General features: G+C 46.6%; 1 protein-coding gene across 1 annotated transcript; it reads right to left on the bottom strand.

Moving 5' to 3' along the window:
• Nucleotides 1–28,883: 28,883 nt before the first annotated feature.
• LOC128303499 (tyrosine-protein kinase Dnt) lies at nt 28,884–84,224 on the bottom strand. The gene is made up of 12 exons (XM_053040474.1): nt 84,071–84,224; nt 71,044–71,171; nt 63,375–63,612; nt 59,911–60,079; nt 56,525–56,673; nt 55,945–56,099; nt 47,221–47,422; nt 46,575–46,734; nt 44,801–44,950; nt 42,825–43,041; nt 40,391–40,470; nt 28,884–30,349 (listed from the first exon to the last, which is right to left on the bottom strand). Exons 1-12 carry the CDS (start codon nt 84,222–84,224, stop codon nt 30,238–30,240), a joined length of 1,914 nt encoding a protein of 637 aa, XP_052896434.1. The 3' UTR covers nt 28,884–30,237.
• Nucleotides 84,225–144,179: the final 59,955 nt, after the last annotated feature.

Below are 144,179 nucleotides of genomic sequence, written 5' to 3'. Positions count from 1 at the left end.
AATTGATCTATTTTTAGCTAAAGTTATTAGGAAAGTGTGGATGAGTCAATTAATTCTAGTTATTAAAACCTCATTATACTCAAAATGTATCACATTTTTCATATATATATAACAGCCGATTGGTACAAACATAGGTACCTATCGCGAACGAAATTAACTACTAGTCGATAAAAATATCAACCCTTATAATGACAGTTATGGCGAATTGGTATCGCAACGCAACAAATTTGTCAACCCTTAAAACGGTGAAGGCAATTGCCATGACTACCATACAAATCGTGGGGAAAAAATCGAGTAGTCGTTAAAAAAGTCTTTAATTTGTATCGCGAACGAGCTAAACTATCTATATCGACCCATATATTTACCTACTGCTTCGATGCAGTAGTTATACGGTACCAAGTCCGTTTTATGTGAAGATTTAAGAGCTTACTTCACGGGAAATGTAATGTAATGTAATGGAAGATGTATTGTTGAAAAGGAAAAGTACAAACTTATAAAAAAAAATTAAAAATTTTCATTAATTTAATTTTTTTATTCTGGGAAAACGGACTTCCGCTTTTTTTCTTCTCATTTTTTGTCTGCTTTTCTTTGCTAATCTCTTTCCTTTTCAAAACTAACCGTATTCTGTTAGGCCGTCTCCACATGAGCGGTGCCGCGGAAAACGCGTATAACTTTCATTGCCAATACAGAACATCTGCTCGGCCCGGCTCATCTCGGTCCGTGGCTGCTGTTCCGCAGAGTTGTCCATCTTAAACCACGCCGCGTTTTTCGCGGTACTGGCGCGACCGCCGTCCATGTGGAGTCGGAATTACCTTGATTTAACCACGTCCAAATGAAAAACATATTACACTAACATTCACGAATAACTTATTTCTCTAGAATAAATGACGATTAGAACCGGACCGCCTGCATTGCATACGGGAAAAGTCACTTTAGAAGAAATAAAATAGAAGAACTAGCCTAGTCGTGAAATGGGAAAGGTGAAAGGAATGTGCTGCAAGTTGCTGCATCACGCAAAACACTTCTTCGTTAGCCGACGATATGAAGAGAAACCATAGATTTTGACAAATGGCAAAACTACTAGATCTGTATTTATAATGGTTGGTATGATTTTATAGACTGGTAGGGGAAAAACGTTCGCGATACCATTTCTAGTAGATATACTACTGTGTCCGAAAAGTAAGGTGACACTAGATGTCAAATTTCGCGCACCTAAAGAAGCCTCTTGTTTTTATTTTTCGTTTGTCAATTTGTATGTTTTTGACAGATTTGCCAAGTTTCAAGTCACAACATCAACCCGGCTAGTAGTGACAATTTGTTTTCGGAGCTGCGCCATGTGTTTTTGTCCATATTGACCAAGTTGTTAAGTTTGTGGAACAGCGCGCCTGTATCAAATTTTGTTTGCGCAATGAAATAAACGCTGCGGAAACATTGCGGATGCTACAAAAAGCCTTTTGGGAAGATTCTATGTCGAAGAAAAATGTGTACAAAGGGTACAGTGATTTCAAGAATGGCCGTGAGAAGGTCGAAGACGAGGACCGTCCGGGGAGTCCATCCACCTCGACCGACGACCCCTACGTCGTCCAAATCAAGGATTTGGTGGTCAACAATCGTCGGTTGACGATACGAGACCTTTCGGAAAGTGTTGGGATTTCCGGCCGGTGGAAAACGGCCGGATTTGTGGAAAAACTACAGCTGGTTTTTGCACCATGATAATGCGCCCTCCCATTGGGCCATCATTTTGAGGGAGTTTTTCACAACAACTGGCCCTCATATTGTTCCGCAACCACCGTATTCACCAGATTTGGCACCAGCCGACTTCTGGCTGTTCAACAAGCTAAAACGGCCGCTTCGGGGACACCGTTTTCACACTATCGAGGAGATAGAAGCCGCAGCGACGGCGGAACTATAGGCCATCCCTGCATCCGCGTTTTCCATCTGCTTCGAGGAGTGGCAGAAGAGGTGGAAGAGATGCATTGCATCGGAAGGGGATTACTTCGAATGGAATGACCTTAATTTGGCTTAATAAAAAAACCATTTAGAAAAAAAACGGAAAGTCACTGTATTTTTCGGACACAGTAGTATATATAATGGTGGATAAAACCAAGCAGGTGGATAAATTTTAACAACTTGCTTCGCGATAGGTACCATACTCTCCAAAATGATGATTTAGATTTCTGAAATAATGCCATAACAAATCGGCACATACATCTGCTCTCTAAACCGATCTAATCTGTTTTCTATATTCCTAATAAATGGGTAATCGAGAATGGCAACATCACACACTTAAAAAAGCTAATATTTCAAAGCATCATTCAGCTCATTTGAATCATTTATCTACCAATCCGAACTGAAGGCTGTTATGTCCCCCCCCAAAAAAAAAAAAAACCGAAACCCATCAATCCCCGGTGCAGTGATTTTCCGAGAATATTATTTCCTAATTTACCCACCGTTGTTTTCCCTTTCCCCACCCAAAACTTCGGCAAGGCCACCCGGGACTGGCAGCAACAGTTGCACGTCCTATTTCGAAACCGTTCGCACGCTTTATTTTTGACACTCGAACCCAAACACACAAACACACCGAAAAAAGCAACGAAACTATCCACCAACCATCAAGCACTACTGCACTACTATCCACACCGAAAGCACTCTGTCCCACCCTCCCGAAAAACACGATGTGGATGTGTACGACCGCGTACAGTTAATGATAGCACTCCATGCTGACGAGTGATCAATTAAGGATGCATATCATTTATCACTATCACTGCGGTGACAGTTTTTGAATCGGAAACTCCGGAAACCCACCGGTGCCCACTTCTGTTTTGGTTTTCGGTGTTGGTTTGGGATCGTTTTTCAAAAAACTTCTCGCGCGTCCCAGGACCCAGTACTGTGCCGCACTGTCATGTTTTCGGTCAAATGCTCCGAATGGTACCGGGTTTTTGATAAATTATCCTTCCGGAATGGCGTGGGTAGTTAATATTGGGTTTTGGGTTGTTTTTTTCTGCTCTGTTCTGAATCTTCCTTGGCGTAGCTTGCGATCCAAACAGGGCACTTTATGATTATGAAGGCATAACCACTTCGGTCGACGGATGCAACTGTGGAAATGCTGCTTAGCATGCGGGCTAAGACACATAGGTGGAAAATTAAATATGTATGAATTAAGTGCTTCATCTTGTACCGAGAAACTATTCGAATTGAATTAAGAATGCGGTGATCTTGAAAATAAATTACACTCAACTTCGGTCCCCCGAGCGGGACCGGCAAAGACCGGCCCCCGGTCCCGAGTTTGTTCCCAGGGCAGAAAATTAGAACCGGAATAATATATGTAGAATAATTAGTAAAATAAATAATCATACTGGCTGCGGGTGGGTGGAAGGGGGGAGTTGCATCGGGTTGCACCTTCCAGACGGTCATCGGCAGACTGGACGGTTCAAAAGAGAGATAAATTAATACGCATTTGTACCGGGGGCTTTCGATTGAATTCGTTCACATTTTGCAACGAAACGAATGCATGTCTTCCATACCCATTAAAGAACGTCTGCTCGTCTTTAGTGTGCTTGTATCTTGTATCCGGCAGGGATGAGTTCCCCAACCGTTCCCCAACCCTGTTCGTTGTGGGCCCGCGTCGACTCCACCGTAGCAGAGGAAGTCCGTCCCGTACGGAAGGTCCCAAACCCTGGGCAACGATGGATGGATAGTACAAATTGAACTTGTGGTTGTCTTTCGATGTCGTTGCCCGGTGTGCCCTTTGTCCCCGGTGCGTTCATCCCCTCACACCACGGGAGGGGCCTACGGGAGTCCCGCTCACCAAACAGATAATGGTCCACAAGTTTGAAAGGCTACAAACTAGTAGAACCTCGTCCGGAGACAGAACAAATTTGAACTTCCAAGGTTTCGGACGCGCACAGCACCACCCCGAATACATCCCGCCGCCCGGTTTGGATGGCGCGGGGTGGATTGATTGTGACAACAAATGCAACCGGCGACATAGAGCGTACAAAGTGTACGTACGGTGCAGCATTGCATGAGAAACATGATTCACACACGATGCGGGGATGCGTTGCGGTTTGGCGATAAGATGTGTGCCGAATGGAATATGGCCGGCAACCGGGAAAAGCAGCCGGATTTTGGGGCCACCGAGGCATAAAACTTCGGTGCCGCCGTCGTTCTATTTACGTTTGATGTCGTCGTGCAGTGTCGTTGCATTATTGAGAACAAAATTGATGAGTGTGTCAAACTTTGCCCGGTCCAGGGGGGAAAATGACATGCGGGTGATGGGGACTTTGATAAGGAGGCGATAAGGGAGCCGGTAAGGTAAGGAATGTTTGTAAAACTTTAAAGCGTTTCGGATGGGACCTTGTCCAGTAGGTCTGTGGGAAGAATAAAGTTCAAGTTGAACGAGCGAATGGAGAGCCTTTGATGTTATGATTTATTTGGTGATGAATTTGATGCAACTAGGAAGTGATAATGTGTTCTAAGATTATAAACCATGGTCAGTGTTTACAAAGGATCTATCATGGGACAAGAAGCGATATTCTTTTCGATATGAGTTTCTGCTTCGTAAGGGTTATTTCCATTGAGATATTTTCTGATGTTCGTCACTGTCTTTTCACTTATCACTTTCTATATCTTAACCAACTATTCTCACATCAGGAGCGGCCCGGTGGTCTTCACACGACAGGACCGATCCAAAGTCCCTTTCGTACCAATCCTCCGTACACCGGACTGACTATTCGGCTATGGGTAAACGAAGTCAAAAAACCCAAAAATAACAGGGTTCTAGGCCTCTCATAGTTGTTGTGCAAATAAAGAAGGAGAATAAGTACTTCACCAACTTATAGCCATGGTGGATGATGGTATTTCCTTCTCCCATAGGATGCACCTTATTCCGGACGAACTCTGTAATAATTGTATGCAGACTGCATCTTTGCCATAATTGAGCTTAATGACGTGAGTGTTTGTTTGTCTTTCTTTTGGACCAAATGCGTCTACACTTATATTCCTCGGAGGTGACTACGGTGCGCCGCATTTTATGGTTGATTATAGGAATTCATCATCTCTAAGCCTAGCAGAGCTTTGGCAGAGGTGATGCCAGTATACGACGTTTACCTCCGGCTGTAATAGGATTGATCCACCCTGTAATAGTAGGTAGTGTCATTGCAATCTCCACTTTAAAAGTATGCCAAAGTATCGTTAAGTTATCAATGACGATAAAACAAATAATGTGAAATCTTACGCGACATTGATTAAAGCAAAATCAAGAAAAAATAAGTGTAAACTATTCAGAATTTAAAGAGTATAATTGGCTGTAATTAAGCTTTAGCTACTAGAAAATACCTCCAATTATTGTGAAGTACCACAAGACGCTATGCAATTTTTATTTAAATTAAGTTTAATGTTGTAATTAAGTCCAAAATTTGGTCTCTATGAACGAACAACAAAAATCAAGATTGTTCAGTTGTTTAGTCAAAATCACATATTGAAATATTATATTCAGTTACAAGTGTCATTCATTGACTTCTTCATTGTATAAATGAAATATAAATGATTGACTTCGTAAAATATTGGCGAGTTATGTTAGCCATTGATTAATTAATTATTCAATTAATTCGTTGACTAACAAAGAGAAGATATTTCAAGTACGGAGATGTATCTTTTCGGGTAATATAACTTGTATTACTTTTTCTGTACGCCACCGGTGTTAATCTGTTTGTAATTCCTGATAATTAATAAATTAGTTTTTTATCATCACACCTCCAATTTTTCCCCAAAAATAATCGAAATGATAGGAAAGATACTTTCAAGAAGAATTGCCGGTATTTGAAGTCTAGCATTTGAATAAAAAATATTGAAGCAATATTCTACTCACTGTCACAATTTGTACACTGACATCAATTGGGTGTGGTAATTGCTTAAGCCCTAATAATACTCATGAATACTTTTGTTTGTAAGTTGTAACAAACATTTTTTGCACTTTATCGAATGTTTTAATTAATTAATCTCTCAGTAAATCTTTTTTAATTTCCATTTCATTGTTTCACGTTTAACACCGCGCACCATGTTGCACTTCCTTCCGTTCGTTCACTACGTTCCTGTTCCACATCATTTGATCCGTGTTTATCTCATTATCCGTATTCATTGCGTGACACAAATCAAAACCATTCACTAACGAAACAAGTGATAGAAGCAGTGTTTTCTGTGTGTGTGTTTTGTGTTCTTTTTCGCCTCGATCAATCATCAGCCCGATTTCAATCACAAGGGGTCCCATTTGCATTTGACGCCCAACTAATCGCTCCTTAATTGCAAGGCCCGCCAGTAATCCAAAAATCAAAATAAATAACTCATCCTACCCGGCCTGTGTGTGTGTGTGGTGTGTGGCGCGGGAAGAAACCGTACACGAAGCGCGTATGTTCAACGTTCCGAAGCACGCCAACACCACCGGCCACACATCAAAATCCGTGATAATCCAAATCAAAATGTTTGTTCTCGTCAGTGGCCACCGCCACGCTTGTAACGCTTGTTCGTCTTTCTTTTTTTTTTTTGGTTTTATTCATTATTCTAGTTTGTGTGTTTGTGGCTCGAACCATAAAGAAGCACCCGCGGTCTACGCGGTCCCGAAACACCCGGTCCACTCATAAACACGACCCCAAAACCAGACGGGCCAATAATATTCAAATTCTATTCCGCCCACCTGGACCGGCGGCGGTTTCAATCGTCGTTAGGCCTCGCTAATGCTGACGTTGGTCTAATCCTTGGCTTCGACAGCAAACTAAAAGGCGAAGGAGAGGAAACCAATGAATATGCTCCGACAAAAAAAAACACAACAAGAATATGCTTCTAACATGTTGGAGACCGAAGCGAGAAGCAAAAATCAATCCCTGAAGGCCCCAGAGGGTAGTCAAACGGGGGGAAACGAACGAATAAAGTCCATACGCGTCATGTCAAATCGGACGGTTTGCTGGGTGCTACGACTCCCGGTAGCGAAGTCGTCCGGGTTCAGGTTTCTCCCATCCATCCAGCCGGGTGTAAAGTGGGTGTCTATAGGGAGTTTAGTGAAGGATTCTTCCGACAGTGATTAGTGTCGGGGTGAGAGAGCGAGCGAAAAAAAAAGCAGCAGCCAGGCAGAAACACGAAAAGAATCAACAAGAGACATGCAAGATAAACACTCGTAACGAAGCCGCTGATTAAGTCGCACTCGGGATGGATTGCTTACCCAGTTGCTCGTGGCATTGGTACAGTGGAAGTTGGAGTCGGAGTTGGTTCCCTCCCCCGGTTCTTTCTTTACCGGTACAACCCTCCGCTTGGACCGCGCATACGCAAGCACGCGCACGCGGAGGCTTCGGGCAGTAATCATCTCATCAACATAATAATTGAATCGTTCATCTACTCCGCGTCGTGCGTGTAGATACGGCAAAAAAAAGTTGGTAAACGACCACACGGTAACAAGGGTGGTAACGCAACAAAACTCAAAAGTGTGAGCTACCCGGAACCACGACGGCGTCCTAACCGCCGAAGAGGGAAGCCGCAGAGGACTCCCGCGGGGATGCGAATTGGGGTGGTGCGGATGAAGAGATGAATACCCGCAAAAACCCGCGGGTCGCTGGAATATCGTCTCGTCATCGTTCATCGTCACGTCGAACTCGGGTTTTGAAGCACACGCTGTCGCTTAGATATTGTAGCAAAAAACCTCGGTGCAAGTAGGCTGGGTGTCTGCTACGTTTATACCTTTGCGTTCAGAGTTTGCGGATGGATTCGTTTTTTTTTTCTGTCGTATTCTTCCTTGCATCCTGTGATGCTTTTCCTTTTTTTTCTCTCTGTCTCTCTCTCTCGTCCATCCGGCTCACCTCACGGGTGGTAGTACTTTTATCGCCATTTATTTCCTTTCTATTGGATTCTTCCTTTGCCGGGGACGATGGACCATCTTTCCAACGTTTGACTTCTGAGGCCTGAGGTTTTTTGGGGACCTCCATCACCATCACCGCAGTCACGCCGTTGGAATGAATGTCCCTGATGTTGCCCTGGGGCGATTGAAGTGGGAAATTTCATCAAACTCTACTCCCCCCGCCCAGATGTTGAGGGGCCGCTGTACGGTGGGCCGGAAGGAACGCAACATACACCAGGGACTTCCTGGTTCGTAGGGAGCTTGTTCGCTTTACATCGTATCACTCTGAAGCTTCCTTAAACCCGGGTGGAGGTGAATGTGGGTTTGCAACAATTGCACGACGTAACACAAAAAAAAGCAGACAGAATTCTCTTTGAGGCAAGCGGAAGAAATATTGAAACGTACATGACACAAAAGGACACACCTAATAGCCGGGACCGATCGAGACGGAGTTAGACCCTGAAGGCGCACGCTGTCGAATGGCAAAAACCGACACAAAACCACACGATGGAACGCACAGCCAGAAGCGTGGCAGAGTGTAAAGTGGGGAAAGGGAGGGGGAAGGGGGAGAAAATGGGCCGCGAAAAGTAATTTCCTGTCCCTCGGGAGGATGGCTCTTAGCGTTGGTCACGGGCAAGCCGATCAGAAGTCCAATCGATCCAAAGAACTGCCAGAGAGGTCGTTCGACGCAACGGTGCCGGCGTAATGGTGGTTGGGCCGTTAGGGGCTTTTTCCTCCCAGTTTTCCAACCGGTGGTAGTAGTGGTGATGATGGTACTGAGTTTTCCTTTTTTAAAGGGGTGTTAGTTTTTTCTGTCCGCCGGTGGACAGAATTGGGTTTTAGTTGCCTTTATTTCGTCGTTCTTACCCGGGGGTAAGAATCGATGGCAGGGGTGGAAATTAATTTCGTAAGTGATGGCAGACAAGTTTGCATGAAATTGAATAAAATGAAGAGTGGTCGCTTTTTGATGTGCCATTCAGTAGTATGGTGGCAACGCTGATGGCGTTATGATCGATGTTTTAAAATTGGGGAAAAATGAAACATTTGAAGGTTTTATAAAAATATTTTACATCAAAATAGTAAAGTTTATAAGGTTATATGGCAATAAAAAAGCAATATACGTCATACAGCTCGAAGAATTACTGGACAACATTAGCCAACCATACACAAAAATGGTTTACAAACGTTTGAAAGGTATGAAACGAACTTAGGGAACAATTTTTCATCATTCTCTCACCCCTAATCATGCATTATGGTTTCAAGATTTTGGTCATATCGTTCGTTTACGCGTCCTTTGCTTCGTACACGTTTCGTCTACCACGAGAAAGTCCCTGGAGCTTATGATCCTTTCGAAAAATGAAGTCTCCGGCCATGCTGCCGATGATCCGAAAGATAATCCTCAACGAATTTGCTTACGCGGTGCGGAGTCTTCTCCTTTTTTGTTTCATTTATCTATTCATCGAGTCAAGCGGCAGCAGAAGTAAAGCAGATACTGCTTACACACCGAAAATAGTCAAAAAGATGCTTGGGGTTTTAGGTACGTGAGTGTACTTTTTTTTTTATTTAGTACCGACAACCTAACAAACCGAGAAGCAGCTTCGAGCTCGAAAGTCTTGTCATCGTCAACGTCGTTGTCGTCCGTCGGTTATTGCTAACCGTTGCACGCGTCCTCCCCATACGCAGGAGATGAAAAATGAAAAGCCAAAACTGAGAATCACCGGTACAACAAAATAAAAACAACGGCAAGAAACACATCACCCCGTAAACATTGCAGCTGAAAAACTAGCAAAAAGCGAGTCTGAAATGCGCCGGAGCTACATTACGATGCTTACGGTACACACATTATTCAATCACTCTCGCACTTACACAACTGTCCGTGCATTTTCAACCCCCTTCCGTACGTCCGTTTGGTGCGCCGGTTTTGGAGACCGGCCGGGGCAGTAGACGATCGGGAGATCAGAATGCTGACGTTTGGGCAGCATTGCAACGTGCCTGAACTGTGGAGGGCAACAATCGCACAGTGTGAAAGGAGGATGCTGTTTGGCCAAAAGTGGAGCCATTTCGATGGGATTGGAAAATTTTGTTTTGCATTAAGGTCTTTTAACACAATGTGTTTTGATGAGAAGAGAAACCTGTTGTTTTGCATCGAAAGATGTATAAATAATTGTTGTTAAATTTTGGGCAATTCCCTTCTAGAAGCAAGAATAACTGTTTAGTTATTGGAAGACAAAGGCAAAGAATGCTAGAAATAACAGGTAAATGCTTTTTCGAGGTTGTAGAGTGCGGTCACGAACTGGAAGACTTATTTATTGCACTTGTTTAATAAGAAGACGTATGTATGTATCTTATTCATCCTAGGGCAAGGATTGAATATCCGACTACGTGGTAAAATAAATCTAGTAAGCCAGAAAAGCCTGCCATGATCTAGTAGGCCGTTACGCCAAGAAGAGAAAGAGAGAGACTTACGTATCCTAAGCACTCTTGAAGGAGATCATCAACTGCATTATGGATGACCAGGGCTAAACACTCTAGAATTTAGCTTTAGTTTAGATTAAGTTATAATTAGGAAACAATTTAAATTACAACAGACAAATTATGTAGAATCACATTAAAATTAAATGAGAATAAGACGAGTTAGGTCTTTAATATCAATTCGACAAATAACTGAAGTCAACAACCTCACGACACGAAAATATTCGACATGGCCTACTGTGAGAATCCCTTAATTTGTAGAGGATAAATCCCACCCGTTTGATTAATTTGTGACTCAAAGAAAGTATTCTTTAAATTCTTCTTGGTTATTAATTTAAGATTTGTTTTAAGGATTGTGCTCAAGGCTCCAAGTATATCTGGAGGACTCCCTCACAGCTTAAACTAGCGTCTGTTTCTTCGAATAACCTATCTAACAGGTGGGCTGATAATTGTTTGGCCTATGACAGTAAAACACTTTTTTTTGGCCAAATTATTTTTTTGTATTCAACATACGTCCCTTCAATAATGATTCACCAATTATAGCGGTCTTTAAATTTTTCGATACCCTTTTTGTAGTAGTATTTGTCCTTTGCCTCAAAAAAGGCCTCAGTTTCGGCGAACACCTCTTTATCCGACGAAAATTTCTTCTCAGAGGACATCTTTTTGGGATCTAAGAATAGGAATTAGTCACTGAGAGCCAGATCTATGAAATACGGTGGGTGGCGAAGCAATTCGTAGCCTAATTCATAAATTTTTGCCATTGTTTTCACTGGTTTGTGGCACGGTGCGTTTTCTTGACGAAACAAAACTTTTTTTTCTTCAAATGCGGTCGTTTTTTGGCGATTTCGTCCTTCAATCGCTCCAAAAATTTGATGTAATAGTCGCTGTTAATGGTTTTTCCTTTCTCAAGATAGATTATTAAGATTATTCCTCGCAAATCCCAAAAAAATTGACGCCATAACCTTGCCAGCTGATTGTTGCGTTTTCCCCCGCTTTGGAGCAAGTTCATCGCGTCCAGTCCACTCGAATGACTGTCTATTGGACTTTGGAGTGAAGTGGAGAAGCCAAGACTCATCCATGGTAACATATTGACGCAAAAACTCGGATTTATTTCGCTTAAACAGCTCCAAACTCTGCTCCGAATCAAAAAATCCTTGTTGTTTTTGTTCAAATGTGAGCTCGCGCGGCAGCCATTTTGCACAGAGCTATCGCATATCCAAATACTCGTGAAACATATGTCCAACACGTTCCTTAGACATCTTTAGGGTGTCAGCTTTCTCGATCAGCTTCACATTATGGGTGTTCTTAATAATTTTGTGATTTTTTAAATGTTTTCTTCTGTAACCACCTCTTTTGGGCGTCCACTGTGTTCACCACCTTCAGTGCTCATTTCACCACTTTTAAATTCAGCATACCAATATTTGATGGTTGATTTTGGTAGAGCAGTGTCCGAAGACTCTTCATCAAGCCAACTTTTGGCTTTAACTATATGTTTCCCCTTCAAAAACTAATATTTTATCATCACGCGAAATTTCTTCTTTTCCATGATTACGCAAAACACAAAAGTTGCGTCACACAAAATGCTCTAGCTCATTAGGTTGTGGCCCGAGTGCTGTCAAATTTGGACAGAATTCCTTTGAAGGTTGGTACAAACGAAATATGATATGGATAAAAATCTTCTAGCGCGATAAATGTGTTAGGCCAAACAATTATCAGCCCACCTGTTAGTGTACTAATGCCAAACGTTTTGTCATAAGAATGACATTAAAAGATTCTAACCTTTTTTGTATTTAATATGAAAATTCTGCATTACAAAGCGACAGAAAATTAGTTACCACATCAGCATTCTTTTTGTCCATTGCACACCCCCATCGTTCGTCCATTGTGCGCCACACAGCAGAAATAAGCAACGTCGCCTCCGTACAATTCCGTTGCTACTGCTGCGGGGTGGTACGCTTTCGCAACAACCTTGCTGACTCTTCCCCGGGCGACTTTTCTCACCCCTTCCACCCGGACCGTATGACGAACTCGTTTTTTTTATCTTATTTTGCCCCCTCGAGCGGTTCCATCCATCCAACTTTCTCACCGCGAGCTGAACCGTTCCTTATGCTGCGCGAACCCGCGTACCCGTACGCGTATGTTCACCGTAGAAAAGCTCCAAGTATCGGCGGTAGCCACAGTGCAGAAATGGCAAGCAAAAAATGGAAACAAAATAGTCAAAGAGGAGTAAAGAAAAACCAACAACTGCAACAGCAGCAAAAAAATGATATCAAAAATAGTGGACCTTAAACAACAACAAGAAAAACCATACACAATTGGGCGATCGTTAGGGGCAACGGGACGGAAGTTGGGTAAAGGGACGCCAATCCCAGGTGGGATTCTGGGGTTTTCGGTTTTGCTGATACAACGATGGAGACATACCGCAAATTCGGTCCGGTGCAATAGTCGGGTGCCCGGAAAGGAGTTGAGAAAATTAAAAGAAAACTTCCCTCTCTCCGCACCGTTCGATCAAACCGCGATCCACAATCGGCTAAAAAAATGGACCCGAGGAGAAGCCGGTTGGAATTCATTTGTTGGCGGTTTATGATGCTATAAAGCGCACGCTGGTCGACTCGGATGCGTCGCAAACCGATAGCCCAAAGCGCCTTTCGGACTAGATGCGCAACCCAACTGTTAGTTTGTAAAAAAAGGGCTCGAGAACGAGGAGGGGATAAAGAACGGATCCAAGCTCGGGATCAGTAGCTGCAGTGTGTGGACATGTTGCGTTCCGGCAGGGTACATGCCAAGCGAGCTAGATTTATGAGGAGCAAACAGAACGTAAAACAATATAAAAAGGATAACACACCGGGGGAGGGAAATGGCGAATGGATGAATGTTGTGGGGCTGCAAAAATGCTTTTTCCACCCTTTTTGTTATCAGGTTATATTTAATTCGTTTTTGCCCTTACCGCTGGATCGCCGTGGTGGACGCTGGATGGTTAAATGTTACTGTTTTCCCGCATCCTTTTCCAACCATCTTTTCCACCGGGCCATCTCCTTCTGGGCTAAGGCACACTTCGGGAGGGTGGGATGTGTACCCACGTGTAGGAATGTGGGTAAAGTATTGCAAAAATGTTTAATATTCCTCGAACGGTTTTGTGTAGGGAGTATTGATTTTTTTGTCTTCTGTCCACTCTTTCGCTACCCTCAACAGCATCACAGACTTCCCCACCGGTCTTTGAGGACTTTCACCGGTGCAGGTCTTGGGTTTATTAGAGTGTTCGTCCTCCATTTCAGTTCTCGTGCATCATCCCGTGCAGCCTGTATTTGATTAAGATCATTGTTCGTTATAGCAGTCGACCCGCAGTCCGTCGCACCACTGGGCTGCAGCTAAACCCGTTGTGGTCGCGATGGAAGGCAAACAACGGCATAATAAATTGAATAAACTGAAGCGAATTAATCTAAATTTCATCGGGTTAGTAAAGTTTTCCAAACGGACGCTACCCGACGGCCACGATGGTGTGTGGGATCCTTGCAAAAGGGGTCAGCACGGGACGAACGGAAACGATCCATTGTTCTAGCGCTTTCTACCAGCTGGAAGGTAAAGCGCATGGAAGTAAATAAACCAATAAACCCGTGTGGCAGGTGGAACTTTCTTTGTTTAAAATAATTTTTAAGGTTATTGCGAGCAGGGCTTCGTCGCCCGGCAAACGGAGGAGAAAATGTTGATCAATATTGTTACAACATTTAAAGTATGCCTTGTTGTGTTTGGTTGGGTAACGATGTGATTGACCAAGAGGGTTTGTTTGGTGAACCATTGTTTCAATTTCAATGAGTTTATACGGTTTAATAAATTAATCACAAGGTTTTGCGATGTTGTTTATGAGAAGGATATCATACCATAATCTTCAAATGGGATTTTATGAACTTCTAAGCTGAAAACAACCATGTTTTGGCCCGAAAATGTGATTCTTAAAGTGTTGGTTGATTTTTAGAAGAGAATTCTAATCGAACACTGTTGACTACAATTTGTGTAGCGGTCAACAATGTTTCACGGGCTAACCTTTTTCTAATTTCATTCAATGGAGGGCATACTTACACATAAGGGAAGGTGTTCGAAAGTTATACATTTTTCTAAACTTCACTGCACTAAAACGTGCTGTATCTGTATCTACATTCAGATTAACTCAAGGTCAAAGAACGAGCCGTCAAAATAAACTAATATTCAAGAAACAATTCATGTTTTCAATATTCAATGCGTTTGTTTTTTAACATTGCTTTGAAAATTGGTATTTACAATTGCTGGAAAATCTGTGAAATAGTGTATGTGATTTTATACACAATTTAATAGTGTTAATACCTTTTTTTTAAAATAACATTTTATGTTTTTTATAACTGCTACAATGGAATAACATTTTAAGTCTACATTGCCCTTCCTTGAACTTTAAACGGGCGTCATTTTCTCATACAATTGAACTCAACAAATGTGACTCATTGATCGATGTACATTTTTCATAATTTTCAGAAGTTATTGGATGTTTGTCTGTTATTTATTATTTCAATAAACACGTACTTTTCAATGTATGAGCCATATTTTCGTTCGAAAATCATGAAAAAGAAACTCTGAGCGAAAACTCTGTTATAAACTATAGTTTCTGTGATTTTATACACCTTACAAATACTTCCAATACTCAAAATATATTTATAGTAGTTTATTTAAAACAGCTTACCGTTGGAAGGACAATGTTGAAATGCATGAATTTAGAACATTTGGTAATATTTCATTGAGTTCTAATGCATAATTTTTACAATTGTTAATGCTTTGTTTTTTTTCAGTGAATAACCTTGAAAAATTATCATATCCTTCTTATTGTTTTGTTATCTAATTGTAAAAGGTCCTATTCTTTCCATTTTCCTTTGAGAAGTGTAAGAAAAACCATAGAAGAATGAATAATATATAATAAGTAAACGTGATTTATAATGCATTTATTAGCTATAATAAAAACAAATCACATTTCCTATCTGTTTTGTCAGTATATTTTCTTCAGTTTTATAACCCTTAAGCAAATGCTGAATAAAAAGCACCATAAAACTCACAATTTACTGTTAATTCTTTAGGTTGATAAAATGTGTAGTTTTACTACAAAATACACCTAAAGCATTGATTTAATCGTCCTCTTCCAACTTTACGTACCTTCTCTGCCTCAGAAATGAAATTGTTTTGAAATCAATTTCAATCACATGCTTTTCTGCCGCGTCTTGCAGTTTCGCGCCAACGCAGCTGGGTCTTGTGCGAGTGGCAAACGGACAAAGAAAAAAACAAAACATAAAACCTAACGCGAACATGACGCGCCAGTCTGAGGGCTAACTTCACCATACGCCTACTTTGATACGCGATACACGGGGTGGTGTGATGCGCGAGCATTGAACTGTAATTCGAGCGCGATTCGAACGCGCTCGCTGGCAGTGATCATGCGGAACGCTTTTTACGAGCTGCTCGAACTAGTCGAACTTACGAAGAATCGATCTTAAAAGAAACTACATCAAGCATTAAAGATTAAAGGCGAGCTTTGGGATAGTTAATTCTGAAGGCGATTGATGCAAAAGCGTTCCATCCCGAAGGCAAGTGCCAAATCGCTTTCGTGGAATTATTTTTTTCACGCCCTGACGCAGCGGCGGATCAAACGGTAGGCGGAGTAGGCGGTCGTCGTGTTGGGGGCCCCTAAAAATTTGTGCCGATTGTGCAATTTTTGAAAATTATACAGCAGAGTTAATTTATAGCAAAAAAAAATAATTTAAAAGGTATAAAATTGATCAAAAACATCTTCCTTGGTTATATAAAACATGTGTTTCTATGTGATAAATTAAATGCAGAGAAAAATATCGACTTTGTGACTTTAAAATATATTTAAGTATAGTACCAGGAGAGCATCCACGGAAGAGGTAGCACCTAATACAGGAATTTTGCTCGAAAACCACCGAAAAACTGCTTCAAAAACTACCAGTTTTTGAATGTATAATACCAAGAGAGCATCCATGGAAGAGGTAGCACCTGGTAATTTTGCCCGCCTAAAGGTATGCAATGTTTAACCACTAACTTTCCATACATACCAGCTGTTTTCAGATTTCCGATACCAGGAGAGCATGTTTTTCAAGAGGTAACACCTGGTACCAGGATGTTGCACAACACATGTTGCGCAACATATGGCATGCAACATCTTACATGCAACAGCTTGGGTGTTACCTCTTGATAAACATGCTCCGTGGATGTTCTCCTGGTACTATACATTCGGAAACTGGTAGTTTTCGAAGAAATTTTTCTCGATTAACGGAAAAGTTAGTGTTTAAACATTGCATACCTTTCGGCGGTTTTTGAGCAAAATTGCTGTACAAGGTGCTACCTCTTCCGTGGATGCTTTCCTGGTATCGGGAATCTGAAAACTGCTGGTTTTGTATGGAATTTCGTACCAGCTGATGGAAAGTTTGAGCGAGTAGAAGGAAGCTTTCCGTTTCAACCTTCTTCTAAGAAATTTTTCTGATTGTTACCGTAAAGTAAACCGATTGAAATCTGTACCTTGAGCGAACAATCGTAGAAGGCGTTGGACTAATCAGGAATCGTAAATGTACGTAAATCGTAGAAAATGTGACCCAAGTAGTAGCGTTATGGTTCTCTTTAGCGCATACAAACGTTTATATATAGACTAGCTTACTAGGCCCGTTTACAGGGCTACGCAACAGAACTCTGAGGTGTACGCAAGGAAGCTTTCTTTCCGAGACTTTGCTGGTGTTGTTAAATCATGTTTGAAGTACACCTCCCTAACACCGATAATGCCGTTGCAAAATTATAGGCCCCCCTTTAAAAATTCCGCCTTCAAGGGAATTGATCCTCCACTGCCCTGACGCAGCGAAAATGGACGTGTGTAAGCTTTTTATCCGATTTCAATTTGCAAACACCTCATTTTAATTTTCAACCCCCTGACGAAAAGAAAAACTAGTTTTACGATAAACTATGCATCAACGCGTTCGGTTGTTGGTTGACGAACAACAACCACCCTTCGGCAGTCCAAACTTATGCCAAAAGAAAATGCATTTTGCGCTTAAATGTGACGACAGCAGTTAATCGTCCCGTCCCGGTGCGGGTGTATTCTTGCGCCCAAACTTTGTTATGGATATTAATTATCGTCTTAAATTACTTTCCTGGCCTGCCCGTTTCGTTGCAAGCTGATAAGCTTCCATACCGGACGCGTCCTAATATTTTGTGGACCATTTTCTCCCGTTGACTGATTCACAGCCCGGAAACGAGTTCCACCGTTCGATAATGGGAAAACTTTATGACAGTTTTGTTATTGCCCTTCGCGTTCCCTTATCTGGGCCGTGTTTGTTCCTCGCGAGAACAAGAACCAGAACATGGGCAAGGAGAAATCAACCAACCCCAAAAAGGAACAAACGCTTTACCGAAAGTGTAAGAAATTGAAAACAAACGATAACGATGGTCAAAAACGAGTAAAAACCAACATTCCCAGCCAGCCTCTCGGAATAGGCAAACTGTGCATGTTTGAACTGTCCAGCGCGCACGTTAAAGTTCCACCAGACCGACAGAGGAAAAGACACAATGAAGATGAAAATGGAAAAGGAAAGAAAAACAGCACCTCGTAGAATAATTAAATGACTTGGCAGGTTTTTGAGGAGGAATTAAAATTGATCGTTGCTAGCTGCGGCGTTGGAGTGTGTGGAGTAGCGGAGATTGGGTGTTTTTTTTACCATCTTCACACACATCAAAACAGATAGGAACCTATCGGGGCCAATCGTTAATGTAAGTGGCCTTTTTTTTCACTGCTTCTCTGCCAAGCTGGTCTAGGCGGTTGTCTAGATTCAGTTGTGATTTTTCTCACACGGGCTTTAACAATTAGTTTAATGATTTTGATGTCGTGTTTTATTCTTTCGAAGAACCGTGACACTTTATCCGACAAGTGGCCAAAACTCTACGTGTGAAGAGCTGTGCTGCAAAAACGTCACAAAAACGAGCATCTTTAAGTGTGAACTTGGTGAAAGAAGATATTTTCCATTGCTGGTTTTGTGCCTATTAAACTTATTTTTGCCTAATTTTAAAGATTGGTTATAGAGCATGGTTCATAGTGCTGATCGGCACAACAACACTTCAAGAGGTCTAGGGCCGGCGTCTGTTATTTCTGGCTTACTTCGATTTTTATTTACTCGTAGCCGGATGTAGTTAGTTATGCGTACGGAGGAGTGGTCCGGATGGGATTTTCGACCGGTCCTGCCATGTGCAGACCGGCGCCACCATCAATACGCCACCAGGACGTCTCAATTTTTAATGGTTTATCTCGTAATAGGCTTAGGCTTTTATAGCTCTTCTGTTGCGCACAGACCAAAGTCGATAACGTTATCACTTAATTTTTGAAGTCTAAAGTAGTCAAAGAACCGCATTTTGTGGTTTATTCGCACTGGAAGCTTCATATCGAGGTGAAAATGCTTAACATGGTTAGGAGACTCTTTGAGTATCTGAATTATAGTATATCTAGTGCATATAACATGATCTCCCCTCTGGAGAAAGGCCTAAGCATCGCAAGATGAAACGGACAGACCGTGAGCAAAGAGACCTTTTCGTCTTCTCGGGAAATCGAAGCAACTGGTCAAATTGTGGATAAGTACCAGGACAGATAAATAGATGTTATGTGAAAGTTACATCCAAGGCCAACTCTCAACTCAAGGCAATAGTCAGTCTGAATAGCACAGAAAAAAGTTATGAAGGTACTGATGATAAGTTTCCTTCAAAAGAAACGAAACATCTTGGCCCTAATGGCTGAAGAGACCTACTTGATATTGAATGGCAATAAAAGCCTTGGCAGCCGAAGATTGACATTGATGACTCCCATATCGTCGTACTCCTAGGAGATCCTTCGGTGATTGACGATCTTCTATGAGTTCCTTTAGTTTTTTTTCCTTAAAGACCTACCGTAATTAAAAGAGTTTCTGATATTTTGGACTGACTTGACCATCATGGGAAGATATTAAAGACGTGTTTTAACGAGGAACCCACGCAATAGTTCTCAAGTGTGATCAGCAGACATTTATTAAATAAATGTCAAATGGAAATTCGGATTCAATAATGTTGAAGCCTTCACGAAGAGCCATTCATCAGGACTAAGAAAAGGTCGAACTAAACAGCTAATATAGGCATTTTGAATGGCCTTTGTCATGGTTCTGGTATAAACCTACTGAGGCAGTGTTTGTTTGTTTTGTTTTTTTCTAGAATATATGTTTTAAATGTCTGTGACATTTTTCACTTAAAAATTATTTATTCAAAAGGGTAAAGTCTTAATTACTTTTGTTGTATTTAATTCTTTTATATTTCATCTACTGTCTTGTTCCTTGCTGTTTAACGTTAAGAATAGATCTTGAATAATTGGTTTCAAAGCTTGTCTCACCTTTTTTCATTAATTTGAATGATCGTGGAAAACATTTCTAGTCCAAAACGTTAAATTTCAGCGGTAGTAAATACTTTTGAAATTAAAAATACCCGACAAGCATCATAAACATAAGTATTTTTTGTTGAAATATGTTTAATTACCGAAGCTTCACCATGATTCACGCTGATTATCGTCACTTATGACATTTCAATCCTCAAACGGTAATAAAATTTGTGACTCGACGAGGTCAAACGCGAGCAAACACAATCGAACTGCGCACCAAAACTTCATCAATCTCTAGATCTAGGCGCGATCATGAACGCGGAACGCAAAAGCGTTCGCTCGCGTACCAGAGTGCTCTCTCTTGCCGCGACCTTCGAATATTAAAACAGGCAATTTAACAAAGCTAGCCTGAGTGCGTACGGTACGGCCGGGCGGGAAGTGTTGAAGGGGAGTGAGTGAGAAAAGGAGGCGATGAAGGAAGGCAAAATCGCCTCCCAGCTGTGGAGCCTGGCGTCGTAAAGTCGCGCCAATGCCAATGACATTTTTCTTCGTTTCTCGCCGATTGACTGATGCTGAGTTGAAGTTCGATTCCGTGCAGTGGACTTTAATTAATGTAATTTTAAACACATCTTCATACTCCAATGATTTAGAAGGATTCCTCCCAACATCCTTTCGTCCTTAGCATCGTAAAGACCGCTGTCGTCCTTGTTGCTATTGCAAAGAACAAGCTTCACAAAAGTGAGACAAGATCACGGCGATCTTCGCTGCAAGAAACGCACTGTCGAATGAGTGTTGGTGTTGTTGTTAAATGTGTTGTTGAGTGTTGTTGTTGTTGTTGTTCGCGGTACAAAAAATGCGTGCACATGATTGGTGCTCAGGGACGCGGTTCGATGCGCTGTTGCCGTTGTTACGACGCGCAAGCCGCTTTGTTATTGGAAGTGTACTTTTCTTTGTGGAAAATGTGGAAAATCAACTAATATTGGTGTAGTAACAATATAAAATAGTGCTAACAGCTTCATAGAGGTAAGTTGAGAAAGAATTTTATATAAATTTCCTGTAGGCAACTATGTTCGGATACCGGACTTATTTATGGAAGCAACCCTATTGCTACAGTGTATGAACTTTGCAGAACTTGCCACTAGAACGACAACGCATTTTATTGAATTATAAAAAGATAATTACACTTTCAAGCCTTAAATTGAGCACTTAATGCTATGTTCCACTAATCACATAATGTATTTTTCCTGTATCTTTATGTTTTTCTGCAATATTTCCCGATGCATGTCATGCCTGATCTGTTGCAACCGTATGAACTCATCAGCGCTCGCCATACAAGGGATGATTTCTTGTTCATGCGCATTTCCATGTGGTCGTAAAACAGCACTTTATCTAGAACAGAATTGATGGTACATACGTTAAGATGCTATTTTAAATTATGCTTTTTCACGCTATACGGTTTGGTTGTTGGTTTAAATAATTTATTTAACATTAATTGTATAAAATTGGCAGTTGCTCATTGCTCGATATTTTATTACGTTAGATGTTGAAAAAAAATTGAATTTTATTTTACTTTTCCAATTCTCTCCAAGCAAGCTCATGATGTCTAAAGATCGTGATGTAAAACCTTCACTAAGCTGGCTTTGCTGCGTATCGACGACAACGGCAACCTTGCATTAATCATCATTCCCTTTTGGGGGTGAAAGAAATCTTGAAATTCAGACAAATTACGACCGTTCCATATTGTACAGTATTCACAAACAATTCCCTGCTAACTGCTCTTCATAATTTTACTGTCCAATTCACTCGAACGTCCCAAGAAATGTCTTAAATTTGGGAAAATCATTGAAGGTTTTTTGTTATAGATTGGCTTGCTTGAAGGGGTGCGTTACAATTTTCTTGACGATGAGGGTTGATGATCACCCGTTCACGCTAGTGTGTGCGTGTGCATTCGAACGCGAGTTGCTCCGTTTTAACCTGATGGTTGAAAAGTTCAATTTCTTTTGCCATTCTTTGCTCTGGAAGAGTTTCACAAACATTAAACTGTCGTAATATTTAGCTTTTGGCCCTTTTGGAGCCATACTTTGCTAAAAATATTTAAGTTTTACTTACTGGCACTCACATATCGATTGTAATACGTGAAGAGAGCGGCTTTTTATTGACTATGAGCTAGCATATGCTGTGATGCGTATGGACTCATCTGTCCTCATCGCGCAGAGAAGTTTTCAATGCGAAATGCTCGAAAGATTTCAGTAGGATTTATTCAAAACAAATGATTTTTAAGTTGACCAAAAACGAACATGTATGTACATTGTTCCATTTTTTCCGTTGGGCTTCTTTATTTCTTGAATCGCTTAACTCGTTGTCGACTGGCTGTATGAACTCATCAGAACTCATTTCCAGTCTTGTGAAAATGTCCGCCTTTGGCATAGATTTATTCATATTAACTTATTTGTTTACTTTTATTAATTTCTTATCTCTTTTTAGACTTTATGCCTTTTTGATAAATGTTTCAAAGAACATACATTATATGCTTTGCAGTATGTTTGCTTTATTCATTTATATGTGTTTCGTGATAGTCTTCTCTTTGTTTCTTATTTTGTTTCCTATTAAAGAACTTATTTATTATAGTTTTATACAAAACTGCGTAAAAAAAGTATTATAATTTTCTTGCAAATTTCTTTTAACAAAAATAATTGACAATTAAAACTAATTAAAAGTTTATTGAAGCCGTTTCAAATGGACACAGAAAAAGGTAATTATAAAACAATTAAGAAGGTTAGAGAAAACGTACACTTTCATTATTATTTTACCTTTTATATGCAACTATAAGCAATTCTTATTTAAACTAATGTTTGAATGACATGGAGATTTTTGTTAAAAAGCCATGCTTAAGGCTGAACTGTGTTTGAAATAAATCGTGGTAAAAGTTTATTAATTTTACAATGAATTTAATCATTGTTATTCATTTTTCGTTCAAAGGACGGCTACGGTATGATGTACAATGGTTTTGGCGTGTTAATTATCAGCAAAAACAAAATAAATCTCTTCCGACAAATGAATAATTCTCGTTGCGAATTATTTGATTATTTGGTGGTATGACGATTAAACAAATTATTAATACTCGTAATGTGTAAATTTGGTATTTATTTTAAAACACATCTAAAGAGATTATTTTTAAGTAATATGATATGTGATATTTAATCTTATATGCTTTGTTTAAGATTTTATAAACCCAGTGAATGTGGTAAATTTTAATCCATTGTTTATTGCATTGACTGACAAGATGATTTTAAATCGTTTTTCATAGTAGATTATTTTGTTCGAAGCTAATAACGAACCAATGAATATCTGTTAAATATAACACTATTTTAAATTATTTAAAAGGAACAACATAATTTCATGCAGTAACATGGAAATAATAACTCTTTTAAGGGTGGTTTAGGTACATTACACTAGAAAATAACGACAGAATGGCGCACGCATTAACTTTGCAGAACTCGTCAAACGGTGACGTAGCCTTAATAGAAGGAATAAAAACAATTTAATGATATGAAACTACTAAAATCCTAACATACTGATAAAAACACAACAAATAATAAACATATGACTGAACAAAAGATTTTGTTTGCGCATATAAAAAAAGATATTTCTGTACGCATCGGACTCTTGCGTGGTATGAACTCTGCGGAACTCACGACACGGCAGCAGAGTGGTAGACGGTTAATAATACCGCTGTAGAAGAAATTATGGTTTAGTAGAAATTACCACACGAATTCACGAATTAAAGGATAATTATAAAATAAACAATAAAATAACCACACTTTCAACTAAAAAGCATATAGTTTTCGTGTAAGTAGCAAATCTTACCAATATGAAACCTAGCAGTTGTTCTGGTGTATATGATTGGTACACAATTGTTAATTGTTTTCGAACTTTTGTAAACAATTTAATGTAGTTATATAATAAGCTGATGTTGGGTTGTACTAACTTAAGATTAAAAAAAAAAACGTGACGACAAATTGTGGCATAATGAAGGGTTCTAGAACTGTGTTCAACACATCACAAGATGCTCTTTAATGGACAACAATCAAAATTAAAGGATCAAAACATGATCACACTACCTATGTCTGTGTTATGCGAAAAAGTGAACATCCTGAAATGGACAAATAAAGCCTTAGTCAGCATGCAATAGACAAATTTCGATCAAGTAGGCTGTGGTCACACAAATGGACAAGTTAATGAAAATATTGAGTTGAGATGGAAGTATTTAATTTGAATTGACGTTTATATTTGCTATTATTTTATTATTAAATGTCACTCCGTGCTGTTATGTCCTAGTTTTAGGTATTAAATTTGCTTTTCGGCTGAGAATTGTCCAAAAAAACTCTGTCCATAGCTTCCGAGTGCCATTCGGGGGGTTGATTTTTTTCGTTTAAACGTTGTAATTAATCATTTTCGAAGTAATTTTTACCAGTTGCTTTTTCTGGGCGATTGCCTACTGGCGAGAAGCGATTGGTTCATCTAGTTCAGGCACTTCATCACTGTTAGGACAATTGCTTGAATATTCGGGGGACCGCTAGGATCACTTTGTCTGTGACCTTCAACTTTAAGTGATCGTGATCGTCTACTATCGTGGCGCTCTCTCTGATGTGGTGACCAGGACAAGATTATTACATGGCGCTCTGATATTTTTTAAAATAGGGCGGTCAAGACACTAGCAAGACAAACACATCGCACAGAAGTACTCCGGGAGGCTAGCGCCTTCCAGACGGTTTCGTACGATGCGGCATATGTTGTCGCTGGGACCATTCCGTTTGTGCTCTTGATAGACCAAGACATTCGCTGCCACAGGAAACGCTAAACCGTTGGCAGCAGCCATGAACAGAGGTAGGCGAATTATTAGGCTCAGAATTTCTAGATCGACTGCATCCAATGGCCTCTCAGTTCTCCAGAAATTCTATAATGTTTGTGGATGTTTCCGCGATGATAGCCGATCGACAGCAGGCGGAACGCACACTATATTTTAAATTACTTTCACTGCTCTTGCCATAGTTGCCGTAAACATAATGATGGAGCTATCAAATTTTCATAGTATAGTCAATTAGGATGTATTGATTACTGATTGATGGACGGTCCACCACGTGTCAGGCTAGTCACATGCAGCAAAATCGTAACATTTTGTTGCGTTTGAATGCATGTGTGGTAATATTAAATATTATACAATCATACTTTATATTACGCTACTGTTTGGATTCTATATTAGCATGTTTTTATTTTGGTTTTATGGCACTAAAGCATTTAAGTATTAAACATTTGTTTGTTTGTATCTAGCCCCAAGTGTTTTTAAATGTAATTTAATGAAGTAATTCGGTTTAAATTTGAACAATTCGTGAGTTTTTAGTACTTGTACTAAAAAGTGAAAAATTCCGTCAATGTTCGAAAAACGAGAACCCAGTGTACTGCAGATTGCATACCATCAGGCTCAAGCACTGGATGAAGACGTGGAAATACAACGAGTTGCATAGTTTCACATGTAGATGGCGCTATCGGTTGGAATCTTTCGTTGAGTTATGTTGAAGCAAGATTTTAACGAAGACACGCTATGAATTGCATTTAAAATTATAAAATCCAGTTAGTATTAGCAAACCTTTTTTGTACAACCACGAATAATACAGATAAAAATTGCAGAAGAAGAATTGCAGAATCATCAGAAGCCGTTGTGTAAAATAATCTCCACCTAACAGGCTACCAACGCAAGAAAGCATTTCGGATCCTTTTGTAATGACTCTTGAAGCGCTCAGTGTATGATTTAATCAACAATTAAAGTTGACATATAGCTTTTTTTTCCTCTTTATTCGTCACATTTCATGGTACGCTGGTTGTGTTTCGGTTGGATTCTCCAACACAAACACACTCTCACACACACACACACACCAATGAGAAACACAGCTTTAGTTTACATTTTTCTGCATCGCATCATTAACCTTTCCCCATATCTCGTGGTAACTTTCACGTGCCTTCACGTGTATCATAACGAATTGAAGCCGAGTTTCGTCTCCATCCCTTCCGAAGCTATGTGCGAAAATGTGATGGTGGTGTGGTGGTTGTGTGATGTAATGCATTTTTTTTCGTCTTCTAATGCTTGTAGATGAAACAATGGGTTAGATCCTAAGTAAATGTAGCTTCCTGCCGTCGCAGATACGTGCTAGATCGGCAAGAAGGAGATTGGCGACACGTTGGACACGACAAACATCGATGTTAAGTGTTAAAATTGTTCCGAACTTTCAGCGTAAGAGCTTGGGTCTTCGCCCATACAATTATACCTCAGATTTTGGCAGTGTATTACATTAACAGTGCGCTGTTGCATCGTCAAACTCCACCAGAGAGTTTTCCTTACTTCAATGCATTTCATAGTGCAATCGCTGTTAGGAGTTTGGGTTGTGCGAATGGGACAGATTGTTGGCTTTGTTTCGTGTGCGCTAAGACATGCAAGAAGAAAAAGGTTTTCGTTTAGACACACTACGTACGGTTTGCGTGAGGATTAGTTTTGCTTTACGCTACGGTGATGTGCGATGATTGGTTTAAATAGTTTCATTGCTACTAGAGGGAGATGAATGTTACTAAGACTACAACAGAGACTGCCTCTGAAATAAAACAACTTAAAAGTTCTTAAACATTGCAATGAGTTCTAAAAATAATACAGTATCAATCAGTCTAAAAAGTAGAAAAAAGTATAAAAGCAGTAAAGGGAATAATTAAACAGATCAAATCAATCAAGTCCAACGGAAAATGAAATAAAAAGCCTAAAACCTCTTAAAATTAACATCAATTATCTAAACAAATCTATCATCACTTCAAATAAAGTGTGTAAGAGATAGAGAAAGAGAAAGAAAATGAAAGATGGAACCAAATTCCAAGTTGGAAAACAAATAACCCCAAACAGGAATGTGGCTTAAATTCGGTTTGATTTTTCCGGCTTAAAGACACACACGCACACATTCCCACAAACACCAACACATACCAAATTTTCTATATTACAACTGTGAGTGTGTGTGCGTGCGTGTATCTTCAACTTCCGGTTAAAAATTAAAGATAAAAGTAAAGTTTAATAATTTTCCACCATTCCGCGACTAATGTTTTTCCACATGACCGGAAGTAGTGTGCATGTTAACATTAGTAACACCTAGAGAACATCGGAAAAAATGGATGCTTTTTTTTTGTTTGTCTAATTTTCGCGGAGAGAAAAGTGATTCTAGAGCACTAGCAATAGGTTGTAAGAGTGTTTGTAAGAGAGCATGCTTAAACATTACACGTAGGGGGGACTTTTGGGGATTTTTGTGTGGATTGTTGATGTGACTGACTGGTTTGTTGAATCGTTTTAATACACAGCGAAATAGTTAAGCCTAAGTACAGTGTGTTTTTTTGTTGTCTCCAGCTCGTTCTTAAAAGGAAAAACTTTTTGCAACATTTCATTTTCGCTTTGGTAAACAGAAAACAGTTAAACGCTTCCATCCTGCCTGTTTGTCTATAGAACTATTACCCTGTTTTGCTTCCAATAGTGGATGTTATCTTAGATTTAGTATCATTTTTGAAATAGTTGTAGGATAGTAAACTTTTTTGGTGAAGCAGTAGAAGCCTTCTGCGCACACACACGCACACCTGTATAGAGAAGTGTGGAAGAGAAGCGAGCGTGTCCTTGTTTTGTTTTTTGTACTGCCCGGACGGCCTGTTCAAAATGGCGCTACCAATTGTAGAGTTGCGAATAGTTTACACTGTTTGTGACTTTCGTGAAGTCGTGATGTGTGTTTGTGTGCAATAGTAGTGAAAGGTTTATTTTGCGGTGTAATCTGATAGTTTTTTTTAGTTTTGTCGTGAAAAGCGAAAGAGTAAAAAGCAGTTTCTACATTTTCAGGTTATTTAAAACGGAGAAGCGATGTTGAAGGAAGGACATCTACTTGTACAGTGCTTAACATAACTGTAAGAACAAAAGATTTCGTTTTGACAATAAAAGACAATGTTAAAGAGATTAATAAAAATCAGTATTTCCCTATCAAAAACTATTGCCATTTGATAATATCACAAGACAAAAAAAATGGAAAGGAAAAACAAAATGCGAAATGTCATCTCAACCGATGTTTATATTAACTTAATTTGATTCGTTAATGTATAGTTGAACTGTAGTTTTTCAGGACTTTCCTACGTCAAAAAAAATGGTTATGAGTTTGTTGCTTGTCTCAAACACTTGCAAGGATTTGGCGAGTGCGTAGAATGTCACAGCTATTGGTGCCAAAATTACTTTAAAAAATGGTCGTAACTAATATAATAATAACCAAACAGAAATTCCGAGGAACTCGTGTTCGCCAGTACGGTACGTCCCATCGGGACCATTTGTCCCATTTGTCGATACAACTATAATTTGTCATAAATCTATATAAGATTCATCAAAAATGGCTTGCACCCTACTTCTAGACTTCAAAGTGAAATACCTCCTTATGGCTTTTTCTAAGAATGGTAATCATTATCTTTTACTAAATGCTGTTCAGTGTCTTATTTGGCTTGAAGTTCCTTCACAGCATCTCACTCTATAGTCCCGGATATCGGTAAAAGCACGCACGTGGCATACAATAATCCAAATATTTAAAATACTTTATAACTCTCTATCTCTTCAACGGTCATCTTTTATTCTCAAAAACCCAAACGACCGTATAGTAATGTTAGCAACTGTACCGAAACAAGGTTACTTTGATGAAAATAAGCTGCAATCAAAAGGAAACAAACGCGCCTTCGCGAAACAAAAGAAAACTCAGGCAAAGTAGGCAACGATAAGCACTTCAGAGGAAGCAAAAATGGTTCCCCTTTGCATGAAAAGCTCGGAAAAGCACGGCAGCCAGTCGGCACTTGTGGCACCTTTCTTCGAGGTGAAACGTTTGTTGCATTTGTCTTTTTTTTGTGTGTGTTTTTTTTTTATTGCAGAAAAAAGTTTAGTTTCGATTGTGGTGTTTGCTTCGGTACGTTTTGTTTGATGTTTGATGTTTACACTTGGCCACTTTGCGTGTGTGAATGTGGCTTTTCTGTTTCTGATGTGTTACTTACAATTTTACTTTCCTGATTTCCTGACCTGTACGTATCGCGTTGGGACGACGCCGTATGTGTTTGACGTGTCCTAATGTGTGTGAATTGTTCACTTCGTTTTTTGCTTTACACTTGTACAAAATGTAACCGTACGTAACAAAATATATGTACAAAACATGTGTATATTCACTCAATTTGGTTGTTTTGTTCGCTTTCCGCTTCGTGGTTTTCCTTCTTTTTTTTTGTTACGATTTGTTTTACTACACTTTTTAGATGTGTTTTATCTGTTTCAACTGTGTTTTGTGTTTTCATTATAATAGTTTTTGCTACCAGCTTTTGTGTTTGTTTGTCTACGCGTTTTGTGGCTTTGTTCGCTTGGTGCGTTGTTTTGGTTTCATGTTTTGATTTTCATGCTGCCCGTCGCATTTATATTCGTTATGACTTTCTGAATTGCACTCCCGGCGGTTATACTACTTTTCCTCTTCGCTTTTGATTTATCACTCATTCTCTTTTGATAGTAGTTTTATTTCGCTTCACTGGTTCCACTTCCACTACTTCTACGCTTGATTTATGTTCCTTTTTTTTGTGTGTGCGTGTGTTACCTTTGCTATCCTTCGCAACTTCTGTATTCTTCCCTTGTGAACAACATGTATAACGACGTGTTTGTTTGTTACGCTTACTTAATCTATTTTTTTGTTAATCGAGTACAATAACTACACTCAAACGTACATCTATTCAAGCACTCAAGCACCTGTGCGTGCAATTTGGGTTTTTTGTATGCGCCTGGACGTCGATGTTCTCGCGGTGCAATATATCGATACACCCGTCATTTCACTCAATGGTTTTGGTTTAATGGTTTTCTTTTTTTTTTGGTTTCATTGCCCTCGTTTTTGCCATTCGTTTTTCTCTCTATTTCCACCGGCTGTACAGGAACGGTTCTTTTGAACGCTGCAATCGTGATGTGAATGAATGTCCTCCAGTTTTTTTGTGCTTTTTTTGTCAGTTACCATACCTTTAACCATTGCTACTCCATTCCGATGCGTTCCTTTTGATCGGTGGCATTGCGAAACCAGTTGCTATCGGTCGACATGTTGCGCTTGTCTGCGATCGACTACAATTTTGTCACGTTTCACAGATTTTATGCGCTAAATGGTGTGCTGGTGGTAAAAAAGGACACTCAAACTCACACACACTCATGGTGCCGGCGTCCTGTGTTTGAGGCTGAATGTCTCCGCATGCATGTCAGACGAACGGAAATTCGCCAGAGCTTCAGGACTCTCCCTGAATGTGTTTTTTCTGGCTCTCCTCTCGATCGATCTGAGGCACTCTGAGACGTTCCGATGGGGGGGTAACCGTGAAATGCAGCCGTGTCGGTATTGTTGGGAAGGGTGCCACACCCTTAGATGTACTTGCCCAGGTCGTCATGAAAATCGTGCAAATAGGCAATTAGCTGGGGGAACGATGGACGCTGCTTGTAGTCCGCGAGCCAGCAACAGGACATTACCGTATAGCTGCCGGAAGATGAGAAGGTATTAGTGAAGGGGAAAACGAGAACAGTACGGTACATGGTCGTTAGAATTCTTGCCGATCGATTCCTCGACGGGGTGAGGGGACAGGGCGTTTGGAAATGAATGGGAAATGTTTTAAGTTTCAAAGCAATTTGCATAGCACCGCTACCCATAGGACGAACCGAACCGGCGGTAATGCAATTTCATAACGAAATGACATTTGGACGACTTGTTTTTTTTCCTCTCTCTCTCTCTCTCTCTCTCTTTCTCTCTCTCATGTATGTCTACGTTCAATTGCTTCACTCTTTTTCGATGCTGCTTTATTTTAGTTTCCTGTACGGCACTAATTTATTCAGGTGTTGCATAGCCGCGCGTTCAACGAGAATGGGTGAGCTCACATTTAACAAAATTAAAGGATGAAATCCGGAACGAACGGAGGAAAGCAAAATGGAGAATGCTGACATTCAATTAATGAAGCGCTTTGTATAGCTTGGTTGGTGGAAACAGCTGCGTCAAAATGGTGGACGTTTTACAATTTTAAGAGATAATTTGGTTTGCGCTGGTGAAGAAAACTGTTCCGTTGTGTGGTTGGATGTGTGCATTAACGAGTGTAGTATTTGATCAAAATCTTTTGACTTTATATGAATTATATGAAAGTGGTATAACTAAAAATGAATGATTTAAACATTTAAAAAAATTACAACTACCGGGAGTAACTAAAACCTAAAAACATTAACATTAACGTTAGGAAATTATTTCAAAAAATAAAATTAACTAGTCATAAGCCACCTCAGCGAGATAAAATATGAAACATGCTTGAAAGAGGTTAATGTAGAACAGAAATGAATGAAAATAGAAAAAGTAAAGAAAGATGCAAAAACTAAGAAAGGAGCCAATTGATTTTATGCACAAGCGACTCATTTCTTTACCATGTGGATGTTAATCATTTATGTTTATTTTGTTTAGAAATTCGAATTTATATATTTTGAGATTGAACCATATTAATTACTATTGTAAGCCTTACTTACATTTAAGTGAAAAACCAATACAAATCTTAAGGAAAATTGTAACTTTAAAGGATCATCAACGTTAGATTACATTTATATGAAAGGAGTTCATATATCAGAAAGAGTTCATGGGCAAATGGTTGGACGAAAATAATTGAAAAGGAGTTTAAAGGTTCTAAGTATAAAAAAGTATTTTTGTTGAAACATTTAGATAGATTTTATGTAGACGTTGCGATGAAAGATATTTGAAATTCTCAACTTAAGATGAAGATCAATAATTGCTTTTCACATTGATGAATATATGTTTACTTTCACATAGAAATGAATTCAAGCTTTTTCACATTAAAATTAAAATATTGCCCTTTCTTAGAACATTTAAGTGTTGAGTAAAATCCGGAGTAAAAATGTCTTAAAGATCAAGATTTATTATGGCATAAATTAAGTTACGAATTAAGTTAGTTAAGATACTTTAAGTATTTCTAACGTAAATTTTATTGCTGCAACAAAAGTTAATCAGATTTAAAATGCTCAACTTATCGACGATCATTATAATTTAAATATGGCTGGAGGTCATCATAAAATATGAAACACTCCGGACGGATACTTAATATCAAAATTATGTACGGCAATTCGCCCATTACACGCCACCAAGATTGGACAATTTTCTGCGTCATTCAACGACAAACAACCGGCAATTCAATGGACTGTATCGTTGGTGGACTGCCATTTAAGGAGAAGCGACAAGATTTATTAAACCAGACAGTGGAATACGTTCCGCGGTTCTAGTAAAAGTAAGCTTCCAGCCGTCCTATGGATGGCGCGAACCCATAATACGACGATAATTGAATTAATAAATCTAAAGTGATTAATTTGTCTTTCAATTAGCTCGCCGGCAGTATTCGTTGATTTGTGTGTGTGAGTGTGGGGGGAGGATGTCGAGTGCGAACAAAAACTAGCGGATAGTTTTTGGGTTTTTTCCGTTAAAATGAATTTATTCATCTCAATTACTCGCCCACAAACGCAATAATCAAAGAATGGAAGCGGTTTGTCGTCTTCACAAATCTTCGCCCCGCAAGCTCAATTGACTTGAAATGATCTACAGGACGACAACCATGCGGTGGGATGGAGCCCGAAAAAGCATCAACGTTGACTAACCGTTTGTTCGTTTGCTGCTGAAGGATGTTTTTCGTCCCCAACGGACAACAAAGCGACAACGACAATCAGCAAAAACCACGTCCAAACAAAGTGTACCCACTTGATACTTGCTGCTCATTTTTCTTCGATTCTTCGACCCCCAAAAGCAAAAAGGGCAGATTATAATTTGAACACCATTTGGCTTATCCTTTCTTGGCGGCGTCCTTCACTAATGCCTCCGCTTGGCGGCATACGGTGTCTTCTCCCGAAAATATGACGCTAGTAAGTGCTTAAGCATTCATTATTCAGTTGACTCTGCTTTGCATAAAGCTGTAAACAATGGTCAAGTGGCTTGAGTGACTCCCTTCCAGTGCGGGAGACGCTGCACCAGTACCGGAAACGGTCCCATCCCTTACCCCAAACGGAGACAAAAAGGATTACACAGCAATGTTTTTGTTTGCTTGTTCTCTATTCTCTTAGTCCTCTCTGGTTGGCATTGTTTTGTGCTGTGCTGTCCAAGCGTCTGCTGGCGTGAAGCATCTGCAGCGTTCTATCACTTACGAACATGGAGTATTAGCAACAAAAAATGCACAATCAAAGCACCACAATGAAACACGGTGGAAAAGGGAAGCGTTGGACACACGGTGGGGCGAATTATTGCAGCTTAAACTTTTGTTAATTTTATGCTACATATTTGCACAATAGCACCAGCGGCAAGGCTTAAGTGCGGAACAACATTAGCATTACAATGGGACGATGTTGGAGTGCTTGGGTATATGAGAGCAAATTGAGTGCGAGACCACAGTTATGATCAGTGTGCTTGTGGTGGCATCTGTATTTGGTTTAGCAAAGATTGGATGAGATGTTCTTTTTTTTTTAATTTCCACTTTTAACACATAATTGCTACTATGCAAAATGGTACATCAGTACTATCAGTTCTGCTATCACTAAATGGTACATAATTAAATAAAGCTCCTTTTGTGGGTAATCGAAATTGAATGCAAAAGTGAAAATGTTGATATGAGGTAAATCATGCTCAAACTTCATGCTCAAAGTTAGTGTATAAACATTGCATACCTTACGGCGCATTGCATTAGTGTATAAACATTGCATACCTTACGGCGCAGTACCAGGAGCTACCTCTTCCGTGCATGCTCTCCTGGTACTTTAAATTCGGGAACTGGTAGTTTTCGAAGAATTTTTTCACGACCAACGGGAAAGTTGGTGTATAAACATTGCATACCTTTCGGCGGATTTCGACCAAAATTGCTGTACAAGGTGCTACCTCTTCCGTGGATGCTCTCCTGGTACTAAACATTCGGAAATCCTGGTGCAATTTCGTTTATTCTTTCAAGTCATAGAGTCGATATTCTTCTCTGCATTTAATTGATCTAACCGTGCAAATAGACATGCAGCGATTTTTCTTAGAGCAAAATTCGCAAAGTAGCTCAATATTGCAAAAAAAAAACCCACATTTCATTTCGAGACAATTTAGGGCCTACTGAGGCTGTCAAAACATAACATTGTTTTACAAGCCGGCTCGTTATCCAGCTCCTCATGCAAAATCGAACGCATCAGTAGGCTCTGTGTTGCCCAAATGCGTGTCCTCATTCTTCTCATTGTTGAATAAATTCGAACCTACAACTTACAAAAAAATATAATGTTAAATACAACCTAGACCGATTTTTTATTTATATTTGTAATCAATGAGAGCCAAAATTGAGCTATTTCATACACGCGATAAAAACAACAAGTCGTTTTTTTATATATGAACTTATCGTCGCATTTCATCGCATAGCATTGCGAAATGTCTCACTGAGAAAAATCGCTACATGTCTATGTCTATTTGCATGGTGCCGCTGCTTTTCTTGAGCATAATTTTATTCTACTTTAAGCTGTTCATACATCCAGGCCATATTGGTAGGTGAGACTTAACACCAATTTAATTAAATAATCGGTCCATTTTATTTGTTCAACAACGACTTTTGAGAATTGGAACATGAATACAAGGAACATAATCACCAAAAGAAAATCTAAAAAAAATGACTTAGTGATAAGGAGCGATTTATTGTTGCCTTGATCAAAAAGTGTGATCTTTAAAGTATAAACAGCATACAACCTCAACCTAACGCCACTGCGACCTTAAGCACAGTAAAGACTAAAATATTGGAAAAATTTAATGAGAAGTAGTTCATTTCTGAATCAAACAAAGAAACAATACAGGTTATTTTTACAATATTCATATTGAAAAAGAATTTAAAGGAATTGGAAATTAACTATAAGCAACTTAATTAAAGCAAATCGCTATACATCAACAGAATAAAACAAAAACAAACATCGCTTACATCTAAAGCATCTAAATAATTCTAATAATTCTGCAAACATCGGTGATTTATCTTTTATTATTCTTGTAAAAGAAAACAGAATAATACTTGATGTTTAACGTTCCACATTTCACATGTTAAAAGTATAAGGATGAAAAAAACAAATCAATTTCTAATCATCCTACAAAAATATTCTAAATAAATAAATGACTGCTTAATGTAACTTCTTCATATAAAAGTTTCTCTCTAAATCTCTAAAACCGTTGTTTGCAAATGTAAGCTAACAATGCATACACAACAATCCAGCTAACTTTAAACAAAGTACAATAAAACGTACATGAAAAACAACATCCACATAAACTGAGAGTACAACCTAAATTAGTAAGAGAACAATAACAAAAAGTATAAAATCGCTCCCAACTTTGCCGCCAATAAATCAAAGCACAAAAACACATCAAACCACGGCAAAATATCGAGCTCATTGCGAGCTTCCAGCCCCATCCGCACCGAAATGCATCCATTACGCAAAGGCGGAAAGCTGTCGTAAAGTGAGGTTCATTCGCTGGAGGAACAAAAAAAAAACTTTTCCCTTTTTTTAGTTTATGCTTCACTTCAGCCCATTTGCGTAGCGCACGCGACACACAAAGCATGCTCGCCTCCTTTTATTATTTGTGCACTTTATGATCCCGCACCGGAAGCTGGCGACACTTTTTCGCCCATACACTTTCGGTGGAAACTTTTCCCTTAGCGTTTTGTGTTGGAATGTCCTTCTCCTTTTTTTTTTGGGGGGGTCGGAAGATGCAAAACCGGACGAAGGGTGTAGTTTTTCTACTTCTGCACGGGTGCTCGGAAGGAAATAAAGATTGGAACCGTTACATCGCCACGGCACGGATCTCTTGTCTCTCACGTTCGCCTTACGGGGCGGGTGTCGAATTCAGAGGCGTGTTGTTGGGTAGCGTTTGTGTTGTCGTGTTTGTTTATGTGTTTGTCCGTGGTGTCTTTATTTAAAAAAGTTGAATTATTCAACTCCATTAGCCTGCAGTGCACGCGCACGGTCCCGCAGCATAGCAGCGGGATTTATGCTTCCTGCAACGATTTTTGTAGCCAATGTTGCGCTTGTCGCGACATGATCGTTGGGTGGGTTGTAATAGAGTCGAGGTTTTAGGGACGACACTACACAGCAACGACCGGTCGGTCGGTCGGTCGTAGTTTGGTGCTTTCGCTCCACTTAATGGCGTTTTATTTTGCATGAACGGTGCCGGTTGTTGTTTTACATTTCGCATTTACCGATGATGAGGCGTCGGTTGCAAACGCTGGTGTATCTAAGTACACAACCAAAAAGGCACCGGAGCAGGCAGCAGCGGTTTTCGGTCGTCATGATCGTGGTCCCGCTGCACCGGGGAAACACTGTTTTAAGATGGCATTCACACGCGAATCACCAATAATGGGGCGAAGCTGTGTGGAATAAATGAGCATTAAATTTTGCCAACGTTTGGTACGCTTTCTCTCCACTGTTCGCCTCCAAATAGCTAGCGCGATAATAGTGAACTGCCCGGAAGATAAGAGTGTAAGACAGATGCAAGCGCGATCCGGAGAAAGATGCGTTGCATCGCGATAGAACAAAAACATCCTTCCGATGGTCGGACGATAGTGGTCTGGGAAGTTGTGCAGTTGTGTGTTTTGTGTTTGGTAGCGGAAGGAAGGCGAACGGGATGCAGGGTTGTTTTGACAGCAACAACCGAGCCGAGAATGCAGTCGTTTGGTTTAAGTGCCCCTGTTCCGGTAACTGGCGAGGCGTAACGGTATGTAAATGATTTTTTGCATCACAAAAAATAATACACCGGCTGGAATGCGGTGGGATGTTTGCGAGCGACAACAAACGGGCTAACTGCCTACGGGAAGTTGAAATAATAAGATCCCGAAAAGGACACACCCTGGGGGCTACTGTTTTGGGCTAACCAGTACTAGCAACTCTGAGGGTAACGCTACAAGTTACTGAAACCTACAAAAACTTCATTGAAAACAAATATGAACATTGATAACAGTAATATATGTAACTCAAGTCAACTGCCACCTATAAGATATAATGGGAGTGACGAAAACCTATTAGATATTCTTCCTAATACTACATCAAGTAATAGCTCTAAACTATTAGAGAGGTTGTAGAAATGGGAAATTCAAAACTTATCCAATCTTCACCATAAGAAGAATGGTTGGGAAGATAACAGCAATACCACATTGATTTTAAGTAATCAAACGTTAGAATAGCACAAAAGAGTTCGTTATGGAATAACGTTAAAACTAACCAGGCTTATGAGAATTACCAACGTTATATGCCAGGTAATAGAGGATGGAAAACTCACAATTCTTTTAGCAAACATCAAAGAACCGTACCGAGGAGGTGAGTTAGTCTATCTTCAATATTGCGCTAAAGTCAGCCGAGTATGGTCTATAAGTATTTTCTATCCATATCCTGACATGCGCTGATAAGGTCGACATCATTGATACAAGGATCTCTTACGGAGCAAATGTTCCGCGAGGATCAAGTAAAGTAGTACTACGATCAAGTCCCACGTTCCTGCCATCAAATCCGGAACTAGACAGTGGTGAAGTGCTGGATGCTGGATTAGAAATCAGCTCTGATGTGCACAATGGGATTCTGTTGCTATGGTCATATTTTAAACTGTACAGAACCTACATAGTGATCGCATGCACTTCTAAGACATGGACATTGTTCGAAACTGCCAAAAACCTGTTAGACACGTTAGAGATGACACAACATTCAGAATAATTTTTGAGCCCTAATGTGGTAAGATATTGTAGTAAGACAATATTAAGAAATGTTTTTAGGTCTTTTGTATATAAATATAAATATATGGATATAAATATGGATACAATATGTGGATATAAATATCCACATGAAAGTAGAGGACACATGGCTAGAATAGACCCAAAAAAGGGCCAGAATCCTGCATATGCGGAATCGATCCGGGTGGGAATTTGTAGCGGTCGAATCGAGATACGGATAGAAGCTAGTTTGATTGGATTCGATTTTTTTATCTTTTTAACACGGATAAATAAATTAAAAATAAGAACTGTAGAATGCCTTTGTAATTCTGACAGTTTCTAATAGATGGCGCATCACTTGTAAGTTAGTGGATTCAACGAAGAGTTTAATACTCTCTTAACGCAAAACACATTCAAAAATATATCATTAGCCAATAGTGAATTAAAATCTTTTCTAACTAAGAGTATTACATTCAAAAAATCGATTATCCTCCGTGCGATGTTGTTCCACTGCCATTCGGTCGATGCTGCATGCTATGCGTTCTTTACCACGAACAATTGTTTATTTACTTATAGAAATAAAACGATTACCACTATCACGCGCTTAGTGAAACTGGCGTTGCTGGTAGTGGAAGTAACTGGGCTAGCTTCACATTTTGCCACTGGTCGTAGCAATTATTGGCTAACGCCAGAGGTAATTTTATTCATAAACACCTCGAGGGCTCTTCTTTGCTGGGCCTTTTGTGCTTTCGTGCTGTATGTGTGAAGCATCTTTACGATCGCGTTTTATGGAACCGACATAAACTGCAACTTTACAACCGTTACGGTGAGTACAATCATGGAATATTTCGTTGGAAATGTGTCTGACGCTTTGGCCGTTTACCATTTCCCCTTCGTTTGACACCGCCACACATGGACACGTGTCCAATGGGTTTAGATGGTGAAAAAAAATCAGTAGTATGCATCTCGCTGGTAGATGATCTTTTCGCTAGTGTTTAACGACAGCAATTTGATCATTTTTTTTTCTCTCGGTCGTTACATCACACCCCGTGCATTGTTTCTCGCAAAGTAATTTCTTCGCAAATTGCCTGTGGCGTAAACGCATGCCTTGCGAACCGACCGAACGGCCCACTCAACATGTAAAAGATGCGCATCCGTTTTGCACACCGGAAGCGGCCCGATTATCGCAGGCTCATGTAGGTGAATCAAATCATGTTGACACACCAAAATGAAGAAAAAAAACTAACGTGCCAATTTTCTATACAATGCGGGGTCTGGCCAAATATGAACCAGCAAAAAGCGGATGTGCGAAGCGATTCTAACGCGATGATGAAGGATAAACATTTTACGATGTGTTGTTAGCGATTTTATTAGGGCTGCAACATGGCGGCGCTAAATTGATGGTTTCGGTGGGTGTTTTTTTTCTTTTGGTTCCTTCCACTGTGTCGACACCGAACACACGGAGTAGCGGAATTAATTTTCGGATTCTGCTGATGAGCAAATTCCGGTGAATCGTTCGTTTAGAAATGGTATTGAATTTTTACGACCAAAAACCATCCGGACGTGACGTATAACTTTACTGCGGAGTATATAATTTGAAAATCGTGCGAGGAAGTGGGTCGAATAATATGCGGATAATTATGGAGCATTTATAAAAGGGTTTTTCTTATCGTAATTGGAAAAAAATTGTGTGTAACAATACAACATATTAAAAACAATATGTTTCGTTCTGTGGGGGCAATGTGGAATGGCTTCTCTTTTCAGACGTACAACGTTATAATACATTTCATCATGGCTTTGCAATACTTCATTCATACAACGGTGGGGTATTTCGATATGCGTGGCTTTGTGAAAAAATAATCAGTAACTGCAAAAAAACACTGTTGAACATTGTAATTACTCAGGAATAAAAAAAAAACAATAACAGTTTCTAGCAGAAACAAAAAATAAATTACTTTTATTTTAATTCTGCTTCCAAATATCTATAATGAAGCACAGTCATACGTTGTATTGTAAACCAGTTCTGTGACGATCTTGGACAATAAAAAAGCTGAATTTAAAAATGACTGAACGAAATTAATTAAAATCTTGTTACTAGTGCCTAAACTTGTATTCACATTTAGTTAAAAAAAACTAAAAAAAATTAAACGAATTGAAACATGCTAAGTATAAAATACTTACTCATCAAAAACAAGTATTGAAAAATATACCAAATAACAAACGAAATATTTAAAGAAATACAAAAACTTGATGATAGTATATAAAAGAAATGAAAATAAATAAAAGACACTAACAAATAAAAAATAACTGCACGCGGAAGTACAAGGACCCCAAATGAAAGAATAATTTATAAATATTTTTAAAATATAATAAAAAAATGCCAATGTATCAATTAAGAAATAAAAAACAAGTAAATACATCTCTATAACAACTGAAAATAAAGGTAAAATAAAGAAGGAGAAAAAGAAAAAAAGACGAATAAAAGAATTGGTTTAACAAAATCTATCGAAATAAACGAAACAATATTGAATAATATTGTTTACAAAGCTTTAGTAATGCGTAAAAAGAACGGAAAATTGCTTAATTCGGTGGAAGAATCGTCGTCAAATCGTATTGCGGTAGGTCATTCATGTCAATCCGCCTCAAGTGAACCGTAGCGGTACGAATATTTCCATAAATGTAATCAAAGCTATTCCATTCTACCCATCCTCCTCGCCCAAAATTGGAACCGAAAACCGACCAAATCGACGCAAGAAGTAAAACAAGGATTAAGAATAAAAGGTACTACTCACAACTCATCCGGACAGTTGACCGGTTGTGCTAACCGATAGCCATCCCGTAGGTAAGCCGATAATTCGAAACAGTCCACCTCCTGCAAAGAAATAACGAGACAAAATCACACGTAAAAGTACGCAGCAACAACAGCACATTAAGCGTAATCCATTGCATTGCCACTATTAAACGGTGGCGGTAGACGGTAGATTCGGGCGAAAACCATGGCAACCAGTGCGACACTATGGGATCCGACGATCCAAGCAGGCCAGAAAAAAGGGGGAAGTGTTGGTCGCTGTAACATTAAGGGACAATCCATCCATAACCGGGATGCGTTAAGTGAGTGTGAAAAGCAAATAAAACTCTCGTAAGGGTCTTACCAAAAGCGGACAACAGCAAAAAAAAAAAAACAGGGGCGAAAAAGGGGTGAACATTACGGGAACAAATGGTGGAACCGGGAGCGGGGAAGAGGGGAGGGTGCAGAAAAGGGATCAAAGACAATGAAATAATTTAGTCCCGAGTTCGGGAGGAAACCGGCAATGGTGGAAATGGGAAATCTAATATCACACCGAGGCAGAAGAAGAAATAACTCGGAGAGAAACAACAACAACAACAAAAAACGACAACAACAGTGCGTCACATTTGCTTTTGCTCGTTCAATAGGGCGCATCCGTTTCCTTTGCGTTCCGTGCTGATGATCAAAGCAAGGAGTGACCGATACCGATGGAGCGGCCACGCGTGAGGGAAGCGGGATGTTTCGCAATTATGCTTACTGCCCAAGAGGAAAGGGCCCAGTGGCTTGGTTGGGAAAGCGTAAGAAACACGGAACTCATATAAGCGAAACCACCCCGAAGGATGCTCATAATGGCTCACAAATAGCGCCGGCATTGGATGCAGTGCAGGGTAACATTATTGCCTGGCCTAAATATTTTTGGCAAGGCGAGTTTTTTTTTCTGCTGGGGTGGAAATAGACGTAGGGTAAGGAAATTGTTGGGAAAGAAAAGGGAAATGGTACAAATTCTTTCATGTAATGAGCTGCGTAATGTAGGGAATTGTTTCACGGGACGGGAATCAGCATGCGCAACGGAGTAGCGGAAAGGAGCACTTCTATTGTGAGTTTTTGTTTGAAAAATTTGTTTTACTGCAATGTTTTTCCTGCGTAGACGCGTAGGAAAAACAAAAGGACAGAAGGACAGCAAAAAAAAAATAATAAAAACTCCCAATGGCTATTACCGCAACATCTGCGGAAACCCTGGAATGGGGTAACGATATTGTTGCTAAGGCTTTCAGTGGCATGGCCAGTAAATAAAATGAGCAGTATATAAGGCATCCCACTCTCACTTCAACCCTCAGCAAAACGTCCCAGATGCACATGAAGAATTGAAAACGATTAGCCGAATTTATGAGCGTCTCGTCTCGGCAAGGACACAATGCAATCACGCTGATGCCAGCGCAGGAAACGGCGCCAATGATTATGATTATTGTTGCGCTTAAAGTGTTATTACCTCGCCCCGGGTCGTTTTGGGCCAGCGAGTCCCCATGAGTAGGGAGAGGAGGAAATCTCGAGAGAAAATCGCCCAAAACGGGGCGAAAACCCCCGGAAGGACGCTGGGATGATGTGGAAAAGGTGCGGGGCCATGTCCGTGGAAACCGCGGAAAGAATCAATTTAATTAATTAACTGTTATTTATTATTAATTCATAATCAATGTAATGGCAACATGCGCTCACTGCCGTGTTTCTAATGTCCTTGCTCGAAGGCTATAACAGCAAACTCACACACACGTACACATGTCGATGATGCTCCATGGTGCTGATGGAATTGAAAACTGGAACTGACGATAGGCGACTGGCTTTTCGGAAACTTCTTGGTACAACCCCCCTCAGGGGAAATTTATCGTCCGATCCAGACCCGGCTCACTGTTTACTTTATCCAATATTTCCGAACATCTCGATCGGTCCCCCATTCGGGAGTCCCATGTGTGTGTGTCTGGAGTGCTGTGGTCAGTGTTGTTTTTTCTCCCCCTTACTACCTTTTCCACAAATGGTCCTCTTTGTGGGCGCTCCATCAAAATTACGGCCCACATCGACCGGTCGTGGCGCGCATCGATCGGAAATATAGGTCAACACCATCCGCCCATTATCACTAATGGGGCGAACTTGAAGGGTGTCACGGGACAACTGAAGCTCGCACCACTCGTTCTGGTTGCTGGGGGTTCACTGGCCGGTGGGCACGTTGGGCGTTTGTAAGTGACGAAATCATAAATAAACAGACAAGCCTGCACAACCATTAGTGTCACTGGCTGGACGGTTTCGACCAAGTACCCACCACTCGAGTGCGGGTAAATATAATATTTTAATGCGCCACCGACCGACCGGTGTTTGATTGTGATTGATGTAATGTTTGCCGTGTACGCGGGGAAGCGGTCATCTACCCGTTCGGGGGTACTACTTACCTCGAATGGCATCGCGGCTAGCGTTGCCAGCTCCCAGAGCAGCACCCCAAGGCTCCAGATGTCGCTGGATGCGGTGAAGAACTTCTTCTCGAGCGTTTCCAGCGCCATCCATTTGACGGGCCGGTTCTCGTTGTCCCCCAGACAGTGGTAGTCGCTCGGGAAGACGTCACGCGACAGAGCATTATCACAAACACGAACGTTCAGCTCCACGTCTAGCCTGTTGTTGTGGTTTTTGTGTGGTTTTTCCGCAGTTTATGCAAAGGAAGGAAGAAACGAAGGAAAATGGATCAGATTTTTTTGTTTGCTCCTGATGGAAGCTCCTCGCATCGTATCCCGACACGCTTCCTTCGATACTCCCAGCGGAGCCATTTTGTGGATGAATTGTGGTTTCTTGTTAGTGCGTAGTATTACGAATTTATGACATTGTAACGTGCTATTATCTGCATGCAAATGGGCGTGGAAGGTGAGCAAGAGGAATCGGTTTTGAAGTTGTCTTCTTGTAAAATTAAAAGTCCTTCTAAACTGTTTCAATTAAAAAAAACTGTCTTAAATGGTGTATAAAAAGATGTTATGTAAAATAATTGTGCAGAATGAATTATTCTTTTAGAGAATATATTTTGCATGTTGAATGTACAGCTGTAGTTATTCCTAATAACAAGATTGTACACGGAGATATGAATTCTTGAGAATTTGAACCACCACACGTTCCATACCACGTCACCCAAATTGTTAGTGACTTGAATTGTTTCCATGAGAAAAATCGTTCCCATATGGGAGTTGATTCGATCGATCCTCCGAATTCGATCCAGATTTCTCTTCGGAAACAAAAAAGAGAAAGGCAAAATTGAATTTTATTTGTAAAAATGTAGCATAAATTCGTATAGATGACAGAAAATTAATATATTTTACAATGCTATTTCTTAACCGATGTTTGAATTCTTTCTAAATTTTCCTCCATCTTCATTTAGAATTATAAGGAATAATTCCATTTACTTAATGAATAGCATGAATCGCAATTCAAGGTTCCAGCCATGACATATCCGGATGCTGGAAGATTTGCATGTGGATGCTTATATCGGATCTCTATTCCCGTACTCCCGTTATTACTCTTGTATCGGATCCCAATCTCAAATAAAGACTTGGGATTCAGACGATCCTAGATTTAAGATTGAATCTGAACTGATCCGGTCCAGGATCGACCCCCGGCATCCGACCCGGAACCAATTGGCCAACATTAGTTAGCCCACGTCACCCAAAATATGGGTGACGCTGTTAAAGTGCACTTACGATCAAATGTTCGTTAACATTTTTGTAATAAAAGTGACTATTTTTTAATGTTTTTGTAGCTCGATTTAACAATAATCTCTCCACTTTACGTTTGTTGAACAATTTTCTCGGTTGTTTATCACTTACTTATCGCTAAATTTTACGAATTCCGAATACGAAAGCTTAAGGACGTGGAATTTTCCTCACACCTTTTGTGGTAATTAATACCAGCGACTTGTTTTTGCAATAACCAATATTACACAATCATTTCTTAGTGTTTAAGACCATTGTCATGTGTTAAAAAAAAGTCTCCTTTAAATTCCACAGCACCTTAAACATCGCCCGCCAATGAAATTGAATGCGTAAGTGCGTCAATCTGCCCCAATAAAGCGCACCCAGCAAAACGGCACATTTTAACACTCCCAGCGCCTTCCACGTTCTTAGACACCAACGATACCTACACCCAAGGCACTAGAGACGTGCCTTTAAAGCTCAGGTCACGCAAAAAAAAAAGAAGGGAAATAAAAATCCCGCCGCCCCAAAGAGATTTCAGCAAAAACGTTGTTATGTTGTTTTGGGACCAGCCCGTTTTGTGCCCGTTGGCTAGCCGGGGTTTTGATTCCCGCTGCTATTCCCGTCAGTTACAGATGATGTGATGTTTATGTGACTCTTTACCGCCTTTTGCCATCCCCCCTTTCCCCCATACTTACACACAGTTCCTGGTCGCGATGTCCTTGTGCAGTATGCCGAGCGAGTGTAGGTGCGAGATGCCACGGGCTACTTGCAGACCGAACTCCACCAGCTGTCGGGTGCTGAGCTGCGAATTTTGTATTCCGATCTCCCGGCAGCTTTGCAGGTATCTGGAATTGAAGCAAGGGGACGGTGTGTGTGTGCCGGTCGGTCAGTGGATGATGGTAGATTGGCAGAAGATTGGTTTTAAATTTATGGTGATTTGCTTTTGAGGTTTTGAGTCTGTGCAAATGGAAAAGTGAGTGCGATAATCCAATACTCCCCGTAAGCGAGATGGGCCCCCCAAAAGTTTTGGAGGTTAAATATTGACAAAGAAAAATTGAGAAGTACACCGAGCTTTATCGTCGCGCAAACGGGAGGCATATGTTTTGGGTTAGAGAGGAAAAAACGACTTTCAGTGTGTGTTTTGGTTTATGTGTAAAGCAAAGTAGGCGACGGTATCCTTAGCGATGAACGATACATTTCACGGTACGTTTTCTCACTGCTCATATGTTCTCACTGCTCATATAGTGATATTATTATATCACTCAGAACAAAAGCTGGGAAAGTTGTGAAAAGAGGTCTCATTGAGAAGAAAGAGCCCTTTTTTTGCCGACCCTTAGACAGATCCTTTGAAAGGGTTCATATCAAAAGATTCGGCGTACCGAGGAGAGGGGGTACTATTAGGTTCGATTATTCTTTAGATTTTTTTTTCTAGGAAAGGAAAGCAACTTTCCATCGATAGCTAGAACAAGTGAAGGAAAAACAAAGCCTAAATCGAAACGTATTATGTTAACCATTACCGTGCCATCGGGTAGCATCGCATTATGCTGTGGCATGTAAGAAGGACCTGTGCAGAACAGGGTGAGAACAAACGAAATTCTATGAAAAGTGGACGGCACATCGTCGTCTCGTGGAAAAGGCAGCAGCACGATTCCATTCGCCGTGTTTTTCCGCAGTTCGTTTTTGGCACTTTGATTTCTTCCACGCCAAGGAGCTCGGTTAGCTTGCTAATGTCTGTTTGATGAATGTAGCCCCCGTTCGATCGGGTCAACAGCAGCAACAGAAGAAAGCACAAAAAAGGTGCGCAAAGAAAAAGGTGCCCCATTTCATCCCTTACGAAAGGATGCCCTGCCCTGAGAGAGGCAGTTCGCATTAAAAAAAAAGCAGGCCAACTCCTTTGACCGAAAGTGAATACATTTCCAATGGTGGGAAAAATTGCCGATGCAAAAGGGCTGAATATGGGTGACATTTTGTTTGTCGCATTTCATCGGCGACTGTCGGAGGAAAACTCGGGGAAAAAACCCAAAACAGGGAAAGCCCCTACTAAGAGGGGGGTTTTATTTACCATCGAACGGCACACACACACATTTGGTTCTGATTTTTTTTGGACACTGTCTTACGAGACTTTGCCACGTTTTGGCGTGGTTAAGGAATGTTGTCTGAAATTGAGCCCAACAAAACTCAGGAACACAACACACACTGCTGCCCCGTGTAATGTTTGTTCAGGAAACCGATGCATGTTGGTTGCTGCTTTGTGCTTCGAGGATGGTCGTTGTCGTTTAAAATCCACCGTTGTTTTCGGCATTGTTTCGTCGTCAAAAAGCCTACATCACGGAGTGTTCCGGATACGCAAACAGAAAATAGAAAGCAAAACAAAACCAAAAGGGCAAACTCGGGAATGCCAAGTGTATATAGTACATAAATCTCTCTCGTTAGTGGGTGATGGGGGAACGTGCTGTAGACTTTACTTACAGTTTGAGGTTTCCTTTGGCCGCCAACGGGTAGGCGACTTTTGGTGGCCCCGATAGCTCGGTCACTGCTGCCACCGGGAACAGGATGTTCGGGTGAGAGATGCCACACAGGGTGGATCCTTCCGACAGTAGATAAGCCACCTGGCTTAGCGAGGCACCGTCTAGTTTTTGGGGGAATAAGAACACAGGACAGTAAGAACAAACCGTAGTTGATTTGATTATTTTGTTTGTGAACTAAATGAGGTGTATAAATTATGGAATTTCAATTTTTAATAGGCACGCTTAGAAATTTTATTTTCATTAACTTTTTATTAAGTGAATGTAAGGAAAATTTATGTGAGATATTTTTAAAATATAATTTCTAAGTAGTATTACTTCTAAGGAGATCATAAGCTTCAGTAAAAATAAAGGATTTTTGCCAACAAGTTCTATAAATTCATCAGTTGATTAAAATTTATTCAACCCATTTGCATAGCAGTTCCTGCCTGTGAGAGACACGTGAGCCTATTTGACGTCAAACATTTCACCAAAATACCCTCAAGAAATTGGCAGTGTATCAACCATTCCCAGCGCACCAGCGTAACGCTGGTTGTTTGTTTGATGGCATTCTTGTTGGCAGGCCCCCGGAGGGCCCAACATCTACTTACCGACCACGGTTTTGATCAGCACGTCACGCGTTTCGCCCAGCGGATGATGTAGGATGCCGCTGTAGATACGCCCGTACGTGCCCTCCTGGACGAGCTGCTGGCAGATGATGGTGCCCGGGGACACGGCAATCCGGCGCAGCTTGTCCTTCGGGTTCGAGCTGTTGCTGTGGATGCTTCGCGCTGGCGTCGATAGGCTGTAGACCTGCGAAACGGCGACATGAACACCATTAATGTGCACGTTCCTACCCACGAATGTACCCGAATGTGTCCGAAAGTGCCAACAACACCACCACGAAAAGCCCGGGGATTTGTGGAAAATCTCAACCAAACGAACAATAACAGCACAGTAAAAGGTCCTCGCACTCGTGCTGTAGAGCTCGCACTATTGACGGGACGGGATTTGGGTGGGATTTTAGCTCGGGCAGAATCACACCAGCCTTTGGTATGGTAAAACTGATACCCGGGGTAGGGTAGAGCTCTAGCAAGGTCTATGCAATTACGAACACGTCAAGTCGTTTTTACGCCGGGTCAGGTCGCCGAACGCTTCCCAAGGAACCCAAGGTGCGACACAACGCACAAGACAATCCTTTTCTCGTTTTGGGGCCCATTTTTGCTGCCTATTTGCGTCAACGACTGTCATTGCTTGTTATGGACGTGCAAGAAGGCCTATCCATGTGTGCCGTGACGTTCGTACTCGAGGATTGCGTGTCGAGGAGACATTTCACACACACGCATTGTTTGTCGAGGTGGGAAAATGGGAAATTTCAGACCCGATTGCACAAGAAACCAAGCAGTGAGGTGTCCTTGGTGGGTGCTGGAGGTCCGAACCGCAAGATGGAAAGACAGAAGGCTCCGCCGAACACCGAAGGCCGAGCGAATTGTTTTTGTTGCGTCTTCATCGCCGTGCCAAGGATTGGCCAGATTGGAAGGGATTCCGATGTTTATGGCATTTCATTGATGATTAGAGAAATTTGATAAGCCAACTAAAGCTTCGCTAACAGAATCGATACGGAGCCTTTTTGTGGAGAGGGAAGGAGGGGGAGGAGGGCTGGATTCGGCCATGAGCCGAGGCAAAGAATGGTCGACGTTGTTTATCTCGTCGGCAAATCGATTGCTGGTGGAGTTAATGCTAGGCCGTAAGGCGTTGGCATTACTTTCATTAAGCTTTAGATTGGTTTAGCACTTTGAAAGGATTGGCCAAGAAAGGCAAGGATAGCGAGACGATAAAGATTCCGGGCGGATTTAACGGATTAAAGACAATCTTTCAGACAGGAGTTACGCTTGAATCAATGAAGCTGGTACAAATTAATAAATGTCTTAGCATCCTTAAAGGTCAGTATTATTGCTAGCAGTCATCAGAAAAGGTAAGCATTAAGCATCTTGTGCCGCATAATGTTTCAAACCTTCGCAATATCATTCATTAATGTGTAACAACGCAATCACAAAAGAACAAAGCCTTTTTCCATTTATCCAAACTTGAACCGTACAGCAGTAGCGTTACGGCCAACGTTAGACCAGTCGTTGTCGTAGCCTTTCAACACTAACTAATCGCCCCAAATGCGATAGCATCTCGATAATTGAGAGCTTTTTCTTTCGCGAAAAAGCGTGATTGCATTGATAAAGCCGCCATAACCGCTCCTTTTGCGAGCTTACCGTCCGCAGAATCCTTTTCCAGCACACGGAGCAGGAGATGTGGTCTTTGCTTCTTGGATAAAAATCGTGGTTCGTTAGCAAACTCACCCGGTGGATGAGCGCGTTGATTCCGTTTGGGCGCATATATTCTGCCACCGGACCCCGAAAGATAGCGCATAGCGGCGAGAGCGTCCTGCTGAATAAAACATGGCTCCACTTTCAATGAAATCGGTGTTATTCATTCGACAAAAAGGTGCCAGCACTATCGAGAGCACCACGGGTCTTGGGAGTGGGATGGAAGTGTCGGTTGTACCGGTTGATAAATGGATGGCAGAAGCCGCTGGTCAAAACGGAATGCACCACCACGGCTAGAAGGAGCACCAAGGAAAACTCTATTGTCAGTTTGAACTCCGGTTTCCATCCATCAACACCCGTGCGCTGTTGAAATCGGCGGGAGAAAAATTGTGCTCCAGCACTTAGCTTCGGTGCCAACGGGGATTGTGCGATTGGGTGGATGGAATAGTTAGGATGGTGAAACGGATTTGATAGAATGATAGAAACTTCCATTCAGTATGATTCTCAGAACATCTCTAAAGAGTAAAGTCTTCTTAGATTTGGAACTACCATGTTTCTTTGAATGAATCATTCTTTACTGGGAGGTAACTGTGAGGATCGTCTTCCAAGTATTACACGTGTAGTGATTAATGAATACATTTATGTAAAGGTAATGCATTGTAGAGCCTTACAAATATCAGTTGAAGTCTAACTCTCCCTAGAATTGACAGAAATGTTAAACACCAAGTCTCCGAATTGTGTTGATTTAGTCCTTCAATATACTGTTCCAATTCCCAGGTATGTAGTCCTTCCTAGTGGTGTTCAAGATTGAACCATAATTTAAAAACATTTCTTTTAGAGACGAATAAGCATTTACGTAAGCAACCCACATAGGAAAACTGATGCTGTGACATGCTGTGCAGTTAAATATCTTACAATATCGACATCGCTTTTATATATATTTTTTAAAAACAATATGATTTACCTCGTTTAAATTAATGGAACATCGAAATCAAGAGCAACAACTGCATATGATAGTTTGTTACTATTGAGAATAATATGTCCCAAAGGTAAAAGTTAGAAAAAGTTAAGTTTGGCATCACTGCCACGCGCTCGTGTCATTGTGCGACACTGACAATCAATATGTCACTCACTCGCCTACTATTTGTGAAGAATTAATAATCTAAAAGAAAAGTCCCCAACGTCAGAAATACAGACGAAACACGTTACAGAAAGAAATATCCGCTAATTTACAACAGTTGTTAGAAAACCGATGGTTTGCTAACGATTTAGAGAATAAGACTTTTTTTGCCTGTCACGGTTCAATCGTGGGTGCCAAAAAATTGGTCTTTATTCCTTACCGAGTGTTTCAAAAAGAGGTCGCAGGCGCATCCTGCTATCGGTTTTATCCCTTTTGTCTTCCTCCTCTACGTAGTTTTTAATTTTCCCTGGCGCTCTCTGACAGGTGGTTGGGAACGTTCCACCCTCTGTTGTAGTGTTCTCAACAACAGTTACTACCGTCTGTTAGACTAAATTGTTTGCTTTACTGGCTTGTGCAGATAAAATGACGAAATAAAGCGATTCATTGTATACCAATCGTCGAAAATACTTCTTCCTTCGAACTAGGGCTTAAGAATTTTTGGAAATTCTACCACCTGTTATAAGCACAGTGTGTCAAAAGAATTAATTTAAACAACTTAATTCTTTCTTAAACAACAACAACAAACTATTTAATACACCTCACAAATCCAACGCAAAGTGAAGAGTTGCAATGAATTGCTGTTTCGAAATTCTTTCCGGAAGAGAATACTACTCATGCCCGGGAAGCAGTAGCAGTAGTGGCAGCAAAAGGCAAAAGAAAACTAAACACAATAAAAAACCACTGAGCACAACTGAAAAATAACGAATCCCTCGAATCAACATCAAGGCATTACAGCAGGATCGGAACGGATAGTGCGGAAGAAAAGATTGCAAGACACTGCGCGGCAGCAAAATTGTCCCACTATGTCACTGCAGCGCGTGGTTCAGCAGTGAAGAGCGATGATTGATACAATGAACTGTGCGGATTTTCACGTGTCTGTTGAAGCTGTTGAGTTCATGAAGCAGCTTTTCTTCTACAAAAAAGGGGTCAGCCATTAGGAATTGTGTCACAAAATGAGTAACTCGCTTTATTAAATTCGCGAGAAAATTCTTCATGTTCTTGATGTAAAATTTGGGAAAATAATTCTAACCAAGGGAGCAAAAGGGACCAGCAGCAAGTGTGCTTAACAGTACATCTAGCACACGTCAGAGTGTTGCAATAAATCGAAAATAAACGTTCCGAGTGGACCATCTGGACCGAACGTACAAGTGTACCCAGGCTGGCATGAAACGTGCCGGTCCAGCAGAGTGGCTAGTTTAGTGGCGAAGATCAAACGTAAAGTGTCGTTTTCCTGGGATTGTGTAAAACGTCAACGATTACAACTGTCGTGCTCTGGACCGTCGTGCTCAACAAGTCCTGGCACATTGCCCAGTTCCAAGCGTACTGCGGACTGTTTTGAAGTTGGAGCCACTAGAAACGAACAAAGATTCGCAAACGATTTTACAGTACGGTGTTGACCATACGGAGGGGGAAGGAATATGGTGTAAACGATAAAAGCTTGATGATTAATTGCATCAATAGCTCTAGCCATGGCCGTAGTGCATCACAATCAATTATACAACTGTGAATAAAAGAAGAGCTGCCTTCGTTCGCCCCAACACCCAACAGAGGGAGCTAGTGGCGTAATTGTGCTGATTAGGAAAATTGGAACAGATATTGGAACGAAACGTTGCTGTGATCATTTATTAAAACTCCACTTCACTTTGATCTATGCACGTATTCCCTCCATCCAAGCGGAAAAGGATCCACGAAGAAATTTATTAACGAACCCATTTGGAGCGTGCGGAACATTCTTTAAAGCACATAATTTTCCCCGACGGAGTTCCCCGAAGTCGAGTTTACCCGCAAGAATATGTTTTCACCGACATCCTCGCAGGTAACTCCACATTGGCCACCACACCTTTGTGTTGTTTAGTTTCCATATTTTTGGTTTATGCCCGTACCAAACCAAACCACACCGTGACTGCGTCCTTTCCACCGGGACTGCGTTTTGGTTGTCACGCGGTTGGTCCTGGCCTGGCCTGGTGCCGGATCTCATTTCCCGTAACGTAACATCCGGCGACCCTTTTGTGTTACGAACCGGGATGCACACATTATCTGGAGGGGGTGGGGGCTCGGAGGGGGTGGGGGGGGGGGAGAGGGAAAACTGTCAACCCTCTTGTGCACTTCTCGTTCGTGCGCCGTAACGCCGGTCAACCGATAAGGGAACCGGTGTTGGTGTTTGGTGAAAATGATGAAAGGAGCTGCAGAAAACGGGTTTGTTTCTTTTCACTGTGACAACCGACACGGGCAGGAAGGATTAAAAGGATGGAGTTTTTCATTGTCGTGCAGGGTGAGTTCCAAACTGGGGAGAGTGAGAAGGGGGGCACATTCAAAATTAATGATGAAAATGTCATTAAAACACACTCACACTCCCTGAGGGGGAGAGAAGTTTGGCACCGGCCCCAACCACCGTGCCCACTATCGAGAGAGATCGCTTTCTGTCCTGCGGCCAGGAAACTTCCTCACCGGTGAGTGTAAACAAAACTTTCTGCTCGAGCTATCGGTGTAGCGACTAGGTGACGGCAAATGGAATGTGAAGAATGCTTTTGGGCGAAAAAAGTGGTTTTGCTAGTGTTAATGGTCGGTGGTGTCAAAAAGTAGAAACTTTTCTATAATGGTGTGACATTCCATACTGTTGTTGTTTGATGAGGTACCCTCAACGTGTGGACGTGTGGAGCATTATAATTAATGAACATTGCTAAATGCGTTACTGGGGGAAGGTTACTCGGGAGGCCCCCTGATGTATATAGTGGGGTTTTAAGCTTATTTCCCACCTTTCAATATTGTGCTGGATGTTTAAACAACTAAAGACTACTAAAGACATAATTGATAATTACTACCGCTGCAGGTGTTGGAATGTGACCGCTAATCGCTCAGAAATGCTTCAAATTTACCGCCCTGCCGGTGTGCTTAAACCCCTTTTTTTCCACCAAACAACGCTTTTCACCGCATCGTGCGTGAGGGATTAGTGGAAGCGACTTATGTATCATTTTCTCACCTTCCGGCATCATCATTCAGCAGGTCTGGCTTTTGTTTTACCACCGTGCAAACCAACCAAGCACGATGTGCCCGGCCGGCCCACGGTGATACAAATATCTCGTTACAAATTGTGCCCAAGCTTATGTTTTTGCTTGCCCGCAACCTTTTGTGGCCACCCTGGAACCTGGTGGTGGCTTCCCGAAGCCCCAAAAGTGTCACCATTTTTGTTTTGTTCCCTCGCTCTCTCTCTCTCTCTTTCACACTCTGTTTGCTTTGTGCGTCGCACTTGTTAGCGACTTGTGTTAGTATTTGCGGGTGATAAAAGCTAAAAACCGAACACCGACCACTGCAGTCGCCCCGCATCAAGCGGATCATTTTCCCATTCATTTCCTTCAGCTCCCTCGGCCTCGGGAAAGGAAATTCAAAAGGATAAAGACTAGGAAGGGGTGGCCGACCCCCGGTGGGGTGACATTCCGCAAGGAGGGAATTTCTTGTGAAAAATGACTGGTCCCATCTTTCGGGTGCGACAAAGAGTCTCATTATTGTTATTAATTTTTAACTAACACCTCTGGCACTCGGGACGGGACGGAAAAATCGTGCCGAGTCGTGCACTCAATTTATGTCACCCCGGGTATGGCAAATGGGGAAAGGTGTACCTCGCGCGCTCTGATAATGGATGCGGATACCGTTTTTTGGTGTGTTCGCTTTATTAAGGAAGTTTTTTGGTTTTGTTTTTTTTTTGCTGGCCACAAATTATGATGGCTTTCTTCGGAAAAATACTTATTAGTGGAGGGATTTAATTATTTTATTTGTTGGCAAAAGTATTTCTTTAAATTTCTAAGAGAAAAGAGGCTGTAGTAATATAAAATTGAATACATTAAATGCCAATAACAAGGAAGAAACGAGACCGTTAAGAGTGTTAATAAGTGATATAACAATATTCAAATTATTTTCCTCGAAACGCACCTTAACTCCTTCGCGAAATAACTTTCGATCGATTAGATTACTTCCACTTTTGATAACGCCTTTAAACTTTAATCACAACATTCACCATTCACCATTTAAACCGAAGTCAAACTTCAAACCGACCGTCTAAAATGCGTTCATTTGCCGTAACTTTACAGTCGTACGACTTTCCTCCCACCTGGTCTGGCTGATTGACGCTTTCTGGCATGGCTTCCTATGTGTTTTTTTTTTCTCTAGTTGTTACTCGGCATGGATATTGATGGAAAATTTGCCATCACGTTTGGAAAAGTAGGGGGCTGGGCACGGGTGTGGCTGGGTGATGATACGCTTTCCCGAACTTTAACCGAGGGGTGAAAATGGAAATTCCTACTTTCTATTCAAATTGCTTAATTTTCAATTCGGTGACAAATTTTCGATACGCTTTACGTTACGGTTGAGGTGTTACGGTGCGGGGGTTTTTGTCCTTCTTGTTAGGTTACTCGAACACCGTGCTTGTATGTCAACCAGTGCGATGAGTAAGGATGAAAGAAGACGTATTTTTCTCCATTTTCTTTAAACAGTTCCTTTCTTGTGTTTCCCCATGCGGAAACGCTTTGTGGAACGGTGGTAAAGGAAAATTATTTTTCACGCTATGAATAATGAGATGGTCATTATAGATTTTTTTTTTCGAAAAAAATTTCCACCCAAAACAATGGAAAGGTACAGGTGCTTTGATCTTGAAGAAGCTGATAAATTTGCTAACTTGAAAGTGAAATCTATTGTTACTAATTTTCATTCCCATTTTTTTACGTGAAAAGTGATCATTTTGAATTAAAATCATTAATTCACTTATTAGAATAATACAGTGCGTAACATAAATAGATAATTATTTGTTTCTGTTTATTGAGAAAATAACGACAAGGTAAATAACTAAATTATAATATACCTAATTACATATGATGACATGAAGAAAACGGTGTTTTGTGAATCTTATATGACACTTAGCCCGCTGTTACATATTATTATGCCAAGCCGGAAATTGCTCCACAACTAGGGAACCAACTTAAAAATCCTATTTTATGGTGCTCATTTAAAAAAACTTATACAATTCGTTATAAAATATAAGTAGTTCAAAAGTACCTTAATGCAGGTCCTTAAAATAGGTAGATTAGAAAAATGTTTTATTAATTGTTAATGGCATCCTAAATAAATTGAAAACAAAATAGAGTCAATTTTATCTGATCTTCTTTATTTTTGGTTAAAATTTCAGTTTGTTTTAGCTTTTGGCATGGCTTGCAGATTTACTACTCGCATAATGTACAGGAATTTAATGAACGCAAAGCAAAATGTACCTATATGCAGAGTAAATCGTTTTAAAGAGTGAATGATCTTTGAAAACCTAACGCAAAATCTGCAATGCGCATTTGCATCTTTTTGGCTGGTTTCAGATGAATTAAAATTTAAAAATAATTTACCAACTATATAAAAGAATTTTACAAATAAATAAAACAAATCTTTATGTCAAATTGCTTCAAATTATTTCCCAAACAAACATTTTGTAAATCTCGACGGATGTTATTATTTCGGTACAATCAGAACAGAAAACCTACAACCCAAAACCGGCTGGGTTTTCCGTGCGTATTTATGCCATATTTTCAATCTCCCCTCCAAAATACGATCCATGCTTGCTTTATGGATGGTACGATAAAAGATATCAACTCCGCCAGCAGTAAATCAAAAAAGAATAGAGAGCGTCCTGTGCAAACAATCTGGATTCTGGAATTTGGCACGGGAACGGGCAAGGTGCAAGTGGACACTCCACGCCAACTTCGGCAATTCGGTTGGAGTAAACCCTCGTCAGGCATTTGGGTGCAAGGGGGAAGGACGACACCCTAGCAGCGGATGTTTGTCGAGTGAAATGGACAGCTTACCTGAGTTAGCTGGGATGAAGCGTAGTAGGACACCCGGGATGGACAGACCGATTCTGGCTTGGCGTAGACCGATTCCGTCCCCGTTGCGGTACCGTTTTGCCCTAGGGGCAGCAGAGCTGTCGCGTACGGCGATGGCGAAGGGGTGCTGCGAAACCCTGCAAGTGAATGACGCCGGAAGCGCAATTGGAGTACAAGCACGAATAGCACGATCAGTAACGCCATTTTTGTATGATGGAGTAAGGAAGGGGGGTTGGGAATTGTATGTGGGAAGAACCCATTTAGATACGGTTCATGTTTATGTTGGGTGGGTCCATTGGCAAGAGGGCCACGATGATTGCAAGGTTTGTTTTCGGAAAACATGACAAACAGGGTTGCGTGGTATGAAGAAGGTGGCACAAAGCGGGAATCAATTTGAAACTTAGAAACATTTAATTAAAGTAAATTTAGAAGGGAACACATTTAACAACAGCAAAAGAAATGTGACTTTTTTTTGTTGTTGCTATAAATGCAAAGGAAGGTGAAAGAGACAACAAAATGAAAAAAAAAACAGTTGAAAACACTGCGCTAAAGTGACACTTACACGACTTTTTCGATTCGCTGATGGGATATTTGTTGAGGCTCGCTATCGTTGCGTAGGAACCACTGTTAGCACTAGGCGGGCGTCCCAAGGGATCCAGCCGGATGAAAACATTCTGATGGCTACCGTATGCTGCAGTGGTGAAGCTTGTGCTGTGTGCCGGAATAGAAGGGAACGAAAGAGAGAGAAAAAAAACCAGAGCAGCATTAATAATACAACCGACATCGACATCGAATGGGTATAGAGTGGAAATATTTACAAACAGACTGCCATCGATCCTGTTGCAATGGGAACTCTACCCTGCTCATTGGAACATTATGCAAGAGGGATGCATTGTAAAAGGGGTAGTAGATGAGAGAGAGATAGAGAAAAACGAAACGAATATCGATGAAGCATAAATTCCATAGCTCCTTTTGCCCCACAGTGTATTGAAACTCCGATGGGACCGATGGGGACCGGTCGTTGGGTGGACAGAAAAGGGATTATCTGTGTCCTGTCTTGCGTTTCAAAAATCTGTTTGGCTCCCGTTTTGGGGTGTTGACAAGACGAAGCGACACACACATACACACACGCGTTGTGAAACACATGGGACAAGGCACCAGACTCGTCCGTTCGCCACAGTTCGGTAAAATGAACATGTTCAGACATGTGTTACCAACGGATGGTCCAAGTTTGCCGAGCTGCCCGTGGAACATGACATGGTGCCGAAGTGGTCGAGGATGTGCTTGTTCTTGTACGAGAAACAAGACCGATATTAGCACGTTGGTCGGATGAGATTGCAAAACACTGTTATTAAAGTAAAGACACGTGGAACATGGTTGGAAAGTATTACATCCAACAGCAACAGCGGCGCCTGGTTGATGTGCACCCAGGTAAGATAACGCTACGTTACGCTTGTGCGGTTACGTTGGAGATCGAGAATCGTGTTCCATCTCCCTGGCGATTTATCATATTCATTTCAGTTATTAAATATTCGATAAACTTTCCATGTTGGCTATTTTTAATAGCTGTTGTTTGGAACGCACAGCATTCATCAGTATTCGACGACAAGAGCATTAATAAAATCCAAATACTGGAAGATCTTCTAAAACTTGTTGAATTGTTTTTAATACATTCGAGGGTTATAGTATCCACAATATCACCAACGAATTACATATTCTATTCAAATGATGAATTTATTACACGTGAAACGTTATCTAAAAATTGTTAATTAAAGACAGTCGCCCAAGTATTTATGGTCTCTTATTTATCCACGATTACATTTTTTCCCAAATTACAATTAATCCCAAAAATGGTAGTTTTTGTATTTTTTTGCACATTTTTGAGGCTTCAGGATTCAAGAATAGCTGGTAAAAAAGTGAAACCATCCGACAAATAACGATGTTGTGGATGAATAAGTCAATGCATCACCATACACAGTGGAGGATCAATGCCCTTGGAGGTCCAGGGCGGAATTTTTAAAGGGGGGCCTATAATTTTGCTACGACATTTTCTACGATTTACGTACATTTACGATTCCTGATTAGTCCAACGCCTTCTACGATTTTTCGCCCAAGGTACAGTTTTCAATCGGTTTACTTCTTCGGTAACAATCAGAGAAATTTCTTAGAAACCTGTTTCGCTCATGTTGATGTTTTAGGCGATGAACAACAAAATTGTTTACAGATTTGCGAAACCAGGAAAGCATGTTTTTCAAGAGGTGACACCCCTGCAGTGTGGAATAAATTTGCCCATCACTATTGCATTGCATACTATCAAACCCGTGAGAGCGATCGCTAGTGTAAGGAAGATCGATAAAACGGAAAGCATTCTTCATTTCGCTTAAACTTTCCGTCGACTGGTACGAAATTCCATACAAACCAGCTAATTTCAGATTTCTGATACCAGGAAAGCATCCACGGAAGAGGTAGCACCTAGTACAGCAATTTTGGTCGAAACCCGCCGAAAAACTGCTTCAAAAACTACCAGTTTTCGAATGTATAGTACCAGGAGAGCATCCACGGAAGAGGTAGCTCCTGGTACTGCGCCGAAAGGTATGCAATGTTTATACACTAACTTTGCAACCAACTTGCAATGCAATGCGCCGTAAGGTATGCAATGTTTAAACACTAACTTTCCAAACAAACCAGCTGTTTTGAGATTTCCAATACCAGGAGAGCATGTCTCTCAAGAGGTGACCCTCAGACACTCAGGCACTCAGCCACTCAGTCACTCATGAGTGCCGGTCACTCATGAGTGCCGGTAACTCATGAGTTACCGGCACTCATGAGTTACCGGCACTCATGAGTGACCGGCACTCATGAGTGACTGGCATGAGTGTGACTGAGTGACTGAGTGTCTGAGTGCTTGAGTGTCTGAGGGTCACCTCTTGAGAGACATGCTCTCCTGGTATTGGAAATCTCAAAACAGCTGGTTTGTTTGGAAAGTTAGTGTTTAAACATTGCATACCTTACGGCGCATTGCATTGCAAGTTGGTTGCAAAGTTAGTGTATAAACATTGCATACCTTACGGCGCAGTACCAGGAGCTACCTCTTCCGTGGATGCTCTCCTGGTACTATACATTCGGAAACTGGTAGTTTTCGAAGAAATTTTTCTCGATCAACGGGAAAGTTAGTGTTCAAACATTGCATACCTTTCGGCGGTTTTCGAGTCTTTACGATTAAGTCTATGCAATATACTAAATAAATCGTGGATCTAAATTCTACTCATTTTATGCATCTCATTTGAAAATTTCTTCCGATTTTTCCCTTTCTCGCTTGAGGAAATACAATCGATCTTCGATAACTCAGATTTATTATATTTAATAGTGAGTTACACCATCCAGTTAAGAATTGATCCGAAAAACTGAAAAATTTGTTTGTTAAAGCATCCATTGTTAGCTGAACCTTTGGATCATCGTGAACCAAAAATTCTATGATGAACTAACAATTATTTTACCATATTTGTTGTAACCATGAAGCCATAATTGTCGCTTATAGACTAAGAAAATACTGTTTTATGTCATTAAATTTTAATAAAACACTACTTTCAACATAATTGATTAAAGATAATAGTTAAGTTTACTGTGATGTTGATAAAGATCTAATCATGGTATAGGTAATGAAGAGTAATAATACAAGAAAACATCATTTTTTATGAATCATGAGCTGAGCACAAGATAGATGTTTTTTAAATGATTTATTCATCACATTTTAGTATTTGGTTAATAATTCTTTTTTTAAAAAGTAAGATATCATTAAATGAAATCATTATACTACACAAACAAAGATAACAACAGCACGTGATAGTTGCTATCAATATCATTAATATATCCATATTGAGGATAGATAACGTAGCTTTGCGTAAGGTAAATATACTATCCATGTTAATTTATTCCGTTTATACTTACTGCAACGAATCCTGCCGAATTTGCTTCCGTGCACGTACGTACATGGCACTGGCAATGAGACCCACCACCAGCACAAGGCCCAGCGCACAGGCGGCCGCACCTAGCAGGGCTGGTCCTTGCTGCGGTGCTATTTCGGCCGCCGGTAAACGATTCCTTGCCGGATGCATACCTGCGAAGAAGCGAAAGGAAACCACAGCTGTTTGTTTAACGAAACGCATTTTATTGCGGCACAGAAACAAAAATCCCTCACGAGAATGGTTTAATTTAAAGCTTGTTTGTAAAATTTGTCACAAACATTATTTAACGTGCGGTTTGCTCCGAATTCGTAACTTCAGTTTTCATCTTGGAAAAAAACCGGTTGGGTGGGGCCACCTGTGCGGTGAACTTTCCCGTTTGGAATTTATATTCCCATTTGTGTCTTGTTTGCCTGGAGGGAGGAGTATTTTTTTTTTGTTGTTGCCAGCAGCCACCATCCCCGAATCATTCCCCATTTGTCGATAGCACAGCACCGCACACAAAACAAACATTATTTTTTATCGATAGTACTAGCATCGTTTTTCGGGTGCCGGCAGGGCTTAAGCTCAGTGCTTTGCTCGTAATAAACTCGCGGGAAAACCTCGATTAATACACGGCCTAGTTGTGGTTTAGGTGCCGGAGACGTTCGGAGTATTTAATGTAACACGCTTGTGCGCTTTCGCGATAGTGTTCTAGCCGGCGGAGGTTGAGAATTTCTTTGTTTATGCGCCGGTTTGGCGCGGAGCAGGGCTGTAGGGATTAATTGAAATTTATCGCATTCTTACGATGGGAAAATGTAACGTTGATGGGAGGGAAAATATTTGAAAGGAGTCGCTGGCCAGGGTGGTGCTGCAAGCCGAACGATGGAAGGGAAGTTTACTTAAGACTAATTCAACCGAACCCGAAAAGCAAATAGTGATCTTTTATAACGCCCGCTGCTATAATGGGAGATTTTTTTTAATTAAAATAAAATAACGAATGACTTCCTAATTTTTAATAACAAGTTAAATATTCCTAACCAAACGCTATAGGAATAAATTAGTTTCTCAATCCATTTTGAGCACTGCACAACATACGAATTGGTTATCACGCAAGAAACAACAAAACAAAAAAAACGAAAATTCAAAATCATACGCCGAGCGGCTGTTTTTCCTTGCGCTTCCTCTGCCAAAACTGCCCGTGTGCGTGTGAATATTTTATTCTAAATAATCAGTTCTAAATCGGTTCACAGTCTGCACAGGCCGTACAGTTTGGCATGCAGTGAAAAGCGAATCGAAGCCATCAATTTGCATTTTATGCCGCATCGATTTGCAAAAGCGATATCAAACCCCTATTTCCCTTATTGCAGCCAAAACGCAAAGAAAAAATAAAGGAAGATGGGTTGAATGAATATGATGCAATCAACATTCGATAGATTTGGGTCGGTGTGATGCCCGACCAACACGACGCCATCGTATATCCCAATTTGGAATGAAAATGGGGAGTGAACAAAAAGAGAAACGAAGCGCACAAGCGTTTTAGGTGTATGGGAAGAAACCTGGCAACCTGGCAGCATGGTTCAGGTTTTTCCGCACTCCATATTGAATATTGTAAGGAAAAAGGGATAGCAAATGAAATATATTACCATTTGTCTGCATAACTTTTGCTACCATATTTCCATATACCGATAATCGAGTTATTGTAGATGCGATGGTTGGAAATATGTTGCGTGTGCAACATGAAAATGCATAATATGCATAACAAAACGGATCGTTTAACTAATGAAGAATTGTTAAACAGAAATTAAAAAGTTTGCGTATTGCGATTGGTTTAGCTCTTTAGACATTATTAGTTTGGAAATCCTTTGCGCTCATGTCAGTAACAGAAGAGCGTGTTCTTCTAATACTTCCTTTCTATCTTGACTACTGACAATGGGTTCGACATTTGCTTCCCTCTAAGTAGCGCGTTTTTGTCCTCTTTTTTCTGTCTCCAACAACTGATGGAGTGCCTGAAATAATTCACATCACCTCAAACTATTATTTCAGGCTCATCCATGAGGACCTGCTCAATACCTAGCGCTAAATAAACTTGAACCATTTTGTAGGCCTGGTCTGTCTATTACTCCCTCTAGCTTTGTGTTCCGCCAGGATTCCTGTGTTATGGTAACAAGGCTGGCCTATTTTCAAACTAGTAATACCTATATAAACCCCTTTTAATTGATTTTTTATAGGTAATTCCATCATAATTGATGGACCACCTTGGCATATCGCAACTCTGCTCTGATATTGCCTCGATTTAATTGTGTTGCGTGCATCCATCATTATACTACAACTTAGTTTTACGTTCGAAAAGATCTTTTTAATTTCTACACTCATGTGTTTTACAAATTACATCAGTACAAAATTGGATATGGCATCCTGAGTTGATACTATATAGACCTATTGTAAATCAGCTATTGTCTGATAAGCCTAATTCCCTTAATTCCTGGTTCAGTTCTTAGAACTGGCTTTTGTTCCTATTGAGTTGGGTTTAACTCCTCTCTTTCCCAGCATTTATTTTTCAACTCAGTGTACCTCAAGGAACTTTTTCCAGTGCTTGATTATTGATATTATTGAATAACGATATTTGTTCTTTTATACATTCCAATTAATATTCTTGTAGTGCTGATGAGTTTATATTTCTATTCCATCCATTTTTGTACCTGAATGTACTGAACTATCATCCTTCATCTGTTATTATCCTTGTTTGGAACTCATGTGAAATTAATATATTCGTACATTGTCCTGTTCAGAGTAATGTTGTCTAGTCCAATGCTTCCAAGATCTCTACTCTATATACCTGAAGCTTGTTAATTGAGTGTCTATCACTAAGGAGCTGTTTGTATACTTGGCTTGCCTTCTAAATCCGGAAGATCCTTGAACTTATAGAAGGTAGCAGAGAATATTTTAAATCCTCAATATTTAAGAACATTTTTTAATCCGTTACATTATCACTGGAGTATTGTTGAATGATGTGATCTCTGTTGTCTAAGGTCCGGACAGATCTATGGAACGGCTTTAGGAATCTTCAATCAGGTTCGCATTTGAAAAGATTCTTAATAAGCTTACATTATGAGAATTGGAACATGATCATTAGCTTATAATTCCTAAAACCCTGCCGTGTTGTTGAGCATTCCAAAACTGCTCTGCTGTCTATTCGTGTTGTGTTCTGGGTCTTCGGTGCTTGGAACAATAATGAGAATTGGAATTTAAAACAATAGAAACCCAAAGCTGACTAAAAAGAGTTTCACCTCTATTTGAACCCACATACTGTCCATTTCCTCCTGAAATATTCATGAATTATGCTACCAGCATTGTCTAAGCGATAGTTTAGCGTTAGTAATGTAAGTTCTCGTTTGTTATAAATTAAATAAAATTAAAATAACTCTAGAAAAACACACATTCCCAACCCAACCCCGACTCCAGTCTCACCTTTGATGCAAATTTTGTTCCGCTTGATGATCAATTTGGTGTCATTATGCTTCGGTGGTCCCTCGACGTGCAGATGAATACCGACCGGTACCTCCTTGGTGACATTCCCCCAGCAGACGAGATGCACCGTGAAGCTTTCGACCGTGCGCGGTATAATGCCGCTGGTCGGAATGTCGAGCTCCGGATGCTGTACCGCCCCTTCGTTGTCATCGTAGTGGACCGATATCGTGTAAGGAAGCTGCAAAACAGAAATGGAATGTGAGCGATGATTAAAGCGAAAGCACACTTAAGGAAAGCGAGAAACAAGGAAAACCTGACAGCTACACTGTGGATTGGTGCAAATTACACTCGCCTCGCGATCCACTAAATGGAACATCCTAATTGATGATAATCGAAGAAGGATGTCTATTCAGCGGGACAGTAGTCGCATGGATCGCAGCGCGCACAAACGAAAGTACAGCGCACGAAGTAAATTAATATTCAATATTGAATCAGCATTGGTGATGTACGAAATAAATTTACCGATAATGATTTATCGTGTAGCGATGACGGAAAGCGGAACCGGTGGGAGCTTAATGAAGCGACCGGACTCTAACTTCCCACCACGGATGAATACGCACGCCGAAGATGTGGACGTGTGCGCCGGGGCACAGAAAACTTTAGCGCAAGTTTCCGCCGCACCAAACTCGGGCGCGGGCCGGGCGAAAGTATGTAACGATGCTTTTAATTAAAATTTTCGTGACCCATCCGGGGGAGGGCCCGGGTGATTGATCTTTGAGAAGCGGAGTTGATTGAGTTGTGCGAGTTTTGTTCGCCAGCACTCTCCGTCCACTAACCAACCGTGGTGAAATGGTTAATGAAGTGGAACGTTTTTGAGATGAACTGAAGCGTGTCGAGGGCAATTAAATATATTTCGTGTCTGCATTAGAAACCAAACCGAACGTTTGCCGCGCGGAGAGAAGTGGAGTTTATTATAAAGAATGGAAGGAAAGCTTTTTTTTTTTATTTAAAAATTGTTTTCCGTTAGTGCAGATAGACCGACTAAAAGTAACAGGGAATTGAACGGGTAGTTTATGGCGAAATTCAATCAATGTGAGACAAAAACAAGTGTATTATTCACAACGGACATGAGCAATGGGCATCCATTCGAACCCAACGAGCCACTCGCTTGCAGGTGGCGATAAAACAATCGAGAGTCCGGTGTCCCGACACTCCCGGAATCTAATTAAAAACAACAAAGAGAACTAATTGATTCTCGTCTGCACATTCGTCGTCGGTAATCGCATTAAGGGCAGGAGCAACAAATAGCCCATGCCCATGTTCCGTGTTTCAGACGTATCGCGGCCTGGGTTCTTAGTTTTGGGGTAGGTGTGGCTGTCGGAAGCTGTTGCACGATTTTATAAAAGGTGCACCCTGCCGTGGACTGAATGGCTGTTCGCTTCCAACATAAAAAACAAACAAGGATATTGAGAATGTAACATGTTTGCGGCAATGGGCCCTGGGAGCACCGGGATGGGATGAATAAAGCGAATTGCTGAAATGAACCCGTTTTTCCCCGAAGTGGCCACATTTGTTCGAAAACTTATACCAGCTTTTCTCGCATATGATAAAGTTTTGGGGTAAAATGTTATTAAAATTATACTCTTTGTTTTTTTTTTTGTTTTTTGGCGCAATTTTGGCTAATTTCATTTGTCCACCACCAGTGGTTGATGTTGACTACAGCCCATCGGTTAATGTCAGCCGACCCAATCAGGGATGGATTTTGATTGAATTTTGATTCCGCCCGTTTGTTTGCATCGAGCACGACGACGCCGCTCGACGCCGACTGATTAATTGAGTTTATTTTCGAGGGCGGATTTTGTCGACGGTTCGAAAGTTCAAGTCGCTTGCTGGCTGACAAATTAAATTTGCCGTCCTGTGAGCTGCCCGACAACCTGAAGGGACCGACACCGGGGGTCATCTCGGAGACACACGCGCGCGAGATCGGTTCTGATTGCATTAAGCGAGGCCCGAGTCGGGGAAAACAGTTTTCCCGCATTTTTTTTTTCCTTCCTTGGCGTATTCCGTTTGATGGTTCGAGTTCCCCAAACCAAAAAAAAAACACTGATTCCGCGCCACTCTGCATAACTTTATTAGTTCCGTCAGTTTTATGGAGTTTACTTTCGTTAAAACTGGTTGAAACCTTTTCCCCCCTCCCCATGAAGTTGCGTTGTTTGGTTGTTTTACTGCTTGCTCTTTGAAACGATCGCTCAAAACTTTGGCAAAAGGATGAAGCGGGTGGGTTTGGTCGGTCCGGAGGACTTAGGCACGATGGGTTCCATTAGCATGGTGAAAGTTGTAAAACCGTGCCTAATGGTGTTGCGTGTAATGTTATTATGTCAGCAAAAGCGGAAATGGGCCGCCTTTAGTAAGCAGCGTGGAAGAAGAATTAATTTCGCTAACAGAAAATGTCCTTTTTAGCTAAATAAAAACAGCACCCGATGAAACCAGTGATAAAGCTTGGTTTGCTCCTGGTGCATTATCACCACTTGCACTTGCTTGCCAATAATTTAAAATATAAAAGAATCGCGTATTATAAAGATTTATTGGGGCAATGAAATGAAATGGACCGCTGGCACTAGCACTACCGCGCATGTTTCCCTTTGAAAGCAAATGTAATACCGTTTCCGGGTTTGAATGATGCCCGGCCAGGCTATTGAGAGATAAATTTTCATTTCATTCGAACCAGCCGGACCATAAAGAATGGTCCGGAGATCGTACCGTTTCTTTTTTGCTCTCCTCTCCCATGGGATCTGCCAAAGGACCTGACCGAGCATCTGTTGAGTTGAAGGGTTACTGTGTCGGTTACGCTGTGCGGGAAGAGTTCCTGTGCACAGTCAGCACATCAGCACCGACAAAAAAAAAAACGAATCCATTGAACAGGTTCCGGCTTACAGCAACAGTGAATGGTTCTAAATTTCCGCTTCGAAGTGCCACCAATCGGGCAAACAAACCGCACTTTGGGGTTTTCACACCAACGTGTGTGTGTGCTTCCTTCAAACACCACACCACCCAATAAAGACTGACCACCGGATCCCCGGACCCGGAGTGGATTTGAGCGTATCGAACGAAATTGAAATTTATGACCATTTGTCCAAGCGGAAGTGGCGGTCGGTGTACGGTTTTTCTCTTTTCCTTGCTATATGCTCCCCCCCATGCGTGTGAGCGTGTGTTTGCACTAAAGAATTGGTTCTTGATTTAAATTAATCCACTTGGCCATTTTATAACCGTCCAACCGAATATCTTACGCTTTAAGAAAGTCTTTTGTGGAAGGAACGACCCCATAAATCGGGGCCATGAGAATGGAAACATTTGTTTGTCTTTAATTTTTGTTCAACACGTAGAACAAGGATAATGATGCGCGTGTTTTCAGTGTGTTTAGCCCTTTTTAGAGGAAGGGTCCTTTTTTCCGTTACTGTCGAATGAATTCCTTAGTTCATTCAGTTCGCGTGTTGCTGCTGCTGCTACGAACGGTTTCGTTTCCATGAAGGAAGAGCGCTGTGGAAAACTTAGCACCAAACTGTCATCGAATAATTTGCATAAAGTGGAAAAGTGCTTTCCGCCTTTAATGGAACTTGTCGTCCATTGGTGGTGGCCAAAGCCAAGTAAAAAGCAAAACAAACACACAGAATAAATGCAAAACAAAACGCACAAATGAACAGCACCACGGTTTGGGCGAACGGTGTTTTATTCCCATGCCGAACACAACCAAAAACAAAACAAAACAAAAAAAGGGTGCTTTGTAAAAATTTCCACCTTCCAACACCACAGTGACATGTAAAGTAAGTGCAGAAGAAAGGGCCGGGAAGAACTGTAGCGAAGATAGAAGAGGTTTTTTTTGTGCTAGAGTTCTTATTACTGCCAATGCCACCGTTGCTCGGCGTCGGTTCGGACGATTGGGAAGGGATTGGAGTTCCACCGTCCTTAACCAGCACAACACGAGTTCGAATGGTGTGGTGCCCGGGAGGTTTTAAGGACTTTATCAACATCGACTCCCGTTGGCGGCTTAATGATGGCAGACATTTTTGGTTAACTTCCACGCGGAGGTTTAGCTGGTGCAAATTAAGCTGACCCAGTTTTGGATTGTGAGCCAGTTTGTCGCTTCCGGTTCAAATTTTGGTTCCTCTTCCCCGCTGGAAAATGTGGAAAATGTGGAAAATTACTATTCCACTGTTCACTGTAAGTGCCACCTAAACGAATGTCATCATCTTTCTTTTATGTAACAGCTGAGGAATATTGAGATAGTTTGTAGCATTTCCGGGCGGTGGGCAAAAAAAATGGAAATTTTATTGAACTTTGTTGGAAGGAATACTTTCACTTTACCGCAAACCTTACTCCATTAAGAGGAGCATAAAAAATTAGACCCGATCCTGATAGGACGCAATTCGAGGCTTTGTGTTGGAACAAGGATAAAGAAGGCGTCTTGAGCAAAAAAAAATGTAAGCTCCCTTTGGAAAGGAGGAAGGAAAATTCGCTTATATTTCGTTGTTGGTAGCTTCAGTTAAACTATAGACTACGTCTTGGTGGCGAGTTTAGAACACGAACCGAAAGGATGAAGTGAGGATAGAAAGCTTTCGCTCAAATTTCCAACCCAATGCGCTTCATTGTAATGCAGCGTTACACACTTCCCGGTGTGTGTGTGGCTCTCTTTCCGCTCGGAACGATGGTACGAAGAAGTACGAATAATCCACGTTTGTCGGGATCAGCGCCAAAACAGCACATACATGAAGTAACCACGACCACAACACCACACATCCCCCAGACATACGATCGTATTATCATCTACGCTTCATCCCTGCAGCATATCTCCAACCGATGGTTATCGAAAGGTGGCGGAAAAGAGAGAGAGAAAGAGAGAAAATTTTCCCAAGTTTTTTCTTCCCTCCTCTCTAGTCGGATGCAATTCCTGCTTAATGGTGCAGAATCGGTATCCATTGTTTACACTGCGTACGCTCATGTTTGCACACAGCACACCGGCCCTCTGCCGATGAGCGCTTTTCCGGCAAATGGGCACAAAAAATATTCCGATCAGACATCATAAACGTGATGAAACGCAAAAATTGTGGCAAAGCACGAACGATTGAGCTTGATTGTTGGTGATCGGGAGGGGAAGGGGGGAAGGATTTCGTCTCGTAAGCCGATGAGGAAAGCTGTGTGCACTTCGATCGGCTATCGCATCATTGCACTCGAGTGTGGTGAATAGCAAAATGTGCCGTACGAAGGAAGAACGCTCGCTTTTTTTTGGCTGTATTTTTTGTTATCGTATCATCGCTGAGCCGATGAGGATAGAATATCAAACATTTTTTTCCGGGTACCACAAGAAATTCCTTATTCTTCAAAGCTGTTCAGAAATAAGTTAAAATTTTCCGAGACATTTAATCGATGGAAATGTTTGCTACAAATTAACTGGAAGCTGCAGTACTCTCCATGGGCAGAATAGGCAAGGATAGATCCCTAGGGGTCGTAGTGTTACTAAAGAAGAAAACTAACTCTCCCAGAGCTCTTAACAGCTACCATCAGTGGAGTGGAATGCACTCTTAGCGCTAGAATGATGAGTTCGATTTACATCTCTTCAACTCGCTAGAAAGTTCTTCATATAGACCACCTTGCATAATTCTATTCAAACAACTCTGATTCAGTTAATGAAATAAATAACATTGACTTTAGGAGTCTCATGTAAGCTTACCAGAGATTTGATCATCAATCAAAAATTAACGGGTTGGAGATTATTAAGACAATCATTGATGGTGGCGCCACCAGAAGCTGTGTTAACATATGTCTAATTGGGAATGTCCAACTTCAACTTCATATATCTAGGTTAAGACGAGAGCATCGACAACCATACTGGAGAAGAGATATGCTCTTTTGCACTAGTTGCGAATATATTATATCACAGATTAAAGACAGTTATAAGTCCACAGTCCAAGTATTCTGATACCATTACTAATAAAGACCCACATATAGGACTATTTTCAGAGATGATCTCTGCCCTCTCTCATCCCTCTATCTCTGAGCTAAGATAAATTTTTAGCTTAAAAATTCTACATTTACAGGGTATCCCACAATTTTTTGACAGTTTCCCATGGTTGTTTGACTGCGTCCTAGATATTTTTGAATCCGTAACGAGATTTTTTGACTGCGTCCCATCAATTTTTGAATGCGTCTTACAATTTTTTGACTGCGTCCCACCAATTTTTGAATTCGTCCCGAGGTTTTTTGACGGTTTCCCATATATTTTTGAATTCGTTCCGAGGTTTTTTAACGGTTTCCCATATATTTTTGAATGCTACTTTAAATAAATTGTCTTTCACTTAACCACAGTATCCTGCAATTGTATTGAACCACAGATAAGGGAGAGAAAAGGCACAGGTTTAGATGCATTCATGGAAAACCGCTGGCTTCCGTATATCATTTTTAAGGAGAAAAAAGTTTAGAGAAAATCGACCGCTGCGGATGAGCTGCTTGGTTAGCGTGTTAACAATCCGCAGAGATTTTACCGTCAAGCTCATCACCAATGCTTGATTCACCGTAAACATCTTTCTTTCTTGTGTACCGGCACAACAACCTCAAGAGGCCTAGAGGCCTATAATTTCTGGCTTTTTTTGTTTCTATTTATCCGTAGTTGGATAGTCTGTCCTGTGTACAGAAAATTGATCTGAATGGGATTTTGGACTGGTTCTGTCGTGTGAAGACCGGGGCGGATACCTATAGATCACCGGACCGACCCAATCAAAAAAACCTCGAAATGAATTCAAAAATATACGGGAAACCGTCTAAAAACCTTGAGACGAATTCAAAAATATGTGGGAAACCGTCTAAAAACCTCGGGACGAATTCAAAAATTGATGGGACGCAGTCAAAAAATTGTGGGACGTATTCAAAAATATATGAGACGCAGTCAAAAAATCTCAGGATGAATTCAAAAAGTGATTGGAAACTGTCAAAGAATTGTGAGATACCCTGTAATTAAATTCGTTAGGCCCTGATTGGATAATTTTGTCATAGCATACAGAACGATCTAGTCCAATAAAAATATTATACACAAATTATAGTGCAGAAATGACGTGGTATATCTGTCTAATTTAAAGGATCCCAGTTGAAGTCATCTCGTACTCGACTCGTATGAAGCACATATGAAAATAATCTATATATTTTGTTCTGGGAGTTGCTATGATAGCTGAAAATGTTATCACTTGAGTCTGTCTAGATGCAAGGAGCAGTTGTGTCAGGGAAAATTGTAAACCATTATCGCTTATTGTTAATTAAAGTAAGGTTCTATGAAAAGGTGTTAAAAAGCATAGCTTAAAAATGATTAGTCGTAAAAAATAAATAAATAAATCAATAAGAGTCTGATTTGTCCTAAATTCCGAAAAAATAATAGTCCGAGAATCCTAAATTTAATAAGAGTTCGTTTTTTCGATTGAACCCATTTGTTTATCGTGTTATTAAAAAGGACAATAAAGTTGTAGATTGATTGTTACAAATGCACCTCGATAACATCGTGTTTCATAAACTCTATTTCTTCACAAAGACGGCTATTAACCCATGGACTACCTTACACAATGAACACTTCTATACTACTTCAAAATATCTCTTCATTAAGTTAATTATTCGTCGATCATTTACTCACCGGATACGCCGTACGACTTTGCCATGAAAACCGTAAAAAATCAATGCCTGGCTTCATCGGTACTACGAAACTCATGGCGTAGTCATTGACGGCACCATCGCGAACGTAAAAAAGATCGGCCTCGATACCTGCAAGAGAAAAGAAAGAAAACAATGTACAATTAAATATACTTTCTCAAAATGTAAAACAAAAATCAACAAATGGTAAACGTTGTACAAGGTGTACACAGCAAATACAACACGTGAGTAAAACACTACACGACTGCAATATGACGAAAAATGCTACATTCACCACCACAGAGAGTGAAAAACATGGCAAAATGGTACCGGGAAAGCAGGGTGCGCGAGGATTAAGTAGTCTTTGTGTTTCGGGCACTACCCATTTTTCGAACGTAATTAAAATAAAATATCTAACCCCTTGTTAGCAGGTAATGAGGTTCCGAAAGCTTTCCGAAAGGCACGGGCGTTCCCTCGCTGACGGGGCCACCATGCCAGACGTGCGGGCCTTGCGTAATTGTTAGCGACGTCCTACCCGGGCTGAAGCTCACGTCAACCCGCAACGGAAGGGTTATGGTTGTGCTGGCAGCAACAGATCGTATCCGGTGTTGGTGGGGTAAGCTTGCTTTTAGATTCGGGTCGAATCAGCAACACTCAGCTTTTGGTAAAACTGTCGGAAATGCGCGTTACATGCAGACGTTACATCGGTACCATAAAATAGAATGACAAACGACACACGTATGTGGAATGTGGCAGGCAGCAGCAGAACATGTCTCAGTTGATTAAGCAACAAAACGTGTGAACGGTGCTGTGTTGTGTCCCAGGCTCGTACACCATACATCGGAGAGTTGGCGGAGGGTTTGGTAATTTAGCACGGGCAAGGAAATTCGGGACACTACACAACCGCACTGGGTGTGACGGCAAGTGACGGCGAGGCGACCGAAAGTTGCGATGAATCTTGACTCGAAATTTCTCATTTCCTTATGAAAGGCACACATACAGCCTGGGTGTAGTTGGGGAAAGTTCATTACACACTCGCTATATAATGGTGTTACGGAAGGAATTAAGCGAATGGCAAATGGAATTGCTGTGTGTGATGCGATTGCATACATGTCTTAACATTGAATAAAATACGCAACAAGAAGTGAGTGGGTTTCCAGACTTAAAATAATGTGAAATGAGTTTTAGTTCAGCAGAAGCTGGAATGCTGAAGCCCTTTTATTTAAAAATAGTAATCGCATAATGAGAAAATGGTATACAATTAGTCACCCATGTTTCAGCCATAAAAGTGCCATAAATATTCCCGAAACAAGTTAAAACTACAGAGTGACTAATAAAAGTGGTAAAGAAATGTTTAAAATTTAAAATATGTACGACAAATTTGAAATATGTTCGCAATGTTTATGAATTTTAACTTCATCGTGAAGTATACAAGCGAATAGTGGATAAGTGAATAAACAACAACCTACACTAGGTTGTCCCACATTAAACCCCACACTCCATCTCGCCTTGCTTTTACTTTCCTTCATCATCGGTAGTAAAACTTTCTCCAGCAGCGCTGGAACAGAACGGACTTAAACTTTCTTCCCAGCTTATCCACACCGTGTGCTGTATAATTTCGCTGCGCAGCACAAGCATTTGAAAATGAATCAAGCAAAGTGATGTGGTTTGGACCGCAATGACGCTACCGGGACGCTAACCACACACACACACGGGAAGGAAGCAGGACGATATGATGGAAATTATGTTAAGTGACCAACTTTTGCACCAACTATTACCATATTGATAAAATGTGTTCCTCCGTCACATGAGTCCATCCGCTGTGGAATGGATTGGAAAGTGGCCACCCTCACAGCCACTGGTGAAGCGGGCACAATGTGAGAAATTGCGAAACATTCGCACCGGAATGCAATTATCGTGCTTCGGGGGGGCCTCGGGTAAAAGTTTTGCAGCGAATGCTGAATGTGTGCCGGCTCGTCATTTGGACTTCGTGAAACCATTCAGTCAGTCAGCTTCCGGAACACTCAGACGCCACTATCAATTTTATTTATCATGAAAATTGAATATAGAACCCTTTCTGCTGTTTGGTTCGTGCTGGCTGGCGGTGGCAAGAGCATATACAGCAGCCGTGCGGTGGCAAGATATCGCAAGTTTTGTGTCCTTTTTGCTTGGGCGTGAGCATTCGGAAAGCTGGCCGGGCAGAAGGATGAAGACGTGCTAAAACCTGGGGGACGTATTCAACCTAGAATACACTGCTCGCTATCGAAGGCGGGAAGGCAAATCCCACAAAAACTTATCTGGCGTCTGGCACCGACCGATGTTTTTACCCGGCGGAGTGGAGGGATGTATATGTATATTGGCGAAAAGATGTGGCAGTGGCTCAAGCGAGATATTTCCAACCGAATGCACACGCACCCGAATCAGCAGCAGCGAATTGCAAACTCAAAAGTGCGAGCGAGCGAGTCGAGGTTGAGGTTGAGCCGGTGGGAAAAAGGACCAACCGTGCGCCAAAGTCTTATCGCGAGGGGGCGCGAAAGTAACTCGGGATGGTTGGATTGAAATTAAACAAAAGCTAAAAATGGGAACCAAGGCATTCAACAACCCCTGCAGGAGATTGGGATTTAACCGTTTTTGGGGGGGGTGTGAGTACACCGGAAATGTACAAAAGGCAGCAACTTTGATTTGAGCCATCTTGCCATGCCGTTTGCTGTTGCTGTGTGCGCGGTGCAGGGGAGAAAAATAGATGCCACCCGAGAAGAAATATCCCTCATCCCTCGGTACTTTGGGTTCGGTTTTTTATTATTGCGAGTCATGTAGAACGGAAGAGGGATTTAGGGTACAGTTTTTACTCGCAATGCCTTTTTTCTATGAGGGTCGGGGCAGGGAATTAGCTGGCAAATGTGGACCACGAACAAAAAAAAAAAGCTGAAGGGAAGAAAGATTTTAAGCGCACCATCCAAATGTTGGAATGTTTGAAATAATTCCGGCAAAGTGTGCCGCTTCATACGAAGGGCGGTTTGTTGCTACGGGAGACCTGGAAAAACGAGTCGCAGGAAAGTAATATGGAATTATTGGACCCGAAATTAGCTCCTTATCGGTGATGGAACAGTCTTTCCCTTCGGAAGCTGTTCCGGGCAAATCCTTTCAATTTTGAACACAAATTACTTAACCAAACACAGCCACAAGAGCAGAATAAATAAAGCAATTTTAGCGAAACAATGCTTAAAAGGGAAGTGATCATTAAAGTATGGTTTAGGATATGATCAGCCATTAACCTTTGAAAGCGAGATAAAAACAATGGTTTTTCAAAAAATGAGCTACAAATTTGAACGTTTTCAGTTTTAATGACCCTGAATGGTCACAACGTGCTTACGCTTAAGATGCTGCCAAAACGGTAGACACGTCGTGTGATGAGTGTCGGGTTTGAGTTTTTCCATACACACAAAATCTTCGCAATAAGCGCACTGTCAAATGCATATACCCGTGGCCACGGGTACAACATCAAAGCTTTACCATTTTGTTGTTTTATTTTTATTTTTACCGCGCGCACCGCATAAAAGAAACGCTAGCCGGCGGCACCGGTTGTCAAGCATCCGAGAGCGTGGAGGTGGTCCACCAAAAAAAAATGGTGGAAACCGTTTATTTACGTTTGATCATTTTTTAAAATCATTGTTTTGCATGTACGCATGCAGCCCGAGTGGGCGCCCAACTGAGGAAGAAAACAACCCCAGCAAATACAAAAAAACCCAGCTCGAAGAGACAGCGAAGAAGGTGAAACAGGGAAAAACGCTCACATCATCCCGCAGCCATCACACCCAAACTCCACAAATAAACTAGAACAGACAGAAACGGAACAGAACGGAGTTGTTGGGCAAAAGTTGAAAAAAACGAAAACGCGAACGAACTGCATGAAATATTCAGATTGCGTTTATGATGCGTGAAGCAAAAATCTTCCTTTAAAAAAACACCCCATCCTAGCGAGGGAGCAGTGAAGAAAATGCGCCAAAAACTTCGGGCACCAATACACAAAAAAGCACGAAAGGATCTCTTCAGTGAAAGTTCATAAAATTTCAACGTTGCATAAAAGGTTTGGCATTTTTTCGGTTGTTCTTGTTTTGTCTACTTTTCCGTTTTTTCTCCTCGGAAGAACAAATGTACATCACCGTATCTCATCCTCCAGTTATGGCTCGAAGGGCTCGAAAACCCGCGCACATGAGTGGGTTTGGCCAAACGCTGTTGGCTAGAGAAGAGTGCCACCTTCCTGCCTATCATGGTTGGATTTCGGTGCTTGGGGTCGGATTTTGTGTCGTCACTGTTCCTGTTTCATAAATTGCATTTAGATAACGTTTAATGGGCTCTATTTGCTGGTGGTAGTTGGTGTTTTTATCTTACGGCGTTAAGATTTACAGAAGAATAGCAAGTACAGTTGGGGTCTAGCTGAGTGTGTGTATGGAAACAGTGTGGAAACTTTCTGTATGGCCGCCGTGTGTGGCGACAGAACGTATTGAAGGTATGGCTCCCGTACGGGCAGCGAGCGCTCAGTCCTCAGGGGAAATTATGCATTCCACTCGTTCGTGTTGGCATGCTGCCTATAGTGGCAGCCGTTTGCCTCAGGAAGTTGAATGGCAAGCAAGTTGCACAACATTTATTTTTTTCTGACACAGTTTGATGGACACAAAAGCATTGGTACGAATTATCATAAGTTCTGTTTGCATAATAAGATACCAGTTTGGTTCATTGCCAGTTAGCTTTAGTTCCGTTTTTTTTTATTTGGGAGAGACTATTCTCCCAGACCCCAGACATGATCTTGCTGATGACACCGTATTCTAAAATCACCCATCAACTCCCCCTAAAGCTCTTCATTCTTAAAGAATAACATTGCATGTAATTTACGCAAAACTAACAATCAGTTCTTGTCTAGAATCATCTCCTCAAAAGCTTCTCGGTCATGCTGAGACCGACTACCGTATAATAGTGCCCTTCTTCCCAGCAACGGAGCACATCATCTCCTTCACCCGGCAGAATCGTTAGTTCGGTTGGATGGACACAAATTCATCACAGCAACTACTACTACTACTGCTACACGAGCCACACGGCTAGGCCAACATCGGCCCGTCGCTAAACGATCCGGCGGCCGTGTTGCAGCAGCCGCGCCATGCTTCATAATTCACGAACTGTCACGATGGTGCAAGATAAATTTTGGACCCATCCAACACAAACATCCGCTGTGATTTTAGCATGATGACACAGAGCTTGCAGCGCGCTCGTGCCCCTAAACAAACTTTCCCATTTGACCGGGCATTGCGAGAAGGGTCGATTGAAAAGCGTCCCGGGCCGGTCGGTGTCTGATGCGCTTTCGAAGCAACCGAATGACCGGCAGTGATTATGTATGTAAGATATAACTACAGCAAAGGTTTACGGTAGAAATACATTGATTGTACAAGCGTTAGAGTGTGTGTATTAGATTTATTTTGTTTTATTCTCGTTGGGGGAAACTCCTCTCACATGCTGACCCTTTCCAAGATGGCTGCATTTTGTCCACACCCGGTACCATTGTTGGAACGCTTTGCATAGAGTAAAGTGACATTTTCGAGATGTCATGCTTAGTGACACGGAACGATGATGATATATAAAACTCCAGCATGACACAGTGCATGAGTATGGCATAGTTGCGCCGCTGTCGTGAATGTGGGGCAAATGGCAGCGAAATGTGTGTGATGCTTTATGGAAGAGCCAAATTTTGGGTCATAATTTAGCGTTCTGTGTCAAACAGCGTACTGTGTGAGGGCTTTTGTTCTCGCCTTTGGGAGATCTAGCACACATCAGGCAGCACTTTAAACAGGGAAAGCTTTAAGAATTAATTTAATTAACTAGAGGATATTTTTCTGTTCCACATTTCTTTCCAGAAAAGCGATTCTTTCATTTTATTAAAGTCTAACCTATGTCATGCAAAACAAGCTCAACAATCAGCAGTTAATAAGATTAACAAGGACTAAGAGAACTTCTGCGACATAAATAACATTAATCCACATCTACCAGTCGCCACCTGAAGTATTCCTTACAGCTTTTCCAAACCCACAATCTAAAAACAAGTAATGGTAGGCAAACACTCTTGAGGTTGAGTGTCTCAAAGGTTATATTTTAGCATGCTATCGATGATCACAGGTGGGAAATGTTATGATTTTCATCAAATGGTCAATATAAGACGGTCAAGGGTCAGTGTAAAAATGTTCAGAATTTGGACAACTAATCAGCAATCTGGGACATCAAGTATGGACGACATCCCGTCCATCACTAATCCCAAGTGATGGCGCTACAGTTACTTCAAAGTCTTGGCCAACTGTATGAGGAAGCTGGAACATTCATGATCAAGGCAATACATTATTCTGACCTTTCTGGAGTTATTAACGCTATCAATCCAACGTCCTGGTCAATTAGGACCTATCACGACTCTTCTGTCCATCTGGAGAGCTTTAAAGGACTTTCATAAATCCATCGTCATAGCACACATACAGGACATGTGTGTTTGTACACCGTATACAATATACACTCATTAGCGATTATTTCATGATTATAAACTATATTCTTTAAATTTTAAAAAGTGACCAAAATTCTGGTTTGGTCTATCATGTCAGGAAGACCCTGACATCAGGCATGATCTGATAGCAATATCTAACCAGAATAAAGAATGTATTGAACAGAATCAAGAGCTAACAAGAGTTTGATGTAATCTGAATCTTTCGAATAGATCTACTTGACAATGGATGGTTGATGATTGTGACACCATTTTTTCTCGAAGAAAATTCCTTGACGAATGAGGATAAGTGAAAATTAAATCTCCTTCACTAAAGAATTGGATAAGATTTGGTTTACTAACATATTTGAAAGGTATGATGGTAACAATTTAACTAGAACCTCAAACATGCCACGAAAGAGGATATGGTCTGGACTTACAAAAAATGTTACTGGAGATTGCCAATGTCCACTACGTATCTATGAGATGCTACAGACTGATATCTGAAATGGATAGTCTTAAACGGAGGATCTTCTCCAACAATGTTTAGCTTCGAAAAGAGAAGGACCACACACAAACTAAACCAAACACTTATATTTATGTTTAAATAAACTATTATTACTAACGGTTCCGACTTGCTGGCATAAGACAATCCTGCCGCTACATCCCCGTTGTTATTCCTCGATTGCTAATGTTACGATCATCAAGTATGGCGCAACAAGACATATGATTTTCATAAATACAATTTACACTGAAAAGCAACAAACTACCAGACCACTAAATCATTCCACACGATAAGTTTCAAATTGTCCTGCGAAACCGTATGTATGTGCTGCCACAACGGTGCCACATATGATCAGAAAACAAGATGTGAGCGAAGAAAAATCAATTTCCACGAAAATAATTTCCTACCTCGCCCAGCAGTGCACGCGTATCCCACTACACTGCAACGCATCTTTACAAAAGAAGCTTCCGGTGGCCGGTATTAACATTCTTTTTTTTTTTTTTTTGCTCTTTCTCTTGCTAGTCTACATCCAAGTCGCAAGATCTCAAAAGACTTAAGGATTTTTCATACACTGCACCGAGGAGGCTGGCTGGCTGAGGTGGCTGGTTTACGGGGACGCCATTTTCGTCATGCCAATAAATATTGGCGGATAATAAATTGATTTCAAGTGACATTTATGTCGATTTATGGTGAAATAAGATGTACGACGTTCGGGAGCAGCCTGTCCGCCAGGGCCAAAGGAAAAAAAAAACGCAGACAATAATCGAGACTGTTGGGAATGGGTTTCGTTTTCCTCCCGCCCTGCGGCTGTAAGCTGACTGTTGACGGGAAAGTCGCATTGCAGTATGGTGATCCGTGTTTTTGGGAAGACATTGAATATGTTTTTCCTCTCCGGAACGCCGGAACGCCGTTGTAAATCGGACAAATTTGCTTCAATTGATGGAACACGGAATAATGAAATCCCGAAAAAGAAAGATCCTTTTTCTTTCCCCATCGTGAGTCGCAATCAAATATTGAAAGAAAAGAGCCCCAACAAAAAAAAATCCGTTTAATATTGTATTTTCAACCATAACGCGTCATACAAATCATAAACAAGTGTCCTCCATTGAGCCATGTGCAGTCCCTTATCCTTTCGGTGCTTCCCTCCACAGCGCTTCGTGATCAAATGTTGTCTGGTCAATTGACTTCGCTCTAGCAGCGCTTGCCGAAAGCAATCATGAAATTATGAGCTCGTGGCAAAATTTCGCCCAGATAACTGGGCATCATCACGAAAGCCGCGTTGTCATTATCACAGCAAGAGGATTTTTTTTTGTTTTGTTTTGCTTTTTTCTGCCTGTTCTCATACTACAACAGGATGTGAGGGAAGGAATTATGCTATCTTTAAAGATGTAACAAGCGCACTGAATTCTGTCAAAAGCATCCCAATTCCTATCTGTTCTAACTTGCCCACAAAAAGCAATATGTTTGCATGAATATGTCTGTAAAAATTATATTTTTCAACTGATTCATTACTGCGGGCAATATGCGTTTACGTATAAATACGGAACTCGCACGCCATGTCACCATGGCGAGTGTGTGGTGCAGCGGCATAATCATAACGGACCGCCAACCCGAGCCCATTTCCCTGATCTGCAACGCCGTGTAATGTCATTTCCGGTTTGGCAGGTTTTGTGTTAACAGCTCACGCATCACTCTCGTCGGCACGATCCCCGTCCGGCCCTGACAAATGGCCATAAAATATATGTGGAGCAAGTGTTTACGCTAGTTACACACATGACGACGACGCGTGTGGTTTGTTGCGGGAAATCGATAACGATTGGATGAATGTTATGGAGGGGCCCTTTTAAGAAAATTGAGACTTGCCGACTAGGATAGGATGGCGTTTAATGCAGTCATTTCAATGCGGACCGTGTCTTCCGCTAGGAGATGTTCTTTACGATCTTACAGCAACCCGACGCAAGGATTTAGTTGTTGGCAAAAAAAAACCCCATAATTTACATCGTTTGCAGATTTTTGTGATACTTTTTTTATTTCAATGTGAAACCTTACATTAAAGGCTATTGCATTGCGTATGATATTTGCTTAGCTGCAAACCAATCAAATTAATGGTGGGAGATCCTTTACGGAAGTAAACGGCACAACAATCATGCGAATGGCATCAGTAACTGTGCCCATAATGTTTTCCTTCCCTTCCTTAATGGTTTGACAATTTTATTGTCGCGTCTCGTTATCACCTTGCGTAACGTACTTTACTTTGCCCGCACCACTTTCTTCATTTAAATTTTTGTTTCGCCACCACCACCACCACCACCGGCGCTTAAGCATCGCAAACGATTTGTTGTGCTTTCCGGTGCCATTTTCCCAACACGAGTCGTTAGCGCGATTGTATCACAAAACACCTGTTCATTGTTGGCGCATGAAGCAGAACGTTGATAGCGATTATCAACGAATCGTTGCTACTGTGCGCGCAAAATCGACTTCTTGAGATACGCGGAACCGTAGCTGCCATTTTTAGTGGTTAACGATGGCGCCCACACGCACGCCATTGATAGGTTGGGGATTCAAAATTACTTTAGAAAAGGTTTTATTGTGATGCCTGTTCGACCATAACTTTAATATTATAATTATCGTCTATTAATTAATACGATAGCTATTAAACATACTGTTAATCGTGTTGCGTGAAAAAAAATTCCAGGGAACACAACTGAGTGCATGGCGTTTTTAATCAAACATTGACGACTTATGTACTCGATACCGTTGTATTTATTCTTGCATTAACATATTTTCCATTGTTTTCTACTCCTTTTTTCAATCACTCGCACATCTCATTCACATCTGCCCGGAAACTCGGATCACATTACGAAAAAAAAGAATGGTTCTCTCACTGATGCATGTATCGATCCTATATTTAACGTCGTAAAATGGGAAAAGAGTTCAACTAGATCAGTTTCCATAAACCGGAACCGATAATATTTTGGCAAGAACAATTCGTTAGGATACACCTTTAATCATTTATAAGTATGTTTTAACCCCCGGAACTCCTGTTGTAGAATAACTTTCTCGTGCCTCAAACACATCAACTGTCGTTGATAAATCCAGCTTTGTAAATTCGTTTGCTTACAGCTGCTCATAATAGATTATGATCCCTGCTGCTCTCACCAAATAATTAGCATGATCTCCTGACCATGAGCATTCATCAGATGATGAGGCATAGCCGAGGTATCCATCCGATTTCCTGACGCTTAGAGCTATCTTGAGAAAGTGGTTCAATCTTCCAGTCACAATATTCTTAAGAAAAATCCCCTAGCTGTTACCTTTAGAGCTGTTTCTTACAAATGACCCAAGAGCTTTTAACATCTCGTGGCTTCAACTCTTTTGGTATCCATTTTCCCACGATCACGATCAACATTGTATTCCCTTTAAACGATGGAAAAAGTCTTGCCGAATTACATGAAGTGTCCTTCGCTCGAAATGTTTGATAGTTGCAGGGATATTTTTCGAGGTTAACGATCTTCAATAAGCATTGGCTCTAGATTCATATCCTCAAGCTTCTGTGACGATCTGGAGCGTTCAAAACATCTTCTGAAACAAAATTGGCAATTGTAAACCATAAACAGCTTTAGAGAGAGCATGGACTACATCTCAAACTGGCAAAGCACTAAAATAAGTTAACTTTTATTATTAAGTATCACCAAGAACAACCTCAAGAGACCTGCCACCTCTGGCTATCTTTGGCTTTATTTACCCCTGGCTGGATTGCCAATCCTGCGTACGGGAGGATTGGTCGGAATGCGATTTTGTCCCAGTCCTGTCGTGTGAAGACCGGTGCCACCAATACTCACAAGCCGTTCATAAGCACAACTTTAGTCAATAATAAATTTGGCAAATTTGGAAGACTATCTGAATTTATTCCAATATTCCAATATAATTAAAATAAAAAATGCGTTATATTGTTGTCACGTTAGCAATATAAAATACACCATAAAGGTAAGCCTTATAATCATATTTAAAATGTATAGTATTTACCAGCAGCTTTCCCTAACTAACTGAAGCCGACAAATGACATTAAAACTTCTCGAACTCATTTGTACACCCAACTCTCTGGTGCATTGCATTGAAAACGTTTAGTAAAAAGTCTTAAATCAATCCATTATCCTTCAAAGGCACATGGTATCAAGTTTCATAAATCACCTCCGATTTTGCAAAAGGCTTTACCCATCCATCTACTAAATAAACCAAAAGCAGATATACTTTTCCTACACTACTAGCCCGCTTGGAAGTACGCAATCGGTACCGATACTTAGCTCCCATTTTTTTGTCTCATTCCGACCGTACTAAATGCGATGTTATCCTGTGGCCTGCGGTATACATTAAGTGCCCCTTTGGGAGGGGAGGATCACTGCTGTCGGAACCACTTGCTCACAAAACGATTTTTGTGTTTGAATGCTTAATTTTGTCCCGTCGGCAACAGCAAAATGTGTTTGTGGTAAGGACTATTAGCATCCGTTAGCCCATCGCGTGGACATCGCGAGATAAAGGAAGGAAGGGGTGGGGTGGTGGGGGGATGGAGGGGTGGGGGGGCATTGTGCACATCGCATGTGTGTGTGTGCGTGTTTTGTGTGGTCAACGAGCTTTAACGGGTGCCGTCGATAATGATGGGAATCGGTTCAGATGGCGTGCCGTACCGATTCCACAGACGATGATGGTGGTCTGGGGGGGATGGGCTGATGAATATTGATTAGGCGTAATTTATGCAGCAAACGATTCATTTGCGTCCGGCTGCTATAAATAATTCCTCACCCGTAACGAGTTATTAAGTGTGAAGTTAAATTTCTGGGAAGTGTCCTTTTCGCTTCCTCGTTTGCGAAAGGGGCGCATTGGTGGCATCGGTCTGGTAGGGAACGGATTTTTGTGAACCTAAATCCTGGAAAACTGAAAAGATTATCTTGCGCAGTGGAAGGCAAACTTTAGGCTTAAATATACAGTACGCCTTTGTTTGGCCTCGGTCCGGGTGGAAAGTAATTTGGGTAGGAATTAAACAGTCTTATCTTGCACAATTGCAGGTCAGGGTTGAATCATAAGACGCTTTTAATTATGTTTATGAGCACAAACAAATAGTAACCCTGAGGTTATTAGAATTTTAGTAAAAATGTTCGATACTCGATAGTAATGAATAAAAAAATCCAACGACTGTCCTTGTGGTAAACCAAACTCGCCATAAAAAACATTATGGAAACAAAACATTCCATCATGTCTCCGCGCTCCAAACATTCCGATAAAAGTAAACAACTCTATCGGGCAGAAAAGATTTATCGTTTCCTTGTTTTCCATGCGTCCGGCACCGTAGGGTGGGCACACCATCGCGCCGGCTAATGCTTTCAAGACCGTACCGGAGGGTTAAAGGGTTTCCCCTGATGGGCAGGAAATGCGCCAACCCAACCCTGTTCCCCATCTCTAGGGATCCAGTCGCTAAAACCCGGCCCCAAAACTAAGCACTCGGACCGTCCGGTTGAATTCCGTCCCTTAACATTAATTTCCCTTTCATCTTTTTAGAAAACACTCACGGCCACGTGTGTGTGTGGGTGGGTGTGTGTGTGAAGGGAAGAGGGGAATAGCTGAGGCACGGGGTAAAGGAAATCAAAGTTATGAAAATGGTTGTACGTTTGCTTGATTGATTTCCATTTACGGTGCATGCCGAAGCTGGTCGAAAGGGGTCTTGGGTGGCAAGATTTATTTTCTGCGGTGATTTGCGGGGTTTAGGGTAGTCACCACAAAGTTGTTGCTGATTGTTTCACCCTTGAGAACTGAGATCAGCCAGCGAGGTAAAAAGGGTCGAAGGGTTAATGGTGAAGGTTAACAGTTGCTACCTGACCCGAGCAAAATCGCTGTAATTGTTGTGGGCGACGATTGGGCGTTGTTTTGAACTTCGGTCGCTCGAATTTGCTTGACTGTTTCAATTAGCCTCCGCATGTACGGAAGTACATGAAATCTCTCTCGCTCGGCAAAACTTACCCATCAGTTTGATCACTTCCGAGTGGTTGAGAAAGAGATCGAAGTAGCCGGTAACCGGGCTGGGTAATCCACAGAGCAGAACCGTCACCAATAGCAACCGCCAGACGACGAGGGACGTCCCGATGACGCTACGGAGCGGTCGCCGCAGGGCCATGGTTTCTGTTCCTGCCGCTCCCACACGACACAAACAAACGTGAAAGGCACTCTCACAACAGCGACCGTACACGCATTCTAGCTTCTCCGGCAGGATGCAACCATGGCAACGCGGTTCGGCATCAGCTAGCGGATGGGACAGTGATGAAAGCAGTGGTGGTAGGTGTAGTAGTAGTAGTGGTAGTGCACACGATCAGCAGAAAAGAACACGACGATGCACCGCTGTATATCGGAGCTATAAGGTAGGGTAGGAATGGCACAGGGACCTTTTCATCCTGGGAAGCAAAACACTTGTCACAGCAAGAGTAAAACACGGAAGGAATTCATTGCCTACTTTGCCGGAGCACAACAATATTCCACTGGAACCACTGTAGAGCAAACTGCTTGCTGCGATAAAAATTGAAACAAACAATTGGACATGCTATTTTCACAACACATGGAAACATGGAAATCTTCACTTTAAGGTTGATAAACCTTCGGCAAACACCTAATTCTGGACACATTCAGCACTCATCACAATCGCGCCAACTAATTACCGGCCAACAAGGGATCACTTAGGGTCTCTCGAAATACCCGTCCCCACATCCGAGGGCTTTTATCGCCCAGTGGAGACCACTTCCCGATAGCGGAACGGCACACACCGATAGGACGGCACGTTTGCGTCCGCAATTACGCACACACTGTCACTGTTGTCTGGGCTCTGGGCTCTGCCTGCCTGCCACTGCCTGATGAATATTCATCACGATTGGATTAAAATTTTGAAATTTTAATTACCATCATTTCATTCGAGCACATAATCCGAATCCGTGATACTGTCTGGAGGGATAGAGCCCAGTACTGCCCCGGGAGTTGGGACAAACGAGCCCGATGATATCCTGTTTGGCGCATCCAGCCGAATTTCACGTAATGAATTATTTCTCACTCACTCGCTCATCGCACGTTGACGCGCAGGGAAAGTGCAGTGTCGGAGTGCAGTGCCGGCACCCGGTCGACGAGTTCCCGGTGCTCATCTGGTTGTTTTCGCCTGTACGCAATTAGATATTAATGCGTGTACGTACACGGACACGCAACTGTGGGCATGATTAATTTGCCTGTCCGTGTAATTTGATTGAAAAATATGGTTTCACAAGGAAATTCAAGTCGAGCTTCACCGGGTGAGTAAGTCGATGAAGATCCCACATCCCATCACCATTACTGCGAATCGATCAAATTGGGGTTCTTTAAATGGAAAAACCCATGAATTCCGTTGTCAAGGAAACGATAAAACCATCCGGCTACTTTCTTCGAAGGTACTTTAATCTCACACTCCATCACACTTTAAAAACCGACTTCACGGTCGGGAATCTGTTTGCCGAACCGCAATTGCTACTCCGATCGACACCTCCGTTTTGTCACAATTCGATTCGATAGAAATTGATAGAAAAAAAACACTCTCACACAGCCACAGATACAAAATAAAAACCCCCCTTACCGGCACTGTTTGCTTCTAGTGTTGGAACACCTGAAGGACGCAACAAGAAACGTGACGTTCCGTATCCGCGTGACGTTTGCAACTGACACGAACAAACATTCCGACCCAGCGACGAACCGCACCAGGACACGAAGGATACGGTCCGGGCGGTGCGTTGGCGCATGCGCAACCGTACGATTTTTCCCCTTCGCGAGTGCGATTGCATTCCCAAAAACACGCATCACGGCCGGAGAACCCGTTGTTGCAAACTTGTTGATTCAACGACCAACCGGGCGCCTCCATCGGCGGATTTTAGAACACTTTCAATCGGCAAACCCCATTTCGCCGGCTAAACCGGCCGTTCCTTACCGAAGTAATAAATGCTGCTCGCAGCCAGAATGTTGCTCGTGTTTACATCGTACACATTGCTGACGGTTGTAGGTTGAGCGAATAAGGCAAATTCCTGGAAGGGTGGCAAAAAAGCACGTGTCAGGTTTCCGGCATTTTCGCTCGGTTTGGTGTTAAAACGGCATGGCAAATCGCACACCGGAGAATGTGCCGGCGGTACATTAGCATGCCCCGCTGTGTGTGTTGGGTGTGTGGCTAGTGGTGTAAAATGAGATGAACTGCATGGGGTGGGTGGTGTTTCGTTGCCGGATTGGTGACACCCTTGTGTTTTTTTTTGTTCGACGTGCGTTTTGAAGTGGATAAATAATGCATATTTACAAACAACAAAACAGCAAAAAACTTGAATTGACCGTTTTTTTTTGTGTGTGTTTGTTCTAGGGATAGTTTGTTAGAAAAGGGTGAGCTAAAACAGGGGCAGAATGAAATTTAATTTGCATGTTCAAGAATTCAGCATTGCAATAGCTTGTAAAGCGACGTTTGGGAATGTGAGAACTTGTAACAATATAGCGCTATAAATATTATTTCTCTGCTGTGCATTAAATATACTTTGCTTAATAATTGAAAAATATTTACTTTACTGTGCTTCAGCAACTCAAGGGAATTTTTACAGCGAATTTGTTTGGTTTAGGTTAGATTAGATTTTGTGTAATTTATCGTCAAGTTGCAGTTGTTTTTTTAATGTAAAATTTTTTTAAAGTTAGTTATTCTATTTGGAAGACTAGAAATTTTGTGTAATTAATCGTTAATGCAGTTGTTTTTTTAAAGTCTTAGATTTAAAGTCGACTAGGAGGAGATAGGATCTCCAAAATATACAAATCCATACGAATTAAATGCATATAGACCGAATTATCTTGAAATTTTACAGCGTAATTAGCTCAAAGTAGAAAATTCTAGAGAACTGATGCCTAATAATTATTATTAGGATGAATAGTATTTATTTTATGATTATTAATATTATCTTTCAACAAGACTCCTGCAAACTTTGAGTGTATTACAATCAACTGAAGAAGTTGACTCTAGAAACTTTTTTCCCGCATTTGACTTATAAAGAAATTCGACGTACAGGAGTATCCTCGATCCGCTACGAGTAGTGTACCTCCAGGACAGTTTTTACTTTTAAAATAAATTTTATATAAATAATCTGCTCCGCAGTGTAGGATGAATCCCCTTGGAGGCCCAGGGCGGAATTATAGTTGGGACCTCTAATTTTAAAAACGATACAAGAGGGAAGGGGGACACTGAGGTGACTTGAAATGAGACAAGGCGAAAAGCGCAGTAAGAAGGGGCCTACTCCGCCTACCGTTTGATCCGCCGCTGGGCCGCCCCTAATCATCTTCTTCAAATAGTCCGTCAGGGCCATCACCATCTTCGAATACAATATCGGAACCGGCTATATCACCACCAACACCAGTTACCACTGTACCTGTACTCTTCTAAATGGAACTACAATCATACGTGGTGGAATTTACAACTACAGCATCCAAGGAACACTTTGCCATCGAATTGGTTCGCTCGCTGTGCTTCCGGGATATTCGCCATGCAACATTCAGATATACTTCTTCAGTTATACAGGATCCTTAAGGCCAGTGTATGAGACCAATCTGATGATGTGTCCACTACAGTACCCGATCCTGTTTCCACGGGGTGAAGCCGGTTGGACTCATGGAAGACAGCTGAAACAATCGAGCACGGGGACAAACACAGATAGTGGTGCCTTTATCAATGAGAATGATCCCCAGATGGAGCCGAATGCAGAGGGAAATTCATCCAATCAAATTACTCCACGTAAATATGCCGCGTATATATTGCATATCCTGGCGGGAGATCGCTCATTCTCTGATGCATTGTGAGGGGTAGTCAGGCTGTCATACATTTTGCAATACCGAATGAGCGAGTTACTAAGTTGTGACTTTCGATTTTTTTGTTTATTTATTATATAGTGGAATGATTAACATTGTGTATCCCATTAAACAAACAACGCAAATTTTATATAATAATAATAATTTGTATTATGCACAGTCGGTTAGATTTGCATAGCTTTTAGCATTTGAAAACTAAAATGCTAGGTCAAGTTTTTTTGTTGAAAGACTACCTCCATGATCATTCGCTCACGTCGATGTTTAAGGCGATGAACAAAAATTAACGGTTGATTTCTGTGGTGAGCTTCTACTTACTGAACTACTTCAACAATTGATTATGTTTTATAGCATTCTTTGATCCATTAGGTGCAGGGCCACGAGAGTTGACAAAATGCTGACAAATTTGTTCAATGACCAAATCAGCTGGTCAACTGTGAAAACCACTATACCATAGCCGCGCACACAATTGTTTTCAGATTTCCGATACCAGGAGAGCATGTTTTTCAAGTGGTGACATCTGCAGCTTTGGACAAATTTACCCATCAATATTGCTATTGCATACTATTAAACTCGTGAGAACGATCGCTAGTGTAAGGAAGAAGGCGCATTTTTATTTTCTACGATAGATTTTTATGCACGCTTTGGTCTAATGTAAGCTTGACCCTGCTGAATGTTAGATGAATACCTTTTATTATCAACTGTTATCAAGTGCTAGAAATTTTTATTCAACAAAATGGACGCAGTGGCGCAGATCATTATTGTTGAGGTATTTTTGGCACGTTGACTCAATGATTGAATGAAATTTTGTTTAACTTAATCCGTTAGGATGTTTCTTAGAGGGTTGTTTTTATTCTCCAAAGGTTCTCAAGGAGCTGCTTCTCCACTCATAGTCCGTTGATAGTGCTGACATGGTCAGGTCACCAATCCGTTTCCAGGAATTTCAGTCTCCAAGGCGGCTTTACCTCCTACGACTAGATCCAATCTCCGATAGGTCAAGCTCCAGGTGGTTCGCCCACGAGCTTGCTGTGCTTCTCTACGCCTCATGCCGAATGGGACGCTGGTGAGCACTTTCTTGGTAGGGCATGAGACCGGCATCCTCATCACACGCCCCTGCCATCTTATCCTTCCTGGCTCGACCAAATTCAGGATGTGTGCTTCGATGAACAGCTCAGCTAGCTCGCGGTTCATTATCCTTATCAGAGGGGGATCATCCATAGAGCGTGCTGAGCGACCCCGGGGGTTCCTGAGCTTCAAGAGGCTGTAGAACGAGAGACACCCCTAGAACCTAGTTGGTATAATGACGTTGAAGATTCGCCGAAAATAGTTTACATCAGTAGTGGCCCCGCTCAATGGGGTTTCATCGATAAAAAAAACTTCAGGTCGGTTGATGTGAGGAGTTATGCAACTGCTAGTGGGGCCGTCAACTAACGTTCGGCTTAGGACCACCCAGCAACTTGATTCGCCTTTGACCCACACACACCTTGATTTATATACCCTGCTCACAAATACTACCAACGATTGGAGGGGCACCGATCGCTTGAAAATGTCGAGAGCGTTGTCAAGGACTACTAGATTAATTAGGGTAATATAGTAATATGTTCGTTTTCAGTTAATGTATCGTGTGGTGCTCGAAACAAAAAATCTTCACACAAGACGTAATTTTCATCTCCAATCTTCTGTTACATGATGTTGATATAGCTAGCTCATGCTATGTTATCCTGTGTGAACAGACTCATTATAACTAGAATTATCCGTTTTTGAACAACAAATTTCAAGGTTTTGTCCAATGTGTTCAAGCACAATGATTCATTAAAACCTTTCCATAACCGTTTTCTTGATGTCAGCCTGTTATTATTCATTCATCCTATTCCATTTTTTCATACCCAATTTCCCTCTTTGTGTCTTTTTGTTGTGTTCCCGTAGGAGTTTTTGGAGTCTACAGTAGGTACGATTTCCCAACTATAATGTGCCTTCAGATCCATTGATTGGGCCATTGCTTACATTATTATCCTAAGTTACGATCATACTAAGGTACTCTGCCAGCGGCGGATCATACGGTAGGCGGAGTAGACGGTCGCCTAGGGCCTCGCCGTGTTGAGGGCCCCAAACAACTTGTGCCGATTGTGCGATTTTTGGAAATTTAGAGGCAGAGTTAATTTATAGCACAAAATCTAATTTAAAAGGTAAACAATTGATCGAAAATATCCTTAGATTTTCTATATCCTTAATTAGATAATTTGTTTTTATTTGATTAGCTATATCGGCCCGGTTACACGGCTACGCAAGAGAAGTATGCAGTGTATTCAAACTCCTTCTTCTTTATCGGCACGACATCTTTAGGATGTTTAAACCTACCATTTCTATTTTTATTTTTACTTTATTTACCCATAGGATAGTCAGACCTGCGTACGGAGGTTTGGTGGTCCAAATGACATTTTTCCGTGGTCCTGTCTTGTGCAGACCGGCTGCGCTACCAATACACCATCTGACCGCCCCGTGAACCCTTATATTCCCTTTTACTTCAACCTATTCACGTATTCTATTTCTTGAACGGGATTTTTTCATCTGCTCGTAAATGATCCTACCGTTAGATGCTAGTTTTCACTTCCGCAATATTCGCAACCTATTGCCATTGCGATACTCGTGGTAGGAATTGTTTTCTCTCCCCGATTGAACCGTGAAAATGTCCAGCCTGCGTGTTTCGAAACAGTATTGTGATGGAGTATTGTGTTTAGTATTTCGATTGTCACAATTTCTGCAAGTTTGCAAGCCGGTATTGATGTTATAACCAACACAATCTGTCAGTGTACTACGAAATAGCTAGCATTGTCATAGAATATGAATAACATCATATTGCAATCATTAGAACTCTCTTTTCCGTTTGATATTTCATACCTCATGGTTCTTGGAATACCATTTCTGTCTTTCTTGATTATTACTTATTCGAAGCTGGATTGTAGGTCCAGCTTATGTCCACCCATCCCAAACTGTCCAAACACTTCATCAAATCCCCGTGTAGAATTCTGTTCAAACTACATTGTTGTAATCTCGGTAACATTTGCATCGTTGTTAGACTGAAATTGTTCTAAAATTTCCAATTCTAAATCCATACGGTTGAAGATCATCACCGCGAAATCGTTGATCTAAATTAAAAAAAGAACACGAAAAAAGATACTTCAAGTATGCATTGATATAAAAACGATGTATTCAGTGAAGAACCTATCATAGTAGTATTGCTAAAACATTGTCGTGCGTGCTGAAAGCGGTCTCGTTTTTTTTGCATTGAAAACTCAGTTTGTTTGAGAAAAATTAGTGAGTGCTTTGTGGTGTTGTAAACCTATAATTTGCTACTGACTATCAAATTGTGCCTGAGGAGCACATAGTGTGTTTCATACTAATGTAAATGTGCAAGTATAAATGTGACGAAATGATCGCAAGTGTCTTCACAATGAGCAAAGAGATCGGCCCAGAAATTCTTGGATTTCTTGACGCACGGACAACCGACCTAAAATTGTAGCATCAAACTTCATACGCGAAGATCAAGCGAACGATCGAAATTCACATTAATATGTGCAGGGCCACGAGAGTTGACAAATTTGTCCAATGACCAAATCAACTGGTCAAACGGGAAAACCACTATACCGTTGACGCGCACACAATTGTTTTCAGATTTCCGATATCAGGAGCGCATGTTTTTCCAGAGGAGACATCTGCAGCATGCGACAAATTTGCCCATCACAATTGCTATTGCATACTATCAAACACGTGAGAACGATCGCTAATGTAAGGAAGATCAATAAAACGGAAAGCATCCTTCATCTCGCTCAAACTTTCCGTCGGTTGGTACGAAATTCCATTCTAAACCAGCTGTTTTCCGATTTCCGATATCAGGAAAGCATCCACGGAAGAGATCACCTTGTACAGCAATTTTGGTCGAAAAGCGCCGAAAGGTATGCAATATTTAAACACTAACTTTCCCGTTGGTCGAGTAAAATTATGCAGCAATTTTGCTCGAAAACCGCCGAAAGGTATGCAATGTTTAAACACTAACTTTCCCGTTGGTCGTGAAAAAATTCTGCGAAAACTACCAGTTTCCGAATGTATAGTACCAGGAGAGCATCCACGGAAGAGGTAGCTCCTCGTACTGCGCCGTAAGGTATGCAATGTTTATACACTAACTTTGCAACCAATTTTCCGCCGTAAAGTATGCAATGTTTATACACTAACTTTTCATACAAACCAGCTGTTTTCAGATTTCCGATACCAGGAGAGCATGTTGCTCAAGAGGTAACATCTTCCATCCCCCTCACCCCCTTCCCACCCACGATGGCGACCAATATGGCGGACAAGATGGCGGCCAAGATGGCGGACACAAGATGGCGGCCAAGATGGCGGACACAAGATGGCGGCCAAGATGGCGGACACAAGATGGCGGCAAAGATGGCGGACCAAGATGGCGGACAAGATGGCGGCCAAGATGGCGGATCAAGATGGCGAACAAGATGGCGGCAAAGATGGCGGACAAGATGGCGGACAAGATGGCGGCCAAGATGGCGGACAAGATGGCGGCCAAAATGGCGGACAAGATGGCGGCCAAGATGGCGGCCGAGATGGTGGCCAAGATGGCGTCCAAGATGGCGGACCAAGATGGCGGACAAGATGGCGGACAAGATGGCGAACCAAGATGGCGGACAAGATGGCGGCCAAGATGGCGGACAAGATGGCGGCCAAGATGGCGGACCAAGATGGCGGACAAGATGGCGGCCAAGATGGCGGACCAAGATGGCGGATCAAGATGGCGGCCAAGATGGCGGCCAAGATGGCGGACAAGATGGCGGACTAAGATGGCGGCCAAGATGGCGGCCAAGATGGCGGCCAAGATGGCGGACAAGATGGCGGCCAAGATGGCGGACCAAGATGGCGGCCAAGATGGCGGACCAAGATGGCGGACCATGATGGCGGCAAAGATGGCGGCCAAGATGGCGGCAAAGATGGCGGCCAAGATGGCGGACAAGATAGCGGATCAAGATGGCGGCCAAGATGGCGGACAAGATAGCGGATCAAGATGGCGGCCAAAATGGCGGACTAAGATGGCGGACAAGATGGCGGACAAGATGGCGGACTAAGATGGCGGACAAGATGGCGGACAAGATGGCGGATCAAGATGGCGGACAAGATGGCGGACAAGATGGCGGATCAAGATGGCGGACAAGATGGCGGACAAGATGGCGGACAAGATGGCGGCCAAGATGGCGGACCAAGATGGCGGCCAAAATGGCGGACAAGATGGCGGACAAGATGGCGGCCAAGATGGCGGCCAAGATGGCGGACAAGATGGCGGACTAGATGGCGGTCAAGATGGCGGACAAGATGGCGGACAAGATGGCGGACCAAGATGGCGGCCAAGATGGCGGACTAGATGGCGGTCAAGATGGCGGACAAGATGGCGGCCAAGATGGCGGACAAGATGGCGGACAATATGGCGGACAAGATTGCGGACAAGATGGCGGCCAAGATGGCGGCCAAGATGGCGGACAAGATGGCGGACAAGATGGCGGCCAAGATGGCGGCCAAGATGGCGGACAAGATGGCGGACCAAGATGGCGGCCAAGATGGCGGCAAAGATGGCGGACCAAGATGGCGGACAAGATGGCGGACAAGATGGCGGATCAAGATGGCGGACAAGATGGCGGACAAGATGGCGGACAAGATGGCGGCCAAGATGGCGGACCAAGATGGCGGCCAAAATGGCGGACAAGATGGCGGCCAAGATGGCGGACAAGATGGCGGACAAGATGGCGGCCGAGATGGCGGCCAAGATGGCGGCCAAGATGGCGGACAAGATGGCGGACAAGATGGCGGACAATATGGCGGTCAAGATGGCGGACAAGATGGCGGACCAAGATGGCGGCCAAGATGGCGGACAAGATGGCGGACCAAGATGGCGGCCAAGATGGCGGCAAAGATGGCGGACCAAGATGGCGGCCAAGATGGAGGACACAAGATGGCGGACAAGATGGCGGACAAGATGGCGGACAAGATGGCGGACAAGATGGCGGACAAGATGGCGGACAAGATGGCGGACCAAGATGGCGGCCAAGATGGCGGACAATATGGCGGCCAAGATGGCGGACAAGATGGCGGACCAAGATGGCGGACAAGATGGCGGACCAAGATGGCGGACAAGATGGCGGCCAAGATGGCGGCCAAGATGGCGGCCAAGATGGCGGCCAAGATGGCGGCCAAGATGGCGGCCAAGATGGCGGCCAAGATGGCGGACAAGATGGCGGACCAAGATGGCGGCCAAGATGGCGGACAAGATGGCGGACAATACGGCGGCCAAGATGGCGTTCAAAATGGCGGCCAAGATGGCGGACAAGATGGCGGACAAGATGGCGGCCAAGATGGCGGACAAAATGGCGGCCAAGATGGCGGCCAACATGGCGGACAAGATGGCGGACAAGATGGCGGACAAGATTGCGGACCAAGATGGCGGCCAAGATGGCGGACTAAGATGGCGGACAAGATGGCGGACAAGATGGCGGACAAGATGGCGGACTAAGATGGCGGACAAGATGGCGGATCAAGATGGCGGACAAGATGGCGGCCAAGATGGCGGACTAAGATGGCGGACAAGATGGCGGCCAAGATGGCGGACAAGATGGCGGCCAAGATGGCGGACAAGATGGCGGACTAAGATGGCGGACAAGATGGCGGACAAGATGACGGACAAGATGGCGGCCAAGATGGCGGACCAAGATGGCGGCCAAAATGGCGGCAAGATGGCGGACCAAGATGGCGGCCAAGATGGCGGACAAGATGGCGGACCAAGATGGCGGCAAGGATGGCGGCAAAGATGGCGGACTAGATGGCGGCCAAGATGGCGGCCAAGATGGCGGCCAAGATGGCGGCCAAGATGGCGGCCAAGATGGCGGACAAGATGGCGGACTAAGATGGCGGACAAGATGGCGGACAAGATGACGGACAAGATGGCGGCCAAGATGGCGGACCAAGATGGCGGCCAAAATGGCGGACAAGATGGCGGACCAAGATGGCGGCCAAGATGGCGGACAAGATGGCGGACCAAGATGGCGGCCAAGATGGCGGACAAGATGGCGGACAAGATGGCGGACAATATGGCGGTCAAGATGGCGGACAAGATGGCGAACCAAGATGGCGGCCAAGATGGCGGACAAGATGGCGGACCAAGATGGCGGCCAAGATGGCGGCCAAGATGGCGGACAAGATGGCGGACCAAGATGGCGGCCAAGATGGCGGCAAAGATGGCGGACCAAGATGGCGGACAAGATGGCGGACAAGATGGCGGCCAAGATGGCGGACAAGATGGCGGCCAAGATGGCGGACAAGATGGCGGACAAGATGGCGGACAAGATTGCGGACAAGATGGCGGCCAAGATGGCGGACAAGATGGCGGACCAAGATGGCGGCCAAGATGGCGGCCAAGATGGCGGACCAAGATGGCGGACAAGATGGCGGCCAAGATGGCGGACAAGATGGCGGACTAAGATGGCGGACAAGATGGCGGACAAGATGGCGGACAAAATGGCGGCCAAGATGGCGGACCAAGATGGCGGACAAGATGGCGGACCAAGATGGCGGACAAGATGGCGGACCAAGATGGCGGACTAGATGGCGGCCAAGATGGCGGACAAGATGGCGGCCAAGATGGCGGACAAGATGGCGGACAATATGGCGGACAAGATTGCGGACAAGATGGCGGCCAAGATGGCGGCCAAGATGGCGGACAAGATGGCGGACCAAGATGGCGGCCAAGATGGCGGCCAAGATGGCGGACAAGATGGCGGACCAAGATGGCGGACAAGATGGCGGCCAAGATGGCGGACCAAGATGGCGGACAAGATGGCGGACAAGATGGCGGATCAAGATGGCAGACAAGATGGCGGACAAGATGGCGGACAAGATGGCGGCCAAGATGGCGGACCAAGATGGCGGCCAAAATGGCGGACAAGATGGCGGCCAAGATGGCGGACAAGATGGCGGACAAGACGGCGGCCGAGATGGCGGCCAAGATGGCGGCCAAGATGGCGGACAAGATGGCGGACAAGATGGCGGACAATATGGCGGTCAAGATGGCGGACAAGATGGCGGACCAAGATGGCGGCCAAGATGGCGGACAAGATGGCGGACCAAGATGGCGGCCAAGATGGCGGCAAAGATGGCGGACCAAGATGGCGGCCAAGATGGCGGCCAAGATGGCGGCCAAGATGGAGGACACAAGATGGCGGACAAGATGGCGGACAAGATTGCGGACAAGATGGCGGACAAGATGGCGGACCAAGATGGCGGCCAAGATGGCGGACAATATGGCGGCCAAGATGGCGGACAAGATGGCGGACCAAGATGGCGGACAAGATGGCGGACCAAGATGGCGGACAAGATGGCGGCCAAGATGGCGGACAAGATGGCGGCCAAGATGGCGGCCAAGATGGCGGCCAAGATGGCGAACAAGATGGCGGCCAAGATGGCGGACAAGATGGCGGACCAAGATGGCGGCCAAGATGGCGGACAAGATGGCGGACAATACGGCGGCCAAGATGGCGGCCAAAATGGCGGCCAAGATGGCGGACAAGATGGCGGACAAGATGGCGGCCAAGATGGCGGACAAAATGGCGGCCAAGATGGCGGCCAACATGGCGGACAAGATGGCGGACAAGATGGCGGACAGGATTGCGGACCAAGATGGCGGCCAAGATGGCGGACAAGATGGCGGACTAAGATGGCGGACAAGATGGCGGACAAGATGGCGGACAAGATGGCGGACTAAGATGGCGGACAAGATGGCGGATCAAGATGGCGGACAAGATGGCGGACCAAGATGGCGGCCAAAATGGCGGACAAGATGGCGGATCAAGATGGCGGACAAGATGGCGGCCAAGATGGCGGACCAAGATGGCGGACAAGATGGCGGCCAAGATGGCGGCCAAGATGGCGGCCAAGATGGCGGACAAAATGGCGGCCAAGATGGCGGCCAAGATGGCGGACAAGATGGCGGACAAGATGGCGGACAAGATGGCGGACAAGTTTGCGGACCAAGATGGCGGCCAAGATGGCGGACAAGATGGCGGACAAGATGGCGGACAAGATGGCGGATCAAGATGGCGGACAAGATGGCGGCCAAGATGGCGGACCAAGATGGCGGACCAAGATGGCGGACAAGATGGCGGACCAAGATGGCGGCCAAGATGGCGGACAAGATGGCGGACAAGATGGCGGTCAAGATGGCGGACAAGATGGCGGACCAAGATGGCGGCCAAAATGGCGGACAAGATGGCGGATCAAGATGGCGGACAAGATGGCGGCCAAGATGGCGGACCAAGATGGCGGACAAGATGGCGGCCAAGATGGCGGACAAGATGGCGGCCAAGATGGCGGACAAAATGGCGGCCAAGATGGCGGCCAACATGGCGGACAAGATGGCGGACAAGATGGCGGACAAGATTGCGGACCAAGATGGCGGCCAAGATGGCGGACAAGATGGCGGACTAAGATGGCGGACAAGATGGCGGATCAAGATGGCGGACAAGATGGCGGCCAAGATGGCGGACCAAGATGGCGGACAAGATGGCGGACCAAGATGGCGGCCAAGATGGCGGACAAGATGGCGGACAAGATGGCGGACAATATGGCGGTCAAGATGGCGGACCAAGATGGCGGCCAAGATGGCGGACCAAGATGGCGGACAATACGGCGGCCAAGATGGCGGCCAAAATGGCGGCCAAGATGGCGGACAAGATGGCGGACCAAGATGGCGGCCAAGATGGCGGACAAGATGGCGGACAAGATGGCGGACAATATGGCGGACAAGATGGCGGCCAAGATGGCGGCCAAGATGGCGGACAAGATTGCGGACCAAGATGGCGGCCAAGATGGCGGACAAGATGGCGGACTAAGATGGCGGACAAGATGGCGGACAAGATGGCGGACAAGATGGCGGACTAAGATGGCGGACAAGATGGCGGACAAGATGGCGGCCAAGATGGCGGCCAAGATGGCGGCCAAAATGGCGGACAAGATGGCGGATCCAGATGGCGGACAAGATGGCGGCCAAGATGGCGGACCAAGATGGCGGACAAGATGGCGGCCAAGATGGCGGCCAAGATGGCGGCCAAGATGGCGGCCAAGATGGCGGCCAAGATGGCGGACTAAGATGGCGGACAAGATGGCGGACAAGATGACGGACAAGATGGCGGCCAAGATGGCGGACCAAGATGGCGGCCAAAATGGCGGACAAGATGGCGGACCAAGATGGCGGCCAAGATGGCGGACAAGATGGCGGACCAAGATGGCGGCCAAGATGGCGGACAAGATGGCGGACAAGATGGCGGACAATATGGCGGTCAAGATGGCGGCCAAGATGGCGGCCAAGATGGCGGACAAGATGGCGGACAAGATGGCGGACAATATGGCGGTCAAGATGGCGGACAAGATGGCGGACCAAGATGGCGGCCAAGATGGCGGACAAGATGGCGGACAATACGGCGGCCAAGATGGCGGCCAAAATGGCGGCCAAGATGGCGGCCAAGATGGCGGACAAGATGGCGGACAAGATGGCGGCCAAGATGGCGGCCAAAATGGCGGCCAAGATGGCGGCCAACATGGCGGACAAGATGGCGGACAAGATGGCGGACAAGATTGCGGACCAAGATGGCGGCCAAGATGGCGGACTAAGATGGTGGACAAGATGGCGGTCAAGATGGCGGACAAGATGGCGGACTAAGATGGCGGACAAGATGGCGGATCAAGATGGCGGACAAGATGGCGGACCAAGATGGCGGCCAAAATGGCGGACAAGATGGCAGATCAAGATGGCGGACAAGATGGCGGCCAAGATGGCGGACCAAGATGGCGGACAAGATGGCGGCCAAGATGGCGGCCAAGATGGCGGCCAAGATGGCGGCCAAGATGGCGGCCAAGATGGCGGCCAAGATGGCGGACAAGATGGCGGACTAAGATGGCGGACAAGATGGCGGACAAGATGACGGACAAGATGGCGGCCAAGATGGCGGACCAAGATGGCGGCCAAAATGGCGGACAAGATGGCGGACCAAGATGGCGGCCAAGATGGCGGACAAGATGGCGGACCAAGATGGCGGCCAAGATGGCGGACAAGATGGCGGACAAGATGGCGGACAATATGGCGGTCAAGATGGCGGACAAGATGGCGGACCAAGATGGCGGCCAAGATGGCGGACAAGATGGCGGACAATACGGCGGCCAAGATGGCGGCCAAAATGGCGGCCAAAATGGCGGCCAAGATGGCGGACAAGATGGCGGACAAAATGGCGGCCAAGATGGCGGACAAAATGGCGGCCAAGATGGCGGCCAACATGGCGGACAAGATGGCGGACAAGATGGCGGACAAGATTGCGGACCAAGATGGCGGCCAAGATGGCGGACAAGATGGCGGACTAAGATGGCGGACAAGATGGCGGACAAGATGGCGGACAAGATGGCGGACTAAGATGACGGACAAGATGGCGGACAATATGGCGGCCAAGATGGCGGACAAGATGGCGGACCAAGATGGAGGACACAAGATGGCGGACAAGATGGCGAACAAGATGGCGGACAAGATGGCGGACAAGATGGCGGACCAAGATGGCGGCCAAGATGGCGGACTAGATGGCGGCCAAGATGGCGGACAAGATGGCGGCCAAGATGGCGGACAAGATGGCGGACTAAGATGGCGGACAAGATGGCGGCCAAGATGGCGGACAAGATGGCGGCGAAGATGGCGGCCAAGATGGCGGCCAAGATGGCGGCCAAGATGGCGGCCAAGATGGCGGCCAAGATGGCGGACCAAGATGGCGGACAAGATGGCGGACCAAGATGGCGGCCAAGATGGCGGACAAGATGGCGGACAAGATGGCGGACAATATGGCGGTCAAGATGGCGGACAAGATGGCGGACCAAGATGGCGGCCAACATGGCGGACAAGATGGCGGACAAGATGGCGGACAAGATTGCGGACCAAGATGGCGGCCAAGATGGCGGACAAGATGGCGGACTAAGATGGCGGACAAGATGGCGGACCAAGATGGCGGACAAGATGGCGGCCAAGATGGCGGACCAAGATGGCGGACAAGATGGCGGACCAAGATGGCGGCCAAGATGGCGGACAAGATGGCGGACAAGATGGCGGACAATATGGCGGTCAAGATGGCGGACAAGATGGCGGACCAAGATGGCGGCCAAGATGGCGGACAAGATGGCGGACAATACGGCGGCCAAGATGGCGGCCAAAATGGCGGCCAAGATGGCGGACAAGATGGCGGACAAGATGGCGGCCAAGATGGCGGACAAAATGGCGGCCAAGATGGCGGCCAACATGGCGGACAAGATGGCGGACAAGATTGCGGACCAAGATGGCGGCCAAGATGGCGGACAAGATGGCGGACTAAGATGGCGGCCAAGATGGCGGACCAAGATGGCGGCCAAAATGGCGGACAAGATGGCGGACAAGATGGCGGACAAGATGGCGGCCAAGATGGCGGACCAAGATGGCGGCCAAAATGGCGGACAAGATGGCGGACCAAGATGGCGGACAAGATGGCGGCCAAGATGGCGGCCAAGATGGCGGACAAGATGGCGGCCAAGATGGCGGCCAAGATGGCGGCCAAGATGGCGGCCAAGATGGCGGCCAAGATGGCGGCCAAGATGGCGGACAAGATGGCGGACTAAGATGGCGGACAAGATGGCGGACAAGATGACGGACAAGATGGCGGCCAAGATGGCGGACCAAGATGGCGGCCAAAATGGCGGACAAGATGGCGGACCAAGATGGCGGCCAAGATGGCGGACAAGATGGCGGACCAAGATGGCGGCCAAGATGGCGGACAAGATGGCGGACAAGATGGCGGACAATATGGCGGTCAAGATGGCGGCCAAGATGGCGGCCAAGATGGCGGCCAAGATGGCGGACAAGATGGCGGACAAGATGGCGGACAATATGGCGGTCAAGATGGCGGACAAGATGGCGGACCAAGATGGCGGCCAAGATGGCGGACAAGATGGCGGACAATACGGCGGCCAAGATGGCGGCCAAAATGGCGGCCAAGATGGCGGACAAGATGGCGGACAAGATGGCGGCCAAGATGGCGGACAAAATGGCGGCCAAGATGGCGGCCAACATGGCGGACAAGATGGCGGACAAGATGGCGGACAAGATTGCGGACCAAGATGGCGGCCAAGATGGCGGCCAAGATGGCGGACTAAGATGGCGGACAAGATGGCGGACAAGATGGCGGACAACATGGCGGACAAGATGGCGGACAAGATGGCGGATCAAGATGGCGGACAAGATGGCGGACCAATATGGCGGCCAAAATGGCGGACAAGATGGCGGATCAAGATGGCGGACAAGATGGCGGCCAAGATGGCGGACCAAGATGGCGGACAAGATGGCGGCCAAGATGGCGGCCAAGATGGCGGCCAAGATGGCGGACAAGATGGCGGACTAAGATGGCGGACAAGATGGCGGACAAGATGACGGACAAGATGGCGGCCAAGATGGCGGACCAAGATGGCGGCCAAAATGGCGGACAAGATGGCGGACCAAGATGGCGGCCAAGATGGCGGACAAGATGGCGGACCAAGATGGCGGCCAAGATGGCGGACAAGATGGCGGACAAGATGGCGGACAATATGGCGGTCAAGATGGCGGACAAGATGGCGGACCAAGATGGCGGCCAAGATGGCGGACAAGATGGCGGACAATACGGCGGCCAAGATGGCGGCCAAAATGGCGGCCAAGATGGCGGACAAGATGGCGGACAAGATGGCGGCCAAGATGGCGGACAAAATGGCGGCCAAGATGGCGGCCAACATGGCGGACAAGATGGCGGACAAGATGGCGGACAAAATTGCGGACCAAGATGGCGGCCAAGATGGCGGACAAGATGGCGGACTAAGATGGCGGACAAGATGGCGGACAAGATGGCGGACAAGATGGCGGACTAAGATGGCGGACAAGATGGCGGACAAGATGGCGGCCAAGATGGCGGACCAAGATGGCGGCCAAAATGGCGGACAAGATGGCGGATCAAGATGGCGGACAAGATGGCGGCCAAGATGGTGGACCAATATGGCGGACAAGATGGCGGCCAAGATGGCGGCCAAAATGGCGGCCAAGATGGCGGCCAAGATGGCGGACAAGATGGCGGACTAAGATGGCGGACAAGATGGCGGACAAGATGACGGACAAGATGGCGGCCAAGATGGCGGCCAAAATGGCGGACAAGATGGCGGACCAAGATGGCGGCCAAGATGGCGGACAAGATGGCGGACCAAGATGGCGGCCAAGATGGCGGACAAGATGGCGGACAAGATGGCGGACAATATGGCGGTCAAGATGGCGGACAAGATGGCGGACCAAGATGGCGGCCAAGATGGCGGACAAGATGGCGGACCAAGATGGCGGCCAAGATGGCGGCAAAGATGGCGGACCAAGATGGCGGCCAAGATGGCGGCCAAGATGGAGGACCAAGATGGCGGACAAGATGGCGGACAAGATGGCGGACAAGATGGCGGACCAAGATGGCGGCCAAGATGGCGGACTAGATGGCGGCCAAGATGGCGGACAAGATGGCGGCCAAGATGGCGGACAAGATGGCGGACAAGATGGCGGACAATATGGCGGCCAAGATGGAGGACACAAGATGGCGGCCAAGATGGCGGACAAGATGGCGGACCAAGATGGCGGCCAAGATGGCGGCAAAGATGGCGGACCAAGATGGCGGACAAGATGGCGGACAAGATGGCGGATCAAGATGGCGGACAAGATGGCGGACAAGATGGCGGACCAAGATGGCGGCCAAAATGGCGGACAAGATGGCGGCCAAGATGGCGGACAAGATGGCGGACAAGATGGCGGCCGAGATGGCGGCCAAGATGGCGGACAAGATGGCGGACAAGATGGCGGACAAGATGGCGGTCGAGATGGCGGACAAGATGGCGGACCAAGATGGCGGCCAAGATGGCGGCCAAGATGGCGGACCAAGATGGCGGCCAAGATGGCGGCAAAGATGGCGGACCAAGATGGCGGCCAAGATGGCGGCCAAGATGGAGGACACAAGATGGCGGACAAGATGGCGGACAAGATGGCGGACAAGATGGCGGACAAGATGGCGGACAAGATGGCGGACAAGATGGCGGACAAGATGGCGGACCAAGATGGCGGACAAGATGGCGGACCAAGATGGCGGACAAGATGGCGGCCAAGATGGCGGCCAAGATGGCGGCCAAGATGGCGGCCAAGATGGCGGCCAAGATGGCGGACAAGATGGCGGACCAAGATGGCGGCCAAGATGGCGGACAAGATGGCGGACAATACGGCGGCCAAAATGGCGGCCAAGATGGTGGACAAGATGGCGGACAAGATGGCGGCCAAGATGGCGGACAAAATGGCGGCCAAGATGGCGGCCAACATGGCGGACAAGATGGCGGACAAGATGGCGGACAAGATGGCGGACAAGATTGCGGACCAAGATGGCGGCCAAGATGGCGGACAAGATGGCGGATCAAGATGGCGGACAAGATGGCGGACAAGATGGCAGCCAAGATGGCGGCCAAGATGGCGGACAAGATGGCGGACAAGATGGCGGACAAGATGGCGGTCAAGATGGCGGACAAGATGGCGGACCAAGATGGCGGCCAACATGGCGGACAAGATGGCGGACAAGATGGCGGACAAGATGGCGGACAATATGGCGGACAAGATTGCGGACAAGATGGCGGCCAAGATGGCGGACAAGATGGCGGACCAAGATGGCGGCCAAGATGGCGGCCAAGATGGCGGACAAGATGGCGGACCAAGATGGCGGCCAAGATGGCGGCAAAGATGGCGGACCAAGATGGCGGACAAGATGGCGGACAAGATGGCGGATCAAGATGGCGGACAAGATGGCGGACAAGATGGCGGACAAGATGGCGGCCAAGATGGCGGACCAAGATGGCGGCCAAAATGGCGGACAAGATGGCGGCCAAGATGGCGGACAAGATGGCGGACAAGATGGCGGCCGAGATGGCAGCCAAGATGGCGGCCAAGATGGCGGACAAGATGGCGGACAAGATGGCGGACAAGATGGCGGTCAAGATGGCGGACAAGATGGCGGACCAAGATGGCGGCCAAGATGGCGGACAAGATGGCGGACCAAGATGGCGGACAAGATGGCGGACCAAGATGGCGGCCAAGATGGCGGACAAGATGGCGGACAAGATGGCGGACAAGATGGCGGACAATATGGCGGTCAAGATGGCGGACAAGATGGCGGACCAAGATGGCGGCCAAGATGGCGGACAATACGGCGGCCAAGATGGCGGCCAAAATGGCGGCCAAGATGGCGGACAAGATGGCGGCCAAGATGGCGGACAAAATGGCGGCCAAGATGGCGGCCAAGATGGCGGCCAAGATGGCGGACCAAGATGGCGGCCAAGATGGCGGACAAGATGGCGGACAAGATGGCGGCCAAGATGGCGGCCAAAATGGCGGCCAAGATGGCGGACAAGATGGCGGACAAGATGGCGGCCAAGATGGCGGACAAAATGGCGGCCAAGATGGCGGCCAACATGGCGGACAAGATGGCGGACAAGATGGCGGACAAGATGGCGGCCAAGATGGCGGACCAAGATGGCGGCCAAAATGGCGGACAAGATGGCGGCCAAGATGGCGGACAAGATGGCGGACAAGATGGCGGACAAGATGGCGGACAAGATGGCGGACAAGATGGCGGACAAGATGGCGGACCAAGATGGCGGACAAGATGGCGGACCAAGATGGCGGACAAGATGGCGGCCAAGATGGCGGCCAAGATGGCGGCCAAGATGGCGGCCAAGATGGCGGCCAAGATGGCGGACAAGATGGCGGACCAAGATGGCGGCCAAGATGGCGGACAAGATGGCGGACAATACGGCGGCCAAGATGGCGGCCAAAATGGCGGCCAAGATGGCGGACAAGATGGCGGACAAGATGGCGGCCAAGATGGCGGACAAAATGGCGGCCAAGATGGCGGCCAACATGGCGGACAAGATGGCGGACAAGATGGCGGACAAGATGGCGGACAAGATTGCGGACCAAGATGGCGGCCAAGATGGCGGACAAGATGGCGGATCAAGATGGCGGACAAGATGGCGGACAAGATGGCGGCCAAGATGGCGGCCAAGATGGCGGACCAAGATGGCGGACAAGATGGCGGACCAAGATGGCGGACAAGATGGCGGACCAAGATGGCGGACTAGATGGCGGCCAAGATGGCGGACAAGATGGCGGCCAAGATGGCGGACAAGATGGCGGACAATATGGCGGACAAGATGGCGGACAATATGGCGGACAAGATGGCGGCCAAGATGGCGGACAAGATGGCGGCCAAGATGGCGGCCAAGATGGCGGCCAAGATGGCGGCCAAGATGGCGGCCAAGATGGCGGCCAAGATGGCGGCCAAGATGGCGGCCAAGATGGCGGACAAGATGGCGGATCAAGATGGCGGACAAGATGGCGGCCAAGATGGCGGACCAAGATGGCGGACAAGATGGCGGACCAAGATGGCGGACAAGATGGCGGACCAAGATGGCGGACTAGATGGCGGCCAAGATGGCGGACAAGATGGCGGACCAAGATGGCGGCCAAGATGGCGGCAAAGATGGCGAACCAAGATGGCGGACAAGATGGCGGACAAGATGGCGGATCAAGATGGCGGACAAGATGGCGGACAAGATGGCGGACAAGATGGCGGCCAAGATGGCGGACCAAGATGGCGGCCAAAATGGCGGACAAGATGGCGGCCAAGATGGCGGACAAGATGGCGGACAAGATGGCGGACAAGATGGCGGACAAGATGGCGGACAAGATGGCGGACAAGATGGCGGACCAAGATGGCGGACAAGATGGCGGCCAAGATGGCGGACAAGATGGCGGACCAAGATGGCGGCCAAGATGGCGGACAAGATGGCGGCCAAGATGGCGGCCAAGATGGCGGCCAAGATGGCGGACAAGATGGCGGACCAAGATGGCGGCCAAGATGGCGGACAAGATGGCGGACAATACGGCGGCCAAGATGGCGGCCAAAATGGCGGCCAAGATGGCGGACAAGATGGCGGACAAGATGGCGGCCAAGATGGCGGACAAAATGGCGGCCAAGATGGCGGCCAACATGGCGGACAAGATGGCGGACAAGATGGCGGACAAGATGGCGGACAAGATTGCGGACCAAGATGGCGGCCAAGATGGCGGACAAGATGGCGGACAAGATGGCGGACAAGATGGCGGACAAGATGGCGGCCAAGATGGCGGACCAAGATGGCGGACAAGATGGCGGACCAAGATGGCGGACAAGATGGCGGACCAAGATGGCGGACTAGATGGTGGCCAAGATGGCGGACAAGATGGCGGCCAAGATGGCGGACAAGATGGCGGACAATATGGCGGACAAGATGGCGGCCAAGATGGCGGACAAGATGGCGGCCAAGATGGCGGCCAAGATGGCGGACCAAGATGGCGGCCAAGATGGCGGCCAAGATGGCGGCCAAGATGGCGGCCAAGATGGCGGCCAAGATGGCGGCCAAGATGGCGGCCAAGATGGCGGCCAAGATGGCGGCCAAGATGGCGGCCAAGATGGCGGACAAGATGGCGGATCAAGATGGCGGACAAGATGGCGGACAAGATGGCGGCCAAGATGGCGGACCAAGATGGCGGCCAAAATGGCGGACAAGATGGCGGCCAAGATGGCGGACAAGATGGCGGACAAGATGGCGGACAAGATGGCGGACAAGATGGCGGACAAGATGGCGGACAAGATGGCGGACAAGATGGCGGACCAAGATGGCGGACAAGATGGCGGACCAAGATGGCGGACAAGATGGCGGCCAAGATGGCGGCCAAGATGGCGGCCAAGATGGCGGCCAAGATGGCGGCCAAGATGGCGGCCAAGATGGCGGACAAGATGGCGGACCAAGATGGCGGCCAAGATGGCGGACAAGATGGCGGACAATACGGCGGCCAAGATGGCGGCCAAAATGGCGGCCAAGATGGCGGACAAGATGGCGGACAAGATGGCGGCCAAGATGGCGGACAAAATGGCGGCCAAGATGGCGGCCAACATGGCGGACAAGATGGCGGACAAGATGGCGGACAAGATGGCGGACAATATGGCGGACAAGATGGCGGCCAAGATGGCGGACAAGATGGCGGCCAAGATGGCGGCCAAGATGGCGGCCAAGATGGCGGACCAAGATGGCGGCCAAGATGGCGGCCAAGATGGCGGCCAAGATGGCGGCCAAGATGGCGGCCAAGATGGCGGACAATATGGCGGACAAGATGGCGGCCAAGATGGCGGACAAGATGGCGGCCAAGATGGCGGCCAAGATGGCGGACCAAGATGGCGGCCAAGATGGCGGCCAAGATGGCGGCCAAGATGGCGGCCAAGATGGCGGCCAAGATGGCGGCCAAGATGGCGGCCAAGATGGCGGACCAAGATGGCGGACTAGATGGTGGCCAAGATGGCGGACAAGATGGCGGCCAAGATGGCGGACAAGATGGCGGACAATATGGCGGACAAGATGGCGGCCAAGATGGCGGACAAGATGGCGGCCAAGATGGCGGCCAAGATGGCGGACCAAGATGGCGGCCAAGATGGCGGCCAAGATGGCGGCCAAGATGGCGGCCAAGATGGCGGCCAAGATGGCGGCCAAGATGGCGGCCAAGATGGCGGCCAAGATGGCGGCCAAGATGGCGGACAAGATGGCGGATCAAGATGGCGGACAAGATGGCGGACAAGATGGCGGCCAAGATGGCGGACCAAGATGGCGGCCAAAATGGCGGACAAGATGGCGGCCAAGATGGCGGACAAGATGGCGGACAAGATGGCGGACAAGATGGCGGACAAGATGGCGGACAAGATGGCGGACAAGATGGCGGACAAGATGGCGGACCAAGATGGCGGACAAGATGGCGGACCAAGATGGCGGACAAGATGGCGGCCAAGATGGCGGCCAAGATGGCGGCCAAGATGGCGGCCAAGATGGCGGCCAAGATGGCGGACAAGATGGCGAACCAAGATGGCGGCCAAGATGGCGGACAAGATGGCGGACAAGATGGCGGACCAAGATGGCGGCCAAGATGGCGGACAAGATGGCGGACCAAGATGGCGGCCAAGATGGCGGACAAGATGGCGGACAAGATGGCGGACAATATGGCGGTCAAGATGGCGGCCAAGATGGCGGCCAAGATGGCGGCCAAGATGGCGGACAAGATGGCGGACAAGATGGCGGACAATATGGCGGTCAAGATGGCGGACAAGATGGCGGACCAAGATGGCGGCCAAGATGGCGGACAAGATGGCGGACAATACGGCGGCCAAGATGGCGGCCAAAATGGCGGCCAAGATGGCGGACAAGATGGCGGACAAGATGGCGGCCAAGATGGCGGACAAAATGGCGGCCAAGATGGCGGCCAACATGGCGGACAAGATGGCGGACAAGATGGCGGACAAGATGGCGGACCAAGATGGCGGACAAGATGGCGGACCAAGATGGCGGACAAGATGGCGGCCAAGATGGCGGCCAAGATGGCGGACAAGATGGCGGACTAAGATGGCGGACAAGATGGCGGACAAGATGACGGACAAGATGGCGGCCAAGATGGCGGACCAAGATGGCGGCCAAAATGGCGGACAAGATGGCGGACCAAGATGGCGGCCAAGATGGCGGACAAGATGGCGGACCAAGATGGCGGCCAAGATGGCGGACAAGATGGCGGACAAGATGGCGGACAATATGGCGGTCAAGATGGCGGCCAAGATGGCGGCCAAGATGGCGGCCAAGATGGCGGACAAGATGGCGGACAAGATGGCGGACAATATGGCGGTCAAGATGGCGGACAAGATGGCGGACCAAGATGGCGGCCAAGATGGCGGACAAGATGGCGGACAATACGGCGGCCAAGATGGCGGCCAAAATGGCGGCCAAGATGGCGGACAAGATGGCGGACAAGATGGCGGCCAAGATGGCGGACAAAATGGCGGCCAAGATGGCGGCCAACATGGCGGACAAGATGGCGGACAAGATGGCGGACAAGATTGCGGACCAAGATGGCGGCCAAGATGGCGGCCAAGATGGCGGACTAAGATGGCGGACAAGATGGCGGACAAGATGGCGGACAACATGGCGGACAAGATGGCGGACAAGATGGCGGATCAAGATGGCGGACAAGATGGCGGACCAATATGGCGGCCAAAATGGCGGACAAGATGGCGGATCAAGATGGCGGACAAGATGGCGGCCAAGATGGCGGACCAAGATGGCGGACAAGATGGCGGCCAAGATGGCGGCCAAGATGGCGGCCAAGATGGCGGACAAGATGGCGGACTAAGATGGCGGACAAGATGGCGGACAAGATGACGGACAAGATGGCGGCCAAGATGGCGGCCAAGATGGCGGCCAAAATGGCGGACAAGATGGCGGACCAAGATGGCGGCCAAGATGGCGGACAAGATGGCGGACCAAGATGGCGGCCAAGATGGCGGACAAGATGGCGGACAAGATGGCGGACAATATGGCGGTCAAGATGGCGGACAAGATGGCGGACCAAGATGGCGGCCAAGATGGCGGACAAGATGGCGGACAATACGGCGGCCAAGATGGCGGCCAAAATGGCGGCCAAGATGGCGGACAAGATGGCGGACAAGATGGCGGCCAAGATGGCGGACAAAATGGCGGCCAAGATGGCGGCCAACATGGCGGACAAGATGGCGGACAAGATGGCGGACAAAATTGCGGACCAAGATGGCGGCCAAGATGGCGGACAAGATGGCGGACTAAGATGGCGGACAAGATGGCGGACAAGATGGCGGACAAGATGGCGGACTAAGATGGCGGACAAGATGGCGGACAAGATGGCGGCCAAGATGGCGGACCAAGATGGCGGCCAAAATGGCGGACAAGATGGCGGATCAAGATGGCGGACAAGATGGCGGCCAAGATGGTGGACCAATATGGCGGACAAGATGGCGGCCAAGATGGCGGCCAAAATGGCGGCCAAGATGGCGGCCAAGATGGCGGACAAGATGGCGGACTAAGATGGCGGACAAGATGGCGGACAAGATGACGGACAAGATGGCGGCCAAGATGGCGACCAAAATGGCGGACAAGATGGCGGACCAAGATGGCGGCCAAGATGGCGGACAAGATGGCGGACCAAGATGGCGGCCAAGATGGCGGACAAGATGGCGGCCAAGATGGCGGACAAGATGGCGGTCAAGATGGCGGACAAGATGGCGGACCAAGATGGCGGCCAAGATGGCGGACAAGATGGCGGACCAAGATGGCGGCCAAGATGGCGGCAAAGATGGCGGACCAAGATGGCGGCCAAGATGGCGGCCAAGATGGAGGACACAAGATGGCGGACAAGATGGCGGACAAGATGGCGGACAAGATGGCGGACCAAGATGGCGGCCAAGATGGCGGACTAGATGGCGGCCAAGATGGCGGACAAGATGGCGGCCAAGATGGCGGACAAGATGGCGGACAAGATGGCGGACAATATGGCGGCCAAGATGGAGGACACAAGATGGCGGCCAAGATGGCGGACAAGATGGCGGACCAAGATGGCGGCCAAGATGGCGGCAAAGATGGCGGACCAAGATGGCGGACAAGATGGCGGACAAGATGGCGGATCAAGATTGCGGACAAGATGGCGGACAAGATGGCGGACCAAGATGGCGGCCAAAATGGCGGACAAGATGGCGGCCAAGATGGCGGACAAGATGGCGGACAAGATGGCGGCCGAGATGGCGGCCAAGATGGCGGACAAGATGGCGGACAAGATGGCGGACAAGATGGCGGTCGAGATGGCGGACAAGATGGCGGACCAAGATGGCGGCCAAGATGGCGGCCAAGATGGCGGACCAAGATGGCGGCCAAGATGGCGGCAAAGATGGCGGACCAAGATGGCGGCCAAGATGGCGGCCAAGATGGCGGACAAGATGGCGGACAAGATGGCGGACAAGATGGCGGACAAGATGGCGGACAAGATGGCGGACAAGATGGCGGACAAGATGGCGGACAAGATGGCGGACCAAGATGGCGGACAAGATGGCGGACCAAGATGGCGGACAAGATGGCGGCCAAGATGGCGGCCAAGATGGCGGCCAAGATGGCGGCCAAGATGGCGGCCAAGATGGCGGACAAGATGGCGGACCAAGATGGCGGCCAAGATGGCGGACAAGATGGCGGACAATACGGCGGCCAAAATGGCGGCCAAGATGGTGGACAAGATGGCGGACAAGATGGCGGCCAAGATGGCGGACAAAATGGCGGCCAAGATGGCGGCCAACATGGCGGACAAGATGGCGGACAAGATGGCGGACAAGATTGCGGACCAAGATGGCGGCCAAGATGGCGGACAAGATGGCGGATCAAGATGGCGGACAAGATGGCGGACAAGATGGCGGACAAGATGGCGGCCAAGATGGCGGACCAAGATGGCGGACAAGATGGCGGACCAAGATGGCGGACAAGATGGCGGACCAAGATGGCGGACTAGATGGCGGCCAACATGGCGGACAAGATGGCGGACAAGATGGCGGACAAGATGGCGGACAATATGGCGGACAAGATTGCGGACAAGATGGCGGCCAAGATGGCGGCCAAGATGGCGGACAAGATGGCGGACCAAGATGGCGGCCAACATGGCGGCCAAGATGGCGGACAAGATGGCGGACCAAGATGGCGGCCAAGATGGCGGCAAAGATGGCGGACCAAGATGGCGGACAAGATGGCGGACAAGATGGCGGATCAAGATGGCGGACAAGATGGCGGACAAGATGGCGGACAAGATGGCGGCCAAGATGGCGGACCAAGATGGCGGCCAAAATGGCGGACAAGATGGCGGCCAAGATGGCGGACAAGATGGCGGACAAGATGGCGGCCGAGATGGCAGCCAAGATGGCGGCCAAGATGGCGGACAAGATGGCGGACAAGATGGCGGACAAGATGGCGGTCAAGATGGCGGACAAGATGGCGGACCAAGATGGCGGCCAAGATGGCGGACAAGATGGCGGACCAAGATGGCGGACAAGATGGCGGACCAAGATGGCGGCCAAGATGGCGGACAAGATGGCGGACAAGATGGCGGACAAGATGGCGGACAATATGGCGGTCAAGATGGCGGACAAGATGGCGGACCAAGATGGCGGCCAAGATGGCGGACAATACGGCGGCCAAGATGGCGGCCAAAATGGCGGCCAAGATGGCGGACAAGATGGCGGCCAAGATGGCGGACAAAATGGCGGCCAAGATGGCGGCCAAGATGGCGGCCAAGATGGCGGACCAAGATGGCGGCCAAGATGGCGGACAAGATGGCGGACAAGATGGCGGCCAAGATGGCGGCCAAAATGGCGGCCAAGATGGCGGACAAGATGGCGGACAAGATGGCGGCCAAGATGGCGGACAAAATGGCGGCCAAGATGGCGGCCAACATGGCGGACAAGATGGCGGACAAGATGGCGGACAAGATGGCGGCCAAGATGGCGGACCAAGATGGCGGCCAAAATGGCGGACAAGATGGCGGCCAAGATGGCGGACAAGATGGCGGACAAGATGGCGGACAAGATGGCGGACAAGATGGCGGACAAGATGGCGGACAAGATGGCGGACAAGATGGCGGACCAAGATGGCGGACAAGATGGCGGACCAAGATGGCGGACAAGATGGCGGCCAAGATGGCGGCCAAGATGGCGGCCAAGATGGCGGCCAAGATGGCGGCCAAGATGGCGGACAAGATGGCGGACCAAGATGGCGGCCAAGATGGCGGACAAGATGGCGGACAATACGGCGGCCAAGATGGCGGCCAAAATGGCGGCCAAGATGGCGGACAAGATGGCGGACAAGATGGCGGCCAAGATGGCGGACAAAATGGCGGCCAAGATGGCGGCCAACATGGCGGACAAGACGGCGGACAAGATGGCGGACAAGATGGCGGACAAGATTGCGGACCAAGATGGCGGCCAAGATGGCGGACAAGATGGCGGATCAAGATGGCGGACAAGATGGCGGACAAGATGGCGGCCAAGATGGCGGCCAAGATGGCGGACCAAGATGGCGGACAAGATGGCGGACCAAGATGGCGGACAAGATGGCGGACCAAGATGGCGGACTAGATGGCGGCCAAGATGGCGGACAAGATGGCGGCCAAGATGGCGGACAAGATGGCGGACAATATGGCGGACAAGATGGCGGACAATATGGCGGACAAGATGGCGGCCAAGATGGCGGACAAGATGGCGGCCAAGATGGCGGCCAAGATGGCGGCCAAGATGGCGGCCAAGATGGCGGCCAAGATGGCGGCCAAGATGGCGGCCAAGATGGCGGCCAAGATGGCGGCCAAGATGGCGGACAAGATGGCGGATCAAGATGGCGGACAAGATGGCGGCCAAGATGGCGGACCAAGATGGCGGACAAGATGGCGGACCAAGATGGCGGACAAGATGGCGGACCAAGATGGCGGACTAGATGGCGGCCAAGATGGCGGACAAGATGGCGGACCAAGATGGCGGCCAAGATGGCGGCAAAGATGGCGGACCAAGATGGCGGACAAGATGGCGGACAAGATGGCGGATCAAGATGGCGGACAAGATGGCGGACAAGATGGCGGACAAGATGGCGGCCAAGATGGCGGACCAAGATGGCGGCCAAAATGGCGGACAAGATGGCGGCCAAGATGGCGGACAAGATGGCGGACAAGATGGCGGACAAGATGGCGGACAAGATGGCGGACAAGATGGCGGACAAGATGGCGGACCAAGATGGCGGACAAGATGGCGGCCAAGATGGCGGACAAGATGGCGGACCAAGATGGCGGCCAAGATGGCGGACAAGATGGCGGCCAAGATGGCGGCCAAGATGGCGGCCAAGATGGCGGACAAGATGGCGGACCAAGATGGCGGCCAAGATGGCGGACAAGATGGCGGACAATACGGCGGCCAAGATGGCGGCCAAAATGGCGGCCAAGATGGCGGACAAGATGGCGGACAAGATGGCGGCCAAGATGGCGGACAAAATGGCGGCCAAGATGGCGGCCAACATGGCGGACAAGATGGCGGACAAGATGGCGGACAAGATGGCGGACAAGATTGCGGACCAAGATGGCGGCCAAGATGGCGGACAAGATGGCGGACAAGATGGCGGACAAGATGGCGGACAAGATGGCGGCCAAGATGGCGGACCAAGATGGCGGACAAGATGGCGGACCAAGATGGCGGACAAGATGGCGGACCAAGATGGCGGACTAGATGGTGGCCAAGATGGCGGACAAGATGGCGGCCAAGATGGCGGACAAGATGGCGGACAATATGGCGGACAAGATGGCGGCCAAGATGGCGGACAAGATGGCGGCCAAGATGGCGGCCAAGATGGCGGACCAAGATGGCGGCCAAGATGGCGGCCAAGATGGCGGCCAAGATGGCGGCCAAGATGGCGGCCAAGATGGCGGCCAAGATGGCGGCCAAGATGGCGGCCAAGATGGCGGCCAAGATGGCGGACAAGATGGCGGATCAAGATGGCGGACAAGATGGCGGACAAGATGGCGGCCAAGATGGCGGACCAAGATGGCGGCCAAAATGGCGGACAAGATGGCGGCCAAGATGGCGGACAAGATGGCGGACAAGATGGCGGACAAGATGGCGGACAAGATGGCGGACAAGATGGCGGACAAGATGGCGGACAAGATGGCGGACCAAGATGGCGGACAAGATGGCGGACCAAGATGGCGGACAAGATGGCGGCCAAGATGGCGGCCAAGATGGCGGCCAAGATGGCGGCCAAGATGGCGGCCAAGATGGCGGCCAAGATGGCGGACAAGATGGCGGACCAAGATGGCGGCCAAGATGGCGGACAAGATGGCGGACAATACGGCGGCCAAGATGGCGGCCAAAATGGCGGCCAAGATGGCGGACAAGATGGCGGACAAGATGGCGGCCAAGATGGCGGACAAAATGGCGGCCAAGATGGCGGCCAACATGGCGGACAAGATGGCGGACAAGATGGCGGACAAGATGGCGGACAATATGGCGGACAAGATGGCGGCCAAGATGGCGGACAAGATGGCGGCCAAGATGGCGGCCAAGATGGCGGCCAAGATGGCGGACCAAGATGGCGGCCAAGATGGCGGCCAAGATGGCGGCCAAGATGGCGGCCAAGATGGCGGCCAAGATGGCGGACAATATGGCGGACAAGATGGCGGCCAAGATGGCGGACAAGATGGCGGCCAAGATGGCGGCCAAGATGGCGGACCAAGATGGCGGCCAAGATGGCGGCCAAGATGGCGGCCAAGATGGCGGCCAAGATGGCGGCCAAGATGGCGGCCAAGATGGCGGCCAAGATGGCGGCCAAGATGGCGGACCAAGATGGCGGACTAGATGGTGGCCAAGATGGCGGACAAGATGGCGGCCAAGATGGCGGACAAGATGGCGGACAATATGGCGGACAAGATGGCGGCCAAGATGGCGGACAAGATGGCGGCCAAGATGGCGGCCAAGATGGCGGACCAAGATGGCGGCCAAGATGGCGGCCAAGATGGCGGCCAAGATGGCGGCCAAGATGGCGGCCAAGATGGCGGCCAAGATGGCGGCCAAGATGGCGGCCAAGATGGCGGCCAAGATGGCGGACAAGATGGCGGATCAAGATGGCGGACAAGATGGCGGACAAGATGGCGGCCAAGATGGCGGACCAAGATGGCGGCCAAAATGGCGGACAAGATGGCGGCCAAGATGGCGGACAAGATGGCGGACAAGATGGCGGACAAGATGGCGGACAAGATGGCGGACAAGATGGCGGACAAGATGGCGGACAAGATGGCGGACCAAGATGGCGGACAAGATGGCGGACCAAGATGGCGGACAAGATGGCGGCCAAGATGGCGGCCAAGATGGCGGCCAAGATGGCGGCCAAGATGGCGGCCAAGATGGCGGCCAAGATGGCGGACAAGATGGCGAACCAAGATGGCGGCCAAGATGGCGGACAAGATGGCGGACAATACGGCGGCCAAGATGGCGGCCAAAATGGCGGCCAAGATGGCGGACAAGATGGCGGACAAGATGGCGGCCAAGATGGCGGACAAAATGGCGGCCAAGATGGCGGCCAACATGGCGGACAAGATGGCGGACAAGATGGCGGACAAGATGGCGGACAAGATTGCGGACCAAGATGGCGGCCAAGATGGCGGACAAGATGGCGGATCAAGATGGCGGACAAGATGGCGGACAAGATGGCGGACAAGATGGCGGCCAAGATGGCGGACCAAGATGGCGGACAAGATGGCGGACCAAGATGGCGGACAAGATGGCGGACCAAGATGGCGGACTAGATGGCGGCCAAGATGGCGGACAAGATGGCGGCCAAGATGGCGGACAAGATGGCGGACAATATGGCGGACAAGATGGCGGACAATATGGCGGACAAGATGGCGGCCAAGATGGCGGACAAGATGGCGGCCAAGATGGCGGCCAAGATGGCGGCCAAGATGGCGGCCAAGATGGCGGCCAAGATGGCGGCCAAGATGGCGGACAAGATGGCGGATCAAGATGGCGGACAAGATGGCGGCCAAGATGGCGGACCAAGATGGCGGCCAAGATGGCGGACCAAGATGGCGGCCAAGATGGCGGCCAAGATGGCGGCCAAGATGGCGGCCAAGATGGCGGCCAAGATGGCGGCCAAGATGGCGGCCAAGATGGCGGCCAAGATGGCGGACAAGATGGCGGATCAAGATGGCGGACAAGATGGCGGACAAGATGGCGGCCAAGATGGCTGACCAAGATGGCGGCCAAAATGGCGGACAAGATGGCGGCCAAGATGGCGGACAAGATGGCGGACAAGATGGCGGCCGAGATGGCGGCCAAGATGGCGGCCAAGATGGCGGACAAGATGGCGGACAAGATGGCGGACAATATGGCGGTCAAGATGGCGGACAAGATGGCGGACCAAGATGGCGGCCAAGATGGCGGACAAGATGGCGGACCAAGATGGCGGACAAGATGGCGGACCAAGATGGCGGCCAAGATGGCGGACAAGATGGCGGTCAAGATGGCGGACAAGATGGCGGACCAAGATGGCGGCCAAGATGGCGGACAAGATGGCGGACAATACGGCGGCCAAATGGCGGCCAAAATGGCGGCCAAGATGGCGGACAAGATGGCGGCCAAGATGGCGGACAAAATGGCGGCCAAGATGGCGGCCAAGATGGCGGACAAGATGGCGGACAATACGGCGGCCAAGATGGCGGCCAAAATGGCGGCCAAGATGGCGGACAAGATGGCGGACAAGATGGCGGCCAAGATGGCGGACAAAATGGCGGCCAAGATGGCGGCCAACATGGCGGACAAGATGGCGGACAAGATGGCGGCCAAGATGGCGGACCAAGATGGCGGACTAAGATGGCGGACAAGATGGCGGACAAGATGGCGGACAAGATGGCGGACTAAGATGGCGGACAAGATGGCGGATCAAGATGGCGGACAAGATGGCGGCCAAGATGGCGGACCAAGATGGCGGACAAGATGGCGGACAAGATGGCGGCCAAGATGGCGGCCAAGATGGCGGCCAAGATGGCGGACAAGATGGCGGCCAAGATGGCGGCCAAGATGGCGGCCAAGATGGCGGACAAGATGGCGGACTAAGATGGCGGACAAGATGGCGGACAAGATGACGGACAAGATGGCGGCCAAGATGGCGGACCAAGATGGCGGCCAAAATGGCGGACAAGATGGCGGACCAAGATGGCGGCCAAGATGGCGGACAAGATGGCGGACCAAGATGGCGGCAAAGATGGCGGACTAGATGGCGGCCAAGATGGCGGACAAGATGGCGGATCAAGATGGCGGACAAGATGGCGGACAAGATGGCGGACAAGATGGCGGCCAAGATGGCGGACCAAGATGGCGGCCAAAATGGCGGACAAGATGGCGCATCAAGATGGCGGACAAGATGGCGGCCAAGATGGCGGACCAAGATGGCGGACAAGATGGCGGCCAAGATGGCGGCCAAGATGGCGGCCAAGATGGCGGATCAAGATGGCGGCCAAGATGGCGGACAAGATGGCGGACTAAGATGGCGGACAAGACGGCGGACAAGATGACGGACAAGATGGCGGCCAAGATGGCGGACCAAGATGGCGGCCAAAATGGCGGACAAGATGGCGGACCAAGATGGCGGCCAAGATGGCGGACAAGATGGCGGACCAAGATGGCGGCCAAGATGGCGGACTAAGATGGCGGACAAGATGGCGGACAAGATGGCGGTCAAGATGGCGGACAAGATGGCGGACAAGATGGCGGACAAGATGGCGGACAAGATGGCGGACCAAGATGGCGGCCAAGATGGCGGACAATATGGCGGCCAAGATGGCGGACAAGATGGCGGACCAAGATGGAGGACACAAGATGGCGGACAAGATGGCGGACAAGATGGCGGACCAAGATGGCGGCCAAGATGGCGGACTAGATGGCGGCCAAGATGGCGGACAAGATGGCGGCCAAGATGGCGGACAAGATGGCGGACAATATGGCGGACAAGATTGCGGACAAGATGGCGGCCAAGATGGCGGCCAAGATGGCGGACAAGATGGCGGACCAAGATGGCGGCCAAGATGGCGGCCAAGATGGCGGACAAGATGGCGGCCAAGATGGCGGCAAAGATGGCGGACCAAGATGGCGGACAAGATGGCGGACAAGATGGCGGATCAAGATGGCGGACAAGATGGCGGACAAGATGGCGGACAAGATGGCGGCCAAGATGGCGGACCAAGATGGCGGCCAAAATGGCGGACAAGATGGCGGGCCAAGATGGCGGACAAGATGGCGGACAAGATGGCGGCCGAGATGGCGGCCAAGATGGCGGCCAAGATGGCGGACAAGATGGCGGACAAGATGGCGGACAATATTGGTGTCAAGATGGCGGACCAAGATGGCGGACCAAGATGGCGGCCAAGATGGCGGACAAGATGGCGGACCAAGATGGCGGCCAAGATGGCGGCAAAGATGGCGGACCAAGATGGCGGCCAAGATGGCGGACAAGATGACGGACAAGATGGCGGACAAGATGGCGGCCAAGATGGCGGCCAAGATGGCGGACAAGATGGCGGATCAAGATGGCAGACAAGATGGCGGACAAGATGGCGGACTAAGTTGGCGGCCAAGATGGCGGACAAGATGGCGGATCAAGATGGCGGACAAGATGGCGGCAAAGATGGCGGACAAGATGGCGGCCAAGATGGCGGCCAAGATGGCGGACCAAGATGGCGGCCAAGATGGCGGCCAAGATGGCGGCCAAGATGGCGGCCAAGATGGCGGCCAAGATGGCGGCCAAGATGGCGGCCAAGATGGCGGCCAACATGGCGGACAAGATGGCGGACCAAGATGGCGGACCAAGATGGCGGCCAAGATGGCGGACAATACGGCGGCCAAGATGGCGGACCAAGATGGCGGCCAAAATGGCGGACAAGATGGCGGACCAAGATGGCGGACAAGATGGCGGATCAAGATGGCGGACCAAGATGGCGGCCAAGATGGCGGACAAGATGGCGGACAAGATGGCGGACAATATGGCGGTCAAGATGGCGGACAAGATGGCGGACTAAGATGGCGGACAAGATGGCGGACAATACGGCGGCCAAGATGGCGGCCAAAATGGCGGCCATGATGGCGGACAAGATGGCGGACAAGATGGCGGCCAAGATGGCGGACAAAATGGCGGCCAAGATGGCGGCCAACATGGCGGACAAGATGGCGGACAAGATGGCGGACAAGATTGCGGACCAAGATGGCGGCCAAGATGGCGGACAAGATGGCGGACTAAGATGGCGGACAAGATGGCGGACAAGATGGCGGACAAGATGGCGGACTAAGATGGCGGACAAGATGGCGGACAAGATGGCGGCCAAGATGGCGGACCAAGATGGCGGCCAAAATGGCGGACAAGATGGCGGATCAAGATGGCGGACAAGATGGAGGCCAAGATGGCGGACCAAGATGGCGGACAAGATGGCGGACCAAGATGGCGGCCAAGATGGCGGACTAGATGGCGGCCAAGATGGCGGACAAGATGGCGGCCAAGATGGCGGACAAGATGGCGGACAATATGGCGGACTAAGATTGCGGACAAGATGGCGGCCAAGATGGCGGCCAAGATGGCGGACAAGATGGCGGACCAAGATGGCGGCCAAGATGGCGGCAAAGATGGCGGACAAGATGGCGGACAAGATGGCGGACAAGATGGCGGCCAAGATGGCGGACAAGATGGCGGACCAAGATTGCGGCCAAGATGGCGGCAAAGATGGCGGACCAAGATGGCGGACGAGATGGCGGACAAGATGGCGGATCAAGATGGCGGACAAGATGGCGGCCAAGATGGCGGACCAAGATGGCGGACAAGATGGCGGACCAAGATGGCGGACAAGATGGCGGACCAAGATGGCGGACTAGATGGCGGCCAAGATGGCGGACAAGATGGCGGCCAAGATGGCGGACAATATGGCGGACAAGATGGCGGCCAAGATGGCGGACCAAGATGGCGGCCAAGATGGCGGCCAAGATGGCGGACAAGATGGCGGACCAAGATGGCGGCCAAGATGGCGGACCAAAATGGCGGACCAAGATGGCGGACAAGATGGCGGACAAGATGGCGGCCAAGATGGCGGACCAAGATGGCGGCCAAGATGGCGGACTAGATGGCGGCCAAGATGGCGGACAAGATGGCGGCCAAGATGGCGGACAAGATGGCGGACAAGATGGCGGACAAGATTGCGGACAAGATGGCGGCCAAGATGGCGGACAAGATGGCGGACCAAGATGGCGGCCAAGATGGCGGCCAAGATGGCGGACCAAGATGGCGGACAAGATGGCGGCCAAGATGGCGGCCAAGATGGCGGCCAAGATGGCGGATCAAGATGGCGGCCAAGATGGCGGATCAAGATGGCGGACAAGATGGCGGCCAAAATGGCGGCCAAGATGGCGGACAAGATGGCGGACAAGATGGCGGACCAAGATGGCGGCCAAGATGGCGGACAAAATGGCGGCCAAGATGGCGGCCAACATGGCGGACAAGATGGCGGACAAGATGGCGGACAAGATTGCGGACCAAGATGGCGGCCAAGATGGCGGACAAGATGGCGGCCAAGATGGCGGACAAGATGGCGGACCAAGATGGCGGCCAAGATGGCGGCCAAGATGGAGGACACAAGATGGCGGACAAGATGGCGGACAAGATGGCGGACAAGATGGCGGACAAGATGGCGGACCAAGATGGCGGCCAAGATGGCGGACTAGATGGCGGCCAAGATGGCGGACAAGATGGCGGCCAAGATGGCGGACAAGATGGCGGACAAGATTGCGGACAAGATGGCGGCCAAGATGGCGGCCAAGATGGCGGACAAGATGGCGGACCAAGATGGCGGCCAAGATGGCGGCCAAGATGGCGGACAAGATGGCGGACCAAGATGGCGGCCAAGATGGCGGCAAAGATGGCGGACCAAGATGGCGGCCAAGATGGCGGACAAGATGTCGGATCAAGATGGCGGACAAGATGGCGGACAAGATGGCGGACAAGATGGCGGCCAAGATGGCGGACCAAGATGGCGGCCAAAATGGCGGACAAGATGGCGGCCAAGATGGCGGACAAGATGGCGGACAAGATGGCGGCCGAGATGGCGGCCAAGATGGCGGCCAAGATGGCGGACAAGATGGCGGACAAGATGGCGGACCAAGATGGCTGACAAGATGGCGGACCAAGATGGCGGCCAAGATGGCGGACAAGATGGCGGACAAGATGGCGGCCAAGATGGCGGCAAAGATGGCGGACCAAGATGGCGGCCAAGATGGCGGACCAAGATGGCGGACAAGATGGCGGACCAAGATGGCGGACAAAATGGCGGCCAAGATGGCGGCCAAGATGGCGGACCAAGATGGCGGACAAGATGGCGGACCAATATGGCGGACAAGATGGCGGACAAGATGGCGGACAATACGGCGGCCAAGATGGCGGACAAGATGGCGGACAAGATGGCGGACAAGATGGCGGCCAAGATGGCGGACCAAGATGGCGGACAAGATGGCGGACCAAGATGGCGGCCAAGATGGCGGACCAAGATGGTGGACAAGATGGCGGCCAAGATGGCGGATCAAGATGGCGGCCAAGATGGCGGACAAGATGGCGGACTAAGCTGGCGGATCAAGATGGCGGCCAAGATGGCGGACAAGATGGCGGCCAAGATGGCGGACAAGATGGCGGCCAAGATGGCGGACAAGATGGCGGACCAAGATGGCGGACAAGATGGCGGCCAAGATGGCGAACCAAGATGGCGGCCAAGATGGCGGCCAAGATGGCGGCCAAGATGGTGGACAAGATGGCGGATCAAGATGGCAGACAAGATGGCGGACAAGATGGCGGACTAAGTTGGCGGCCAAGATGGCGGACAAGATGGCGGATCAAGATGGCGGACAAGATGGCGGCCAAGATGGCGACCAAGATGGCGGCAAAGATGGCGGACCAAGATGGCGGCCAAGATGGCGGCCAAGATGGCGGCCAAGATGGCGGACAAGATGGCGGCCAAGATGACGGCCAAGATGGCGGACAAGATGGCGGCCAAGATGGCGGATCAAGATGGCGGCCAAGATGGCGGCAAAGATGGCGGACAAGATGGCGGACTAAGATGGCGGCCAAGATGGCGGACAAGATGGCGGCCAAGATGGCGGACTAAGCTGGCGGATCAAGATGGCGGCCAAGATGGCGGATCAAGATGGCGGCCAAGATGGCGGCCAAGATGGCGGCCAAGATGGCGGACCAAGATGGCGGCCAAGATGGCGGCCAAGATGGCGGACCAAGATGGCGGCCAAGATGGCGGCCAAGATGGCGGACAAGATAGCGGATCAAGATGGCGGCCAAGATGGCGGCCAAGATGGCGGCCAAGATGGCGGACAAGATGGCGGACTAAGATGGCGGACAAGATGACGGACAAGATGGCGGACAAGATGGCGGACAAGATGGCGGATCAAGATGGCGGCCAAGATGGCGGCCAAGATGGCGGCCAAGATGGCGGCCAAGATGGCGGACAAGATGGCGGACAAGATGGCGGATCAAGATGGCGAACAAGATGGCGGCCAAGATGGCGGACAAGATGGCGGCCAAGATGGCGGACAAGATGGCGGACCAAGATGGCGGCCAAGATGGCGGCCAAGATGGCGGACAAGATGGCGGCCAAGATGGCGGAAAAGATGGCGGATCAAGATGGCGGCCAAAATGGCGGCCAAGATGGCGGCCAAGATGGCGGACCAGATGGCGGACCAAGATGGCGGACAAGATGGCGGACCAAGATGGTGGCCAAGATGGCGGCCAAGATGGCGGACAAGATGGCGGCCAAGATGACGGCCAAGATGGCGGACAAGATGGCGGCCAAGATGGCGGATCAAGATGGCGGCCAAGATGGCGGCAAAGATGGCGGACAAGATGGCGGACTAAGATGGCGGCCAAGATGGCGGACAAGATGGCGGCCAAGATGGCGGACTAAGCTGGCGGATCAAGATGGCGGCCAAGATGGCGGATCAAGATGGCGGCCAAGATGGCGGCCAAGATGGCGGCCAAGATGGCGGACCAAGATGGCGGCCAAGATGGCGGCCAAGATGGCGGACAAGATAGCGGATCAAGATGGCGGCCAAGATGGCGGCCAAGATGGCGGCCAAGATGGCGGACAAGATGGCGGACTAAGATGGCGGACAAGATGACGGACAAGATGGCGGACAAGATGGCGGCCAAGATGGCGGACAAGATAGCGGACAAGATGGCGGATCAAGATGGCAGACAAGATGGCGGACAAGATGGCGGACAAGATGGCGGACAAGATGGCGGACCAAGATGGCGGCCAAGATGGCGGACAAGATGGCGGCCAAGATGGCGGATCAAGATGGCGGACAAGATGGCGGCCAAGATGGCGGACCAGATGGCGGCCAAGATGGCGGCCAAGATGGCGGCCAAGATGGCGGACAAGATGGCGGCCAAGATGGCGGACTAGATGGCGGCCAAGATGGCGGACAAGATGGTGGCCAAGATGGCGGACAAGATGGCGGACAAGTTGGCGGCCAAGATGGCGGACAAGATGGCGGCCAAGATGGCGGACAAGATGGCGGCGAAGATGGCGGACAAGATGGCGGCAAAGATGGCGGACCAAGATGGCGGCCAAGATGGCGGCGTCAGGCGGACAAGATGGCCGCCATCTTGGTCCGCCATCTTGGCCGCCATCTTGTCCGCGATCTTGGTCCGCCATCTTGGCCGCCATCTTGTCCGCCATCTTGGCCGCCATCTTGTCCGCCATCTTGGTCCGCCATCTTGTCCGCCATCTTGTCCGCCATCTTGGTCCGCCATCTTGGACGCCATCTTGGCCACCATCTCGGCCGCCATCTTGTCCGCCATCTTGGCCGCCATCTTGGCCGCCATCTTGGCCGCCATCTTGGCCGCCATCTTGGATCGCCATCTTGTCCGCCATCTCTGCCACCATCTTGGTCCGCCATCTTGGCCGCCATCTTGGCCGCCATCTTGGTCCGCCATCTTGTCAGCCATCTTGGTCCGCCATCTTGGCCGCCATCTTGATCCGCCATCTTGTCCGCCATCTTGTCCGCCATCTTGGACCGCCATCTTGTCCGCCATCTTGTCCGCCATCTTGGCCGCCATCTTGTCCGCCATCTTGGCCGCCATCTTGTCCGCCATCTTGTCCGCCATCTTGATCCGCCAGCTTAGTCCGCCATCTTGTCCGCCATCTTGGCCGCCATCTTGATCCGCCATCTTGGCCGCCATCTTGTCCACCATCTTGGTCCGCCATCTTTGCCACCATCTTGATCCGCCATCTTGTCCGCCATCTTGGCCGCCATCTTGTCCGCCATCTTGGCCGCCATCTTGTCCGCCATCTTTGCCGCCATCTTGTCCGCCATCTTGTCCGCCATCTTGATCCGCCATCTTGTCCGCCATCTTGGCCGCCATCTTGGTCCGCCATCTTTGCCGCCATCTTGGCCGCCATTTTGGTCCGCCATCTTGTCCGCCATCTTGGCCGCCATCTTGTCCGCCATCTTGGTCCGCCATCTTGTCCGCCATCATGGCCGCCATCTTGGCCGCCATCTTGTCCGCAATCTTGTCCGCCATCTTGTCCGCCATCTTGGCCGCCATCTTGGTCCGCCATCTTGGACGCCATCTTGGCCACCATCTCGGCCGCCATCTTGTCCGCCATCTTGTCCGCCATCTTGTCCGCCATCTTGTCCGCCATCTTGGTCCGCCATCTTGTCCGCCATTTTGGCCGCCATCTTGTCCGCCATCTTGGCCGCCATCTTGTCCGCCATCTTGTCCGCCATCTTGGCCGCCATCTTGGTCCGCCATCTTGTCAGCCATCTTGGTCCGCCATCTCGTCCGCCATCTTGCCCGCCATCTTGTCCGCTATCTTGGCCGCCATCTTGTCCGCCATCTTGGCCGCCATCTTGTCCGCCATCTTGTCAGCCATCTTGGCCGCCATCTTGGCCGCCATCTTGATCCGCCATCTTGTCCGCCATCTTGTCCGCCATCTTGGACCGCCATCTTGTCCGCCATCTTGGCCGCCATCTTGGCCGCCATCTTGGCCGCCATCTTGTCCGCCATCTTGGTCCGCCATCTTTGCCGCCATCTTGGCCGCCATCTTGGCCGCCATCTTGTCCGCCATCTTGTCCGCCATCTTGTCCGCCATCTTGTCCGCCATCTTGGTCCGCCATCTTGGTCCGCCATCTTGTCCGCCATCTTGATCCGCCATCTTGTCCGCCATCTTGATCCGCCATCTTGTCCGCCATCTTGGCCGCCATCTTGGCCGCCATCTTGGTCCGCCATCTTGTCCGCCATCTTGTCCGCCATCTTGGTCCGCCATTTTGTCTGCCATCTTGATCCGCCATCTTGGCCGCCGTATTGTCCGCCATCTTGTCCGCCATCTTGGTCCGCAATCTTGTCCGCCATCTGGTCCGCCATCTTGGCCGCCATCTTGGCCGCCATCTTGATCCGCCATCTTGGCCGCCATCTTGGCCGCCATCTTGGCCGCCATCTTGGTCCGCCATCTTGTCCGCCATCTTGTCCGCCATCTTGTCCGCCATCTTGTCCGCCATCTTGTCTGCCATCTTGATCCGCCATCTTGTCCGCCATCTTGTCCGCCATCTTGTCCGCCATCTTGTCCGTCATCTTGTCCGCCATCTTAGTCCGCCATCTTGTCCGCCATCTTGGCCGCCATCTTGGCCGCCATCTTGTCCGCCATCTTGGCCGCCATCTTGGCCGCCATCTTGTCCGCCATCTTGGCCGCCATCTTGTCCGCCATCTTTGCCGCCATCTTGTCCGCCATCTTGTCCGCCATCTTGATCCGCCATCTTGTCCGCCATCTTGGCCGCCATCTTGGTCCGCCATCTTTGCCGCCATCTTGGCCGCCATCTTGGTCCGCCATCTTGTCCGCCATCTTGTCCGCCATCTTGGCCGCCATCTTGGTCCGCCATCTTGTCCGCCATCTTGGCCGCCATCTTGGCCGCCATCTTGTCCGCAATCTTGTCCGCCATCTTGTCCGCCATCTTGGCCGCCATCTTGTCCGCCATCTTGGCCGCCATCTGGTCCGCCATCTTGGCCGCCATCTTGGTCCGCCATCTTGGCCGCCATCTTGTCCGCCATCTTGGCCGCCATCTTGGTCCGCCATCTTGTCCGCCATCTTGACCGCCATATTGTCCGCCATCTTGGCCGCCATCTTGGCTGCCATCTTGGCCGCCATCTTGATCCGCCATCTTGTCCGCCATCTTGATCCGCCATCTTGTCCGCCATCTTGGCCGCCATCTTGTCCGCCATCTTGGCCGCCATCTTAGTCCGCCATCTTGTCCGCCATCTTTGCCGCCATCTTGGCCGCCATCTTGATCCGCCATCTTGGCCGCCATCTTGTCCGCCATTTTGGCCGTCATCTTGTCCGCCATCTTGTCCGCCATCTTGGCCGCCATCTTGGCCACCATCTTGGTCCGCCATCTTGTCCGCCATCTTGGTCCGCCATCTGGTCCGCCATCTTGGCCGCCATCTTGGCCGCCATTTTGGCCGCCATCTTGATCCGCCATCTTGTCCGCCATCTTGATCCGCCATCTTGTCCGCCATCTTGTCCGCCATCTTGGCCGCCGTATTGTCCGCCATCTTGTCCGCCATCTTGGCCGCCATCTTGGTCCGCAATCTTGGTCCGCCATCTTGTCCGCCATCTTGGTCCGCCATCTTGGACGCCATCTTGGCCACCATCTCGGCCGCCATCTTGGTCCGCCATCTTGGTCCGCCATCTTGGCCGCCGTATTGTCCGCCATCTTGGTCCGCCATCTTGGACGCCATCTTGGCCACCATCTTGGTCCGCCATCTTGGCCGCCATCTTCTCCGCCATCTTGTCCGCCATCTTGTCCGCCATCTTGGTCCGCCATCTTGGACGCCATCTTGGCCACCATCTTGGTCCGCCATCTTGTCCGCCATCTTGTCCGCCATCTTGGTCCGCCATCTTGGACGCCATCTTGTCCGCCATCTTGGCCGCCATCTTGGTCCGCCATCTTGGTCCGCCATCTCGTCCGCCATCTTGCCTGCCATCTTGTCCGCTATCTTGGCCGCCATCTTGTCCGCCATCTTGGTCCGCCATCTTGGCCGCCATCTTGTCCGCCATCTTGGTCCGCCATCTTGGCCGCCATCTTGTCCGCCATCTTGTCCGCCATCTTGGTTCGCCATCTTGTCCGCCATCTTGTCCGCCATCTTGGTCCGCCATCTTGGACGCCATCTTGGCCACCATCTCGGCCGCCATCTTGGCCGCCATCTTGTCCGCCATTTTGGCCGCCATCTTGTCCGCCATCTTGGCCGCCATCTTGTCCGCCATCTTGTCCGCCATCTTGGCCGCCATCTTGGTCCGCCATCTTGTCAGCCATCTTGGTCCGCCATCTTGGCCGCCATCTTGCCCGCCATCTTGTCCGCTATCTTGGCCGCCATCTTGTCCGCCATCTTGGCCGCCATCTTGTCCGCCATCTTGTCAGCCATCTTGGCCGCCATCTTGGCCGCCATCTTGGCCGCCATCTTGATCCGCCATCTTGTCCGCCATCTTGTCCGCCATCTTGGACCGCCATCTTGTCCGCCATCTTGGCCGCCATCTTGGCCGCCATCTTGGCCGCCATCTTGGCCGCCATCTTGTCCGCCATCTTGGTCCGCCATCTTTGCCGCCATCTTGGCCGCCATCTTGTCCGCCATCTTGATCCGCCATCTTGTCCGCCATCTTGTCTGCCATCTTGATCCGCCATCTTGTCCGCCATCTTGTCCGCCATCTTGGCCGCCATCTTGGCCGCCATCTTGGCCGCCATCTTGGCCGCCATCTTGGCCGCCATCTTGGCCGCCATCTTGTCCGCCATCTTGGCCGCCATCTTGTCCGCCATCTTTGCCGCCATCTTGTCCGCCATCTTGGTCCGCCATCTTGGTCCGCCATCTTGGCCGCCATCTGGTCCGCCATCTTGGCCGCCATCTTGGTCCGCCATCTTGGCCGCCATCTTGTCCGCCATCTTGGCCGCCATCTTGGTCCGCCATCTTGTCCGCCATCTTGTCTGCCATCTTGATCCGCCATCTTGTCCGCCATCTTGTCCGCCATCTTGTCCGCCATCTTGTCCGTCATCTTGTCCGCCATCTTAGTCCGCCATCTTGTCCGCCATCTTGGCCGCCATCTTGTCCGCCATCTTGGCCGCCATCTTGGCCGCCATCTTGGCCGCCATCTTGGCCGCCATCTTGGCCGCCATCTTGGCCGCCATCTTGTCCGCCATCTTGGCCGCCATCTTGTCCGCCATCTTTGCCGCCATCTTGGCCGCCATCTTGTCCGCCATCTTGTCCGCCATCTTGGCCGCCATCTTGGTCCGCCATCTTGGCCGCCATCTGGTCCGCCATCTTGGCCGCCATCTTGGTCCTCCATCTTGGCCGCCATCTTGTCCGCCATCTTGGCCGCCATCTTGGTCCGCCATCTTGTCCGCCATCTTGACCGCCATATTGTCCGCCATCTTTTCCGCCATCTTGGTCCGCCATCTCGTCCGCCATCTTGGCCGCCATCTTGTCCGCCATCTTGGCCGCCATCTTGGCCGCCATCTTGTCCGCCATCTTGGCCGCCATCTGGTCCGCCATCTTGACCGCCATATTGTCCGCCATCTTTTCCGCCATCTTGGTCCGCCATCTCGTCCGCCATCTTGGCCGCCATCTTGTCCGCCATCTTGGCCGCCATCTTGGCCGCCATCTTGTCCGCCATCTTGGCCGCCATCTGGTCCGCCATCTTGGCCGCCATCTTGGTCCGCCATCTTGGCCGCCATCTTGTCCGCCATCTTGGCCGCCATCTTGGTCCGCCATCTTGGCCGCCATCTTGGCCGCCATCTTGTCCGCCATCTTGGCCGCCATCTTGGTCCGCCATCTTGTCCGCCATCTTGACCGCCATATTGTCCGCCATCTTTTCCGCCATCTTGGTCCGCCATCTCGTCCGCCATCTTGGCCGCCATCTTGTCCGCCATCTTGGCCGCCATCTTGGCCGCCATCTTGTCCGCCATCTTGGCCGCCATCTGGTCCGCCATCTTGACCGCCATATTGTCCGCCATCTTTTCCGCCATCTTGGTCCGCCATCTCGTCCGCCATCTTGGCCGCCATCTTGTCCGCCATCTTGGCCGCCATCTTGGCCGCCATCTTGTCCGCCATCTTGGCCGCCATCTGGTCCGCCATCTTGGCCGCCATCTTGGTCCGCCATCTTGGCCGCCATCTTGTCCGCCATCTTGGCCGCCATCTTGGTCCGCCATCTTGGCCGCCATCTTGGCCGCCATCTTGTCCGCCATCTTGGCCGCCATCTTGGTCCGCCATCTTGGCCGCCATCTTGGCCGCCATCTTGGTCCGCCATCTTTTCCGCCATCTTGGTCCGCCATCTCGTCCGCCATCTTGGCCGCCATCTTGTCAGCCATCTTGTCCGCCATCTTGTCCGCCATCTTGCCCGCCATCTTGGCCGCCATCTTGGTCCGCCATCTTTGCCGCCATCTTGGTCCGCCATCTTTGCCGCCATCTTGTCCGCCATCTTGTCCGCCATCTTGTCCGTCATCTTGTGTCCGCCATCTTGGTCGCCATCTTGTCCGCCATCTTTTCCGCCATCTTGGTCCGCCATCTCGTCCGCCATCTTGGCCGCCATCTTGGCCGCCATCTTGGCCGCCATCTTGGTCCGCCATTTTGGTCCGCCATCTTGTCAGCCATTTTGTCCGCCATCTTGTCCGCCATCTTGGCCGCCATCTTGGCCGCCATCTTGGTCCGCCATCTTGGCCGCCATCTTGTCCGCCATCTTTGCCGCCATCTTGGTCCGCCATCTTTGCCGCCATCTTGTCCACCATCTTGTCCGCCATACTGGCCGCCATCTTGTCCGCCATCTTGATCCGCCATCTTGGCCGCCATCTTGGCCGCCATCTTGTCCGCCATCTTGGCCGCCATCTTGGCAGCCATCTTGGGCGCCATCTTGGTCCGCCATCTTGGCCGCCATCTTGGCCGCCATCTTGGCCGCCATCTTGGCCGCCATCTTGTCCGCCATCTTGTCCGCCATCTTGGTCCGCCATCTCGTCCGCCATCTTGCCCGCCATCTTGTCCGCCATCTTGTCCGCCATCTTGGCCGCCATCTTGGTCCGCCATCTTGTCAGCCATCTTGGTCCGCCATCTTGGCCGCCATCTTGGCCGCCATCTTGGCCGCCATCTTGGCAGCCATCTTGGGCGCCATCTTGGTCCGCCATCTTGGTCCGCCATCTTGTCCGCCATCTTGTCCGCCATCTTGGTCCGCCATCTTGGACGCCATCTTGGCCACCATCTCGGCCGCCATCTTGTCCGCCATCTTGTCCGCCATCTTGGCCGCCATCTTGTCCGCCATCTTGGTCCGCCATCTTTGCCGCCATCTTGTCCACCATCTTGTCCGCCATACTGGCCGCCATCTTGTCCGCCATCTTGATCCGCCATCTTGGCCGCCATCTTGGCCGCCATCTTGTCCGCCATCTTGGCCGCCATCTTGGCAGCCATCTTGGGCGCCATCTTGGTCCGCCATCTTGGCCGCCATCTTGGCCGCCATCTTGGCCGCCATCTTGGCCGCCATCTTGGCCGCTATCTTGTCCGCCATCTTGTCCGCCATCTTGATCCGCCATCTTGGCCGCCATCTTGGTCCGCCATCTTGGTCCGCCATCTTGTCCGCCATCTTGTCCGCCATCTTGGCCGCCATCTTGTCCGCCATCTTGGTCCGCCATCTTGGCCGCCATCTTGTCCGCCATCTTGGCCGCCATCTTGTCCGCCATCTGGCCGCCATCTTGGTCCGCCATCTTGTCCGCCATCTTGTCCGCCATCTTGGCCGCCATCTTGGCCGCCATCTTGGTCCGCCATCTTGTCCGCCATCTTGGTCCGCCATCTTGGCCGCCATCTTGGCCGCCAGCTTGGCCGCCATCTTGGCCGCCATCTTGGCCGCCATCTTGGCCGCCATCTTGGCCGCCATCTTGGCCGCCATCTTGTCCGCCATCTTGGCCGCCATCTTGGTCTGCCATCTTGGCCGCCATCTTGGCCGCCATCTTGGCCGCCATCTTGGCCGCCATCTTGGCAGCCATCTTGGCCCGCCATCTTGGTCCGCCATCTTGGCCGCCATCTTGTGTCCGCCATCTTGTGTCCGCCATCTTGGTCCGCCATCTTGTCCACCATCTTGGCCGCCATCTTGGCCGCCATTTTTGAGGGGAAAGGGGGAGGGGGATGGAAGATGTTACCTCTGGAGCAACATGCTCTCCTGGTATCGGAAATCTGAAAACAGCTGGTTTGTATGAAAAGTTAGTGTATAAACATTGCATACCTTACGGCGGAAAATTGGTTGCAAAGTTAGTGTATAAACATTGCATACCTTACGGCGGAAAATTGGTTGCTAAGTTAGTGTATACACATTGCATACCTTACGGCGCAGTACCAGGAGCTACCTCTTCCGTGGATGCTCTCCTGGTACTATACATTCGGAAACTGGTAGTTTTCGCAGAATTTTTTCACGACCAACGGGAAAGTTAGTGTTTAAACATTGCATACCTTTCGGCGGTTTTCGAGCAAAATTGCTGCATAATTTTACTCGACCAACGGGAAAGTTAGTGTTTAAATATTGCATACCTTTCGGCGCTTTTCGACCAAAATTGCTGTACAAGGTGATCTCTTCCGTGGATGCTTTCCTGGTATCGGAAATCGGAAAACAGCTGGTTAAGAATGGAATTTCGTACCAGCTGACGGGAAGTTTGTGCGAGATGAAGGATGCTTTCCGTTTTATTGATCTTCCTTACATTAGCGATCGTTCTCACGTGTTTGATAGTATGCAATAGCAATTGTGATGGGCAAATTTGTCGCATGCTGCAGATGTCTCCTCTGGAAAAACATGCGCTCCTGATATCGGAAATCTGAAAACAATTGTGTGCGCGTCAACGGTATAGTGGTTTTCCCGTTTGACCAGTTGATTTGGTCATTGGACAAATTTGTCAACTCTCGTGGCCCTGCACATATTAATGTGAATTTCGATCGTTCGCTTGATCTTCGCGTATGAAGTTTGATGCTACAATTTTAGGTCGGTTGTCCGTGCGTCAAGAAATCCAAGAATTTCTGGGCCGATCTCTTTGCTCATTGTGAAGACACTTGCGATCATTTCGTCACATTTATACTTGCACATTTACATTAGTATGAAACACACTATGTGCTCCTCAGGCACAATTTGATAGTCAGTAGCAAATTATAGGTTTACAACACCACAAAGCACTCACTAATTTTTCTCAAACAAACTGAGTTTTCAATGCAAAAAAAACGAGACCGCTTTCAGCACGCACGACAATGTTTTAGCAATACTACTATGATAGGTTCTTCACTGGACACATCGTTTTTATATCAATGCATACTTGAAGTATCTTTTTTCGTGTTCTTTTTTTAATTTAGATCAACGATTTCGCGGTGATGATCTTCAACCGTATGGATTTAGAATTGGAAATTTTAGAACAATTTCAGTCTAACAACGATGCAAATGTTACCGAGATTACAACAATGTAGTTTGAACAGAATTCTACACGGGGATTTGATGAAGTGTTTGGACAGTTTGGGATGGGTGGACATAAGCTGGACCTACAATCCAGCTTCGAATAAGTAATAATCAAGAAAGACAGAAATGGTATTCCAAGAACCATGAGGTATGAAATATCAAACGGAAAAGAGAGTTCTAATGATTGCAATATGATGTTATTCATATTCTATGACAATGCTAGCTATTTCGTAGTACACTGACAGATTGTGTTGGTTATAACATCAATACCGGCTTGCAAACTTGCAGAAATTGTGACAATCGAAATACTAAACACAATACTCCACCACAATACTGTTTCGAAACACGTAGGCTGAACATTTTCACGGTTCAATCGGGGAGAGAAAAAAAAATACCACACCACGAGAATCGCAATGGCAATAGCTTGCGAATATTGCGGAAGTGAAAATAAGCATGGTTTCTATTTTAGCATCTAACGGTAGGATCATTTACGAACAGATGAAAAAATACCGTTCAAGAAATAGAATACATGAACAGGTTGAAGTAAAAGGGCATATAAGAGTTCACGGGGCGGCTAGATGGTGTATTGGTAGCGCAGTCGGTCTGCACAAGACAGGACCACGGAAAAATTTCATTTGGGCCACCAAACCTCCGTACGCAGCACTGACTATCCTACGGGTAAATAAAGTAAAAAAAAATATAAATGATAGGCTTAAACATCCTAAAGATGTCGTGCCGATAAAGAAGAAGGAGTTTGAATACACTGCATACTTCTCTTGCGAAGCGGTGTAACCGGGCCGATATAGCTAATCAAATAGAAACAAATGTTTTATATAACCAAGAATATATAAAATCCAAAGATATTTTCGATATACCAAAGATATTTTCGATCAATTTTTTAGCTTTTTAATTAGATTTGGTGCTATAAATTAACTCTGAGGCAAAATTTCAAAAAATCGCACAATCGGCACAAATTGTTTGGGGCCCCCAACAACGGCGAGGCCCTAGGCGACCGCCTACTCCGCCTACCGTTTGATCCGCCGCTGCTGCTCCGAAATAACAATCCCAACTAATTCGAGACATCAACTGTTCTAATAGCACCAGAAGAACTGTTAAAATTTAGTTAAATGATGAACTTTTATCCGCTATTGATACTTGAAGCACTGGGTTCATCAAATACGCATTAAAGAAGGCATGTTTCTGTACTTATCATACAATGAAATGTTTAAATTTGCTACATGAGGATGAAAAAGTTGTGGCAGTTGCAAAACTTCGATTCAATGACTTTTAAGCTAAACGAATTAGCATTTCGGCCTTCTTAAACAATTGTTCGCATAACTGGTTTACTATAAACTATAAAACATTATAAACTAACTTTAGTTCATGCCATGGTTTTAAGATTCTACACCGAGGCTTGTAGTTATGCTAAATTGTTTTTAAATATAGTTTTCTTTTTAGATTATTTCAATTGAATTGAATTTTTAATATAGATAAACTAAAATCTGTATAATGTTTCTGTCTGCATGTTAAAAAAAATACAACCATAAAAATATTTTAATTAAAACATGCATTCTCAATGTGAGTCATGTTTCACAATGGTCATATAGTCACAGTCTGGTCGTCCACAACCTCAATTCTACACAATAATCAATGTAGAATAACAGAAATGAAATATAAAAGAAATTTAATTATAACCAAAAACAACAACTATTTGCTCCACCACCACAAACACTCAATACACACTGAAGCACTGTTGAGCTCGTTAAACTTTTGTATCATGTAGAGTAAAATGCTGTTATGATTTGCGGTACATAGCCGTTGCTGATGCTGCCCTGTGAATCCTTTCACGTGTGCCATTGAAACGTGCCAAACCTGTGTGTGGCCAAATTGGTAGCGAGTCAGCCGTAAAAGCATTTTGTTTTTAATTCAAATTCTCAGCTTACATCCATTTAGCAAGATGATAGCCACCGTCGCCGTACCGCATAACGTTTTCCCTATGGAAACGGAGGCCCTAATTTTCCATCATCCTTGCCAAACAAGCACTTGGCACTTGAGGCACTTGTGATTCCACTTCACCATCCCATCCATCAATCCATCCACGCCCGTCCATTCCCATGCCGACGGGCGGGTCTCGGCATACGATTGTAGCCGCACCGCAGTGGTGCACGATGCTTTGGAGCATAAATTTAATGCTCACTTACTTTGGACTGGAGTGGTTGCTTTTTGAACAACACTTCCGAAATTCGATGACGAGTGGGGTAAACATTGGACCGTTGGATTACAGCCATTTACTTATACGGCCACCGGGGGCCAGGGAGGGAAGGGAGGGCACCATTACCCCGTAGCCAAAGATCGCTCACACTACGCGTGCTCGGATCCGTGCTAGTGAGCGTGATAATTGGTTTTTAACATTCGCGTACATTGCGAAAGGATTCTTACCCAACCCAATCCAGGCAAAACAGGAGCTGGGGGATGGCCATGCACGAGCCACACACTCATATTCAATCCCTTTTCTGTAATTCTTGGTTTGGCGTTTTTCGATTTGCGCTAAAATTTAAAGGTTGCTTACTGTAGATTATTCAATTAATTGTCAATTTGAAAGAAAGTAAATATTTTTTGACAGTGCCTTAAACATGTTTAAATCTACATTTTGCTAGTGTCCTTGCCTCCTTTTACGTTATACAATTGAGGTTGAAACTAACTATTGTGAGTGAGCTAGTTGTTGCGTAAAAATAATTCCCATATAACTGTCGTGATTTGCAGACATCTTTATATATATTTTTCTTTTATATATATATATATATATATATTTTCAATTCTTTATTCTATTTTATTTTTATTTTTTTTTTATTTGCTTCCGCTGATCGTATTCCGTCTATCTTCTATGCGTTCAATCACAAGACTGAGTCTTTCGCTCCTTCCCTCATCGCGCTGTCACAATTAGTTTCGCTTTGATACCTTTTTCGCTCTCACTTTCTATTTCCTTCTCAGTTCGTCTTTTCGCCTAACGTGCCTTTTGAATTTACCGTTACGTTATGTTCAAAACTAAACTTCTAATTGCGTCTTTTTATTTCTGGCTTCTTTTCCATACTTAATCCCTACAATAACTTCGCAATTTATTATCTATTAATTGATTTCTTATGAATATTGTACGAAAAAGATTAAGATTAATTTTGATTGAGGACAGACGTCCAATCAACTTTCAATTTTTAATTCCCCAATTCCCAAACAACAGTCACATTCTTCTACACCTTTTCAAATTATGTTTCTTTCTCCCAGTTCCAATTGATTTCTGCAAGCATTCTGTTGATTAACACGGTGGTAAGCCGGCCCAAAATCGCTTCGAAGTTTCACCAACAGTCATCAGTTTGCTTCCATCCTTTACTATTTGTCGAACCTTTCATTTTACGTCCGCCAAAAATGATGTAATCGAACGAAGGATTCATTATCCTTGATCCTTTTCGGGTTGTTTCGAGTTGATCCTTCAGCACCAGCAGCGCCATTTCCTAGCGATCAGCCGCCGGCGACGCGCCGCGGCCGTGCCTACATCAAAAGCGTTCATTATTATCTGACGCTGAGGTTGATTTTAGGCGGTCGATTGAATCTCTTCCACAGCCCGCACACCATCGACCGGGCACGGGATGACTAATTACATTAGCTTTGCCAAACACCCCGTTTTGGGCCGGGCGGTATCCTCTCGGGGTGGATACGTCTGGTTGACGTGGATCTGTGAACCGTACCGAGCGCCCGGCACGACGCGTCGAGAACGTGGAACGATAGTTGCAATGCCGCCACTTTATGTTGGCAGGGGTGCATGTTGCTGGGCCGGGATGGGTGGTTGCGTTATTATCAGCCTTGTTTGCAGCACCAAGAAACATCAATCAATTGAACATCAGTCATCGGGCGTATAGCAACCGGCACCGGCACAGAGTAGTGTGCATATTCCGTCCCGCTCGTACCCGATATCCGTTTGTCTGCCAGTCTGAATAATGAATATTTTAAGCCATTAATTCCCGATGAAACGTTGAAGGATGTCGTACATGGTCGGACGGGATTAGGGAGCGTGAAGAAGAATAAATACTCTTACTCGCTTAGCATATCATCGAACGATGGCCCGCCGGTGCTGTTTCCATCCCTTGAGCGGTGCGCAGAAGAAGGACGTCGTCTGATTGTAATTTACGGTTTGAACCCTTTTCATTCGACGGCGGGCGAGTGTGGAGCGCTACTGTTGCGGCAACCAACGGACACACAGTGCCGGTGGCGGTGTACCGGAAGAGTGGACAGTAAATTTTCATCATCTCAACCAGTTGCTGGTGACACTCGGTTACCGTGCAGCGAGAGCAAAGCGCTGTCTGCAATGGCAAAGAAGTGCAAGAAAAGGTGCACAGCATTTTGGTGCACACACGTCGGCTTAAGAATGGCATCCGGACGTCCTTTCGTTTGATTAGGTACAGGTCTTTTTGTGGACCGACCCCAACGCCCTCTTCGCACCATGTCATGTGGCTGTTGAAGAAAATCGTGTCTAGACGAAGGAAAAAGGGCCGTGAACACCACCGAGCAAACGTTGGGAAAACGGCGTAAAGCGATACTTTTGCCACGGGAAACATTCGGCAAACTTCTTGGCAAGTTACATTCAAGAATTCAACCGCAATGAGGTAGAAAATGCTTACGGTTGTGTGTCGAACGTTTCTTTCAATGCAGGGCTTTATCCTTCTGGATTTCTTTGCAATGAAAATTAATGCTAAAATTGACAAAACATTTAGCATGTCGTTTTGAATGCCTCAGGGCAGGTGTAATATTTTCCATGTAGATCCAGGGTAGATTTTGTTATTGAATATGAAAGTAAAAAATTATAAAAAATATACAAAAAACTGGAAATCAAATAGAAGGCAGCATAGACTTAATAGTATCGCTTTCATCTGGTAGGACTATATTCCGACCTGTTTCTATAGCCGCACCTCATATGTCCTCTCCTACGGATCCTTCGGAAAAATTGATGTTTTGTGTACAATTCTATTGGGAAAAATGAAAATTTATCACATTAGTAATGGATTTTATTTAACAATATTCGATCCAAACGAAATATAAATGTTATGATGCAGGAATGGGTTTCGCCCTCTTTAAGAACTCTATTACATACAGATATAGTGGCGCGGTTAGCAATTTGTTTCGTGTAACTTTCGCTTCTATTTCGTTCTTCACAAATCGTTTCCTAACTGTTGTTGAAATAGGCACCAAATGGAGCAAAAGGTAAACGTTGTTAGTTCGTACGTTAAATTAACCCGCATTTCGTGTGTTCGACTGACAGCAAACCAAAGTTGATGCAATCTTAGTTGTATGATATATCTTACGAAGAAAACCCATTTAACAAAAGCTACTTTCATAAATGTCGTTTTAAAATTAGCAGCATGATACCGGCAATGTAATTACTCGATTAAGACTCCTTTGCCCAGAAATGAACCAAAGCATGTCGATAATGGTCTTCATCTCCAATTGGGGGGGAAGATATCTTAACATTGTTATGCATTAAATTAATATATTCATTGCTTTGGCTTACAACATAACTTTCGCAGTTTTCGATTGTTAATCTAAAACATATTGTTTCATTTGAATCCCATGTGGTTTCGTCAAACATCAAATCCACTATCTCTAGACCTAGACTGCGTCTCTCTTTGATTTCTAATCGGCACAGTTCAATATATTCGTCAGAATCATTTATTCCGAGTTCGACGGAGACATCAACACCATCAGTAGGCATTAGGTATATACCGATGCCGTACAATTTTAACTGTTTTGGTGATTCGAGTTTCAATGAAAAACATTCACTAACGCATTCAGAAACATTTAAATCATAACAAATAACAGGAAATTTATCGCAATAGTATGCACGTGTTGTTCCGCTCACAAGTTTCCGTAATTCCTTAGTGTTCGATTCGGGATTTGCGATCTCCCATTTTCTGAGTGCTACAAGTAACTGCTCCTCAGTGCAATTAATTTTTTGTAAGCAAACAATCTTACGCAAACTTTCCTGCTTCAGTGAGGTGAAACCTTTCTGTTCAAAGAAATACAGTGGATCATTTTGAATATGTGACAAGCATATCTCATCCGCTAGTCTAAAGTTTAGCTTATTTTCTTGGAAAATCTTAAAAACTGATTGCTCGAAGTCGCCAATGTGCTCTTTGATATAATTAGCCAGCGGCTTGTAATACTCTTTTGGCAAAAGGTATTTTTCCATACGGTCGTGAATATCACGAATGTTGTCAGAATCGATTTTCACCTCCACGCCGTAAATAAGACGCAGGATCGTTAGAAATGTTTCCGGATCTTCGTCCTCCAGTTCGATCTCGTCGCATTCCGCTTTCCCACATTTTCCATACAACAGCGTGAAGAAATACTCGGATACCGTAACCAAGTGAAGTTTGTGTGCGTAGATTCGTTGCTTTTCCGGACCAACAATAAACGTAATGTCGGACAAAAATTCGTTGTTTACCATTCTCTCAAAGTGCGAACTTACAGAATCGTCAATGTCGTATGCAAGACCGCAAGTAGCTGCCGCCGATCGGCTTCCGACCTGTTGTTCTTCCTCTGCCATCATATCACTAAAACAAGACGAAAAGAAACCCGTATAAATAATTACATGTCGTAATTCTACTATGGCTATCCCAACGATCTGTGCTCTACTTTAGGCACAATTTAGCGAATAGCAAGCGTTGTGTTAAATAAAACTGCTAATTGCTACAACCACACTAATAGTAACGAAACTGTACGATAGTTAACTGGAATTTCCACTATACACACGTGCACTATACGCTCTGCACTGCACTTTTTTCCGTTGTAATCAATTTACCTTCGAGAATGAGCCACAATTAACTAATTCGTTGTATTAGCGAAAATTGATCAACGTGCTTAAGCGCACAACGCACTACTGAGTTGCTTTAGCGCCGAAGGGAGATGATGAAACGGTGTTCACTTGCGCACTTCAGTCACTAACGAACCGACTCGTCCGATGGTCTAGAGTGGAATGAGACCGTTTCCTAGCGTTGTCCAACAGATGCTTGTTTATGTTTCAGCATCGACGTTCATCGAAGTAGCCTTTTCCTACGAATTCGATCTTTTGTTCCTGTGTGTACCAGCGACAATAAGAACGATTGTTTCCAGGAATAGACTCTTTTGCAGTAGAGGCTTGACTGTGTGATTCGCGCCTTACCCACACCAGGCTCTAGAAGTGCGCTCCGTGCAAGTGTGTGTGTGTGTGAAGGGCGCGTGTGACTCGTATTGAAAAGAATAAAGACACAAACCCCAATTTAGCGGCGCCGTCGATCGTGCACATTGTTTTCTTTTTACAAGGAATGTATTCTTTGGCACCGTCGATGGGACATGGGATTGTTACCCAGAATAAAACATTTCCTTCTGCAATTGTACACCCAGTTCACCCACCGTAATGCGCAATGTTCAATTGTGTGAGTACATTCGGTATAATCCTAGAAGGGCAGTGTTGTCAAACACATTTCAGTGGTGGGGCAATAATTCTTTCTTGAAATGTAGCATATTGGGGTCTAATTTTTGTTACCAGGTTCGTCTTGGAACGTGCATTACTAGTTCACTTCCGTTCACTTCATTGTTGCCTTCGAGGAATTTGAATCCTATTTTTATTTCGCGTATTGTTTTGCTAACGAGGTTTGCTGTCGTAAAAATTCAGGGAAGATACCTTTACAGATAGCACTGATCAACTGATAAAAGGAAAAGTTTGTTTAATTGTTTTATGCTGTGTAAGAAGAACGTAACAGCCACGATGGACTGCTCATGATATCATGGTGATCCCATGCTCATACCGTGATGGATGTTGCAGCGAACCGACCACAACCACAACCTGTACAACGCACGGCATCAGCACCAACAACAGCAACAACAGAACGTCTTCTTAGAAAAACCAGTGTTGGTAATTCCGTGAACGCAGGACCCCGGTTTTGCTAGGCTTCAGCACAAGCAGCTGCGCTGTAGACAATGCACAGCATTGTTCTCAGGGATACGGCGCGCACATACACGTTCCTTAAGAGACGTTGTTTTTTGTGTTTGCTTATAGCGATTTTGAGTCTTTTATTTTTGGCCTTCACAGTAGCAACAGAGCGGAGGGTCAGATTTTATTCTGTAACTGTGTGACACACAGTGTGTGTGCCCTATGCGTAATCGGGATATCACTTTTTGGGCTAGCTTCGATTGTACATCTTCCCAAGCGTCTGTGGTTGCTTTAACTTGTCTCAATATACGTTGGGTTACTACGTTTGGGTCTCTATAAGCTGACTCAACAACAACACACACACACATAGGGTAGGCCATGATCTGAAATCTCCTCTTATTCATACCAATAGAATTGCATCGAACATATTATAAATCACAAAAACATCACACATCACAAGTATGAGCCATATAAAGACACTCAAAAAGGTAACAACGAACGGCAGTACGGGCTGTTTCACAACCAGCGAAACAACGCTACAGTAGAAGAGATACCATTGCCAATGGGTATCGCGCTAGCTCTAGCTGAAGAGGAACGGCTGGAATATAATAACCGTTGAACACATTTGCATAATTATATTAAATTTCGTACGTACTCATAGCATAATCACGTGTCTCCACGCCCACAGCAGGAGGGCGATAGACAGTGATACGGTTTCGTTTTTAAATATCTACCGTGCACTAAATATTATAAGCGTTATTGCCGGAGGAGCAAGAGTGAACAGCGTACCGAACTCATTGCACAGAAAAAAAATGTAATGTTGAACAATTATTTCATTATAAATTCTAAATAAATACTACAAGTAGATAGTAGTTAATATTGTAAACTAATATTTCTGCGATGCTCCTACAATTATGGAAACAACTGTACGATAGACGTAACATCTACGGTGGTGTTGGCTGGAAGGCAAGCGAAATTTGCCAACGGATGGAAACTATCGCTCGCTGGGAAATAAATCTTCATAATGCGGCGGGTTGCAACGGGTTGGGAAAATTTCTTCCCATCGGGCAAAACGCGACGTACTAGGGGGAGATGTATCTTAAGTATCTTAAGCTTTCATCCGTCAAATTTAGCGTTCCCGTCTCGCGCATAACTCGCCCACGCCTTCGGGCCTGAACAGAACGCGATGCAGGTGACTGAAAGTCGTCCTTAGTCGGTTTTAAGAATCACACCAGCCGGAGGAATTGCATAAGTGAGGAGATCATAAATTATAAGCACACCGTGCCAACTGATGGGCCAACGTGGGGATGAAGTTTGCCCAAAACCCCCCAACAGTTGCGTTAAAAGTTGTGGAATATTGTGGCGTAAAATGCTGGTTTCATTTTTGTTTTTAAACCATTTCTTAAGCTCACGTGAAACAGAAATGAAATGTTCTTAACGTATGCATAGTTTAGGGAACACATAGTTCTCCCACTGGTCTTTTATTCCTTCCTATAAAATGCAAAGGAAATCTATAAAATGGTACACTTTGCTTTGCTATAGCCGGTTGTGTTTTCGTTCATTTCGCTGTCTGAATTTTCCTCCTTTTAATTGTAAGCTTCGGTAATCGAAATAAGGCTAGTTATTAGAATTTTGTATAAACATAAACCCACGACCATCTTTCTCCCCACTGTTTTTTTTTTCTTCTCAACTTTCTTCTTCCAAGTCGTGGTTAAGGCTTTGCCTCCCCGAAAGTAGGAAAGAAAACAAAATCAAACACACAGCCTGCCAGCCAGCAAACCATCGCTGCGGGCGATTATCGAAATACAAACAAGAAATGAATTTCATCTCTTTGAAGATAAACGGGCCTTCGTAGACGTACCGGGACGAATGCGAACGGGCGCAAACAACAATATCCGATGCCGAAAGCCGCTCGCTTTCCCCACGCGTTCAACGCGCGTTACAGGAAAAATACCTTTCCGGAGTTCGCAAGGGCACGGTTGCTACTTCCGGTACGGGTCCGGGAGAATTAATATGAAGCGAAGCGCACCACATCGGGTGGCGGGTGGCCAGGCACAAGCCTATTGCGCGCTGCCCCGTCAACGAGATCAAGTAGCAATTTGTAGGCAGATGATATTTCGTCCGTAGTGTTTCTCCAAAGGTAAGTTGGCACCCCCCCCCCCCCCCCCCCCCCCCCCCCCCTGGGTTGTGTTCGATCGGGGACGACAGATAGGGAAAATGGAAACGAATAACAGCGGGACAAAGCGTTTCACATTACAACTGTTCCCAAAATTAAATATGATTTGTACTGTGTCGTGAAGAGAGCTGGAACAATGCTTTGTGATAGTAGTTGTTCTGCTCTATTCGTTTTATTGTAGAGGATTCTCAAAGAAAGGATAGGATATCCCTTTATTTCTTCTCCTATACGCCCGTTAGAGAGTAAATTTTTCATATTCCTGGAAGCTTAATTCTATTTCTTATCTTATACAGTGTGCCTTGAAGCTAGTAGTGATGGAAAATGGAAATCCGAAAAGAAACATCAAGCCAAACAGTGTATCTCATCTTCGACCCACTGTAATTTCCTCACAGCAAATCATCCACCTAATCAGTGGCAGCGAAGATCCTCCCATTCTAACACGATCTAATTGGAAATTGTGCTCAGCGTCCTCTCCCCCGAAAAAAAAACCTCCCGAGTTTTCGCGAGTCCAAATAAATATGAACAGGAAACGGTTGGAAATGAATAGGGAAACGATGGTGCCCACCCTTAACATCCCGCCTCCCCTTCCTGGGCGGGAATTGAAATTGGCAGAGAGTCTCCCCTCTGGTTAACGGGACATTGACGGGTAAAGGTAAACAAGACCGTAGGGAGAGGCACTGCCGGAAGGCGTACAATTCATCCCAACGGCGCGAAGAAACGATGGGCCATCGCTCGGTGGCGTTTCGCGAGGAAATTGGAAGCCAAATCCATAATGGTGCTGTTTTTTTTCCCCTCCATTTCCGTCCCGGTTTGTCGGCAACTGCATGGGCCTGTTTGCCGGGGTTTGCATGAAGGAAAGTATGATTTGCGTTGGCGAGAAGTAATGTTTCTGCAAGGTTAAGGTACACATTCGGGCTGGTTACAGCATGTTGGTTGGTTGGTTTATTATTTTTGGTGCAGGCATGTA

This window comes from Anopheles moucheti, chromosome 3 (assembly GCF_943734755.1).
Source record: "Anopheles moucheti chromosome 3, idAnoMoucSN_F20_07, whole genome shotgun sequence".
Taxonomy (NCBI): domain Eukaryota; kingdom Metazoa; phylum Arthropoda; class Insecta; order Diptera; family Culicidae; genus Anopheles; species Anopheles moucheti.
Note: the sequence above shows the minus strand (reverse complement) of the source record. Positions and strands in the feature narration are given on the sequence as shown.

Bases quoted from the DNA above. Each gene is read 5' to 3' on its own strand.
- LOC128303499 (XM_053040474.1), bottom strand. From the start codon at position 84,224: ATGGCCCTGCGGCGACCGCTCCGTAGCGTCATCGGGACGTCCCTCGTC. The intron at 71,172-84,070 runs GTAAGTTTTGCC...TTTCTCTTGCAG, and splicing joins GGAAGTGATCAAACTGATGG to GTATCGAGGCCGATCTTTTT. The intron at 60,080-63,374 runs GTGAGACTGGAG...GCTTCTTCGCAG, and splicing joins GAACAAAATTTGCATCAAAG to GTATGCATCCGGCAAGGAAT.